Genomic DNA, 142,949 nt, shown 5'->3' with positions numbered 1-142,949 from the left:
CGCGTGATCCGAAATAGCTATAGCCGTGTACTCCCTCCCCGTCACCTTCGGGATCAGTGCCCTTCCCAAAACAAAAAAGTCTATTTGTGAATAAACTTTGTGGACAAAGGAGAAAAATGAAAACTCCTTACACCTCGGTCTACTAAATCTCCTGGGGTCTACTCCTCCCATCTGCTCCATGAAGTCCTTGAGCACCCTAGCTGCAGCCGGCCTCCTTCCGGTCCTGGACCTCGATCTGTCCAGCCCTGGGTCCAGCACCGTATTAAAATCTCCACCCATTACCAACCTCCCCACCTCTAGGCCCGGGATACGTCCTAACATACGCCTCATAAAGTTGGCATCATCCCAGTTCAGGGCATATACGTTCACTAAGACCACCGCCTCCCCTTGCAATTTGCCACTCACCATCATGTATCTGCCCCCACTATCCACCACTATGGTCTTTGCCTCAAACATTACCCGCTTCCCCACTAGTATAGCCACCCCCCTGTTTTTTGCGTCTAGCCCCGAATGAAACACCTGCCCCACCCATCCTTTGCGTAGTCTGACCTGGTCTATCAGTTTCAGATGCATCTCCTGGAGCATAACCACATCTGCCTTAAGTTTCTTTAGGTGTGCGTGTACCCGTGCCCTCTTAATCGGCCCGTTCAGCCCTCTCACATTCCACGTGATCAGCTGGGTTGGGGGGCTCTTTACGCCCCCCCCCCCCCACTTTGTCGACTAGCCATCTCCTTTTTCAATCCAGCTCCTCACCCGGTTCCCACGTAGCCGTATCTCCCCCCAACGGCGCCCTCCCGCCCCGACCACCCCACCCCATACCAGCTCCCCCTTCTCCCCAGCAGCAGCAACCCTGTTAACCCCCCCCCCCTGCTAGATCCCTCACTAGCGTAATTGCACCCCCCATGTTGCTCCCAGAAGTCAGCAAACTCTGGCCGACCTCGGCTTTCCCCGTGACCTCGGCTCACACTGTGTGAGGCCCCCTCCTTCCTGCTTCCCTGTTCCCGCCATGATTACCATAGCGCGGGAACAAAGCCAGCGCTTCCCATTTGGCCCCGCCCCCAATGGCCGGCGCCCCCAGCTCCTCATCCTCCCTCCCCTCCTCCCCCACGACATGGGGAAGAGAGAAAAGTTACAGGGTCGCAGGATTAACAACTTGGGAAATCATCTCTTCCCCCCCTTCACTCCACATATTCACCCCACCACTTTGTCCCAAACGTTCTTTTTCTAGCCCGCTTATTACAGTTTCTCCTCGACAATAAATGTCCACGCCTCTTCTGCCGTTTCAAAGTAGTGGTGTTTCCCTTGATGTGTGACCCACAGTCTTGCCGGCTGCAGCATTCCAAATTTAACCTTCCTTTTGTGCAGCACGGCCTTGGCCCGATTAAAGCTTGCCCTCCTTCTCGCCACCTCCGCACTCCAATCTTGATATACGCGGATCACCGCGTTCTCCCACCTACTGCTCCGAGTTTTCTTTGCCCATCTGAGGACCATCTCTCTGTCCTTATATCGGAGAAATCTCACCACTATGGCTCGAGGAATTTCTCCAGCCCTTGGTCTTCACGCCATAACTTGATAGGCTCCCTCCACCTCCAGCGGGCCCGTTGGGGCCTCCGATCCCATTAACGAGTGCAGCATCGTGCTCACATGTGCCCCGACGTCTGCCCCTTCTGCGCCTTCGGGAAGACCAAGAATCCTTAAATTCTTCCTCCTCGCATTATTCTCCAGCACCTCCAGCCTTTCCACACACCTTTTGTGTTGTGCCTCGTGCATCTCTATCTTCACCACCAGGCCCTGTATGTCGTCCTCATTCTCAGCAGCCTTTGCCTTCACGACCCGAAGCTCCTGCTCCTGGGTCTTTTGCTCCTCCATTAGCCCTTCAATCGCCTGTAATATCGGGGCCAACAGCTCCTTCTTCATCTCCTTTTTAAGTTCTTCCACGCAACGCCGCAGGAACTCTTGTTGGTCAGGGCCCCATATTAAACTGCCTCCTTCCAACGCCATCTTGCTTTGTGCCTGCCTTCCTGGCCGCTGCTCTAGAGGATCCAGCTCAATCCGGCCACTTTCCTCTCCTTTTTCCATCCGTGTCCAGGGAGGATTCCCTTCTGGTTTACCGCACAGTGTTTTTAGCCGTTAAAATTGCCGTTGGGGCTCCTATTAAGAGCCCAAAAGTCCTTTCCACCGGGAGCTGCCGAAACGTGCGACTTAGCTGGTCATCGCCGCACCCAGAAGTCGAAACAAGCCAATTCTAATAGACCCACATCACTCTTAGACTGTACTGTGATTTGTGAATGAATCTGGGTTTTATGAAAAAGGTCTGTATCAGTCTGGTGCTGTGCCTTTGATTCCCAATAACAGCTGTAGTGTCCTTATTAAACACCCACCATGGTATTTAGCCCAGAAACATCAGGACATCATAATAATCACAGCCTTTGAAATTGTTCCTGATAAAATTACAACAATTCTGAAAGCTCCATTAGTTGTAACACCCTCGCTGAAAACATACTTCTCTGGCAAAAAAATACACAGGGCTGGTTTAGCACATGGCTAAATAGCTGGCTTTGAAAGCAGACCAAGGCAGGCCAGCAGCATGGTTCAATTCCTGTACCAGCCTCCCTGAACAGGTGCCGGAATGTGGTGACTAGGGGCTTTTCACAGTAACTTCATTTGAAGCCTACTTGTGACAATAAGCCATTTTCATTTCACATACAGCCTCTGCACAGCAGGAAGGAAACTATTCACCCTCCACTCCAAACTCTGAATGATTTGGGATGATAATAATCTTTATTGCCACAAGTAGGCTTACATTAACATTGCAATGAATTTAATGTGAAAATCCCCTAGTCGCCACATTCCAGCGCCTGTTCAGGTACACAGAGGGAGAATTTAGAATCTCATATGATCACCACCCTCCCCTACCTCATCCACTCTTCTGAGCTCCAGCCAGGTGATATTAAACATGTAGGTGGGAAAGACAAAGAGCAGAATCAGGGCAAGGTGCTACTCAAGAGGTTCCTCTGTGATAGCTCTCTCCATGCTTGTAAAATCCAGGACAAATTGTTATTTGTAAGGTGAAGGTACATCAGCAGCAGGAGTTAAGTGAAGAGGGTGATGGTAATAACCAGGCAGGCTGACTCACCAGGAAAGCTGCTTTAGAGGAGACTCCATGCGATCCACCCAAAAGATAAAGCACAATCATTGGCACTGGTGTGTCAGACTCCAGTTAAACTCATTTAAAAACTTGTCAGGACCCTGACCCTGAAGTGAGTGTGTTCAAAGAGGTGGTGCACCATTGCAAAGACTTTCTCTCATCCTTCACAGCAAGTAAGGTCTCACCCATCCTACATGATGAGGTTTTCTATCACAAAATGGCTCTAATTTGTCTTGCATTACATCTTGCTGTCTTGCAAAAGAATTAATTTTGTTTTGGGATCATATTGGGGGAGTGTTTCTCTTTCTTGTCCCCATATGTTCATAATTGCTACTGGTGGCTGAGGAAACACCAGGATGCTCATCACCACTTGAACCTGTGTCCAAACTAATCCGGCCATGCGACAGGAAGACGAATTGGGAAGTTCCACATGATGATCTGGATAAACTGGGAGGAACAAGTCTTTTGTTGGCTATTCACAAATGAGGGAAGGAAGTACAGTATCTGTGTTACCATGGTGATAAGTGTGTGAGGGGCAAAATAAAAATAAGTCTGATAACTAGATTGAGAATAAATACCATGCTTGATGGTCACTGTGCTCGTGGACTGTGTCCAGGTTGAAATTCTGTTCTTCTCATATGACCATCACCCTCCCCTACACCACCCACTCTTCTGAGCTCCAGCCAGGTGATATTAAACGTATAGGTGGGAAAGACAAAGAGCAGAATCAGGGGAAGGTGCTGCTCAAGACGTTCCTCTGCGATAGTTCTCGCCATGCTGGAATCATGAATAAACTGTTATTACCTGTCCCTGGGTCTCCTGTTGTTAGTTGGAAGAAGTAATGCACCCAGAACTGTACACAATATTCCAAGCTGCGGTCTAACTAGCGTCTTGTACAAGTTTTAAAAAATAAATTTAGAGTACCCAATTCATTTTTGTCCAATTAAGGGGCAATTTAGCGTGTTCAATCCACCTACTTTGCACATCTTTGGGTTGTGGGGGCGAAACCCACGCAAACACTGGGAGAATGTGCAAACTCCACACGGACAGTGACCCAGAGCCGGGATCGACCGTGGGACCTCGGAGACTGCAGTGCTACCACTGGGCCACCATGCTGCCCTTTCTTGTACAGGTTTGGCATAACCAGTTTGTTCCTGTAGTCTATGCCCTTATTAATCAAGCTCATATTATATGCTTTAACTGCTCACTTCACCTATCCTGCCACCTTTAATGTCTTCTGCACCTATACACGCAGGTTCCTCTGCTCCTGCACTCCCTTAAGAAGTTTACCCATTATTTTATATTGTTTCTCCATGCTCTTCCTCCCAAAATGTATTACCTCACACTTTTCCACATTGAATTTAATCTGTCACCCATCTGCCCACGCCACCAACCTATGTCCAATTGCAAGCTCTACACTGTATTCTTCACAGTTTGTAATACTTCCAAGTTTTGTGTCATCTGCAAACTTTGAAATTGTCCCCCACAGACCACGATCTAGATCATTAGTATACACCAGGAAAAATAGGGGTCCAAATACCGACCCCTGGGGAACACCATTACAAACCATCCTCCAGCCTGAAAAATATCCATTGACTGTTAGTCTGTTGTGTTGCATTGTATTGAATGCCTACTGAAAGTCCATGTACATGGCATTAGCAGCATTACCCTCATCAATCCTTTCTGTTACAGAGATACAGGCTATTAGACTAGAAGGGCTGGAGGTTCATAAGGAGGAGGTGTTAGCAATTCTGGAAAGTGTGAAAATAGATAAGTCCCCTGGGCCGGATGGGATTTATCCTAGGATTCTCTGGGAAGCTAGGGAGGAGATTGCTGAGCCTTTGGCTTTGATCTTTAAGTCATCTTTGTCTACAGGAATAGTGCCAGAAGACTGGAGGATAGCAAATGTTGTCCCCTTGTTCAAAAAGGGGAGTAGAGACAACCCCGGTAACTATAGACCAGTGAGCCTTACTTCTGTTGTGGGCAAAATCTTGGAAAGGTTTATAAGAGATAGGATGTATAATCATCTGGAAAGGAATAATTTGATTAGAGAAAGTTAACACGGTTTTGTGAAGGGTAGGTCGTGCCTTACAAACTTTATTGAGTTCTTTGAGAAGGTGACCAAACAGGTGGAAGACGGTAAAGCAGCTGATGTGGTGTACATGGATTGCAGTAAAGCGTTTGATAAGGTTCCCCACGGTTGCTATTGCAGAAAATACGGAGGCATGGGATTCAGGGTGATTTAGCAGTTTGGATCAGAAATTGGCTAGCTGGAAGAAGACAAAGGGTGGTGGTTGATGAGAAATGTTCAGCCTGGAGTCCAGTTACTAGTGGTGTACCCCAAGGATCTGTTTTGGGGCCACTGCTGTTAGTCATTTTTATAAATGACCTGGAGGAGGGCGTAGAAGGATGGGTGAGTAAATTTGCAGATGACACTAAAGTCGGTGGTGTTGTGGACAGTGCGGAAGGATGTTCCAAGTTACAGAGGGACATAGATAAGCTGCAGCGCTGGGCTGAGAGGTGGCAAATGGAGTTTAATGCAGAAAAGTGTGAAGTGATTCATTTTGGAAGGAATAACAGGAAGACAGAGTACTGGGCTAATGGTAAGATTCTTGGTAGTGTGTATGAGCAGAGAGATCTCGGTGTCCATGTACATAGATCCCTGAAAGTTGCCACCCAGGTTGAGAGGGTTGTTAAGAAGGCGTACGGTGTGTTAGTTTTTATTGGTAGAGAGATTGAGTTTCGGAGCTATGAGGTCATGTTGCAGCTGTACAAAACTCTGGTGTGGCCGCATTTGGAGTATTGCGTGCAATTCTGGTTGTCGCATTATAGGAAGGATGTGGAAGCAATGGAAAGGGTGCAGAAGAGATTTACCAGAATGTTGCCTGGTATGGGGGGGAAGATCTTATGAGGGAAGGCTGAGGGACTTGAGGCTGTTTTCGTTAGAGAGAATGTTAAGAGGTGACTTAATTGAGGCATACAAGATGATCAGAGGATTAGATAGGGTGGACAGTGAGAGCCTTTTTCCTCGGATGGTAATGTCTAGCACGAGGGGACATACATTTAAATTGAGGGGAGATAGATATAGGGCAGATGTCAGAGGTAGGTTCTTTACTCAGAGAGTAGTAAGGGCGTGGCATGCCCTGCCTGCAACAGTAGTGGACTCGCCAACATTAAGGGCATTTAAATAGTCATTGGATAAACATATGGATGATAAGGGAATAATGTAGATGGGCTTTAGAGTGGTTACACAGGTCGGCACAACATCGAGGGCCGAAGGGCCTGTACTGCGCTGTAATGTTCTATGTTCCTAAAAAACTCCAGCAAATTAATGAATCATGATTTCCCCTTTGGTTCTTCCAAATAAGCCCTAATTTTTCCATGTGCCTTTCAGTTCTATCTGGAATAATTGGTTCTTGAAGCATGCCTAACAACTGGTGTTAAACTAGCTGGTCTGTAATTGCTGGGGTTATCCTTACAACCCACTTTGTATAAAAGCATAAGATTTGGAATTCTCCAGTCTGGCACCTCCAGGAAAGACTGAGAGCTCATTTCCACTGCCGCTATAATTTACATTTTCAGTTCAACCCTTCATTCTTAACAATTTTGAACATATGTAGGAACAAGGCTTACTAACCTGTCTACATGGCCTCAGTAGTATCTAACCTAAGGGGTTGAGTGAATATCAGGTGAGCTCTTTCTTTCTTTTTCTTGTTTTATCGACAAGGGATCTAGAGGGGATGGCAGGGAAGGCAGTGCAATGTTCCTCCTGCAGAACGTTTGAGGTGTGGGACATTGTCAGTGTCCCTGCTGATTTCACGTGTGGGAAGTGCACCCATCTCCAGCTCCTCATAAACCGCGTTAGGGAACTGGAGCTGGAGCTGGATGAACATCAGATCATTCGGGAGGCAGAGGTGGTCATAGATAGAAGCTTCAAGGATGTAGTTACTCGAAGAATGAAGATAGATGGGTGACGGTGTGAGGGGCTGGGAGGAAGCAGTCAGTACAGGGATCCCCTGGGGTCGTTCCCCTTAGAAACAAGTATACCGTTTTGGATACTGGTGGGGGGACGACTTACCAGGGGTAAGTAATGGGGTACAGGTCTCTGGCACAGAGTCTGTCCCTGTTGCTCAGAAGGAAAGGGGGGAGAGGAGTAGAGCTTTAGTCATTGGAGACTCCATAGTTAGGGGGACAGATAGGAGATTCTGTGGGAATGAGGGAGACTCGCGGTTGGTGTGTTGCCTCCCAGCTGCCAGGGTCCGTGATGTCTCAGATCGTGTTTTCAGGATCCTTAAGGGGGAGGGGGAGCAGCCCCAAGTCGTGGTCCACATAGGCACCAACGACATAGGTACGAAAATGAATGGGGGTGTAAGGCAGGTATTCAGGGAGCTAGGGTGGAATCTTAGAGCTAGAACAAACAGAGTTATTATCTCTGGGTTGTTACCTGTGCCATGTGCTTGCGAGATGAGGAATAGGGAGAGAGAACAGTTGAACACGTGGCTACAGGGATGGTGCAGGAAGGAGGGATTCAGATTCCTGGATAATTGGGGCTCATTCTGGGGTAGGTGGGACCTCTACAAACGGAATGGTCTACATTTGAACCAGAGGGGTACCAATATCCTGGGGGGGAAATTTGCTCATGCTTTTCATGAGGGTTTAAACTAATTTAACAGGGGGATGGGAACCTGAATTGTCGCTCCAGTGTGCAGGAGATTGAGAGTAGTGAGGTCATGAGTAAGGTTTCAAGGTCGCAGGACTGTACCGGCAGGCAGGAAGGTGGTTCGAAGTGTGTCTACTTCAACGCCAGGAGCATCCAGAATAAGGTAGGTGAACTTGCAGCATGGGTTGGTACCTGGGACTTTAATGCTGTGGCCATTTCGGAGATATGGAGAGAGAAGGGATAGGAATGGTTGTTGCAGGTTCCAGGCTTTAGATGCTTCAGTAAGCTCAGGGAAGGTGGTAAAAGAGGGGGAGGTGTAGCATTGTTAGTCAAGGACAGTATTACGGTGGCAGAAAGGTCGTCTGATGAGGATTCGTCGACTGAGGTAGTATGGGGGGCTGAGGTTAGAAACAGGAAAGGAGAGGTCACCCTGTTGGGAGTTTTCTATAGGCCTCCGAAAAGTTCCAGAGATGTAGAGGAAAGGATTGCAAAGATGATTCTGGATAGGAGCAAAAGTAACAGGTAGTTGAATCACTTGTCAAGAGGTAGAAGGAGGCTTATGTAAAGATGAAACATAAAGGTTCAGTTAGGGCACTTGAGAGTTACAAGTTAGCTAGGAAGGACCTAAAGAGAGAGCTAAGAAGAGCCAGGAGGGGACATGAGACGTCCTTGGCAGGTAGGATCAAGGAAAACCCTAAAGCTTTCTATAGGTATTTCAGGAATAAAAGAATGACTAGGGTAAGAGTAGGGCCATTCAAGGACAGTAGTGGGAAGTTGTGCGTGGAGTCCGAGGAGATAGGAGAGGTGCTAAATGAATATTTTTCATCAGTATTCACACAGGAAAAAGACAAAGTTGTCAAGGAGAATACTGAGATCCAGGCTACTAGACTAGACTGGTTTGAGGTTCATAAGGAGGAGGTGTGAGTAATTCTGGAAAGTGTGAAAATAGATAAGACCCCTGGGCCGGATGGGATTTATCCAAGGATTCTCTGGGAAGCTAGGGAGGACATTGCAGAGCCTTTGGCTTTGATCTTTATGTCGTCATTGTGTACACGAATAGTGCCAGAAGACTGGAGAATAGCAAATGTTGTCCCCTTGTTCAAGAAGGGGAGTAGAGACAACCCCGGTAACTATAGACAGATGGTAGAGATAGGTTTTTTACTCAGAGAGTAGTAGGGGAGTGGAATGCCCTGCCTGCAACAGTAGTGGACTCGCCAACATTAAGAGCATTTAAATGGTCATTGGATAGACATATGGACGATAAGGGAATAGTGTAGATGGGCTTTAGAGTGGTTTCAGACGTCGGCGCAACATCGAGGGCCAAAGGGCCTGTACTGCGCTGAAATGTTCTATTGTTCTACCTCCTTGGTAAAGACAACCAGTTAGTTTTATTTCATTTTGAACAGGGTGATAGTTACTGGGTGGGATTCTCCATCAACCGACGCCGGAAACGCGAAACGCGATTGGGTGGCGAATCAGTTCCAACTCCGAAATCGCGATGGGCACCAATTTCATGCCATATCACAATTCTCCATTGCCTTGACAGCAGCGTTCCGGAATGCACATACAGTAAACAGCATTTGAATATCATTGGCGGGCCCGACCCGGTATTCTCCGGGGCCTCTGCAATTCTCCGCCTTCGATGGGCCAAAATCCCGATGGCGAGGTTCGCTTGTGTTGTTAAAAATCTTGAAACAGGCATCATGGCTGATGAGTGAGAAGGGGTTCAGAAAGTGTCCAACATCGCCATAGTTTGCTGACAGTTGTGCCGCTGGCCGGGGGGAATCCTGCCAAGTTCGGGGGAGTAGTGGGGTATGGCCAGGAGGTGGGCTGTGGGGTCAGCATGGATGGGCACAGAGCACTATTGCTGCAGACTGCAAGGCAGCCATGCAGCTGCGCACGGAGGAGACTGCCCGCTGTGAAATTAGGGCCACAGATCATATGTGTGTCCCCTTGGGCATTCCGCTAGGTGACCTCTGGCCTCAGCTGACCCATCAGTGGGATGGGAATGCTCCAGCACAATCAGTGCCATCTTGTTGACTGGGATGAATGTGTGTGGGGAGTGTAATGTGCATATGCGGCTGCAGCTTGTCAGCCTCCTGAGAGTCAATCACAGACCCGGTGAATCCCACACCGTTTTTCATTGGAATGGATTGTGTTTCATGTGGTGGCGGTGCTCGCCCCTCCAAAGTCACTGAGTCAGTCCAGGTTCAGCGCCAGCTTTGCTGTCATGGGAGTCCACAAATTCTTCCCCGGAGTGAACACTTAGTCTCAGGAACAGACAATCCCGCCCACTGTGTCTCATTCTTTAAAAGCTCCTGAGCTCCTTCTACACCTTTAAACAAGATGTGGAGATGTAGGCGTTGGACTGGGGTGAGCACAGCAAGAAATCTTACAACACCAGGTTAAAGTCCGACAGGTTTGTTTCAAATCACTAGCTTTCGGAGCACTGCTCCTTCCTCAGGTGATTGGAAGGAAGGAGTGATTCAAACCATACCTTTAATCAAGTAACAGATAGTGAGAGCCATCTGATGCACAGTAACCCAAAAACAAGACACTGTTGTACTTCTTCTCTGCTCTGTTCCTTTTTGAAATGAAAGTGAAATGAAAATCGCTTATTGTCACAAGTAGGCTTCAAATGAAGTTACTGTGAAAAGCCCCTCGTCGCCACATTCTGGCACCTGTTCGGGGAGGCTGGTACGGGAATTGAACCGTGCAGCTGGCCTGCCATGGTCTGTTTTAAAAGCCAGCGATTTAGCCCAGTGTGCTAAACCAGCCCCTGAATTGTGTGAACATAGTTTCAGATTTCTACATTTCAGTAACAAATGTTGAAATGTTTGCCCCACACCCACATCTGATTAAAGCCACAAACACAAAGGTCCAGTTTTCTCCTGGAGTTTGAGACAAATCAGTTTTGAAAATGATGCAGAGTTTCAGCCAAGAGGGAGATCCGGGCTCAGCCCCGCCCCTCATGCACTCAGATTGGTTGGAGGACCAGCCGCTCCTGCTCGGTCACCCAGACCCGCCCCCTCTTCCTATTCATCCTGACCTTCCGTCAGTCAGCCTGGCGTGATGCAGAGCATGCGCAGTGCGGCAACTGTAGTTAGACACCACTGCGCAGGCGCACGGACGGAGTTTGGAGCATGCGCAAATCCAGTGTTGGACTGGGGAGAGGCTTTTGTCCTGGAGAAGCGGAGTCAGTGCCAGGCGGTGGGTGGGAGGATTTGGAAACACTTTGTGGATCCGCAAACCCTTCACCATCATTGTCAGCTCCCTGGTTTGCAGCTGCGGAGCTTCTCCCTCCCTCCCGGGAACAGGCCCAGGTTAACGGGCACCATCCTGCTTCAGACACTGGAGGATGGTTCATATCAGAGGATGGGGGAGGGGGACAAGAAATAAGAGCTTCCACTTTGCACTCAAATCAATGAGGACTCTGATCTCTGGCAAGGAAGGAAACCCTGGCAGGTGGGCGGGGAGGGTTCACAAACACCCGCTGGAGGCCCCAAAACCCCACCTGCAGGTCCAGGGTTTCCAGCTCTTGGGGGATGGTTGGCTTCAGGGGGGATTGTTGGCTTCAGGTGCGGCCATCTTGGTGAAGGGCCATAGAGTGGGCGAGACATCAGGGTCCCAGTGACCAGGTGGAAAAATGATTGATTAATTGATTTTATTCTCACTTTGCACAGAGGGGCTTGAGAACTGAACCCAGCCAGAGGGGAGGGAGGGGGTGAGCTGTAAGGAAAAGAATTGTGAAGGTGGTGTGCAGGGTTTGCCGGGCTGACCAACTCTCATGGTGAAAATTATGGCACAGCCTGCACTGAAAGGCTGGCGTTCTGCCAGAGCTGGGACCAGGCCGCCTGGGGTAAGTGTCTGCCAGAGCTGTTGGAACACAGAAACAGTAAGGAACATGATCCTGTGCATTGAGAAAGGTCCAATTTATGTGACAGACAACATCCAGGCAGCATGCAGCCTGGGACAGTGGACACAAATACATTCCTATAAAATACGGGACTGTTAGTCACTGTGGGATTTGCATCCAGCACAGGGAGGTAAGAGAGTGCATGGGATTAGGATTTACTGCTTTGCAGGTACAAATGAGGAAAATATTTTTAATGGAAAATAGAATTGGACATTCAGAATTTCTCTCCTCTCTTTAAAGTTTTGTAAACTCCTTTTCCAGGGCATTAGAATGGTGGATTTACGAACAGGAAGCTCAAACTGAACATCACAGCATTATCTGACAGAGTCACCACGGCCTGAATATCATCAGTAATTGAATTAGGAAGGAGAAATGTTTGCGTATTCTGCCTGTACGACACCATCTAAAACATCTGACTGGAAAACCATCAAGACACACACTGGAGTGAGAGTTTCCAGTACATGGACTGTACAAAGAGCTTTAACCAGTTAAACAGCCTGTAAAAAAACATTACACGATTCGCAGAGGGCAAAAAGTGTAATTGTGTTCTGTGTGTGTGGACAAAGCTTCAACTCATTGTCCAAACTGGAGAAATACAAGGAAACTGGCACCATGGAGAAACCATGGAAATGTGAGGAACGCAATAAAGGATACAATTCTTCATCCCGGCTGGAAATGGGCAGCACGGTAGCATTGTGGATAGTACAATTGCTTCACAGCTCCAGGGTCCCCAGGTTCGATTCCGGCTTGGGTCACTGTCTGTGCGGAGTCTGCACATCCTCCCCGTGTGTGCGTGGGTTTCCTCCGGGTGCTCCGGTTTCCTCCCACAGTCCAAAGATGTGCAGATTATGTGGATTGGCCATGATAAATTGCCCGTAGTGTCCAAAATTGCCCTTAGTGTTGGGTGTGGTTACTGGGTTAGGATGGAGGTGTGGACCTTGGGTGGGGTGCTCTTTCTAAGAGCTGGTGCAGACTCGATGGGCCAAATGGCCTCCTTCTGCACTGTACATTCTATGAAAATGAACCCAGTGCACTAACACTTCCTTGATCGGGGTCGGGGGCGTTGACAGCAATTATCAACCCATTGTAATCACATTTCTCCATCAGAGTAACGAAGAAGGGCAAATGTTTACACAATGTTTTTCGAATTCCCTACGAAGGAGTTAATCACTTAACTCGCATTCTGCACCAGAGGGAGGAGAAAGGACAATTATTACTGAAGGAGACAAACACTCCCTCGATACATAATCGGCTTCTAGCTCACTATGCGGCCGACGATCCCAACCTTTCCACTTGTGTTGGAGAGATGTTCATATTTAAACATTCCAGTAATTTTGAAAAATCTTATCACAGATAATCATATTCCAACCGGTTGAACTCCAATAGTCTATCCTCCAGGGCCTTTTCACAGTTCTGTGATTTATGTTTCCAAAGCTAGTCCTGTGATTATTTTGGGATATTTCAGCAGATGTCATAATGCATCTCTCAAATAATGCACTTTTGCACAGGGCTGTGAATACTATTCCCTACAATGCACGCCACCAGGACCAGGCATAGCTGTTGGTGAAACTTGTAGCAAAAATCAAAAACACGCACATGCAAACACACGCACAAACACGACCGCAGATAATATGCCATCACAAGCATGCACGCATGCAGGGACCCACAAAGGTAAACATTAACAAATGCACTTGCAAACCCGAACGAACACAATAATGTAGACATGAAGACAAATACTATCTTGGGAAATGAACACATATATGTGGACACAAATGCATGGACACGAAGAGGCACACACAGCGACATGCATTTAATCGATAAACTAACATTAACAAATTCACAGTGACACACATAGGCGCAAATGTTAACAGACATGCAGAAGCACACAAATATATATGGCAAAAACAGACGTTACCACATAAGTCCAAGGGGCGGCACAAATTGCCACAGTGGTTAGCATTGCTGCCTCACAGCGCCAGGGCTATGGCCTTGCATGACTGTCTGTGGGAGTTTGCACATTCTCTCCTTGTCTGTGTGAGTTTCCTCCGTGTTCTCCGGTTTCCTCCCACAGCCCATAGATGCGCTGATTGGGTGGATTGACCATGCTTACTTTGCCCATTAGTGTCCAAAGATGTGCAGGTTAGGTGGGGTTACAGGGATTGGACAGGTTAATCGGCTTAGGTCGGGTGGTCTTTCGGATGTTCGGTGCAGACTCGATGGACCGAATGGCCTCCTTCAGCCCTTTCGGGCTTCTATGAATAAACAATTTAACAGGATCATACGGTCAAAAATATTAACATACACACAAATGGAAACTCGTCTGCGTACAAAAAGTCATTATTGCAAATCCAGACACATAAACAGAGGTAAATGCAAAGATCAATTTGTAAACATATATCAGCACAGAAACACAGTAACGAGAAACACATAATTCAAATTATACATGTTCATTGATAGGCTACCACAATGCGCACACACAGATGCATGAATATATCCATCAATCCTCATTAGAATGTTTCCGACACTCATTAGAACTCATACAAACACAAGTGCAGAATAATGAAATGAAACGATACTGATGCATATTAGAGAGATAGAGAGCGAGAGAGAGAGAGAAAGAGAGAGAAAGACAAAGGGCAATATCAGAATTCTGACGGACATTTTTCACAGCAACATTCGACAACAATTGGCGTTAAATGACACTGATGCGCAAAACCCAGATAACAGATAACAACTGATTTTATTTAATGATATACCAACCATTTCCATCACACAAAAAAGCATGCGTGAAACTCTGTTCGAATAGCTCTATTCACTCACTGTCTTGTCTTAAGTAGTGATCTGAAACTATCATTACGGTGACCATTATCAATGTGTAAACCTTCTTCTGTATCTCACCATAATATTCCCTGATGATAGACCATTTAACAATTGGTTCACAATGAAGTTGCACCTGAAGGTGAAGAAAAAATACATGTTCGAACACAGATGTATCATTGTTTGCTGTTACTGCTTGTTTTGTGAGCCAGCGCCTGTAGATATTGGAAGATGCAAGGTTACAGGATGTTCCTATATGTGCTACATTTGATCCAGCAGCAACAAGAGCGGGACTCATTGCAGCGTTTTGATGGGTCACCCAGATCCGTTCAAGGGTCAGTGAAGATCCGTGCAAGGGAGGCAGAGGCGTCGCGGTATTGTCACTGGACTAGCAATCCAGAAACCCAGGGTAATGCTCTGGGGACGTGGGTTGGAATGCCACCAGAGCAGATGGTGGAAAATGAATTGAATAATAATCTGAAATTAAAATACTAATAACGACCATGAAACAATTGTTGATTGTTGCAAAAACCCCACCTGGTTCACTATTGTCCTTCAGGGAAGGAAATCTATCATCCTTACGTGGGTCTACATATGACTCCAGACCCACTGAAATGTGGTTGACTCTTAAACTCCCTCTGGGATGGGCAACAAATGCTGACCCAGCCAGCGACACCTACATCCCACGAACGAATCCAGAAAATCTGCAACAGGATAATAGGTTCCATGCACATAAACTGCTGCTGTAAATCACGAGAAGCTGAGTTGACAGGCTCAAAACTAGGAAGGCAGAACCACAGGCAAGTGGACTTAATATATGTTAGAGCACGCGCCGAACCTCCACATCTTTGGATTGTAAGTCGGAATATAAGTTGTGAGTAGGATATACAGAGGAACAGGTGGCTATAGATAGGTTAAGTGACTGTCGTTACGACCAGAGAATATAATGGTAATTGGGAAATTGTCAAATATTTGAGGAACAAATTAAAAATAAGCATATTATCGAAAGTGTGAGAGATTTCTCACAACAGAGATTTCTGTTTTTCTTCGAGTATGAAATGCAAACTGTTAGTATGCAGTTACAGCGAGTAATCGGAAAAAACCGAATATAATGTTATCATGTGGGTAATTGAATAGAAAAGTAGCGAGGCGAAGCATCAGTTTTACAGAGCATTTGCGAGATCAATTGCGCACAATCCTTTGTATAAGGACAGGAGTTATCCTTCCCTAGAATCGGTTCATGGTCATAACTAGACTTTTAATTTCATATTTTTATTCAATTCAAATTTCACCACCTGTCATGGTGGGATTCGAACCTGGGACCACAGATCACATTCCTGGTTTCCTAGCCCAGTGACAATACGACTACGCCACCCCCGCTCCTTGCTGAAGGAAGGATGTAAGTTCTATAGAAGCAATGTTTGCCAGAGACTACCATGAATACCACCGGTCATTTTATGATGAAAGTTTATATACGCTAATGTTATATGCACTGGAGATTAAAAGCATAAGAAACAAGTTAATTGAAACACATATAATCCTGAGGTGGCTTGACATGGTCGATGTGGAAAGGATATTTACTCTTCTGGGACAATCGGGAACGAAGGTCACTGTTCAGATATAAGAGGTCGCCAATTTCAGGTAGAGGTGAGGGGGATTGTTTTGTCTCTCAGAAAGTCGTGAGTCTTTGGTACTCACTGCCTCAAAAGCCGATAGAAACGTAGTCTTTGAATGTCTTTGATACAAAGATAGATAGATTCTTGAGAAGCAAGGAGTAATACGTTTATTGGATGAGGCAGGAATATGGGGGTGAGGATAGAGTCAGATCGACCATGATCTCATTTAATGGCCGAGCAGGTGGTCGATGTTGAGGGACCTCTGCCAGTTCCCAGGATGCATAGCTCGGGAGAAGACCTGGAGAGCTGAAAAGGCAGCAGATGTGTGGTGGCTTCCTGATGCGCGTCGAGAAGCCAACGGTTACCCTTTGGAAACATGGCGATCTTCTATATCTGGCTGAGAGTTGGTGCTGGAGTTTAGCCTCAGGAATCCAGGGGAACGTTGTCGCAAGAAGTGCGATTGAAAACCTGTCAGGTGAGAAGTCGTGGAAGCAGTCCAAGGGATTTACACAGTAACTTCATTGCAGTGTTAATGCGAGCCTACTTGTGCCAATAATAAAGATTACTATTATTAGAAGGAGCGATTTTTAAAGGCAATTCAGAGGTTCGATATTTGGAAGAGAATGCTCGATTTCCCTCTTGAGGGGAGATAGTGTGAACCAGTATTGTGAACCAGTATTGTGTAACACATAATTAATAAGGCCGCCTGGCTGTGTTGTGCAGGGTTCTGTGGAATCTATGTTCGTCGCACCGACCATGCATTGTGCAACTTTATGTGTTCGACTGCAGATTACCTGTTAATTCAAATGTGCCATGTGTTGATTCTGAATGTTTTTGATTAAGATAGGTATTGCAAATAACCACACTTCTTTGACTTTGTGGAGTGATGCTTAATTTGTTTGTGCAAAGACTGTGGGTTTTTATGGCTTGGGGTGTACATGGGATAAGAAACTTTGCAAACTTTAAACCGAATCATACCAAAACCCTGGTGGTCTGATCTAGGATCATAACAGAACATATTTATAGAATACAGTGGTGTTAAGTATTAGGTATGTATTGATAAGAGAGATTAACTTAGCATGTTGATACCGTTTGAAAGTTTAATTATAGAACAAATTGCATCTTAAGGAAACTAAAAGAGGAAGTAGAACAACATTTGGATTATAACCGACTGAAATACATTTCCACTTTCCCATCTCCGTAGACATTACAGGCCACATCTGGATTGAAGACGACGGGGATGATAATGGTAATATCGGGACAACCGCTTCCACATTCATCACCCTGTTTGTCTTCAGCATATGCTATAGCACAGCAGTCACTCTGGTGAAGGTGAGAAGGTTCAATCCATTCACTCTACCATCTGTCCACATTTCTACAAGTTTCATTTAAAAAGAAATTAGATAACTGCAACGGATCATTAAATATCTGCTTCATTCTATTATTTTTCATACAGATCGAGTGATCAGTTGACGTTCGGCCGCCGTTCATTTTCCTCAGTGTTTATAGGCACCTCTGGATTACAATAATAAACATATTCTCTTGATCACTCTTAAAGAAAGCGGTTTTTATTTTATGATGCCAGGTTTTTTTGTGAAGAGAGAAACATCCTGCTGAAGATTTCCATTTTGCACATCCAGAATATTCGGAATCATACCTGTGTTTTCAGCAATATTCAAGTCCGGTGTGACCAAGCGACTGTTTGGATTCGTAATCTGTAGTTGAAAAGAATCATGAATTGGACATCTTGCGTGATTTTGTTTTGTTGTTCATTTTTACGGCATGTCGGTTTTGCTGGCAAGGCCACCATTTGTTGCCCAACCATAATTGCCCTTGAGAAGGTGGTGGTGAACCATCTTCTTGATCCGTTAACAGTCCATGGGGTGCAGATTCACCCACTTTGGTATTGGGGAGGGAGTTATCGTTATACCGTTAACGTAACTTAGATTTTCACTTTAGTTTCAGTTAATGTGCTAATAAATAGCTGTTCTCACTCCTGTGCTCAGATGTTTCTTCCTTTTATGTCGCAGTTATATGTGCTCCCTGGTATGTTACAGGTGTAGATAGTGCTGGCCGCTCAGAGCCCATGTGTTCATTTCTCAATTACTTTCTAAGCTGTTGTATCCTCTTTGTGAAAGTTTGAAACAGACGTTCTCCCGAACATACTCTGTATGAATTTGGCAATAAAGTGTTACATTAATTAACTTCAAATTCTTTGTATTTCTTTTCCTACGGTTCCTCCCCAGCTCTCTAGTTTCCCTAGTAAAGCGCCCCCCCCGCCCCCCGCCTCCCTCCCTCGCGCACACACACACTGCTGGATCATGGCGGCCCATCACTTTCACATGATTTTATCAGAAAATGCAGAGGCAGAATGACCACACAGCCAGAAGAACCTCTCTGAACTCTCTCATATGATTATTCGTCAAATTCACATGGCAGGTTCTTGTAAAGAGCAACACACTGATCCATTGCAGCACTATACAGAACGGAAATTGGAAAATTGAAACTGCCTGTACACTGTCGCAGTCAAACGCTTACGGTGCAGGCACAGCATGGGTTTAAATACAGAGTTACGCGGCTGTAGACTGTGCCAGCATACATTCCCAAGGCACTTTCAAGTTACCCGGAGTTCCAATTTACCCATTTGGGTTGTTGGACACCCTCGGATCTAATATCAGCAGGGTTTTAAGAACATAAGAACTAGGAGCAGGAGTAGGCCATCTGGCCCCTCGAGCCTGCTCCACCATTCAATGAGATCATGGCTGATCTTTTGTGGACTCAGCTCCACTTTCCGGCCCGAACACCATAACCCTTAATCCCTTTATTCTTCAAAAAACTATCTATCTTTATCTTAAAAATATTTAATGAAGGAGCCTCTACTGCTTCACTGGGCAAGGAATGTTGTCATTTATCTCAAGAGGCTTGGAATATAAAGGCAGGGATGTACTTCTGAAGCTTTATAAAGCATTAGTTAGGCCCCATTTAGAATACTGTGAGCAATTTTGGGCCCCACACCTCAGGAAGGACATACTGGCACTGGAGCGGGTACAGCGGAGATTCACACAGATGATCCCAGGAATGGTAGGCCTAACATACGATGAACGTCTGAGGATCCTGGGATTATATTCATTGGAGTTTAAGAGGTTGAGGGGAGATCTAATAGAAACTTACAAGATAATGAATGGCTTAGATAGGGTGGACGTAGGGAAGTTGTTTCCATTAGCAGGGGAGACTAGGACCCGGGGGCACAGCCTTAGAATAAAAGGGAGTCACTTTAGAACAGAGATGAGGAGAAATTTCTTCAGCCAGAGAGTGGTGGGTCTGTGGAATTAATTTCCACAGAGGGCGGTGGAGGCCGGGACGTTGAGTGTCTTTAAGACAGAAGTTGATAAATTCTTGATTTCTCAAGGAATTAAGGGCTATGGAGAGAGAGCAGGTAAATGGAGATGAAATCAGCCATGATTGAATGGTGGAGTGGACTCGATGGGCCGAATGGCCTTACTTCCGCTCCTATGTCTTATGGTCTTCAGTCAATTTACTTGACTTTCAGCCAGAATATTAGCCCTTATAAATGGGCTGGAGTTTGTTATCAGCAGAAAGAGACCCAAATGAATATGGTTCAGTCCTGAATGTGAGGAACAGCAAAATCCAATCACTGTGGTTACTTGTGGCCTCGTTGGTGTCTCAGCAGGTTGGGTGAAGTAGTGAATCCCTTCCCACACTCTGAGCAGGTGAATGGTCTCTCCCCAGTGTGAACTCGCTGGTGTGTGGACAGAGCGGATGACTGAGTGAATCCCTTCCCACACTCGGCGCAGGTGAATGGCCTCTCCTCAGTGTGAATTCGCTGATGTACAGTGAGGTGATATGATCGTCTGAACCCAGTCCCGCAGTGAGAGCACCTGAACGGTCTCTCGTCAGTGTGAACACGTTGATGGCTCATCAGATCCCCAGAACTTTTATAGCACGTCCCGCAGTCTGGACATTTAAACGGTCTCTCATCAGTGTGAACTTTCTGGTGTCTCAGCAAGTGGGCTAAAATAGCAAATCCCTTCCCACACTCTGAGCAGGTGAACGGCCTCTTCCCAGTGTGAATTCGCTGGTGATTCTGCAGGTTGGATGAATCACTGAATCCCTTCTCACACTCTGGGCAGGTGAATGGTCTCTCCCCAGTGTGAATTTGCTGGTGTCTGGACAGAGCGGATGACTGAGTGAATCCCTTCCCACACTTGGGGCAGGTGAATGGTCTCTCCCCAGTGTGAATTTGCTGGTGTCTGGACAGAGCGGATGACCGAGTGAATCCCTTCCCACACTTGGAGCAGGTGAATGGTCTCTCCCCAGTGTGACTGCGTCGATGAGTTTCCAGCTGGGATGGGTAAGTGAATCCTTTCCCACAATCCGCACATTTCCACGGTTTCTCCTCTGTGTGACTGCATTTGTGGCTTGTGAGGTCTGATGATCGACTGAATCCCCGTCCACACACACAACACGTGTACCGTTTCCCCGCACTGTGAACGATGCTTTTTCCTTCCATGTTCAAAGTACGATGATATTCAGGATATGATAAATTGAGGATTCTGTCAGATCCTGATGTGATGCTTGGTTTGAGTTTCCGGACTTTGAAGCCTCCCCTTCGAACACCCTGTGAAACTGATTTAAAACAGAAAATAGGGAGTGAGAGAACCCACAAAAACACAAAGGCAGGTTGTGAAATTGAGCTGAATGAATCTGGTCATTTGTGGGGCCGGCACTGGGAAAAAGTGACCATGAAAACTGCTGGATTGTCATAAAAACCTAACTGGCCTCTTTGGGAGGAGAGAGAAAGAGGTGAAGAGGGATTTTGTATATCTACAAGTCATACTAAAGAGAATAGTTGACAACGCAAATTCGACCTTGAGCTTCATAAACAGTAATATTGACATCAAAACTATGCTTCTGGTGGCATGGTGATTAGCACTGCTGCCTCTCAGCGCCAGGGACCCGGGTTCAATTCCGGCCTTGGTGACTGTGTGGGGTCTGCACTTCCTCCCAGTGTCTGCGTGGGTTTCCACCCGGTGCTCAGGTTTCCTCTAACAGTCCAATGAAGGGAAAGTTAGGTGGATTGGCCTTGATAAATTGCTCCTTAGTGTCCAGGGATGTGCAGGTTAGGTGGGGCTATGGGGTTACAGGGACAGGGTAGGAGTGTGGGCCGAGGCAGGGTGCCCTTTCAGAGAATCAGTGCAGACTCGATGGGCTGAGTGGCCTCCTGCACTGTAGGAATTCTATGATTCCAATTCTATTCGATGAATCTTTATAAAGCTCTGGTCACCACTTTTCAGGAAGGATCTGAAGGTTCTTGGAGAAAGTGCAGAGGAGATTTACCAGAATGGTTCCAGCAAAGGAGGTTGAGGGGAGATTTGATTCAGGAACTCAAGATTATGCCAGATTTCTATCAGGTGTACAAAGAAACTTTGTTTCCATTCACTGATCGTCCAAGAACCAGGGACAAAGATGTAAAGTTTTGGGTAAAACCTGGATTGATCTATATAAGATCCTGAGGGGTTTTGACAGGGTGGATGTGGAGAGGATGTTTCCTCTTGTGGGAGAATCGAGAACATCACTGTTGCAAAATAAGGGGTCACCCATTTCAGATGGAGATGAGGATTTTTTATTCTCTTGAGGGTTGGAAGACTTTGGAAATCACGTCCTTAAAAGGCAGCGGAAGCAGAGTCCTTGAATATTTTTAAGGCAGAGCTGGATAGATTCTTGATGAGCAAGGGGGGTGAAAGGTCATCAGGGGTAGGCAGGAATGTGGAGTTAACGTTAGAATGAGATCAGCTGCAATCTTATTCAATGCTGAGCAGGCCCGAGGGGCCGAGTGGCCTGTTCCGAGTTTGTATGTCAAAGGTACAGGAGATATGAGGTGATATGAGATTTATGTTTTTACACAGCGAGTGGCAATGACCTGAAACTTGCTGCCTATGAGGGAGTTTGAAAATAGACACAATGAACGATTTGATTTCAAAAGGAAATTGGATAGACATCTGAGGGAAATAAACCTGCGAGGATACAGGGATAGAGCAGGAGAATGGCACTGACTGGATTGCTCCAGAGAGCTAGCATGGACTCAATGGGCCGAATGCCTTTCTCTGTGCCATCATGTCTCTGACTCCTTTGTGTAATCTAGTTTTGTAATTTAACCCCAGGGGGTTCAGATATCACTCAGGTAAATCTGTGCTACACTCCCTCCGAGGCCATTCTATCCTTCCTCAGGTTTGTTGCCCAGAACTGAACACAGTTCTCCAGGTTTGGTCGAACCAGGGTTTGTGAATCTCTGGGCTTTTCCAGTTACACTGAGACCTGAAATCTTCCCTCACAGACAGAACAGTCAAACCTTTTACCTTCCACACCCAGATGCTGCTGAAATTCAGTTTCTAATGAATCAAGTGACTCTGTCAGATCGCGATGTGACGTTTGGTTTGCATTTCCTGTCTGTTAAACCTCTACTTCCAGTATCCTGTAAATTTACAGAAACCTCACAGTCAGTTTAGGATAGAAATTCACAACATTCTCTCCTTCCAACTTTGATTAAACGTATTCCTGGAGGTTTGATCACATGATCTGCCCCCATCCTCCAGCCATTAATCGGTCAACACATCCATCCTTGTGACACACTGCCTTCCTCGGCCAATTGGGAAGCAAAATGACTCATTACCTAACAGGACAGTTACTGTCCTAACGATTTTCCAGACACCCAGGTATGAATCTCACGAACGCAGGGAGTGGAGTTGGTGCAAACTCAGGCTGGAGCAGCTTCGGAACAGTAAATATAAATAACTTACCTCAGGGATTCACGGCCTATTCGGCAGAGAGCGGATTTGGCCCGAATCCGGGGAGGAGGAGCTTTGAACAGTAAATATAAATAACTTACCTCAGAGTAAAGCTGATTGGCTTGTTGGGAATCTGTTCTAAATTTGAGAAACTGGAGTAATTAACTAAGTAGGGAGTAACTCGGAGATCAGTAACTAGGAGATTGCTGTTTATATCTATAATCAACGATTTGGATGAGAATGTACAAGACATTCATAGAATTTCCAGTGCAGAAGGAGGCCATTTGGCCCATCGAGTCTGCACCAGCTCTTGGAAAGAGCACCCTACCCAAGGTCAACACCTCCACCCTATCCCCATAACCCAGTAACCCCACCCAACACGAAGGGCAATTTTGGGCACTAAGGGCAATTTATCATGGCCAATCCACCTAACCTGCACAGCTTTGGACTGTGGGAGGAAACCCACGCACACACGGGGAGGATGTGCAGACTCCGCACAGACAGTGACCCAAGCCGGAATCGAACCTGGGACCCTGGAGCTGTGAAGCAATTGTGCTGTCCACAATGCTACCGTGCTGTTGGGGCTTGGGTCACTGTCTGTGCGGAGTCTGCACATCCTCCCCGTGTGTGTGTGGGTTTCCTCCGGGTGCTCCGGTTTCCTCCCACAGTCCAAAGATGTGCAGGTTAGGTGGATTGGCCATGATAAATTGCCCTTAGTGTCCAAAATTGCCCGTCGTGATGGGTGGGATTACTGGGTTATGGGGATAGGGTGGGGGTGTTGACCTTGGGCGGGGTGCTCTTTCCAAGAGCTGGTGCAGACTCGATGGGCCGAATGGCCTCCTTCTGCATGGTAAATTCTATGACATCTATGACATGATCAGTAAGTTTGCAGATGACACTAAAATAGGTGGTATTGTCAGCAGTGAGGAAGGTTATCAAAAATTGCAGCAGGCTCTTGATCAGCTGGGAAAGTGGGCCGAGAAATGGCAAATGGAATTCAATACAGATAAGTGTGAGGAATTGCATTTCAGAAATCAAGGTAGGACTTTCACAGTGAATGGTAGGGCCTGAGGGTGTATCATGGAACAGAAGGATCTTGGAGTTCAGGTGCACGGTTCTCTAAAGGTGGAGTCACAGGTAGATAGGGCAGCACGGTAGCACAGTGGTTATCACAGTTGCTTCACAGCTCCAGGGTCCCCAGTTCGATTCCCAGCTGGGTCACTGTCTGTGCAGAGTATGCACGTTCTCCCCGTGTCTGCGTGTGTTCTCTAGTTTCCTCCCACAGTCTAAAGATGTGCGGGTTCGGTGGACTGGCCTTGCTAAATTGCCCTTAGTGTCCAAAAAAAAGGTTAAGTGGGAGTTACTGGGTTACGGGGATAGGGTAGATAAGTGGGCTTGAGTAGGGTGCTTTTTGTAAGGGCCGGTGCAGACTCGATGGGCCGAATAGCCTCCTTCTGCACTATAAATTCTCTGAAGACGGCTTTTGGCGTGCTGACCTTCATCAGTCAGGGCACTGAGTATACAAGTTGGGAAGTTATGTTGCAGTTGTACAGGACGTGGGTGAGGTCGCACCTGGAGTATTGTGTTCAGTTTTGGTCGCCTTGCTGTGGGAAAGATGTTATTAAACTGGAGAGAGTGAAGAAGAGATTTACAAGGATATTGCCAGGACTCAAGAGACTGAGTGAAAGGGAGAGATTGGACAGGCCAGGACCTTTATCTTTGGAGCGTAGGAGACTGAGGGGTGATCTTATCGAGATGTATAAGATCATGAGAGGCGTGGACAGGGTGAATACACTCAGTCTTTTTCTCAGGGTTGGGGAATCGAGAACTAGAGGGCTTTGGTTTAAGTTCAGAGGGGAAAGAATTAATGGGAACCTAAGGAGCAATGGTTTTACACAGAGGATGGTACGGAATGAGCTGCTGGAGGAAGTAGTTGAGGCAGGGACATTGACAAGATTGTAAAGGCATTTGGACAGATACATGGTTAGGAAAGGTTCAGAGGGATATGGGCCAAATGCAGGCAAATGGGATTGACCTAGATGAGCTTTTTGGTTGGCATGGACCGGTTTGGGCTGAAGGGCCGGTCTCCGTGCCATAGATTCTATGAACCCCAAATCTCTTTGGACATCCACTGTACTTAACATCTTTCCATTTAGAAAGTACTCAGTTCTATCCTTTTTTGGTTCCAAACAGATAACCTCACACATGTTTACATTACCACAATCTTGCCCATTGACCTTGTCTGTCAATATCAAAGAACAAAGAACAAAGAACAAAGAAATGTACAGCACAGGAACAGGCCCTTCGGCCCTCCAAGCCCGTGCCGACCATACTGCCCGACTAAACTACAATCTTCTACACTTCCTGGGTCCGTATCCTTCTATTCCCATCCTATTCATATATTTGTCAAGATGCCCCTTAAATGTCCCTATCGTCCCTGCCTCCACTACCTCCTCCGGTAGTGAGTAACAGGCACCCACTACCCTCTGCGTAAAAAACTTGCCTCGTACATCTACTCTAAACTTTGCCCCTCTCACCTTAAACCTATGCCCCCTAGTAATTGACCCCTCTACCCTGGGGAAAAGCCTCTGACTATCCACTCTGTCAATGCCCCTCATAATTTTGTATACCTCTATCAGGTCGCCCCTCAACCTCCTTCGTTCCAGTGAGAACAAACCGAGTTTATTCAACCGCTCCTCATAGCTTATGCCCTCCATACCAGGCAACATTCTGGTAAATCTCTTCTGCACCCTCTCTAAAGCCTCCACATCCTTCTGGTAGTGTGGCGACCAGAATTGAACACTATACTCCAAGTGTGGCCTAACTAAGGTTCTATACAGCTGCAACATGACTTGCCAATTCTTATACTCAATGCCCCGGCCAATGAAGGCAAGCATGCCGTATGCCTTCTTGACTACCTTCTCCACCTGTGTAGCCCCTTTCAGTGATCTGTGGACCTGTACTCCTAGATCTCTTTGACTTTCAATACTCTTGAGGGTTCTACCATTCACTGTATATTCCCTACCTGCATTAGCCCTTCCAAAATGCATTACCTCACATTTGTCCAGGTTAAACTCCATCTGCCATCTCTCCGCCCAAGTCTCCAGACAATCTAAATCCTGCTGTATCCTCAGACAGTCCTCATCGCTATCCGCAATTCCACCAACCTTTGTGTCGTCTGCAAACTTACTAATCAGACCAGTTACATTTTCCTCCAAATCATTTATATATACTACAAAGAGCAAAGGTCCCAGCACTGATCCCTGTGGAACACCACTGGTCACAGCCCTCCAATTAGAAAAGCATCCCTCCATTGCTACCCTCTGCCTTCTATGGCCTAGCCAGTTCTGTATCCACCTTGCCAGTTCACCCCTGATCCCGTGTGACTTCACCTTTTGTACTAGTCTACCATGAGGGACCTTGTCAAAGGCCTTACTGAAGTCCATATAGACAACATCTACTGCCCTACCTGCATCAATCATCTTAGTGACCTCCTCGAAAAACTCTATCAAGTTAGTGAGACACGACCTCCCCTTCACAAAACCGTGCTGCCTCTCACTAATACGTCCATTTGCTTCCAAATGGGAGTAGATCCTGTCTCGAAGAATTCTCTCCAGTAATTTCCCTACCACTGAAGTAAGGCTCACCGGCCTGTAGTTCCCGGGATTATCCCTGCCACCCTTCTTAAACAGAGGAACAACATTGGCTATTCTCCAGTCCTCCGGGACATCCCCTGAAGACAGCGAGGATCCAAAGATTTCTGTCAAGGCCTCAGCAATTTCCTCTCCAGCCTCCTTCAGTATTCTGGGGTAGATCCCATCCGGCCCTGGGGACTTATCTACCTTAATATTTTTTAAGACACCCAACACCTCGTCTTTTTGGATCACAATGTGACCCAGGCTATCTACACCCCCTTCTCCAGACTCAACATCTACCAATTCCTTCTCTTTGGTGAATACTGATGCAAAGTATTCATTTAGTACCTCGCCCATTTCCTCTGGCTCCACACATAGATTCCCTTGCCTATCCTTCAGTGGGCCAACCCTTTCCCTGGCTACCCTCTTGCTTTTTATGTAAGTGTAAAAAGCCTTGGGATTTTCCTTAACCCTATTTGCCAATGCCTTTTCATGACCCCTTCTAGCCCTCCTGACTCCTTGCTTAAGTTCCTTCCTACTTTCCTTATATGCCACACAGGCTTCGTCTGTTCCCAGCCTTTTAGCCCTGACAAATGCCTCCTTTTTCTTTTTGACGAGGCCTACAATATCACTCGTCATCCAAGGTTCCCGAAAATTGCCGTATTTATCTTTCTTCCTCACAGGAACATGCCTGTCCTGTATTCCTTTCAACTGACACTTAAAAGCCTCCCACATGTCAGATGTTGATTTGCCCTCAAACATCCGCCCCCAATCTATGTTCTTCAGTTCCCGCCTAATATTGTTATAATTAGCCTTCCCCCAATTTAGCACATTCATCCTCGGACCACTCTTATCCTTGTCCACCAGTACTTTAAAACTTACTGAATTGTGGTCACTGTTACCGAAATGCTCCCCTACTGAAACATCTACCACCTGGCCGGGCTCATTCCCCAATACCAGGTCCAGTACCGCCCCTTCCCTAGTTGGACTGTTTACATATTGTTTTAAGAAGCCCTCCTGGATGCTCCTTACAAACTCTGCCCCGTCTAAGCCCCTGGCACTAAGTGAGTCCCAGTCAATATTGGGGAAGTTGAAGTCTCCCATCACCACAACCCTGTTGTTTTTACTCTTTTCCAAAATCTGTCTACCTATCTGCTCCTCTATCTCCCGCTGGCTGTTGGGAGGCCTGTAGTATACCCCCAACATTGTGACTGCACCCTTCTTATTCCTGATCTCTACCCATATAGCCTCACTGCCCTCTGAGGTGTCCTCTCGCTGTATAGCTGTGATACTCTCCTGAACAAGTAGCGCAACTCCGCCTCCCCTTTTACATCCCCCTCTATCCCGCCTGAAACATCTAAATCCTGGAACGTTTAGCTGCCAATCCTGCCCTTCCCTCAACCAGGTCTCTGTAATGGCAACAACATCATAGTTCCAAGTAGTAATCCAAGCTCTAAGTTCATCTGCCTTACCCGTAATGCTCCTTGCATTAAAACATATGCACTTCAGGCCACCAGACCCGCTGTGTTCAGCAACTTCTCCCCGTCTTCGCTGCCTCAGAGCCACACTGTCCCTATTCCCTAGTTCTCCCTCAATGCTCTCACCTTCTGACCTATTGCTCCCGTGCCCACCCCCCTGCCATACTAGTTTAAACCCTCCCGTGTGACACTAGCAAACCTCGCGGCCAGGATATTTATGCCTCTCCGGTTTAGATGCAACCCGTCCATCTTATACAGGTCACACCTGCCCCGGAAGAGCTCCCAGTGGTCCAGATAACAGAAACCCTCCCTCCTACACCAGCTGTTTAGCCACGTGTTTGTCTGCTCTATCTTCCTATTTCTAGCCTCACTGGCACGTGGCACAGGGAGTAATCCCGAGATTACAACCCTCGAGGTCCTGTCTTTTAACTTTCTGCCTAGCTCCCTGAACTCCTGCTGCAGGACCTCATGCCCCTTCCTGCCTATGTCGTTAGTACCAATATGTACAACGACCTCTGCCTGTTTGCCCTCCCCCTTCAGGATTCCCTCTACCCGTTCGGAGACATCCTGGACCCTGGCACCAGGGAGGCAACATACCATCCTGGAGTCTCTTTCACGTCCACAGAAGCGCCTATCTGTGCCCCTGACTATAGAGTCCCCTATAACTATTACTCTTCTGCGCTTTGACCCTCCCTTCTGAACATCAGAGCCAGCCGTGGTGCCACTGCTCTGGCTGCTGCTGTTTTCCCCTGATAGGCTATCCCCCCCGACAGTATCCAAAGGGGTATATCTGTTCGAGAGGGGGACAACCACAGGGGATTCCTGCACTGACTGCCTGCCCTTTCTGGTGGTCACCCATTTCTCTGCCTGCACCTTGGGTGTGACCACACTTACATAACTGCGATCTATGACGCTTTCCGCCACCTGCATGCTCCTAAGTGCATCCAATTGCTGCTCCAACCGAACCATGCGGTCTGTGAGGAGCTGCAGTTGGGTGCACTTTCTGCAGATGAAGCCATCCGGGACGCTGGAAGCCTCCCGGACCTGCCACATCTCACAGTCAGAGCACAGCACCCCTCTAACTGACATTGCGTCAATTAATTAAAATTAAAATTTGTCTTTTTTTTTTTAAATACTTTTTTTAAATTTCAAAGTTACTGTCAACTATCTGTTTCCTAGCAATAGATTTCTAATAGAAATGCGATAGCTAACTATAATATTCTCCGATCTCTGGCTTAGATATCCTCTAAATTATAATTAAGTTATTATGTTTAATTAGTTCCCAAATACTCAAAAAAATTTAGGTTAGAATCCCAACCAGCCACTCAGGTCACAGCTTTTCTGTGATGTCACTTCAGTTTCCCCCCGACACACACAATTTGAAAAACAGGTATAAAAGTAAAAATCACTTGCTTACCTTCTGAGATGTTCTCAGGTTCTCTCGCTGACAGAGACTGCTCCTCCACCTCCAATCCTTGACCTGCACAATGCTAATAATATAATAATATAATATGGCACTTACCTTACACCAATGGGTCTTATTATTAGGTTAGAGGAGGAGGGCGGGTGGGAGACACTACACGTGTAGTGTCTCGGGTTTCCTCTCCACCAGAATTTATTGGTTGGGGGGGGGGGACTTGCCAGAGGTCGAACTTCCGGTTCCCGCCGAAATCCAAAGGGCTGCTCCTGTAAAGGTAAGGCTTTTAAACTAACTACTCACCTCCCAGAAGGCCCCTGCGCACCGCTGCCGCCGAAATCCAAAGGGCTGCTCCTGTAAAGGTAAGTGCTTTTAAACTAACTACTCACCTCCCAGAAGGCCCCTGCGCACCGCTGCCGCCGAAATCCAAAGGGCTGCTCCTGTAAAGGTAAGTGCTTTTAAATTCACTACTCACCTCCAAGAAGGCCCCTGCGCACCGCTGCCGCCGAAATCCAAAGGGCTGCTCCTGTAAAGGTAAGGCTTTTAAACTAACTACTCACCTCCCAGACGTGCAATATAATGCAATCATCTATGCTGTCTGTGATGCCACTGAACTTTGTATCATCAGCAACACAGAGGGGCTGGTTTAGCACACTGGGCAGGCCAGCAGCACGGTTCAATTTCCGTACCAGCCTCCCCAAACAAGCGCCAGAATGTGGCGACTAGGGGCTTTTCACAGTAACTTCATTTGAAGCCTACTTGTGACAATAAGCAATTTTCATTTCATTTATTTCCCAGTGCAGGAGAGGCCCCTCGGTCCATCGAGTTTGCACTAACACATGATAAACTTGACCCACCTACCTAATCCCATTTGCCAGCACATGGCTCATAGCCTTTAATGTTATGACGTGCCAGTCTTCATCCAGGTACTTTTTTAGAGGATGTGAGACAACCGTCTCTCCCACCCTCCTCGGCAGTGCATTCCAGACCCTCGCCACCCTCTGGGTAAAAACATTTTTCTTCAGTACATGTGTCAATAAATCTCACCCCACTCTCTGTTGTCTGTTGGTTAGCCAATCCTCTATCCAAGCTAATATCTCTCAACCCCGTGGGATTTTACCTTTATTATTACCTTTTATGTGACACTTTATCAAATGTATTCTGGGAGTCAAAATACATCGACAGGACCCCATTATCCACTTGGCTTGTTACATCTTCCAAGAACTGCAAGAAATGAGTCAAACACGATATACCCTTCACAAAACCACGCTGACTCTGATGGATTGCAGTTTGACTTTCCAAATGTCCAGATACTGCTTCCTCAATAATAGATTCTAACAGTTTTCCAACAACAGACTTTAAACTAACTAGTTTCCTACTTTCTGCCTTTTTGACCTAATCCAGTGACATTGGAGATTTTCTCAGTGACCCTCAGTCACCATCACTGAAACGAACTTTAAATTCCAGATTTTATTAATGTAATGTCCCCAGAACATTTTCCTGTCTCTCTGGGTGACTAATGAAGTGACATTGTCACTGGGTCAGTGTCTCCCCCCTGGTCTCCAGGAGGTTGTTTGTGGAGAGAAGCCGGAAGTGGTGGACAGTGAGAGTGGAGAATGTTCATTGTTCAGCTCTGGGGCCGCACTCGGGATTTGTAAACCCCGCCCCCAACACTGACCTCTCACCTGACCCCTCATAATTCCCGGACAATGATTGACGGCATCGCGCGACCAATAGAAGAGTGGACGGGTCCTGGAGGGGGGGGGGGTTGGAAGTGACAGGTCCTCCAGCCAATCGGAGTGAATCAGGGGCGGGACTGGGCCGAGTGAAGCATGCGCAGTGTGATTAATGGCGACGCAGAAAAGTTTCTTTCTCGGATCCACAATCCGTGAAGGTGGGAATGGCGGGACGGAGGGAGCTGGATCATGCGGGTTGTTAGGCACGCTTCGTAAACATGTTATATGAACTGAACATCTGACAAAATAAACCACCGGTACCTGGGGATCTGGGCGGAGGCTGCAGCTTTGTTACATACGAGCCTGTGCACCCGCCATCTTTATTTGGCACTGGCAGCGGTGCGCATGCGCCCTCGTTATTTGGCTCACTGGCAGAAGTGCGCACGCGCACCCGCACCCACCATCTTTTTTGGGGCACGAGCAGCAGAGCGCAGGCTCAGTCGCCATCATTGTTGGGGGCAACATTTTTGTAATGTCTTCATGACAGACTTTCCCTCTGAGTTACAAATTCTTATTTATGGGACAGAATATATGCCGAGGGCAGTGACAATAACTCGAATTTATATTGTGACTTGAACAGAATATAACTTTTAAGACTTTCAGAGAAACGTTACAAAATAACAATTGACATTGAGCCGCATGAGGAGATATTAGATTTGAAGGAGAATCTTAATGGAAGAAATTGAGTCAGAGAGTCGGAGAGTTTTAAGGAGGAAATTCCTGAAATTGAGACCTTGGCAACTCAGTAATGGTGGAGAGATTAAAATGAGGAATTCTCAAGTGGCTGGAATTAAATGAGTGCAGCGATCTCAAAGGGGTGTGTGTGGGGGAGATTACAGTGATCAGGATGATCATTATCATGGAGGAAAAGAATGAGAAATTTAAACTTTGTGCCTTTTAAAAGGAAGCATTTGTAGATCAGTGGGCACAGGGGCTGGTGTGAGTAAGCACATGGGTAGCAGAGTTTGGGATGGGATGGAGGGGGTTGTTTAATGTTGCAGTCCGGCTGCGAGTGCGTTGGAATAATTTGGTTGAGGTAACAGAAGAATGGATGATGGTTTCTGCAGCAGATGAACAGAGACTAAGGTGGAGTCGAGCTGTGTTCCTGAGGTGGAAATCGGCAATCTTGGTGACAGTGTGGATCTGTGGTCAAGAGCTCATCGAGGGGTGAAATATTTCACCATGGTTGTGAACAGTCAGCTTCAGCCTCAGACATTGGACAGGGATGGAATTGGTGGCAAGGGACTGGAGTTTGTAGCGGGGTTGAAAGGGAATGGGTTCAGTCTTGTCAATATTTAAATGGAGGAAAGTTCTGCTCATCCGGCACTGGATGTCAGACAAGTTCAACAGTGTGTGTCTTGGAAAGGAACTTGCAGGTGGTGATGTCCACATACATCTGCTGTCCTGCTCCATCCAGGTGGTGGAGGTTAAGGGTTCAGGAGATTCTGTCAAATTGTGATTCAGTTGTTGGTCCATTGCTTGCTGTTACCCTCACTCCTTTCTCACTCTCTCCCTTTCCATCAATCTTTTTGATTTTCTCTCTCCCCCACTACTCGCTCTCTTTCTCTCACTCTGTTTCTCATATTAAATTCTCTAGCCCAGAGGGTTGTGGATGTTAATAATAATCATTATTGTCACAAGTAGGCTTACATTAACATTGCAATGAAGTTACTGTGACCATCAGTGAATATATATAAGGCTGAGATGGTGAGATTTTTGGTCTCTCAGGAAGTCAAAGGACATAGAGAGCTAACGGGAAAGTGGAATGGAAGACTGAGATCAGCCACAAATGTGTTCAATGGCAGAGCAGGTTTGAAGGGCCAAATGGTCTACTTCTGCTCCTATTTCTTGTGTTCTTGCAGAGGCCCAAATCTTGTGTGGGCTCAGACCGGGTGGCAGGTTCCCTTCCCTGAAGGACATTAACAAACTAGTTCACTTTTCACAAAAGGTTCAACAGTTTTCGTAGTCACTTTCCCAGTGCCGGCCCCACAAGTTACCAGATTGATTCAGCACAATTTCACAACCTGCCTTTGTGTTTTTGTGGGATCTCTCCCTTTTGTTTGTTTTAACTCAATTTCACAGGGTATCAGCAGGGAAGGATGTGCAATTGGGAAACTCCAACCAAGCAGCACATCAAAATCTGACAGTCGTGTAACTGATCGTAACCTAAATATCATCAGATTTTGAACCTGGAAGGAAAAAGCACAGTTCACAGTCGGGAGAAACCATGGAAATGTGGGGACTGTGGCAAAGCGTTCAATTACCCATCTGACCTGACACCCCATCGACACATTCACACTGGGGAGAAGCCTTTCACCTGCCCCGAGTGTGGGCGTGGATTCACTCAGTCATACAGCCTGTTGATGCACCAGTGAGTTCAAACTGGGGAAAGGCCTTTCACTTGTCCAGAGTGTGGGCATGGATTCACTCAGTCATCCCAACTGCTGACACACCAGCCGATTCACAATGATGAGAGACCTTTTAAATGCAGAAAATGCGGGAAGTGCTTTAAAAGTTCTCGGGAACTGGTGTCCCATCAGCATTTTCACACTGACGAGAAACTATTCAGGTGCTCTGACTGGGACTGGGTTCAGACGATTATCTCAACTCACTCTACACCAGCGGATTCACACTGGGGAGAGGCCATTCACCTGCTCCCAGTGTGGAAAGGGATTCATTCACTCAGGCAACCTGCTGAGACACCAGTGGGTTCACAAGTAACTGATGTGATTGGATTTTGCTGTTAATCACATCCAGGACTGAAGCATGTTCATTGGACTCGGGTTGGACTCATATTTATAAACGCTAATCCAGTTATAAGGGATAATATTCTGGATAAAAGTCAATTATTTAACACAAGTGTGTCGAATCTTTTAACATCCCATCACAAGTTAGTTCTGTTTGAAGGTCTCCCTCGCCCCTGTCTCCTCCATCCTCACCTCAAGTGTGTGGAGTTCATGAAGCTTCTTTCTCACTGAGATTGAGACAATCTGATGAGCTGCCTCTGCTGCTTTCCTCTCTACCAATGGGCCAAATTGTCTCGAAAATTCCACCTGGTCTGAGCTCTGAACTCCTCTTTCTCCAGTTTCTCTCCTACCCCCTATCTTCATCAGAGCTCATCTTCTCCATTAGACCTGCCTCCTGCGCCAGGGTCCTGGGTTCGATTCCCGGCTTGGGTCATTGTCGGTGCGGAGTCTGCACGTTCTCCCCGTGTCTGCTCCCAGGGTGTTCCTGTTTCCTCCCACAAGTCCCGAAAGACGTGTTTGTTAGGTGAATTGGACATTCTGAATTCTCCCTCTGTGTACCCGAACAGGCACCGGAGTGTGGTGACTAGGGACTTTTCACAGTAACTTCATTGCAGTGTTAATGTGAGCCTACTTGTGACACTAATAAAGGTGTTTGATTATTACTATTTCACCACATTCTCATAAAACTGCTGACCATTCACCTTCTCCATGTTGTGTGATATTGTTCATAGTTCTCTCTCTTCGTCCTGTCGCTCATCTTTAAATGCACCATCATCACCCATCCTAAAACAATATTTAACCCCACCATCATTGCAACTACCACATCAAAACCTCCCTTTCCTCTCCAACTCCTTGTACTCGGTGTCCCCCAAGGATCTATCCTCGGCCCCTCCATTTTCTCATCAACACGCTTCCAGTAGGTGACATCATCCAAAAGCACCGTGTTAGTTTTCACATGTACACTGACAACACCCAGCTCTACCTCACCCCCATTCCTCTCCATTCCTCCACTGTGACTAAATTATCAAACTGCTTGTCCCACATCCAGTACTGGATGAGCAGAAATTTCCTCCAATTAAAAATTGGGAAGATCAAAGCCATTGTCTTCAGTCACCATTACAAATTCCGTTTCCTAACTCCCGAGTCCATCCCTCTCCCTGGGAACTGTCTGAGGCTGAACCACACTCTGCACAATCTCCGTGTCAGATCTGACCCCAAGTTGAGATTCTGACCCCATATCCACACCATGACTAATACCAGATATTTCAATCTCCATAATGTCACCTGTGTCCATCCCCACCCTAACTGCTGCTGAAACCTCATCCATGCCCCTGTTACCTTTAGACTTGATAACAGACAAACTCTGTCCTCTCCCCGATCCAATTAGTTTCCAATGAGTCGATTCTGTGGAATGGAATGTCTCATCAGCGTTTCCACGGTGACCTTTCTGCAGTGAAGCGCCTGCTTGAGTTTATAATTCAGACTAAACTTCTCTCTCCTAGAACACACATTATATCAGACATTGGATGTCAATGTATTTCAGCCATGTTATGTTAATATCTCCCAAACCCTAAAAGGAGTTTCAGATACACAAACTTTTAAATGTGGGAGGACAAGTTGATAAAGTGTTTAAAAAACACATGGGATCCAAGGTTTTATAATTCTGGGTGTGGGGTTCAAAAGGACAGAGGTCATGTAAACCTGGACAAATCATTGGTTCGGCTGCAGTTGGAATATTAGATCAGGTTTTGGGGATCTTACACCAGGAAGGATGTCAAGGCCATGGAGAGGGTGTAGAAGAGATTCACTGAGATGATAGGTTTGCACTGAGTGCTGAATTTGGTGCTTTTTGAGTGCTATAGTAAGAGTTTGGTGACCGAGGGAGTTAGGTGAGGAGGGAGTAAGGTGCTCCTTTCATTTTGTTTCCGACATTTCCGCCAAGAGTGCGAAGAGAGCCAGGAGTTTACAGAAAGTGTAGCTGACTGGGAGCAGAGTCGGAGGGCGGAGATCTAGTTAGTCCACAGGGCAGCTATATTCTGTCAGGTAAGAAGGGATGGAGGCTAGGCCAGTTGCATGCTCCTCCTGTAGGATGTGGGTGGTGAGGGATACCACCGGTGTCCCCGCTGACTATACCTGCGGGAAGTGCACCCAACTTCAGCTCCTCAAAGACCGTGTTAGGGAACTGGAGCTGAAGCTGGATGAACTTTGGATCATCCAGGAGGCAGAGGGGGTGATTGAGAAGAGTTACAAGGAGGTAACCACACCCAAGGTACAGGACAAGAATAGCTGGGTTACAGTCAGGGGGAAAAAAACAAACAGGCAGACAGTGCAGGGATCCCTCGTGGCCGTTCCCCTTCAAAACAAGTATACCGTTTTGGATGCTGTTGGGGGGGATGACCTACCGGGGGAAGGCCCTAGCGGCCAGGTCTCTGGCACTGAGTCTGGCTCTGGGGCTCAGAAGGGAAGGGGGGGGGGGAGAATAGAAAAGCAATAGTTGTAGGAGATTCAATGGTTAGGGGAATAGATAGGAGATTCTGTGGTCGCGAGCGAGACTCCCGGAAGGTATGTTGCCTCCCGGGTGCCAGGGCCAGGGATGTCTCGGATCGTGTCTTCAGGATCCTTAAGGGGGAGGGTGAGCAGCCAGAAGTCGTGGTGCACATTGGTACCAACGACATAGGTAGGAAAAGGGGTGTGGAGGTAATAAACAAGTTTAGGGAGTTAGGCTGGAAGTTAAAAGCCAGGACAGACAGAGTTGTCATCTCTGGTTTGTTGCCGGTTCCACGTGATAGCGAGGTGAGGAATAGGGAGAGAGTGCAGTTGAACACGTGGCTGCAGGAATGGTGTAGGAGGGAGGGCTTCAGGTATTTGGATAATTGGAGCGCATTCTGGGGAAGGTGGGACCTGTACAAGCAGGACGGGTTGCATCTGAACCAGAGGGGCACCAATATCCTGGGAGGGAGGTTTTCTAGTACTCTTCGGGAGGGTTTAAACTAATTTGGCAGGGGAATGGGAACCGGATTTGTAGTCCAGCAACAATGGTAGCCGATATTCAGGACGCCAAAGCATGTAGTGAGGCAGTGGGGAAGGGAACACTGACAAAGGAGAGTACTTGCAGGCACGGAGATGGGTTGAAGTGTGTATAGTTCAACGCAAGCAACATCAGGAATAAGGTGGGTGAACCTAAGGCATGGATCGGTACTTGGGACTACGATGTGGTGGCCATCACGGAAACTTGCATAGAAGAGGGGCAGAAATGGTTGTTGGAGGTCCCTGGTTATAGATGTTTCAATAAGATTAGGGAGGGTGGTAAAAGAGGTGGGGGGGGGGTGGCATTATTAATTAGAGATAGTATAACAGCTGCAGAAAGGCAGTTCGAGGAGTATCACCCTATTGAGGTAGTATGGGTTGAAGTCAGAAATAGGAAAGGAGCAGTCACCTTGTTAGGAGTTTTCTATAGGCCCCCCAATAGTAGCAGAGATGTGGAGGAACAGATTGGGAAACAGATTTTGGAAAGGTGCAGAAGTCATAGGGTAGTAGTCATGGGCGACTTTAACTTCCCAAATATTGAGTGGAAACTCTTTAGATCAAATAGTTTGGATGGGGTGGTGTTTGTGCAGTGTGTCCAGGAAGCTTTTCTAACACAGTATGTAGATTGTCCGACCAGAGGAGGGGCAATATTGGATTTAGTACTGGGTAATGAACCAGGGCAAGTGATAGATTTGTTAGTGGGGGAGCATTTTGGAGATAGTGACCACAATTCTGTGACTTTCACTTTAGTAATGGAGAGGGATAGGTACGTGCAACAGGGCAAGGTTTACAATTGGGGGAAGGGTAAATACGATGTTGTCAGACAAAAATTGAAGTGCATAAGTTGGGAACATAGGCTGTCAGGGAAGGACACAAGTGAAATGTGGAACTTGTTCAAGGAACAGGTTCTACGTGTCCTTGATATGTATGTCCCTGTCAGGCAGGGAAGAGATGGTCGAGTGAGGGAACCATGGTTGACAAGAGAGGTTGAATGTCTTGTTAAGAGGAAAGAGGAGACTTATGTAAGGCTGGAAACAAGGTTCAGTCAGGGCATTGGAGGGATACAAGATAGCCAGGAGGGAACTGAAGAAAGGGATTAGGAGAGCTAAGAGATGGCATGAACAATCTTTGGCGGGTAGGATCAAGTAAAACCCCAAGGCCTTTTACACATATGTGAGAAATATGAGAATGATTAGAGCGAGGGTAGGTCCGATCAAGGACAGTAGCGGGAGATTGTGTATTGAGTCTGAAGAGATAGGAGAGGTCTTGAACGAGTACTTTTCTTCTGTATTTACAAATGAGAGGGGCGATATTGTTGGAGAGGACTGTGTGAAACAGATTGGTAAGCTCGAGGAAATACTTGTTCGGAAGGAAGATGTGTTGGGCATTTTGAAAAACTTGAGGATAGACAAGTCCCCCGGGCCTGACGGGATATATCCAAGGATTCTATGGGAAGCAAGAGATGAAATTGCAGAGCCGTTGGCAATGATCTTTTCGTCCTCACTGTCAACAGGGGTGGTACCAGGGGATTGGAGAGTGGCGAATGTCGTGCCCCTGTTCAAAAAAGGGACTAGGGATAACCCTGGGAATTACAGGCCAGTTAGTCTTACTTCGGTGGTAGGCAAAGTAATGGAAAGGGTACTGAAGGATAGGATTTCTGAGCATCTGGAAAGACACTGCTTGATTAGGGATAGTCAGCACGGATTTGTGAGGGGTAGGTCTTGCCTTACAAGTCTTATTGAATTCTTTGAGAAGGTGACCAAGCATGTGGATGAAGGTAAAGCAGTGGATGTAGTGTACATGGATTTTAGTAAGGCATTTGATAAGGTTCCCCATGGTAGGCTTATGCAGAAAGTAAGGAGGCATGGATAGTGGGAAGTTTGGCCAGTTGGATAACGAACTGGCTAACCGATAGAAGTCAGAGAGTGGTGGTGGATGGTAAATATTCAGCCTGGATCCCAGTTACCAGTGGCGTACCGCAGGGATCAGTTCTGGGTCCTCTGCTGTTTGTGATTTGCATTAATGACTTGGATGAGGGAGTTGAAGGGTGGGTCAGTAAATTTGCAGACGATACGAAGATTGGTGGAGTTGTGGATGGTGGGTGAGGAGGGCTGTTGTCGGCTGCAAAGAGACATAGATAGGATGCAGAGCTGGGCTGAGAAGTGGCAGATGGAGTTTAACCCTGAAAAGTGTGAGGTTGTCCATTTTGGAAGGACAAATATGAATGCGGAATACAGGGTTAACGGTAGAGTTCTTGGCAATGTGGAGGAGCAGAGAAATCTTGGGGTCTATGTTCATACATCTTTGAAAGTTGCCACTCAAGTGGATAGAGCTGTGAAGAAGGCCTATGGTGTGCTCGCGTTCATTAACAGAGGGATTGAATTTAAGAGCCGTGAGGTGATGATGCAGCTGTACAAAACTTTGGTAAGGCCACATTTGGAGTACTGTGTACAGTTCTGGTCGCCTCATTTTAGGAAGGATGTGGAAGCTTTGGAAAAGGTGCAAAGAAGATTTACCAGGATGTTGCCTGGAATGGAGAGTAGGTCTTACGAGGAAAGGTTGAGGGTGCTAGGCCTTTTCTCATTAGAACGGAGAAGGATGAGGGGCGACTTGATAGAGGTTTATAAGATGATCAGGGGAACAGATAGACAGTCAGAGACTTTTTCCCCGGGTGGAACAAACCATTACAAGGGGACATAAATTTAAGGTGAAAGGCGGAAGATATAGGAGGGATATCAGAGTAGGTTCTTTACCCAGAGAGTAGTGGGGGCATGGAATGCACTGCCTGTGGAAGTAGTTGAGTCGGAAACATTAGGGACCTTCAAGCAGCTATTGGATAGGTACATGGATTACAGTAAAATGATATAGTTTAGATTTATTTGTTCTCAAGGGCAGCACGGTAGCATTGTGGATAGCACAATGCTTCACAGCTCCAGGGTCCCAGGTTCGATTCCGGCTTGGGTCACTGTCTGTGCGGAGTCTGCACGTCCTCCCCGTGTCTGCGTGGGTTTCCTCCGGGTGCTCCGGTTTCCTTCCACAGTCCGAAGATGTGCATGTTAGGTGAATTGGCCAATGATAAATTGCCCTTAATGTCCAAAATTGCCCTTGGTGTTGGGTGGAGGTGTTGAGTTTGGGTAGGGTGCTCTTTCCAGGAGCTGGTGCAGACTCAAAGGGCCGAGTGGCCTCCTCCTGCACTGTAAATTCAATGATAATCTATGATTAATCTAGGACAAAGGTTCGGCACAACATCGTGGGCCGAAGGGCCTGTTCTGTGCTGTATTTTCTAAGACTCTAAGATCCCAGGGAAGAGAGGCTTTAGTTACCAGGAGAGATTAGAGAAACTGGGGCTTTTTTCATTCGAACAAAGGCTGACTGTAGATCAGAGGGTGGGGGGTTCGATTCCAGCCTTGGGTGACTGTGTAAAGTTTGCACTTCCTCCCTTGTCTGCGTGGGTTCCTTCCGGGTGCTCTGGTTTCCTCCCACAGTCCAACGATGCACAGGTTAGGTGGATTGGCCATTCTAAAAGATTTCCCCTGAGTGGCCAAAGGTTAGGTGAGGTTCTGGGGATAGGGTGGAGGAGTGGTCCCGAGTGGGGTGCCGCATTGGAGGGTTGGTGCAGACTTGATGGGCCAAATGGCCTCCTTCTGCACCATAGTGATTCTATGGAACTGAAAAAGTCTCATATGAAATATCAATCAGACTGTACAACAATGTTCAAGACCCTCACTGTCCCTCTGGGCCTGCGGGGTGTGTGTTTGTGGGAAGGGGGGGACGGGGGACGGGACGGACGGACAGACGGGGGGGGGGGGGGGGGGGGGCAGTGGACGCACCGGTGATGGTTTCTCTTAGCTCTGAATGAAATGTTATTTTTAAAGTGAAGGGTGTCTGTACTGGAAAAGCTGAGTACCAAGTGCCAGCTTGAACCATTCTCCAATCAGTTACAGCACAGCTCCCTCTACATTGCCCCATGAAACACTCCCAAGGCAGACACAAAATGGTGTTAGATACAGAGTAAATCTCCCTCGATGCTGTCCCCATCAAACACTCCCACAATAGGTATAACACAAGGTTAGATACAATGTATATCCTCCTCTGCACTGTCCCCACCAAACACTCCCAGGACAGGTACAACACGGGGTTAGACACGGAGTAAAGCTCCAGTTACACTCTATCATCAAACACTCCCAGGCCAGGTGCAGCACGAGGTTAGATTCAGAAAAAATCTCCTTATAGACTGACCCCATCAAACACTCCCAGCATAGGTACAACACAAGAGTTAGATACAGAGTAAAGCTGCCTCTCCACTGACCCCCATCAACCACTCCCAGGACAGGTACAACACGGGGTTAGACACGGACTAAAGCTCCAGTTCCCCTCTATCCTCAAACACTGCCAGGTGCAGATACACAGGCAGGTTAGCAAAACCAAGGGGCTGGTTTAGCACGCTGGGCTAAATCGCTGGCTTTTAAAGCAGACCAAGGCGGGCCAGCAGCAAGGCTCAATTACCGTACCAGCCTCCCCGAACAGGCGCCGGAATGTGGCGACTAGGGGCTTTTCACAGTAACTTCATTGAAGCCTACTCGTGACAATAAGCGATTTTCATTTTCATTTCATTTTCAAAACCATTCCTGGATGCCAAGTATAGGAGAGACAGTATGGAAGTTATGGCGAGCTGGGACTGTTAAAATTTGGTTTTGGGATCGCAGATTACCCACAAAGTGGAGTGGGGGAATGGGGTTAGATCAAGCTTAAAGCACATCCAGGTAGGTAAATCCCTGGAAACTGATGAAATGTATCCCAGGACGTTGTGGAAGGCTAGGGGCGGGGGGGGGGGGAAATTGCGGGTCCCCTAGCAGAGATATTTGAATCGTCGACAGCCACAGGTGAGGTGCCTGAAGATTGGAGGGTAGCAAATGTTGTGCCTTTGTTTAAGAAAGGCCAGAGGGAAAAGCCTGGGAACTACAGACTGGTGAGCCTCACGTCTGTGGTGGGTAAGTTGTTGGAAGGTATTCTGAGAGACAGGATCTACCGGCATTTAGAGAGGCAAGGACTGATTAGGGACAGCCAGCATGGCTTTGTGAGTGGAAAATCATGCCTCACAAATTTGGTTGAGTTTTTTAAAGGGGTATCCAACAAGGTAGATGAGAGCAGTGCTGTTGACCTTGTCTACATGGACCTTAGCAAGGCCTTTGACAAGGTACTGCATGGTAGGTTGTTGCACAAGGTTAAATCTCACGGGATCCAGGATGAGGTAGTCAATTGGATACAAAATTGGCTTGGCGACAGAAGCCAAAGGGTAGTTGTAGAAGGTTGTTTTTCCAACTGGAGGCCTGTGACCAGCGATGTGCCTCAGGGATCAGTGCTGGGTCCAATGTTATTTGTTATTGAAATTAATGATTTGGAGGAGAATGTAGGAGGCATGGGTAGTAAGTTTGCAAATGACACCAAGATTCAGTGAAGAATGTTATTTAGGATTGCATCAGAACTTGATCAATTGGGCCAGTGGGCCGATGAATGGCAGATGGGAATTAAATTTAGATAAATGTGAGGTGATACATTTTGGTTGATCGAATCGGGGCAGGACCTACTCAGTTAATGGGAGGGAGTTGGGGAGAGTGAAAGAACAAAGAGATCGAGGAGTACAGGTTCATAGCTCCTTGAAAGTGGAGTCAGACGTGGACAGGGTGATGAAGAAGGCATTCGGCATACTTGGTTTCATTGGTGAGAACATTGAATACAGGAGTTGGGACGTCTGGCTGAACTTGTACAAGACATTGGTATGGCCACATTTAGAGCACTGTGTACATTTCTAGTCCTATTATAGAAAGGATATTATTAAACTAGAAAGAGCGCGGAAAAGATTTACTCGGATGCGACCAGGACTTGATGGTTTGAGTTAGGAGAGGCTGGATAGACTAGGAGTTTTTTCCCTGGAGAATAGAAGGCTTAAGGGTGATCTTACAGAGGTCTGCAAAATAATGAGGGGCATAGATAAGGTAGATAGTCAACATCTTTTCCCAAAGGTAGAGGCGTCTAGAACTAGAGGGCATAGATTTAAGGTGAGAGGGGAGAGATATAAAAGGGTACAGAGGGGAATTTTTTTCACACAGAGGCTTGCGAGTATCAGACAGTTCTATGGGAAAGCTGGGTATAGAGGGTTATGGGCCAAATGCGGGCAATTTGGACGAGCTCAGTGGTAAAAACTGGGCGGCATGGACAAGTTGGGCCGAAGGGCCAGTTTTCATGCTGTAAACCTCTCTGACTCTATACAACTGCAGCAAAACATCCCTACATTTATATTAGATTTTCTTTGCAATAAACAATATTCCACTGACCTTCCTAATGACTTGCTGTACCTGCAGACTAACTTGGGATCGGGCACCGGGATCCCTCTGTACCTCAGAGTTCTGCAATCTCCCTCCATTTAAATAATAGTTTTATTTAACACTTCCTGACAAGGTGGACAATTCACATTTTCCAAAGTTATGCTCCATTTGTCATTTGCCCACTCACTTAACATATTTGTAGTCCTTTGCAGACTCCTTCAATCCACTTCACAAATTACTTTCCTACCCGTCTTTAAGCATCAGAAAATGTAGCCGCCATTCAATCCCGTCATCCAACACATTCATACAGATTGTAAATGGGTGAGAGCCCAGCACTGATCCTGGTGACATTCCGCTTGTCACATCTTACCCACCCAGAAATGACCCATTTATACCGACTGGCTGCTTCCTGTTCGCTAACCAATCCTCTATCCATGCTGATATGTTGCCCCCACACCATGAGCTCATATTTTGTGTAATAATCTTTGATGTGGCTCCTTGGGAAATACCTTCTGCAAATCCAGACAAAGCACATCTACAGGTTCCACTTTATTGACATCCCTTGTTACTTCCTCAGAGAACCTTGATAAATTAGTCAGTCACGATTGATTCCCTGAACCCATTTTCAAACAGTGTCAAAAGAAAATTCAAATCCCCTCTACCCCTCTCGCTCCTTTGCCAATTACCTTAGAGGGACTCATTTTCTGTTAACCTCTCACCCACTTTCCTGAAAGTGAGCAGATTTAATCAGGAAATGTCCAACAAATTCAAATATTTTCCTGTTAAAAGATTATTGACGAAACATAACATGGTTAAAAAAAACTAACAGAAAATTACTTGAGGATCAAAGATAACCAGAGTAACAGAATGTTCACAATATTCTGGTCCCAAATGGTTTCCCTTCGGCTCCTCTGTACCCCGTTCCCATGACTCCCCGCTTTGGACAAGGGGGCACTGAACCCTGGGGGTAACATCACCATCAGCACCGGTCACCCTCGCCCCTGAACCCCGATTGGTTGGTGGTGCAGTTCCCACCCGGTCCTCCAGCACCTTCCTGTCTCTATTAGCGACACCCATGGCAGTTTCCCAATGTGGCACAGGTCCCATTATTCTCAGCTAAATTCAGCCCTCAGCTCCATCAACTGGCTGTCAGTGACATGAGCAATAGAGACAGAAAGGTGCCAGAGGGTCAAATAGGAAGACAAAACTTGTGGATCTGGACCCCCATAAAGTTCAGCAACTTCTTATAAAAAATTCAAATCCCCAGTCAACAAATTAAAGGATCACACGACGGGACTTCACGTTTTATGACTTTTAATACAACAAACAAACAAACTAGAAGCTACTTTAACTTGGAAACCTACACATAAACTATAAAATAGAACTTTCCCCTTTTACATAACCGACAATCACACTCCACGATTATAGTTAATCTGCCCTGGAAGTTGAAACTTAATTGTCTCAGAACCTGTCCAAAGTGATGATTCATTCCCGAGGATTTACTTCAGTTCTTCAACCAAGACACTGAGAAACAAAGGGAGAATAGAATAGAATGTGAATTGGCAAAATACATAAAGATTGACTGTTAAAGCTTCTGTGGCTACATAAAAAGGAAACGTTTGGCTCAAACAAAGGTTTGTCTGTTCCAGATAGAGTCAGGAGAATTTAGAATGAGGAATAGAGATCTCTACAGCCACCTCGTTCAACACTCTGGGGTGTGGATCATCAGCTTTTGGAGTTTTATTCACTTTCAACCCCATTCATTTCTCCAGTACGACTTCTTCACCAATACTAATCTCCACCAGTCCCTTGGTTCTCTGGTGTTTTGGGGACAATTTCTGTATCTTCCTCTGTGAAGACAGACACGCGTTGTTTAGTTTCTCTGCATTTCCTCATTCCCCATTCTAAACTCTCCTGTCTCTGCCTGGAATGGACCCACATTGGTCTTTGCTAATCTTTTCCTTTTCACATTCCTGCAGAAGCTTTTCCAGTCGGTTTTTATGTTTCTCGCCAGTTTGCTCTCATCAGTTTCTTGGTCCTCCTTTGCTGAATTCTAATGGATCTCATGGAATCTTTAACTTTTCTTGTTAGTCACGGTTGCATCACTTTTCCTGTTGGATTTTTGTTCCTGAAAGGAATCTATATTTGTTGTGTATATGTGAAATAAAAGTTGCAAAAGTCCCAGAGGACCATCGGCTGCTCTCCCTTTGACAGAGAGAGAGCTGACTGGAGGTGATTTAACCCGAGGGTCAGCACACCTCAGGTGAGGGGCCTGGTTGAGAAGGCGGGGCCTTCATGAATAAACTCAGCCAGTACGGGAGTTGAATCCTCACTGTTGGCCTTGCTCTGCATCACGAACCAGCCGACCAGCCAACTGAGCTAACCGACCCCTGATAAATACGTAATAATTCCTTAAATATTAGGTATTCCCTGTACCAATCAGTTTCCTAGTCCACCTCAGGCAACTTGACGCTGATAACCTGATAGTTTCCTTCTGTCAGGGACACCCAGATAACTTAAACAAAGTAACCATGTAACCACCAGGGCCCATCTCCATGGCAACGTGGCATGCTTTGGGGGGTTTGAAACAGAAATGGAAACTAAATATCTTCAAACTTCCAAACATCCTTTTACTCTGTGATCCTTGTGCAATTTTGAAGCCAGGTTTTAGCAACCAGGCTCAAAGAGAATCAGCCCACTGGAGGCAAGGTGGTGAGACCGGCCAGTCCAGCATAAAGAAACCCTCCGACCATCCCACTGACCACCTGTCAGAATTAACAAAATGCAGTCCTGGGTGTAGAGCAGAAACAATAACAACAAAATCCAAGCCCTGTAATCGATCATGAAATTGTTGGTGTCACAGCAAGTCCAATGAAACATGCAATCACGTCTCACATTGAGAAGTGGATGGCCTCTCCCCAGTGTGAACTCGCTGGTGTCTCCGCAGGTTGGATAATAGAGTAAATCCTTTCCCACACTGAGAGCAGGTGAATGGCCTCTCCCCAGTGTGAACTCGCTGGTGTGTCTGCAGGTGAGATAACTGAGCGAATCCCTTCCCACACTGAGAGCAGGTGAATGGCCTCTCCCCAGTGTGAACTCGCTGGTGTGTCTGCAGGTGAGATAACCGAGTGAATCCCTTCCCACACTGAGAGCAGGTGAATGGCTTCTCCCCAGTGTGAACTCGCTGGTGTGTCTGCAGGGTGGATAAATGTGCAAATCCTTTCCCACACTGAGAGCAGGTGAATGGCCTCTCCCCAGTGTGAACTCGCTGGTGTGTCTGCAGGTGAGATAACTGAGTGAATCCCTTCCCACACTGAGAGCAGGTGAATGACCTCTCCCCAGTGTGAACTCGCTGGTGTGTCTGCAGGTGAGATAACTGAGTGAATCCCTTCCCACACTGAGAGCAGGTGAATGGCCTCTCCCCAGTGTGAATTTGCTGATGTCTCTGCAGGGTGGATGAATCATTGAATCCCTTCCCACACTGAGAGCAGGTGAATGGCTTCTCCCCAGTGTGACGTTGCTGGTGTGTCTGCAGGGTGGATAATTGAATGAATCCCTTCCCACACTTGGAGCAGGTGAATGGCCTCTCCCCAGTGTGACTGCGCCGATGAAGCTCCAGCAGAGATGGGGCTCTGAATCCCTTCCCACAGTCCCCACATTTCCACGGTTTCTCCATGTTTTGGGTCTCCTGATGTCTCTCCAGGCAGGACAATCAGTTGAAGCCTCGTCCACAACACGGGTCCGGTCCCTCCCCGCTCTGAATATTGTGATGTTGTGATGTTTTTCAGATTGTGTCACTGGTTAAAGCTCTTTCCTCAGTCAGTTCACTGGAACACCCCCACTCGGGTGTGTGTTGTGTGGGTCTCGGTGCTTTTCCAGTCACACTGATGTTTCCACAGTCAGTTCACTGGAACACTCTCACCCGGGTGTGTGTTGTGTGGGTCTCGGTGCTTTTCCAGTCACACTGATGTTTCCACAGTCAGTTCACTGGAACACTCTCACTCGGGTGTGTGTTGTGTGGGTCTCGGTGCTTTTCCTGTCACACTGATGGTTGAAATATTTAGCTGACTGTTCGGGGAAACATTTCTCCTTCTAGATTCAAAGCCCGATGATATCCAGGTTCTAAGGAAAGAAGTGACTGTCAGATCGAGACGTAACGTTTGAGATTTCTGTCTGTAATTCCTCCTCGTCTAATATCCTGTAAAAACAATTTCCAAAATTCATCACTGTCAGTACAGGATAGAAACTCAGAACAGACAATTCTAGTTTCTATGTCACTTTTTTTCCTCTCTCTTATTCCCCGAAAGCTGTAAATGTCCATACCACACATTCCCTCCAATCTCACTCTGCTGTATCTCATATTGACCCTCCTAATTCTCCTGAAGGTGCTGATTCAGGTTGATTAACAAATCCAAGCTCACAGCTTCCTGTCCAGGAGATCATAACAAATATGAGCTGCAGTCGACCATTCGGCCCATCGAGCCTGATCCATTCAATGGGACCATTGGCTAATCTACCTCAGCACCGTTTTCCCACACTATCCCTCATATCCCTCGACATCTTCAATATCTAGAAACCGATCAGTCTGTGTCTTGAAAATATTTGATGACTGAAGCTCCAGAATCCTCGGGGATAGAGAATACCAAATCTTCACCACATCGTCGAGTAAAGAAATCCCTTCTCATCTCAGCTTTCTCTCCATTTACCTGCAAGTTCCGCATAACACTCAACATCCTCATCAATCAGATTTCTGACTGGGAGTGGGGTGGTGTCAGGCATGCGGTACAGGTGCGGGAGTAGCTGCTTTTCCACAGGTTCTGGTGCCACTAACTTATAATCTGACACTTATCCTGATTGCCTGGCACTCATCTACCTAATCCTTGAATTCATATTTGTTATCGTGTCCCTGGAAGATTTCAGGGTTCGGATTGGTAGGATTATGCTGGAAAAAGTGAAGAAATGCATTGATAAAACAGCACAGGTGGATTCAGTGGGAATGGAGCCGCCTTTTCAACATGGCGGCCTGACCCTAAGGAGGTCTCTCGACCGCTAGGAGGTCTCTCGACCCCACGCTCTCTGGGGCTCTCTGGGAGGCGGCAAAAATGATGACTGTCAACATTATCCGTGTTACTGACCAGAGGCGGAGTGTGCTGACTCAATATCTGTGAGCTCATGAGGCCCAGCTCCAAAACGCCATGGAGAGGCTCGATGGTCCGGAGGAGAGAATCCTGAACATTCAGCAAGATGCTTCCGTCGAATTCAATCCTTTGAAAACCAGTCAAGTGGCTGGCGGAGGTCCTGGAGAACTGAGGTTCGGAGAAAGAACATCTGAGTCATTGGCCTGTCAGATGGTCATCATAGAATTTACAGTGAAGGAGGCCACTCGGCCCATCGAGTCTGCGCCTTGGAAACAGCACCCCACCCAAGCCCATACCTCCACCCCATCCCTGTAACCCCACCTAACCTTTTATTTGGGCACGAAGGGCAATTTATCGTGGCCAATCCACCGAACCTGCACATCTTTGGACTGTGCATGGAAACTTGAGCACCCGGCGGAAACCCATGCAGACACGGGGAGAATGTGCAGACTCCGCACAGATAGTGACCCAAGCTGGGAATCGAACCTGGGACCCTGGATCTACCACTGTGCTACTGTGCTGCCCATAAATTATGATATTTTCTGTCCATTTAGTGTGGAGAGTAAGACTCCCGTTAGGTTCTTAGAGGATCGACTGCCACGTTTTCTCGAGCTGGATGTGAAGCCTGGGCGTTCCAAATTAGAAAGGGAGCATCGGTCTTTGAGGCCGAGGGATAGTTTTCATTCCAGGCCTGTAATCATTCGCTTCCGCAACTTGAGAGAATGTCCTGGAGAGGGAACGATGAGGTGGAACCTGGCTGCAGGAAGGAGTGAGGATTTACTTCTTCCAGGAATTTTGGCAGCAACACAAACGAAGCGTCGAGGCCTCGATGAGGTTCAAAGGCAACGCAAGGCTGTGCGGCGTGAATTACGTTGTGCGTTATCCTGAGACCCGAAAAATGGTATCCAACAACTCCGTCAAGTCTTTCAATAATCCAACTATTACCTTGGCCTTCATGAAATCCATGAAGGGCAAGGATCTGAAGGGATGGTTTGCAGCTCGAACTACCTCAGGTGCTAATCAGGACTCTTCGCCCTATCATGGTATCGTTGTCTGAATTTCAGAATCACAGAAATACACACAGGGACAGGAGTAGGCCATTCATCCCCTCGCATCTGTCCTGCCATTTAGTGAGATCATGGCTGATCTGTGACCTAACTCCATATCCCTGAATATCTTTGCTTAACAAAACTCTACCTCCGATTTAAACTTAACAACTGATCCAGCTTCACCTGCTGTGTGTGGGAGAGTTTTCCAAACCTCTCCCACCCTGTGTGTGAAGATGTTCTTCCGAACATCTCTCCTGAACGGTCTAGCCCTAATTTTTAGACAATGATCCCTAATTTTAGAATCTCCAACCAGTGGAAATAGTTGATCTTTATCTACCCTGTCTTTCCCTGTTAATATCTTAAATACATCAATTAGATCACACCTTAAATGTCTAAATTCCAGCAAAAACAGGCCTAATTTGTGGTTAAAAATTTGGGTCCGAGTCTCTGCAATCTCTCACTCGCCTCCCACAGCATCCTGGGACACAATTCATCCAGAGCTAGTATTCTAATAAACTTACTGGGCGGCACGGTAGCATAGTGGTTAGCACTGCTGCTTCACAGCACCAGGGATCCAGGTTCGATTCCGAGCTTGGTTCTCTGTCTGTGTGGAGTCTGCACATTCTCCCCGTGTCTGCATGGGTTTCCTCCAGGTGCTCCGGTTTCCTCCCACAAGTCCCGAACGATGAGCTTAGTAGGTGAATTGGACATTCTGAATTCTCCCTCTGTGTGCCCGAACAGGCGCCGGAGTGTGGCGACTGGGGGATTTTCACAGTAACTTCATTGCAGTGTTAATGTAAGCCTACTTGTGACAATAATAAAGATTATTATGAATGGGCCAAAGGGCCTCTATCCGTGCTGTAAAGAGAGGGACTTCATAGAGAAACTGCCAAAGCCTCAACACTCACCAGCTCTGAGGACACACCTTAGCTCCCTTTCCAATCTGAAAGCAGCCTGAGCTGGATTTACATTACCCTTCATTGATCATTGCTGGGTGATAATCCTGTACTTCCTCACCTCACACCACTGTAACAGCACCTTCACTACACAGACTGCAGCAACTGACCAAACATCACCTTCCCAGTTATTCCTGAAGGCACCGCCTTCCCAACCTGGCCCCTTGCCCGAGGTGCGGTGATCCTCAGGTCACATCACCGCCGGTCAGCTCTCTCCCGGGACCAGGCCCTGGTTCACAGCCGCCATCTTGGGGAAACAGAGCGCATGCGCTAGCGTCTTGGCGATGCACCAGTTAGTAGGCGGGGCCTGAAGGTTTCTGTTCTCCAGCCGGGTCCTAGCGCCCGCAGAGTTCGTCTTAGGTAAACAGGTTCCAAAAAATTTCACCCACTCCCAAACTGAAGTTGATGTTTGTGGCCTGGAGGTGTCTGTGGATCACGTAGACATTCAGTGTGAGAGGCTGCAGCCTCTGTATAGTTACCTGAAGGCGGTTATACAGCGTTTGATTACATTTCATGATCCTTTCCAGTTCATTATCGGGATGTTTGTGTGATATTTTCTTACCCTCAGAGTGATCTTTCTTTATTTAAAATACATTTCAGCAGCAGGCTGACTGGTGATTTTTAAACCGAAGATGGTTATTTATTGTCACACAATTTCCCTGGATGTTTGAACATCTCAGTCTGTCTTATTCACACTCACTGACACATAAACAGAAATTAGATATAGATCAAGTTGAAGCTGGAATGATGAAAATGGAATGTAGACTGCAATCTTTATATCGCTGCAGGTCTGTTGTCTTCTTGTTGAGCTGATCCTTTAGTTGGAGTGAAGCGTTTTTAGAAACAAATAATTCTCATGAGTCTCTGAAGCTTCTTGTAGATGAATAGCTCGGAGGTTGGTTCTCAGGTGGACTTGGAAGCTGGAATAAGTACAGTACTGTGGCTGCACTGGAAAACATTCAGCTCTGCTGGTTCAGCTGGTTCCTGGTGCTTCAGGTGCTTCTCACACACACATTTTCTTTGTTCAGGGTTTATTATACTGCATCCCTGACAATTAACTGCAGGGTTAAAACTCAGACCCAGAACACCCGATACAATAGCAGTTTACGGTGCTCACTCACGCTTATCTCTGTCCAAATTCGAGCTCATTCTCCGGTGTTCAATATGGCTCTTGGAGACCGACAGTCCAGAGATTTCATGCTCCTCAAATGCTGGTTCATCCTGACACAACGAGACATTTAAACTTCGCAGGTGGCTGCAAAGTTTCCTTATTCGGGACCGTGTTTAATTAAATATTGGTCACAGAATCGAATATTACCCACAGTTTAATGTCCATAATAACCTGTTAAGTTGCAGCCATCATGACAAAGTTTGTGGATCTTACAGTCTATAATATCTAGTATCCTTGTGCTGAGCGTGACATCCTGAATCTACTCTTGGGTCTTATTAAAACAGTGCATTGTAGCTGGGTGGTGTGGGCGGCACGGTAGCACAGTGGTAATGAAATTAAAATGAAAATCACTTATTGTCACAAGTAGGCTTCAAATGAAGTTACTGTGAAAAGCCCCTAGTCGCCACATTCCAGTACCTGTTCGGGGAGGCTGGGACTGGAATTGAACCGCGCTGCTGGCCTGCCTTGGTCTGCTTTCAAAGCCAGTGATTTAGCCCTGTGCTAAACAGCCCCTGCACTGTTAGCACTGTTGCTTCACAACTCCAAGGTCCCAGGTTCGATGCCAAGCTTGGATCACTGTCTGTGTGGAGTCTGCAAGTTCTCCCTGTGGGTTTCCTCCGGGTGCTCCGGTTTCCTTCCACAAGTCCCGAAAGACATGCTGTTGGGTGAATTGGACATTCTGAATTCCCCCTCTATGTACCCAAATATGCGCCGGAGTGTGGTGACTAGGGACTTTTCACAGTAACGTCATTGCAGTGTTAATGTCAGGCTACTTGTGACAATAAAGATTATTATTAATATTATTATGGAGGCGGATGGGTGGTTACTCTGGCTGCCGACCGCTGTTCTGTGGTCTTGTCTATTCCCATTGGCCCTGCAGAGGGAGCATGCGCTATCCACCAGAATGTTTGACACCTTCCACAACCAGTGGACACCTCAGCGGACAGAGTGTTTCAGAGACACTGGGAACAATATTCTGGTTCAGTTAGGAAGGTTCCCTACACTTTTGTTGCGATTTCTAGCTGATTTTGGTCTTTTATTTTGACTGGGCCCCATGCTTGGGGAAAGCAAGAGAGGAAAGAAGGTTCTATAGAAACTAGAATGATCTGTTGTGAATTTCTATCCTATTCTTAAAATGATAATTTTTGTAAACTTCTTTTTCAGGCATTAGAACGGGAGGATTGGCATCTGGGCAACTCGAACCAAATATAACATCGAGATCTGACAGTCACTCAATTCATTAGGATCTAAATATCACAAACTGTCAATGTGCTTGTCTGTTCTGACTGTGGGAAGAGATTTCAAACATCAGTGTGACTGGAAAAGCCCCGAGACACACACACACCTGAGTGAGAGTGTTCCAGTGAACTGACTGTGGAAAGAGCTTTAACCAGTTACACAGCCTGAAAAATCATCTTGTTTCCTCTTGTGGGAGAGTCTAAGACCAAAGGGCATAATCTCAGAGTAAGGGATCTCAAATTTAGCACAGAGATGAGGAGACATTTCTTCCATCAGAGGGCAGTGAATCTGTGGAATTCTTCAGCTGGCATTCTGCCTCTGGAGTACACCAAAATAAGGCAAAGGTGAAGTTGGCTTTACCCGGATGGGCCGATGGTGGCGCAGTGGCGCTTTCACTGAGGGGCCATGAGTTCAGTAACATCCCAGACGGGACTGGTGAGAAATATTTGTCTGGGAAAGGGGAAAAAACTATATAATCGGGGAAATGGAGCGCTCCCGAAGGACCTTCGAGAAAGGAGTTCGGCAAAGTCTTATTTTCTTCATTTTTCATTCAATATTTATTACAATTTCAGAGAAAATATTACAGAAAAGCTTATTTTGAATTAACAAAAGGGAACATAACGATTGAGGGTCACACTGAGAACAGAACACATGCCCTCTGAGCTGCCAAATGTATGTACAACTGTAACAGACACAAGAAAGAGAGAACAGGAGCTCAACATAAAGGGAAGGCAACTGTTGTAAATAAGGTACGAGATAAGTTACTTATTTAGACATGACATTGAGAGAAATTATTAGCTACAATTACATTACAGCCAAAATTATCTCGTACATTTCAAACTGAAAAACAGAAATACTGTCCATGATTGTCTCAGTTACAGATGCAGAATAATAAACTGAGAGAATTTTACTGTGAGAGTCACCAAGAGGAGATATTGTATTTCTGTCACACGCACATCACAATAAACAGTTGAGGAAAATCTACAGCGTCCGAAAGTCAACCGATCACTTGATCTGTAAAAGAGAGATAAAATGACGAAGCAGATGTTTATGATCTGGGACATTGATGTTCGAGTTTTTAATCAATCAAACATTTAGCGATTTTTGAAACGGTTTCTGTCAGTTTGAAGTGTGAGTGGATTGAATCTTCTCACCTTCACCAGAGTGACTGCAGCGCTGTAGGAAATGCTCAGGAAGAACAGGGTGATGAATGTGGAAGCGGTTGTCCAGATGTTCCCGTTATCATCCTCATAGTCTTCAGTCCAGGTGTGGTCTGTGGTATCTACGAGGATAGAGCAAATAAATATAATCAGATTGTTTATTAATCCAGGATATATTTTTAATATTCTCGCTTCATTTTCTCACGCTGCTAATTCATTCTTTAATATATTTGTCATTGCATATCTACTGTTGAGTTTGTGACACTCAGAAATCGATCTCTGTGACTTGTTTCTTCCAAGTAAGGGGCAAGTTAGCGTGACCAATCCACCTCCCCTGCACATCTTTGGGTTGTGGGGTGAGACCCACGGGTCACGGAGAAACTCCACTGGGACAGAGACCCAGGAGCGGGATCAACCCCAGGTCCATGGTGGCGTGAGGCAGCAGTGCTAACCACTATGCCACCGTGCCGCCATTGCCTGCCGTTTGTGTTTGTTCTTTATCTTTTGTGTCTGTGTAGATGCGAAATTCGTGTTTTGCTTTACTCTTCTTTTGTGTGTCCCGATGTCTTTGTAAGTGTCATTGTGTGTGTTCATGTGTCAATGAGTATTGATCTGTGTATTTGTGTGTCAGCGCCTGTCTGTGAACTTTGTTTATCTTCTGTTAATCTGTATGTATGAGTGTTTTATTGTGTGTGTTTGTGTGTTGAAGTCTATGTTTATATATTAATCCCTACTGTATATAAGTTTATACTTCACTGCCCAGTAATGAAAGTGTTAATGTGTCTTTATACGTTCAACATGCATGTCAGTGTCTTAATGTTTGTGTCTGGATAAATGCGTTTGTGTGTTTGTTGATGCGTGTGTTTCATCATAGAATCATTATCGTAAAATCCCTACTGTTCCGAACGAGGCCATTCGGCCCATTCAGTCTGCACCGACCCTCCGAAAGAGCACTCTACCTGGACGCATGCCCCTGCCCTATCTCCAGAACCTCGTAACTCCACCTAACGTTGTGGGCACTAAGGGGTAATATAGCATGGCCAATCCACCTAACCTGCACATCCTTGGACTGTGGGAGGAAACCGGAGCACGCGGAGGAAACACGGACACGGGACAATGTGGAAACTCCACACCGACAATCCCCCAAGGCTGGAATTGAACCCGGGTTTCTGGCGCTGTGAGGCAGCAGTGCTATTTATGCGCTGATGGTTGTTTATAACTATCTATTGATGTGTATTGATGACTCTCTGTGTATTCATGTGTGTTCGTGTTAATGAGTGTAAGTGTATGCTAATATGTGTCCACCTGATTAGTGTGCTAACGTGGATTATTGTCTCTGAATGGAAATATTTCTGTCATCGTGAAATTCTGCTAATGTACATGTTATTGGTTATATTTGTGTTCCATATTCTTCTGTCAATCTGCTTGTCTCGTTTCATATGTTTGTGTATCTGTGTGGACATGTGGTTGTATGTGTCTGTGTACATTTGTGTACCCGCTTGTGTGTGTGGATTTGTGTGTGTATGTGCACGTGTGTCGGTGTGTATAAACATGTGCTTTCTTGTGTTTAGGTGCACGTTTGTGAATTTTTGCGTGTGTTTTTGTGTCAAAATATGTGTGGTTCGTTATGCCTGGGTGTATGTTTATGCATGTGTTTCTATGTGTGTCTATGTGTGTGTTTGTGTCTACGTGTGAGCGTGTGTGGGTCTGTGTGCATGTATGTGTAGTGTTTGTGTCTTAATCTGTCTGTGTATTTGTATCAGCTGCCTGTAGCGTTGCCATTTGTGGGTATTATTGGTACTGATGTAGAATATGTTGAACTTTCTGCTTATAAATGTGTTTTCTGTGAGTTGCACGCTGCCATCATGTGACCGAATGCAAAAATACAAGGAAGTGCCTCAGGAGAGAACAGTGAAAACCCAGGGAAAATTCAATCACCAGTCTGGATTTGGATTTTGGGGAATCGGTTTTAGCATACTGATAAGACGAACAAGAGTGCTAAAACAATTATGTTGCACAAATAGATACTTTCAGACATCTTTATCATTATGGCCTTTTAAACCCTTCAGCCAGTAAGCTACATGCCGTCTTGTAATGTCAGTAACTGAGTTCTTAGTCTAGAGAACCGTTTACTTCCAAACTCCCTGCTTGGGGACTGGGAAGATATTGAGTTAATAATGTCCCTCTCTCTGGTCAGCTCAGCAAATTGCCTTTGGGTTCTCCCTGCTGGAGGTGGAGATACAGAAAGTTCACTCATCACCTTCCTCCTCTTTTGGTCGGGAAAGTGGAGGTAAAATGGGTCAGTATTGCCCCTTTGCTCTCTTTGTTGGGGAAGTGTGGGTACAGTGGATTAAATAATGCCCACCCACCTCTCTTTGTTGGGGAAGTGGGGAGACAGTGGATTAACAATTTCCCTTTCCCCTCTCTTTGACTAGGGATTATTGGTCTGTGTTTCTGTGTGACCCTCAATTCAGTTCCCAGTGGGTGTGATGCAGCAACTTAAATCTGACATCAATTTTAAAGGGATGGACAATGGGAGAAGCAGGAACACCGAGATCTAAATATGATGTGTTTGTTTGTCTGAAATGGGAAAGTATCCGATTTCTCCTCAGCGGGAGGAAAGTCAATATTTTGCTGAATCCTGGAATGAATGAGTTTTGCTCTGTCTCTAACCCAGGGTGTATCTGAGCTGGGAGCACTGGTTGTATGAGACTTGGGCACCAGACCTGTAGAAATCCGGGTCACATTGAACAGATCTAATATCAGCAAAGTGGAAGCTCCATTAATTAAGCGGCTGTACATTTAAATCACAATTGGAGGAAAAAAATCTTTATTATTTTTATTTTAGTTGCAAATATAACCAATAGATACTCATTGACATGAATTAACGGTGTCCTTCAGAGCGAGGGAAATGTTCACAAAACTGGGTTTACCGCTGGATTTATCAACCGTTCTGTTGATGATCTTCAAGGGGATGGCTTCATGTCCCACCACACAGGAGTAAGAAGCGCCGCTGGCCCACTCCTCCGCTGCAATGGATAACAGGCTGTACATGAAGAAGGAGCTATTGCCGTTCTCCGCCATCACCTCGGTGTTCTTGTAGTTCCCGGGATTCACCGGCTTGTCATTGACGGTCCACTTGACGAAGATCTCTCGGGGGGAGAAACCTCTCACTAAGCAGCTGAGGGAGACGAATCTCTGAGCGGAGACATCTTCAGCCGAGGGCAGGAGGACAGAGACGGACGGTTCCCGCGGGTTGGGATCTGCAGAAAATGTACAATAAATGTCAATAAAATGGGGAATTCCGGAGACAATGGAACCGCGGGTTAGATGTGGGAGAAATGTGTTTTTTGTTGGATTTTAAAGGTTTCCATTTCCCAGTTTGGGATCTTTCCGGTTTCCCAGCTCGGAGCTGAGGTGGACACAAGCCTTTACCCTGAGAATTTACGGTTATTGGATTCGAAAGTTTCAGAAAGTGTACAGCAGGGAAACAGGCCATTCGGCCCGCCTGTTCTGTGCTGGTGTATAAACTCCACTCCAGGCTCCTCCCACCTTACCCCAAGAGGATTGGGAAACTGCCAATGTAACACCCTTATTGAAAAGGGAGGGAATCAAAAACAGGTAACTATAGGCCAGGGACATTAATAGCTGAGCATTTAAGCATACAGAGTGTAATCAAGCTGGGTCTGCCCGGCTTCGTGAAGGGTAAATCATGCCTGACAAATTTATTGCAATTCTTTGAGGTGATAACGAGAAGGCGAGAGCGAGGGGGACCAGTAGATGTGATATACATGAATTTCAAAACTGTGTTTAATAAGTGAATGTACTATTGCCATGGCTGCAGATACAAAAATAGAAAGGCAAGTGGTGAGGATTACAGAATATCCACAGAGGGACAGAGACAGCGTAACTTACTGAGTAAAAACTTGGCAGATGGAACATAATGTAGGAAAATGTGAGGTTAGACACTTTGGTAGGAGGAAGAACATAACGGAATATTATTTAGATGGAGAAAGACTGTAGAAAGCTAAAGGAACGGGGGAATTGGGGGTCCTCGTGCAGAAACCACACAAAGCAAGTTCTGCAGGTAATATGGAGAGAAATTGAATGTTGACATTTATTTCAAAAGGAATAGAATATAAACATGGGGAAGTCGAGCTAAAACTATACAAGGCATTAGTTAGACTGCACCTGGTATACTTTGAATAGTTTTGGTGCCCTTATCTAAGGAAGACAATTGGTTTTGAAGGCAGTCCAGAGAAGGATCACGAGGTTGATCCCGAGTATGGAGGGATTTTCTTATGGGGAGAGGTTAAGTATGCTGGGTTTTACTTATTGGAGTTTAGAGGAATGAAGGCAGCCGAATCGAGACATGAAAGATTCTCAGAGAGCTTCTTAGGAGGTTGTTTTCCCTTGTGGGATTTCTGTTTATTTTTCAATGCCTGCCGATTTTCCTGCCAAAAGCTTTTTTCAAAGAGATTGAGGGAAGGATTACTTTGTTCATATGGGGAGGGAAGGTGGCCAGAGTTAGAAAGGTGCTGCTACAGAGGGGAAGGCAGGCAGGGGGTTTGGGTCTTCCGAACCTGATGTATTACTACTGGGCGGTGAATGTGGAGAAGGTGCGGAGCTGGGTCAGTGGGGTTGATTCCCAGTGGATCAGAACAGACAAATGGAGGACAGTTTGTGCAGCGTGTCGGGATTGAAAGCACTAGCATCAGCGCCGCTCCCGATGGCCCCGGGGAAATACTCAGGGAGTCCCGTAATAATAGCTTCATTGAGAATTTGGAGGCAGTTTCGCCAACACTTCGGGTTGGGGGCAGGGTCAAGGGAAATGCCGATTCAGGGAAAACACAGATTTGAGCCAGGGAAGTGGGATGGAAATTTTCGGAAATGGGAGGAGAAGGGGATTAAGATGCTAAAAGATTTGTTTCTGAAGGGTCGGTTTGCAAGTTTGAAGGAGCTGGAAGCGAAGTATGGGCTGGAGCAAGGGGAAATGTTTAGATACATGCATGTTCGGGATTTTGCCAGAAAGCAGATACAGAGCTTCCCGGTGGAGCAGGTCTCCACATTGCTGGAGGAGGTGCCGATGACAGGGGGACTGGAGAAGGGGGTAGTGTCGGCGGTTTACAGAGCTATTTTGGAAGAGGAGAAGGCACCACTGGAAGGGATCAAAGCAAAGTGGGAGGAAGAGTTGGGCGAGCATATGGAGGAGGGGTTCTGATGTGAGGTGCTCCGGAGAGAGAATGCCTCCACCTCATGCGCAAGTTTGGGGCTGGTGCAGCTGAAGGTGGTATACAGAGCACACCTCACGAGGGCGAGAATGAGCCAATTCTTTGAAGGAGTAGAAGATGTGTGTGAACGTTGCGGGCGGGCGGGGGGGGGGGGGGGCGGAGGGGGGGGAGGGGGGGGGGGCTGCTAATCATGTTCATATGTTTTGGTCCTGTCCAAAGCTAGAGGAGTATTGGAAGGAGGATTTTAGGATAATTTCTAAAGTGATGCACGTGAAACTGGCCCCTATTCGGGGTGTCGGACCACCTAGGGTTGGAAACACGTGCGGAGGCAGATGTTGTAGCCTTCGCCTTGTTGATCGCCCGAAGGCGGATCCTGATAGGTTGGAGAGCAACCGCTCCACCCTGTGCCCTGGCGTGATGGGGGGACCTATTGGAATTCTTGACTCTTGAGAAGGTTAAGTTTGAAGTGAGGGGAAGGATGGAGTGGTTCTACAATTCATGGGCATTATTCATTATGCACTTTCAAGAAGCAGATAACATAGAACATTAGTTGGGGCGGGTGGGTGGGAGGGTTGGGGGAGGGGGGCTGTGTGTGTTAATGGCGACTATGGGTGATTCCCGATTCCTTTTTGTCATTTGTTTGTGTGAACATGCGGGCTAATGTTTGGGGTTTGGTGGGAGGATGGGATCGTTATTATTGGTATGGGGATTGACATATTTGTTACTGATTATTGTTTATTGTTGGTGGGTGTAAGTTTGGGAGAAAATGTGAAAAAGGAGGAGAATAAAAAAAAAATTTAAAATTTTTTAATAAACAGTGCCAGTTACTGTGAAAAACCCCTAGACGCTACATTCCGGTGCCTGTTTGGGTACGCAGAGGGAGAATTCAGAATGTCCATATTACCTAACAGCACGTTTCGGGACTTGTGGGAGGAAACCGGAGCACCCAGAGGAAAACCCACGCAGACACGGTGAGAACGTGCAGACTCCACACAGACAGTGACCCAAGCTGGGAATCGAACCTGGGACCCTGGAGCTGTGAAGCAACAGTGCTATACACTGTGCTACCATGCCTCCGATCCCACCCAGCGACAATGCACTGTTTTAATCAGACCCAAGAGTAGATTCAAGATGTCACGCTCGGCACAAGGATACTAGATATTATAGACTGTAAGATCCACAAACTCTGCCAAGGTGGCTGCAACTTAACAGGTTATTATGGACATTAAACTGTGGGCAACATTCGATTCTGTGACCAATATTTAGTTAACATGGATCTGAGTAAGGAAACTTTGCAGCCACCTGTGAAGCTTAAATGTCTCGTTGTGTCAGGATGAACCAGCATTTGAGGAATATGAAATCTCGGGACTGTTGGTCTCCAAGTGTCATATTGAACACAGGAGAATGAGCTCGAATTGTGGCAGAGGTAAGCGTGAGTGAGCATCGTAAACTGCTATTGTATCGCGGTGTTCTGGGTCTGAGTTTTAACCCTGCAGTTAATAGTCAGGGATGCAGTATAATAAACCCTGAACAAAGAAAATGTGTGTGTGAGAAGCATCAGGAACCAGCTGAACCAGCAGAGCTGAATGTCTCCCACTGCAGCCACAGTACTGTACTTATTCCAGCTTCCAAGGCCACCTGAGAACCAACCTCCTGGCTATTCACCTACAAGAAGCTTCAGAGACTCATGAGAATTATTTGTTTCTAAAAACGCTTCACTCCAACTAAAGGACCTGCTCAACAAGAAGACGACTGGCCTGCAGAGATATAAAGATTGCAGTCTCCATTCCATTTTCATCATTACAGCTTCAACTTGATCTGTACCTAATTTCTGTGTATGTGTCAGTGAGTGTGAAAGAGACGAGAGACTGAGATGTTCAAACATCCAGGGAAATTGTGTGACAATAAATAACCATCTTCAGTTTAAAAGTCACCAGTAAGCCTGCTGCTGAAATGTATTTTAAATAAAGATCATCCAGAGGGTAAGAAAATATCACACAAACATCCTGATAATGGAGTGGAAAGGAGCACGAATTATAATCAAACGCTGTATAACCCCTTCAGGTAGCGATATAGAGGCTGCAGTCTCTCACACTGAATGTCTACATGCTCCACGGGACCCCCAGGCCACAAACATCAGCTTCAGCCCAGGCGTGGGTGAAACTTTTTATAAACAAGTTTACCGGCACTAGGACCCAGTTGGGATCAGAAACCTTGTTCCCCCCCCCCCCCCCCCCCCCCCCCGCGCCAATAAGCTGTTGCGTCACCAAGAAGCCAGCGCATGCGCTCTGCTTCCCCAAGATGGAGGCTGTGAATCAGGGCCTGGTCCCGGGAGAGAGCTGACCGGCGGTGATGTGACCTGAGGATCACCACACCTCAGGCAAGGGGCCAGGTTTGGAAGGCGGTGCCTTCAGGAATAACTGGGAAGGTGATGTTTGGTCAGTTGCTGCAGTCTGCGTGGTGAAGGTGCTGTCACAGTGGTGTGAGGTGAGGAAGTACAGGATTATCACCCAGCAATGATCAATTAAGGGGATTGTAAATCCAGCTCAGGCTGCTTTCAGATTGGAAAGGGAGCTAAGGTGTGTCCTCAGAGCTGGTGGTGAAAGCTGCAGCTGGTGAAAGAGTGGCTAAGGTAAATATTGGTCCTTTAGAGGATGAGAAGGGAGATTTAATAATGGGAGATGAGGAAATGGCTGAGGAACTGAACAGGTTTTTTGGGTCGGTCTTCACAGTGGAAGACACAAATAACATGCCAGTGACTGATGGAAATGAGGTTATGACAGGTGTGGACCTTGAGAGGATTGTTTTCACCAAGGAGGTTGTGATGGGCAAGCTAATGGGGCTAAAGGTAGCCAAGTCTCCTGGACCTGATGGAATGCATCCCAGAGTGCTAAAAGAGATGGCTAGGGAAATTGCAAATGCACTAGTTATAATTTACCAAATTCACTAGACTCTGGGGTGGTCCCGGCAGATTCGAAATTAGCAAACGTGACACCACTGCTTAAAAAGGAGGTAGGCAGAAAGCAGGTAATTATAGGCCAGTGAGCTTAATTTCGGTAGTAGGGAAGATGCTGGAATCTATTATCAAGGAAGAAATGGCGAGGCACCTGGATGGAAATTGTCCCATTGGGCAGACGCAGCATGGGTTCATAAAGGGCAGGTCGTGCCTAACTAATTTAGTGGAATTGTTTGAGGACATTAACAGTGCGGTAGATAACGGGGAGCCAATGGATGTGGTATATCTGGATTTCCAGAAAGCCTTTGACAAGGTGCCACACAAAAGGTTGTTGCACAAGATAAAGATGCATGGCATTAAGGGGAAAGTAGTAGCATGGATAGAGGATTGGTTAATTAATAGAAAGCAAAGAGAGGGGATTAATGGGTGTTTCTCTGGTTGGCAATCAGTAGCTAGTGGTGTCCCTCAGGGATCAGTGTTGGGCCCACAACTGTTCACAATTTACATAGATGATTTGGAGTTGGGGACCAACGGCAATGTGTCCAAGTTTGCAGACGACACTAGGATAAGTGGTAAAGCAAAAAGTGCAGAGGATACTGGAAGTCTGCAGAGGGATTTGGATAGGCTAAGTGAATGGGCTAGGGTCTGGCAGATGGATTACAATGTTGACAAATGTGAGGTTATCCATTTTGGTAGGAATAACAGCAAAAGGGATTATTATTTAAATGATAAAATATTAAAACATGCTGCTGTGCAGAGAGACCTGGGTGTGCTAGTGCATGAGTCGCAAAAAGTTGGTTTTCAGGTGCAACAGGTGATTAAGAAGGCAAATGGAATTTTGTCCTTCATTGCTAGAGGGATGGAGTTTAAGACTAGGGAGGTGCTGCTGCAATTGTATAAGGTGTTAGTGTGGCCACACCTGGAGTATTGTGTTTAGTTTTGGTCTCCTTCGTTGAGAAAGGACGTACTGGCACTGGAGGGTGTGCAAAGGAGATTCACTAGGTTAATCCCAGAGCTTTAGGGGTTGGATTATGAGGAGAGGTTGAGTAGACTGGGACTGTACTCGTTGGAATTTAGAAGGATGACGGGGGATCTTATAGAAACATATAAGATTATGAGATAGGATAGATGCGGGCAGGTTGTTTCCACTGGTGGGTGAAAGCAGAACTAGGGGGTATAGCCTCAAAATAAGGGGAAGTAGATTTAGGACTGAGTTTAGGAGGACCTTCTTCACCCAAAGGGTTGTGAATCTATGGAATTCCTTGCCCAGTGAAGCAGTAGAGGCTCCTTCATTCAATGTTTTTAAGATAAAGATAGATAGTTTTTTTGAAGAATAAAGTGATTAAGGGTTCTGGTGTTCGGGCCGGAAAGTGGAGCTGAGTCCACAAAAGATCAGCCATGATCTCATTGAATGGTGGAGCAGGCTCGAGGGGCCAGATGGCCTACTCCTGCTCCTAGTTCTTATGTTCTTATGAATGTTGTGGGTTTGGCAGTTTCTCTATAATGTCATTCCCTCCCTCCCTCTACCACCTCTATCTTTAGAGTCAGAGAGTTTTACAGCACGGAAAGAGGCCCTTCAGCCCATTCATAATAATCTTTATTATTGTCACAAGTAGGCTGACATTAACACTGCAATTAAGTTATTGTGAAAATCCCCTAGTCACCACACTCCAGTGCCTGTTCGGGCACACTGAATGTCCAATTCCTCCCACAAACACGTCTTTTGGGACTTGTGGAAGTCCTCCAACCACTGGGAGGAGACCGGAGCACCCGGAGGAAACCCACATAGTCACAGGGAGAATGTGCAGACTCTGCACGGACAGACTGGGAATTGAACCTGGGTCCCTTACGCTGTGAAGCAACAGTGTTAGCCACTGTGCTACCGTGGCACCCAACATGGCAGCCAGTCCTCGAATAACCTAACGGGAGCCTTAGCCTCCACACCTTCTGACAGGCCGACGACTCGTATGTTCTTTCTCCGACCCTCGGTCCTCCAAGTCCTCCAGGACCTCCGAAAGCCACTTGGTTGGTCTTCAAAGGATTGCATTTTGACAGAGGCATCTTGCTGAACGTTCAGGATTCTCTCCTCCGCTTCATCAAGTCTCTTTTTTTTTCTTTAAAAAAAAAAATTTTGAATATCCAATTCATTTTTTCCAATTACGGGGCAATTTAGCGTGGCCAATCCACCCACCCTGCACATCTTTGGATAGTGGGTGCGAAACCCACGCAAACACGGGGAGAATGTGCAAACTCCACACGGACAGTGACCCAGAGCTGGGATAGAACCTGGGACCTCGGCGCCGTGAGGCAGCAGTGCTATCCACTGCGCCGCCCAGATCATCGAGCCTCTTCATGGTGTTTTGCCGCTGGTCCTCATGAGCTCACAGATATTGAGTCAGCACACTCCGCCTCTGGTCAGTAACATGGATAATGCCGGCAGTCATTATTTTCGCCACCTCCATGAGAGCCCCAGAGAGCGCGGGATCGAGAGACCTACTGAGGGTCAGGCCGCTATGTTGAAAAGGTGGCTCCACTCCCGCTGAATCCACCTGCGCTGTTTTGTCAACAGATTTCTTCACTTTATTTGGCATAATCCTACTAAACTGAACCCTGACGTCTTCCAGGGACATGATAACAATATTAATTTAAAGATCAGATTATAGGTGAGTGGCACCAAAACCTGCGGAAAAGCAGCTACTCCCGCACCACATGCCCGGCGCCCTGGCAGAGACAGATTTCTGATCGATGAGGATGCCGAGGGTTATGGGGAACTGGTAGGTAAATGGAGAGAAAGCTGAGATGAGGAGGGATTTATTTTCTCGAGGATGTGGTGAAGCTTTGAAATTCTGTACCCCAGAGGATTTACAGTGCAGAAGGAGTCCATTCGGCCCGTCGAGTCTGCACCGCCCTTGGAAAGAGCACCCTACTTAAGCCCAAGCTTCCACCCGATCCCCGTAACCCAGTAACACCACCTAACCTTTTTGGACACTAAGGGCAATTTAGCATGGCCAATCGACCTAACCTGCACATCTTTGGACTGTGGGAGGAAACCGGAGCACCTGGAGGAAACCCACGCACACACGGGGAGAACGTGCAGACTCCGCACAGACAGTGAACCAAGCTGGGAATCGAACCTGGGACCCTGGAGCTGTGAAGCAATTGTGCCAACCACTGTGCTACCCAACTGTGCTAACCATTGTGAAATGAGGGATAATGTGGGAAAACGGTGCTGAGGTAGATCAGCCAATGATCCCATTGAATGGTTCAGGCTCAATGGGCCGAATGGCCGACTGCAGCTCATATTTGTTGTGATCTCCTGGACAGGAAGCTGTGACCTGTCAATCAGCCTGAATCAGCACCTTCAGGAGAATAGGGAGGGTGAATATTAGATACAGCAGAGTGAGAATAGAGGGAGAGTGTGTGGGATGGAGATTTACAGCTTTTGGGGAATAAGAGAGAGGAAAAGATGTGACATAGAAACTAGAATTGTCTGTTCTGAGTTTCTATCCTGTACTGACAGTGATGAATTTTGTAAATTGTTTTTACAGGATATTAGACGAGGAGGAATTACAGACCGATATCTCAGGCGTTACGTCTCACTCTGACAGAGTCACTCGATTCCCTGGATCCTGAATATCATCAGCCTTTGAATCGAGAAGGAGAAATGTTTGCCCGAACTGTCAGCTAAAGATATCAAACATCAGTGTGACTGGAAAAGCCCCGAGACCCACACAACACACACCCGAGTGAGAGTGTTCCAGTGAACTGACTGTGGAAAGAGCTTCAACCAGTTACACAGCCTGAAAAACATAACAATATTCAGAGTGGGGAGAGACCGTACACGTGTTGTGTCTCTGGACAAGGCTTCAACTGATTGTCCCGCCTAGAGAGACACGAAGAGACCCAAAACATGGAGAAACCGTGGAAATGTGGGGACTGTGGGAAGGGATTCAAAGCCCCGTCAAAGGTGGAAACTCATCGACGTAGTCACACTGGGGAGAGGCCATTCACCTGCTCTCAGTGTGGGAAGGGATTCAGTGATTCATCCACCCTGCGGAGACACCAGCGAGTTCACACTGGGGAGAGGCCGTTCACCTGCTCTCAGTGTGGGAAAGGATTCACTCAGTTATCCACCCTGCGGAGACACCAGCGAGTTCACACTGGGGTGAGGCCGTTCTGCTCTCAGTATGGGAAGGGATTCAGTGATTCATCCAACCTGCGGACACACCAGCGAGTTCACACTGGGGAGATGCCATTCACCTGCTCTCAGTGTGGCAAAGGATTTACTCGAGTATCCAAACTACAGACACATCAGCGAGTTCACACTGGGGAGAGGCCATTCACCTGCTCTCAGTGTGGGAAGGGATTCAGTGATTCATCCAACCTGCAGTCACACCACCGGGTTCACACTGGGGAGAGGCCATTCACCTGCTCTCAGTGTGGGAAGGGATTTACTCAATTACCCAACCTGCAGACACAAGCGAGTTCACACTGGGGAGAGGCCATTCACCTGCTCTCTGCGTGGGAAGGGATTTACTCAATTATCCACCATGCAGAGACACCAGCGAGTTCACATTGGGGAGAGGCCATTCACCTACTCCCAATGTGGGAAGGGATTTATTGATTCCTCCAACCTGCGGAAACATCAGCGAGTTCACACTGGGGAGAGGCCATCCACGTGCTCTTAGTGTGGGAAAGGATTTACTCAATTACCTCAACTGCGGAGACACCAGGGAGTTCACACTCAGAGCAGCCGTCTCGAAGGTCAACCCACGGAAAGCCACTGGCCCGGATGGGGTACCTGGATGAGCACTTCAACCTCTCTTTACAATAATCTGAGGTCCCTATCTGCTTCAAGAAGACGACCATCATCCCTGTACCTCAACAAAGCAAAGCAGCGTGCCGAAATGACTATTGTCCAGTGGCTCTGACATCCATCATGATGAAGTGCTTCGAAAGGTTAGTCATGGCACGAATCAACTCCAGCCTCCCGGATTGCCTTGATCCACGACAGTTCGCCTACCGCTACAACAGGTCCACAGCAGACGCCATCTCCATGGCCCTGCACTCTACCCTGGAACACCTAGATAACAAAGGAACCTATGTCAGACTCCTATTTATCGACTACAGCTCAGCCTTCAACACCATCATTCCTACAAAACTCATCTTCAAACTTCATGGCCTTGGCCTCGGCTCCTCCCTCTGCAACTGGATCCTGAACTTTCTAACCCACAGGCCACAATCAGTAAGGATAGGCAACAACACCTCCTCCACGATCATCCTCAATACTGGTGCCCCACAAGGCTGTGTCCTCAGCCCCCTACTATACTCCTTATACACCGATGACTGTGTGGATAAATTCCCCACCAACTCGATTTTCAAATTTGCTGATGACACCACCGTAGTAGGTCGGATGACGAGACAGAGTACAGGAATGAGATGGAGAATCTGGTGAACTGGTGCGATGACAATAATCTCTAGCTCAATGTCAACAAAACAAATTAGATTGTCATCGACTTCAGGAAGCGTAGTGGAGAACTTGCCCCTCTCTACATCAATGGGAATGAAATAGAAAGCGTCGAGAACTTCAAGTATTTAGGTGTACAGATCACCAGCAACCTGTCCTGGTCCCCCATGCTGACACTCGAGTTAAGAAAGCCCACCAACTTTCTCAGAAGACTAAGGAAATTTGGCATGTCAGCTATGACTCTCACCAACTTCTACAGATGCACCATAGAAAGCATTCTTTCTGGTTGTATCACAGCCTGATATGGAGTCTGCTCTGCCCAACACCGCAGTAAACTGCAAAAGGAAGTGAATGAAGCTCAGTCCATCACTCAAACCAGCCTCCCATCCATTGACTCTATCTATAATTCCCGCTGCCTTGGAAAGGCAGCCAGCATAATTAAGGACCCCACGCACCCCGGATATAGTCTCTTCCACCTTCTTCCGTCAGGAAAAAGAGACCAAAGTTTGAGGTCACGTACCAACCGACTCAAGAGCAGCTTCTTCCCTACTGCCATCAGACTTTTGAATGGACCTACGTTGCATTAAGTTGATCATTTCTCTACACCTTGCTATAACTGTAACATTATATTCTGTAGTCTCTCCTTCCTTCGCTATGTACGGTATGCATTGTTTGTACAGTATGCAAGAAGCAATACGTTTCACTGTATACTAATACATGTGACAATAATAAATCAAATCAAAAACTGAGGAGAGGCCATTCACCTGCTCTCAGTGTGGGAAAGGATTCACTCGAGTATTCAACCTGCAGTCACACCAGCGAGTTCACACTGGGGAGACGCCGTCCACCTGCTCTCGGTGTCGGAAGAGTTTCACTCGGTTATCTCACCTGCGGACACACCAGGGAGTTCACACTAAGGAGACGCCGTCCACCTCTCACTGTGAGACGGGATTGCATGTTTCATCGCACCTGCTGTGACACCAACAATTTCACAATCGATTACAGGGGTTGGATTCTGCTGTTATTGTTTCTGCTCTACATCCAGGACTGCATTTTGTTCATTCTGACAGGTGGTCAGTGGGGATGGTCGGAGGGTTTCTTTCTGCTGGACTGGCCGGTCTCACCACTTTGCCTCCAGTGGGCTGATGCTCTTTGAGCCTTGTTGCTAATAACTGGCTTCAAATTGTACAAGGGTCACAGAGTGAAAGGGTGTTTGGAAGCTTGAAGATCGTTAGTTTCCATTTCTGTTTCAAACCCCCCCCAACGCATGCCACGTTGCCATGGAAATGGGCCCTGGTGGTTACGTCGTTCTTTTGTTTAATTTATCTGGGTGTTCCTCACAGAAAAAATCTATCAGGGTATGAGGGGCAAGTTGTCTTGAGATGGAGTGGGAAACTGATTGGTACAGGGAATACCTAATATTTAAGGAATTATTACATATTTACCAGGAAGTCGGTTAGATCAGTTGGGCTGGGCGGCTGGTTTGTGATGCAGAGCAAGGCCAACAGTGAGGATTCAACTCCCGTACTGGCTGAGTTTATTCATGAAGGCCCCGCCTTCTCAACCAGGCCCCTCGCCTGAGGTGTGCTGACCCTCCGGTTAAATCACCACCAGTCAGCTCTCTCTCTGTCAAAGGTGAGAGCAGCCTATGGTCCTCTGGGACTTTTGCGACTTTTATTTCACATGTATAGAACAAATATAGATTCCTTTAAGAAACAAAAATCCAACAGGAAAAGTGATGTAACCGTGGCTAACAAGAAAAGTTAAAAATTCCATGAGATCCATTAGAATTCAGCAAAGGAGGACCAAGAAACTGATGGGAGCAAACTGGCGAGAAACATAAAAAACAACTGGAAAAGCTTCAACAGGAATGTGAAAAGGAAAAGATTAGCGAAGACCAATGTGGGTCCATTCCAGGCAGAGACAGGAGAGTTTATAATGGGGAGTAAGGAAATGGCAGAGAAACTAAACAATGTGTGTCTGTCTTCACAGAGGAAGATACAGAAATTGTCCCCAAAACACCAGAGAACCAAGGGACTGGCAGAGATTATTGGTGAAAAAGTAGCACTGGAGAAATTAATGGGGTTGAAAGTGAATAAATCCCCAAAAGCTGATGATCCACATCCCAGAGTGGTGAACGAGGTGGCTGTAGCGATCTCTATTCCTCATTCTAAATTCTCCTGACTCTATCTGGAACGGACAAACCTTTTGTCTGAGCAAAATGTTTCCTTTTTACGTAGCCACAGAAGCTTTTACAGTCCATTTTTATGTATTTTGCGAGTTCACATTCTATTCTATTCTCCCTTTTTTCCCTCAGTGTCTTGGTTGAAGAACTGAAGTAAATCCTCGGGAATGAATGATCACTTTGGACAGGTCCTGAGACAATTCAGTTTCAACTTCCAGGACAGAGTAACTATAATCTTGGAGTGTGATTGTAGGTTATGTCAAAGGACAAAGTTCTAATTTAAAGTTTAATGTGTAGGTTTCCGAGTTTAAGTAGCTTCTAGTTTGTTTGTTTGTTGTATTAAAAGTCACGTCATGTGATCCTTTAATTTGTTGACTGGGAATTTGATTTTTTCCAAGAAGTTGCTGACCTTTACGAAGATCCTAATCCACAGGTTTTGTCTTCCTATTTGAGCCTCGGGCACCTTTCAGTCTCTATTGCTCGTGTCACTGACAGCCAGGTGATGGAGCTGAGGGCAGAATTTAGCTGAGAATAACGGGGCCTGTTCCCCAGGTGGGAAACTGCCATGGGCGTCGCTAATAGGGGCTGATTTAGCACCGGGCTAAAGAGCTGGCTTTTAAAGCAGACCAGGGCAGGCCAGCAGCACGGTTCAGTTCCCGTACCAGCCTCCCCGAACAGGCGTCGGAATGTGGCGACTAGGGGCTTTTCACAGTAACTTCATTTGAAGCTACTGTTATTATGTGACAAGCGATTTTCATTTCATTTTTCATAATAGAGACAGGAAGGTGCTGGAAGACTGACTGAGAACTGCACCTCCAACCAATCAGGGTTCAGGGGAGGGTGACCGAGGGTGTCGGTGATTCAACCCCCAAGGTCCAGTGCCCCCGTGTCCAAAGCAGGGAGTCACGTGAACAGGGTACAGAGAAGCCGAAGGGGAACCATTTGGGACCCGGAACATTGTGAACATCCTGTTACTCTGGTTGTCTTTGATCCTCAAGTAATTTTCTGTTTTTTTTTTAACCATGTTTCTGTTTCATCAATAAACCTATAACAGGAAAATATTTGAATTTGTTGGACTTTTCCTGAATAAATTTATTCACTTTTGGGAAAGTGGGTGAGAGGGGTTGACGAGCTCTTTAACAGAAAGTGAGTCCCTCTAAGGTAATTGGCAAAGGAGCCAGAGGGGTAGAGGAGATTTGATTTTTCTGTTGACAGTGTTTGAAAATGGGGTTCAGGGAATCAATCGTGATTGACAAATTTGTCAAGGTTCTCTGAGGAAGTAACAAGGGATGTCAATAAAGGAGAACCTGTAGATGTGCTTTATCTGGATTTCCAGAAGGTATTTCCCAAGGTGCCACATCAAAGGTTATTACACAAAATAAGAGCAGCAAATGAGCTGGGGTGGGGATGGACACAGGTGACGTTATGGAGATTCAAATATCTGGTATTAGTGATGGTGTGGATATGGGGTCAGAAACTCAACTTGGGGTCAAATCTTGGGGTCATGATGGCACAGTGGGTTAGCACTGCGGCCTCACGGTGACGGGGTCCCAGGTTCGATCCCGGTTCTGGGTCACTGTCCATGTGGAGTTTGCATATTCTCCCCGTGTTTGTGTGGGTTTAGGGGCTGGTTTAGCTCAGGGCTAAATCGCTGGCTTTGAAAGCAGACCAAGGCAGGCCAGCAGCATGGTTCAATTCCCGTACCAGCCTCCCCGAACAGACGCCGGAATGTGGCGGCTAGGGGCTTTTCACAGTAACTTCATTCGAAGCTTACTTGTGACAATAAGCGATTTCATTTTTCATTTCAATCTGACACGGAGATTGTGCAGAGTGTGGTTCAGCCTCAGACAATTCCCAGGGAGAGGGATGGACTCGTGAGTTAGGGAATGGAATTTCTAATGGTGACTGAAGACAATGGCTTGGTCTTCCCAATTTTTAATTGGAGGAAAACCTTTCATCCAGTATTGGATGTGGGATAAGCAGTTTGATAATTTAGTAACAGTGGAGGAATGGAGAGGAATGGTGGTGAGGTAGAGCTGGGTGTTGTCAGTATCCATGTGAAAACTAACACGGTGCTTTGGGATGATATCACCTCGTGGCTGCTTGTAAATGGGAAGTAGGAGGGGCCGAGGATACAGCCTTGGGGGACGCCGAGTACAAGGACTTTGGAGAGGAAAGGGAGGTTGGAGATGTCTTGGAAATTTGTAAAGATGGTGGGGTCAAGTGTTCTGTTTCGGATGGGTGATGATGTTGCATTAAAGTGAGAAGGACAGAACCAAATGAGGGAGAACTGGAAACATATCAACTAACATAGAGAGGTTGGATGGTCAACTGTTTTGTGAGAATGGAGTCGAGGGAACAGAAGTTGGGTCTGATGGACAATATAAGCTCAGAGGGAGATAGAAGATTGGAGAGAAACTGGAGAAAGATCCGAGTTCAGGGCTCAGACGAGGAGGAACTTTAGATGTAGTTTGGTCTGGTGGGTTAGTGGAAGGGAGGGAAGCAGCAGAGGCAGCTGATCAGATTGCCTCAATCTCAGTGACAAAGGAACCCCAGGAACTCCACACACTTGTTGTCGGAGGTGAGGATGGATGAAACAGGGGGAGGGGGGACAACATTTCAAAAGGAAGAACTTTTGTTAGAAATATTTAAAAATACTTGATGCACATTGTTTCACGCAATGCTGATTTATTTGACTTTTACCTGGAATATTAATCCCCATAACTGAGCTGGAGTTTATTTACTGTTAAGGGCACGGCCAGAAAGGAACTTTGAGACATTTGTCCTCAGTTTGTCTTTGCAATTTGTATAGCACAAGGAGAGGTTTTGAACTCCAGAAATGATGGCCCCGACTACTCGTGATGGTTTCTTAGAAAAGCAAATGTTTATGATGGAATAGGAAAATAAATAAAATGACTTCACACATCCCAATACTTTAAACAGTTCCAAACAATCTTAATTTAACTACCTCAGAGCTAACCTTTCCCAATCTGTCCAGCAACGCCTTATAGATTTTAAGATCTATAAAATGCAGAAACCTTGTCCCAAACTGTGCCTTTACTCCAATTTGCTCGAGGTTAACCAGTTAACTGGCTTTTCAAATCTGGCTTCCTTCACACAGCTTTCTGGGCTGAGATTCAAACAGTATCTTAACAGGTTTCAGGGGCTTTTCACAGTAACTTCATTTGAAGCCTACGTGTGACAATAAGCAATCTTTATTTCAGTATCCCCTTAACTACATTCTTTCCCTTTGATCTCGCCATCGTTTTACCCAATTTCTTTCGAACCAATCTCTCCCAGAATTGATTAACATAATCTCTTTACTTTAACATTCATAATTTAAAAAAGTGAATTTACTTTATCCATACTTCATTCCTGACACCTTTCTTTCACACCTTGCATCTTTTGAATCACAACCACCCATTCACATCTGTTTCTGTTCTCTACCCAACTTGACTACATTTTTTCGGTAAACATCTGGTTTGAAGTCTAGCTGGGCTCATTAACACATCAAACTCACAGTTTAAATTCACACGGCTACTCTTTCTCCCACTGTAAGGACCACTCTCACACTTCACCAGTTACAAAAAATGATAATATTACAATAGAAAATAGTTCAATTTCTTAGATTCTTCTGACAAATTTTATTGATAAAACATCAGTAGAAATCGACATTTATGAACAAGGTTCATTCCTGGATGTGATTAACATAGAATTTACAGTTCAGAAGGAGGCCATTCGGCCCATCGAGTCTGCACCGGCTCTTGGAAAGAGCACCTTACCCAAGGTCAACACCTCCACCCTATCCCCATAACCCAGTAACCCCACCCAACAGTAAGGGTAATTGTGGACACTAAGGGCAATTTATCATGGCCAATCCACCTAACCTGCACATCTTTGGACTGTGGGAGGGAACCGGAGCACCCGGAGGAAACCCACGCACACACGGGGAGGATGTGCAAACTCCGCACAGACTGAGACCCAAGCTGGAATCGAACCTGGGACCCTGGAGCTGTGAAGCAATTGTGCTATCCACAATGCTACCGTGCTGCAATCACTAATTATTTGCAAACACACTGGTGACTTGTGAGAATGGACAACCGAGTGAATCTCTTCCCACACACGAAGCAGGGGAACGGTCTCTCCCCAGTGTGAACTCGCTGGTGTCTTTGCAGAGTGGATGACTGAGTGAATCCTTTCCCACACTCGAAGCAGGTGAATGGCCTCTCCCTGGTGTGAATTCGCTGGTGTACAGTCAGTTGAGGTGATTGCCTGAACCCTGTCCCACAGTGAGAGCACCTGAATGGTGTCTCATCAGTGAGACCAAGCTGATGGTGCATCAGGTCCACAGGACTTTTATAGCACTTCCCACAGTCAGTGCATTGAAATGGTCTTGCTTCAGTGTGAACCTGCAGGTGTTTCAGCAGGGTGGATGAATCGCTGAATCCCTTTCCACACTTGGAGCAGGTGAATGGCCTCTCCCCAGTGTGAATCCGCTGGTGTACAATGAGTTCCGATGACTGCCTGAACCCAGTTCCATAGTCCGAGCACCTGAACGGTCTCTCATCAGTGTGAGCTCGCTCATGACACATTAGGTTGAAGGAACTTTTATAGCACCTCTCACAGTCTACACATTTAAAAGGTCTCTCATCCGTGTGAACCTGCTGGTATTTCAACAGAGTGGAAGAATCAGTAAATCCCTTTCCACACTTGGAGCAGGTGAATGGCCTCTCCCTAGTGTGAACCCGCTGGTTTTGTTGCAGCCCTGATGATCGAGTGAATTCCTTCCCACACTCTGGGCAGGTGAATGGAGTCTCCCCACTATGAACTCGCTGGTGTCTCAGCAGATTGGATGACCAGGTGAATCCCTTCCCACACTCTGGGCAGGTGAACAGTCTCTCCCCAGTGTGACTGGGCTGATGGGTTTCCAGCTCCGACAGGGATCTGAATCCCTGCTCACAGTCCCCACATTTCTCCGCACTGCTAGCATTGCTATTTTCTTGCATGTGCAAAATCCGATGATATTCAGATCCTGATGTGATGTTTGTTTTCAGTTTCCCAACTGGAAATCCTCCCCTTCGAACACCCTGTGAAACTGATTTAAAACAGAAAATAGGGAGTGAGAGAGAACCCACAAAAACACAAAGGCAGGTTGTGAAATTGAGCTGAATTCATCTGGTCATTTGTGGGGCTGGCACTGGGAAAAAGTGACCATGAAAACTGCTGGGTTGTCACGAAAACCCAACTGTTTCAGTGATGGCCTCAGGGAAGGCAACCTACCACCCGGTCTGGGCTATACACAGGATATGAACATGTGAAATAGGAGCAGGAGTAAACCATAAGCCTCATTGAGCCGCTCCAACATTCACTATGATCGTGGCTGATCTTGGTTTAATCTCCAACTTCCTGCCCTCCTCCCCAAATCTTTTGATTCCCTGAAAATCTCTGGGCACAAAATTTCCATTTTAATCTTAATCGTGCTTCTTTAACTGAATTTGTTAAAGGCGCACTGGCAGCCCTGACCTCAATTAAAAAGCGATCACAAATGTGTTCCAAATGAATACCTGAGCCGTGAGTAAATTAGCAAAGAGTGAATGAGATGTTCACTTTAAGTGATTGCCTGGATAAATGGGGTTTGATTCATAGGGTACTCATGGTAGCACAGTGGTTAGCACTGTAGCTTCACAGCGCCAGGATAACCGTCTGTGCAGAGTCTGCACGTTCTCCCTGTGTTTGTGTGGGTTTTCTCCGGGTGCTCCAGTTTCCTCCCAAGTCCCGAAAGACGTACTGTTAGGTAATTTGGACATTCTGAATTCTCCGTGTACCTGAACAGGCGCCGGAGTGTGGTGACTAGGGGATTTTCACAGTAACTTCATTGCAGTGTTAATGTAAGCCTACTTGTGACAATAAAGATTATTATTATACTGACACCAGTAGTGACAAAAGAGAGTGTTTATACCATTGGGGTGACCTTCACTTGAACCACGCTGGAACTAGTGCCCGGATGAATCACACAACCAGGGCTGCAGAGAGAGCTTTAAACCTATTCGTGGGTGAGGAGACAGGGTTGTGGTGAGGAGAAATTTGGAAAGTTGATGAGAAGGGACAAGGCAGTTGTGCAGGGTAGCAAGACAGACAATGATAACCAGAATGTGACAGGAAGGGACAGAATGTAGAAATAGAAGATTTTATAAAATTCATTTATGGCTATTTAGCGTTGCCAATCTACCTACTCTGCACACATTTGTATGTAGGGGTGAGACCCACGCTGACACGGGAAGAATGTGCAAACTCCACAGGCTGAGATCAAACCCGGGTCCTCGGCCCCACGAGGCAGCAGTGTCCTCCTGAGGTCAAATCTGACACCAAATTTGTGCAGAGAGCGTTTCAGCCTCAGACAGTTCCCAGGGAGAGGGATGGACTCGGGAGTTAGGGAATGGAATTTCTAATGGTGACTGAAGACAATGGCTTTGGTCTTCCCAATTTTTAATTGGAGGAAAACCTTTCATCCAGTATTGGATGTGGGATAAGCAGTTTGATAATTTACTAACAGTGGAGGAATGGAGAGGGATGGGGCTGAGGTAGAGCTGGGTGTTGGCAGTGTACATGTGAAAATGAACATGGTGTTTTTGGATGATGTCACCCAGTGGCAGTGTGTAGATGGGAAAATAGGAGGGACTGAGGGTAGATCCTTGGGGGAAACCGAGTACAAGGACTGTGGATAGGAAAGGGAGTTTGGAGATGGAGACGTAGTTTGTAAAGATGGGAGGAACGTGTTTTTTTAGGATGGGTGTGACAGTGGATTCAATGCTGAGAGAGACAGTACCAGCAGAGAGAGAGAGCTGTTCACAATATCAGCTCACTTGGAGAAGTTGGGATGTCAGCCGTTTATGGGAATTATCAATCGAGGAGAACGGGGGTCTCATGGACAAGGTGAGCTCTGACGGGAGAGAAAATGGAGAAAGATGCAAGTTCAGAACTTGGACAAAAATGGGCTTTAGAGATAGTTTCGTCCGGAAGGTTAGTGGAGGAAAGCAGCAGAGGCAGCTGATCGGATTGTCTTAACCTTAGTGACAAAGAAGCTGTGAGAGCCCCTCACACTTGTTATTGGAGGTGAGGATGGAGGAGATGGGGAGAAGGAGACCTTCAAAAGGAACTAACTTGTGTTAGCGATATTAAAAAGACACCACACGCTTTGTTTAACACAAACTGATTTGACTTGATTTTTATTCAGAATTTAATTCCTTGTGACTGGATTAGAGTTTATGAACATCAGCAGCAACTGACCCCAATGAACATGTTCCAGTCCAGGATGTGATTAACAGCGAGCTCCAATCACTGAAGTTACTTCTGAACTTGCTCGTGCATCAGCAGGTTGGATAACTGAGTGAATCCCCTCCCACACTCAGAGCAGGTGAGCGGCTTCTCTCCAGTGTGAACTCGCTGGTGTACAGTGAGGTCAGATGATCGCCTGAATCCACTTCCAGAGTGAGAGCACCTGAACGGCCTCTCATCAGTGTGAACACGGTGATGAGATATCAGTTCCCCAGAACTTTTATAACACTTCTCACAGTCTGGACATTTAAATGGTCTCTCCCCAGTGTGAACTCGCTGATGTACAGAGAGGTCAGATGATCGGCTGAACCCAGTCCCACAGTGAAAGCACCTGAACAGCCTCTCCTCGGTGTGAACACGTTGATGGGACATCAGTTCCCCAGGACTCTTATAACACTTCTCGCAGTCTGGACATTTAAATGGTCTCTCCCCAGTGTGAATTCGCTGGTGTCTCAGCAGATTGGAGGAATGAGCAAATCCTTTCCCACACTGCGAACAGGTGAATGGCCTCTCCCCAGCATGAATGTGTTGGTGTGTCTGCAAGTGGTATGAGTGTATGAATCCCTTCCCGCACTCGATGCAGGTGAACGGTCTCCCCAGTGTGAATGCGCTGATGGATTTTCAACTTGGATGGATAATCGAATCCGTTCCCACAATCCCCACATTCCCATGGTTTTTCCACGGTGTGACTGCATTTATGTTTCGAAAGGCCAGATGATCGACTGAAGCCTTGTCCACACACAGAACACAAGTACGGTTTCTCCCCACTGTGAACGGTGCATCTTCCTTCCATCTTCAAACACCCATGATATTTATGTTACAAATGTTTTGGTTAGTGTAGATCTTGATGTAATGTTTAGTTTGAATTTCCTGACTGAAGTTCCTTCACTTCTAATACTCTGCGAAATTGATTCAAAACAGAAAATAGGGAGTGAGAGAGAACCCACAAAAACACAAAAGACAGGTTGTGAAATTGAGCTGAATGAATCTGGACATTTGTGGGGCAGGCACTGGGAAAAGGTGACCACGAAAACTGCTGGGTTGTCATAAAAAACGACTGGTTCACCTCTTTGGGAGGAGAGAGGGAGAGTGTGTGAGAGAGAGGGTGTGTGTGTGAGAGAGGGGGAGTTGTGCGAGAAGGGGAGTATGTGAGGGTGTGAGTGAGAGAGAGCGCGAGTGAGAGAGAGGGTGCGAGTGAGAGAGAGGGTGCGGTGGAGAGAGAGGGTGCGGGAGAGAGTGAGAGATGGTGTGTGTGGGACAGAGAGCATTTGGGAGAGAGAGACAGAGAGAGGGAGTGTATGTGAGAGTGTGTAAACACAGCGAATGGCAATGACCTGAAATGCAAACACTTGCGTTCAAAGGACGATAATGTTCACTTCCTGATGAATCGAGTGAAGCTGTCACATTGTGATGTAAGAGTTTGCTCAAGGTTCCGGTCTGTAAATCCTCTTCTAATACCCTGAAAATGAAATTTACAAAAGGTATCAATGTCAATTCAAAAATGGAATTCAGAAAATAAATTTGTGGTTTGGGTTTGTCGTGCATAAATTCTCCCTTTCTAACTTCCTGTAAAAGAAGTTTCCCAAATCCATTATTGTGTGGGGTGGCACAGCGATTAACACTGCTGCCTTACAGCACCAGGGACCTGGATTCAATTCTGGCCTTTTGTGTCACTGTCTGTGTGGGTCACTGTCTGCCCGTGTTTGCGTAGATTTCTTCGGGCTGCTCCAATTTCCTCCCACAGTCCAACGGTTGATTGGCCGTGTTAAATTGCCCCTTATGTCCAAAGATATGTTTGCTAGGTGGGGTTACGAGAACAGGGCGGGGGCTTAGGTAGGGTGTTCTTTCAGAGAATCTGTGCAGACTTGATGGGCTGAATGGCCTCCTTATGCACTGACGGGATTCTATGATTGTCAGTCTAGGATAGAAAATTCACAACACTCCCTTCTCCTGCTCTCTCGTCCAGTTCATGCTCCCCGCTAAACTTTAAAAAAAATAAAAATTTAGAGTACCCAATTATTTATTTTGTATTAATTTATTTCCAATTAAGGGGCAATTACTGATACTGCGCAGCTTTAATCACAGCCCGGCCCCGCCCTTCATTCACTCCAATTGGTTGGAGGACCAGCTGCGCTTGGTCGGTCCTCCAGTCCAGCCACTCCTCTTCTTATTGGTCCGGAGCCGCTGTCAATCACCCGGGCATTGTGATAGTTCCAGGTGGTGAGAGCCGCCACAGGCTCAGGCTGATTGTCCAATAATTTTTTTAAACTAACGAGAGTACCCAATTCACTTTTCCAATTAAGGGACAATTTAGCATGGTCAATCCACCAACCTTGCACATGAGAGTGAAACCCACGCAGACACAGGGATAATTTGCAAACTCCACACGGACAGTGACCCAGGGCCAAGATTCAAACCCGGGACCTCAGTGCCGTAGTCCCAGTGCTAACCACTGTACTGCCCTCTCCACGCTATAACTTTGCCCCTCGTTGTCATCAGCAGTCCCTCATTTGAGGATGATGTCTACTCAGAGTCTTGAGTTTTTGCCATGGGTGGACAGAACCACAGATGTTGAGACCATCAGGTATTGGGATCAGAAGAGGAGGATGTATTTCCCTTTCTTTCCATCAATCCACCGCCCCATCATTCAGACATTGGGACTCAAAGGGTGATAACAGTTTTTTTTTTTTTTTATAAATGTTTTATTGAAAATTTTTTCCCAAACAACAATTTTTCCCCTCTTACAAAGCAAACGCAACAATAACAATACAGAAATTTTAAACAATACACAAGTAACAAAACCCCTTTATCTTTGACCTAATCTAAACCCCCCCTCCCCCCCCCCCCCCCTCCCCCTGGGTTGCTGCTGCTGGTCATCTGTCTTCCCTCTAACGTTCCCCTAGGTAGTCGAGAAATGGCTGCCACCGCCTGGTGAACCCTTGAGCCGATCCTCTCAGGGCAAACTTTATCTGCTCCAGTTTAATGAACCCCGCCATATCATTTACCCAGGCCTCCAGTCCGGGGGGTTTCGCCTCCTTCCACATGAGTAGGATCCTGCGCCGGGCTACTAGGGACGCAAAGGCCACAACGTCGGCCTCTTTCGCCTCCTGCACTCCCGGCTCTTCCGCAACTCCAAATAGAGCTAACCCCCAGCCTGGTTTGACCCGGGCCTTCACCACCCGCGAAATCACTCCCGTCACTCCCTTCCAATACCCTTCCAGTGCCGGGCATGCCCAAAACATATGTGCGTGGTTTGCCGGGCTCCCGCCACACCTCCCACATTTGTCCTCCACTCCAAAGAACCTGCTCAATCTTGCTCCCGTTATGTGTGCTCTATGTAGCACCTTAAATTGAATCAGGCTAAGCCTGGCGCATGAGGAAGAGGAATTTACCCTGCTTAGGGCATCAGCCCACATACCCTCCTCTATCTCCTCCCCTAGTTCTTCTTCCCACTTTCCTTTTAGTTCGCCCACCGACTCCTCCCCCTCTTCCCTCATCTCTCGGTAAATCTCTGACACCTTGCCCTCTCCGACCCACACCCCTGAAAGCACCCTGTCCTGTATCCCCTGTGTCGGGAGCAATGGAAATTCCCTCACCTGTTGTCTAGTAAATGCCCTCACCTGCATATATCTCAAGAAATTTCCCCGGGGCAACTTATACTTTTCCTCCAATGCTCCCAAGCTCGCAAAAGTCCCATCTATAAATAAATCTCCCACCCTCCTAATTCCCAACTGGAACCAGCTCTGAAATCCTCCATCCATTCTTCCTGGGGCGAACCTATGGTTGTTCCTGATTGGGGACCCCACCAGGGCTCCCCGCACCCCCCTCTGTCGCCTCCACTGTCCCCAGATATTCAATGTTGCCGCCACCACCGGGTTCGTGGTAAACTTTTTAGGTGAGATCGGAAGCGGCGCCGTCACCAGCGCCTCTAAACTCGTCCCTTTACAGGACTTTCTCTCCAGTCTTTCCCACGCCGCTCCCTCACCCTCCATCATCCATTTACGTATCATTGCCACATTGGCGGCCCAATAGTAATCGCCCAAGTTCGGTAGTGCCAATCCTCCTCTGTCCCTACTACGCTGAAGGAACCCCCTCCTTACTCTCGGAACTTTCCCTGCCAGGGGGTGATAACAGTTTGATGGACAAGTTGGCTGCATTCTGAACAATGGGTAACAAGCTCCTCCCACTCATCGAAACGTTGCCCCCGACAAAGATGGTGATCACGCATGCGCCATGGTGCACACTTATTCCAATAAAGATTATGTGGAGATGCCGGCGTTGGACTGGGGTGAGCACAGTACGAAGTCTTACAACACCAGGTTAAAGTCCAACAGGTTTGTTTTGATGTCACTAGCTTTCGGAGCGCTGCTCCTTCCTCAGGTGAATGAAGAGGTCTGTTCCAGAAACACATATATAGACAAATTCAAAGATGCCAAACAATGCTAGGAATGCAAGCATTAGCAGGTGATTAAATCTTTACAGATCCAGAGATGGGGTAACCCCAGGTTAAAGAGGTGTGAATTGTCTCAAGCCAGGACAGTTGGTAGGATTTTGCAGGCCAGATGGTGGGGGATGAATGTAATGTGACATGAATCCCAGGTCCCGGTTGAGGCCGCACTCATGTGTGCGGAACTTGGCTATAAGTTTCTGCTCGGCGATTCTGCGTTGTCGCGGGTCCTGAAGGCCGCCTTGGAGAACGCTTACCCGGAGATCAGAGGCTGAATGCCCTTGACTGCTGAAGTGTTCCCCGGGACTTTAACCTGGACTTTAATGGACTTTAACCTGGTGTTGTAAGACTTCGTACTGTCCAATAAAGATGGCGGCCGTTAATCCAGGCCGGAAATGAGGGGCTGCAGCCCCGTTTAGTACAATCTGGATCCGGTAAACTCTTTTCAGAGTTTAATGACTCACACAATGTGCTTGCGCAGCGTTTCCGACCTTCCCCGCGATCTCACGCACCCTACATATTGTTAACCGCCTCTTACAAATTATGGATGCAAAGAAGAAGCCGCTCTCCATCGCCATTACTGATACTGCGCATGCTTCAATATCAGCTGGTCCCGCCCCTCATTCACTCCGATTGGTTGGAGGACCAGCCCCTCTCGGTCGGGCCATCAGTCTTGCCCCTCTTCTTCCCATTGATCCGGAGCCGCTGTCAATCACCCGGGCATTGTGACAGTTCCAGATGGTGACAGCCGCCACAGGCTCAGGCTGACTCGCTGATTGTCCAATAATGTTTTTAAAAATAACTTTAGACTACGTGGCCAATCCCACTACCCTGCACATCTTTGGATTGTGGGGCAAAACCCACGCAAACACAGGGAGAATGTGCAAACTCCGCATGGACAGTGATCCAGAGCCAGGATGGGACCTGGGACCTCAGCACCGTGAGGCAGCAGTGCTAACCACTGTGCCACCGTGCTCCTTGATTCTCCAATAATAACAGTGAGAGTCTCAGTAACAATAATAATGGAGATGGGGCCCAGAGGAGAACAGCAAAGGATTCACTCACTTTGAGAGCAACAAACACTGTCTGTTCCCATAATAAGTCAGGCTGCAGTATGTGAGTGAAAACATCATTGGATCAAATGTAATGATGATACAGTAAGCATCTAGAGAACCAAAACTAAATTTGGTTTTCAAATAATAGTGAAGTAGTCATGGTTTGTTGACCACATAATATAATCCGCTTCTGGTGTGTGTTACTCTGCCCCATTAGACAATAACCTTTTTTTAAAAAAAAATTTAGTATACCCAATTCATTTTTTTCCAAGGGAAATTTAGTGTGGCCAATCCACCTACTCTGCACATCTTCGGGTTGTGGGGGTGAGACACACACAGACTCGGGGAGAATTTACAAACTCCACACGGACAGTGACCCAGGCCAGGATCGAACCCGGGACTTTGGCACTGTGAGGCAGCAGTGCCACCGTAGCACAGTGGTTAGCACAGTTGCTTCACAGCTCCAGGGTCCCAGGTTCGATTCCTGTGTTGGGTCAATGTCTGTGCGGAGTCTGCACGTTCTCCACGTGTCCACATGGGTTTCCTCCGACAGCTCCAGTTTCCTCCCACATTCCTAAGACGTGCCGGTTTGGTGGATTGGCCATGCAAAATTGCCCTTAGAGTCCAAAAAGTTTAGATGGTGTTGCTGGGTAACTGGGATAGGGTGGAGGTGTGGGGTTAGATAACGTGATCTTTCCATGGGCCTGTGCAGACTCGATGGGCCGAATGGCCTCCTTCTGCACTGTACATTCTATGATTTATGATTGAGCCCTAAGCACTAGGCGGCCACCAGGCCGCACCCTTTATTAGACAATAACCTGCCTTTTATTCCAATTCTGGTGTATGTTACCACTGCAGGTCCTGGGCTGATTGGAGTCTGGTACAATAAACAGAGTCTGGTTCCAGTGCCTCTGAGGTCATTTGACCTGCATGTAAGCTGACATTAATGGAGACAAAAGGCCCAGTAAATATCCAATTGTAATAGGAGGACAAGGTGAAAAGAAACAATGATATTTTGAGGTTTCTGTGTTCTGGTGAGTGTCACTGGGAGGTGTGTGATAAAATAGGAATGGAAACATGACAGAGACACGTGTGACTGACTCCACCTGACTGAGAGCTGTTATACGCAAGGGGACAGCAATGAGGACATGGGGAACTCCAGAGATTTCTGATATTCGAGGTACATCTGTTAGAGGTACTGAAAATATTCAGTTCCTTCTTGTGGTTCTCAAGTTACACAGTCACACAGGAAACGTATCCGACAGCTCATCAAAACCAAAGTTTTAATCTTCTCTTTGAGACACACTGTGATTGAAAAGGTCAAATGTTAAAACATCAGTTTGAGCAAAATTCAGAATGTCACAAAGATGAGTGAACTGTCCAATTAATCCCATTCACCATAACTCTGCCAATTTACTGTCCACAAGAATTTATCCAATTCCCTTTGAAATTTACTGTTAAATCTGCTTCCTGCAGCCTGTCAGTGTGAATTCCACATCACATAACATCACTGTGTAAAAACAATTCTCCTCAACACCTCCTTGGATTCTGTTGTAAAATATCTTAAATCTCTGTGTCCTCTGGTTACAAACCCTCCTGCTCTTGGGAAACAGTTTCTCCCCATCGACACTATCACAAATCCTTCCTCATTTTAAACACCTCTATTAAATCTCCCCTTCACTTTCCCTGATCTCAGAGGGACAATACCGGTTTCTCCTGCTCTGAGTCACAGGGACTCGAAACGTTAACTCTGTTTCTCTCTGTACCGATGCTGCCAGAACTGCTGAGTTTTCCAACATTTTCTGTTTTTCTCCCTCTTTTTCCTTCTTCAATCTATCACAAACACTTCATGATTTTGAACACCTCAATTAAATAGGAATAGGAGTGAAATATAGATGGAAGGAGAAAGAAAGACTGACAGAAGAACTGAGAGATTTAAAAAAACAGAAAGGTGAGGTGGCAAGAGATAAAAGCTGAGAAATAGAGGAAACAAGTAACACAGAAAGAATGATATAAAATATCAGGGAGCAGGTTATCAGTTCCCAGCTACAGAGAGCAGAGGGAACTCAGTGACTGATCCACAGACACAGCCGGTTCTGTCCGGGAATGGAGACTCTGAACAGAAATAACCGGCTCATTTGTAAATGTCACCGCAGTGTGATCTGTGTGACTCTGCCCTGACTCTGTGGACAGATATAGGCTGCACTGACAGATGTTCTCACCAGATTGTGGTCAATGGGTTTATTTTCTGCTCAGATGTCAGATGTGTGGTTTGGAACCGGCAGCAGCCGCAGCAGCTGACTTTTAATAATGTCGGCTGCAAGCGGCCTTAAAAATGGCCACAAACATATAGAAACCATGTGGCCGCACTGCGCATGCGTGCTCGCTCACCGGTGCGCATGCTCAGCGTCTTGCACATGAGTTTTACGCACCGATGAGCGGGGCACGCAGGCGCAGTGCGGCCGCATTTTTTAAAGTCGAGTCGCAGCCTTTTTGAAGGCCGTTCGCAGCCGGCATTGTTAAAAGCCGGCTGCAAAAAGTTTGGGGAGAATGATGTGATTGGTTGCTTTCTGAACTTTGATGCTGATGAAGTGGAAGTCTCTCACTCAAGAATGGCGAGTGATCCAACGATGGTTTCACCGCAGCTGTAACTTCAACCAAGAATGTCAGCATTTTTAATCTTGATTTTTAAACATTCCAAAACAAAGTGCCTGCAGGTCGTATTTGGAACCTTTATCAATTAATTGATTGATTTTTAAGTATCTTTTATTTTTTAACATTTTTAATTGTCATGTTTAGGTGAAATAAGAACATAAGAACTAGGAGCAGGAGTAGGCCATCTGGCTCCTCCAGCCTGCTCCACATTCAATGAGATCATGGCTGATCTTTTGTGGACTCAGCTCCACTTTCCGGCCCGAACACCATAACCCTTAATCCCTTTATTCTTCAAAAAACAATGTGGTGAAACTCCAATTTCTAGAGGATGAAAACATTTTCAGTTTCTGCATTTTTTTCCTGTTAAACTTTATCAAATAAACCCCTCCCCCCAAAAAAAACCAAAACAAAGATCCAGCTGTTGCCAGCGAATTTGCACAATCAGAGACGCAGAAGATTGAAAAAAAAATTTGATGTATTCTAGAAGGGAGGCAGAGAGCAGGTCATGCCCCCGGAACATTGACATCACGGGCTTTGGACACGATTGCGAATCCTTCATTTTGTCAGCAGCAAACAAGGTAAGAGAAAATGGTGGGTCACGAAGGTCGGCCGGCGTGGGTCACGACGGTCGGCCGGCGTGGGTCACGACGGTCGGCCGGCGTGGGTCACGAAGGTCGGCCGGCGTGGGTCACGAAGGTCGGCCGGCGTGGGTCACGAAGGTCGGCCGGCGAGGGTCACGAAGGTCGGCCGGTGTGGGTCACGAAGGTCGGCCGGCGTGGGTCACGAAGGTCGGCCGGCGTGGGTCACGAAGGTCGGCCGGTGTGGGTCACGAAGGCCGGCCAACGTGGGTCGCGATGGTCGGCCGGGTTGGGTCCCGAAGATTGGCCGGTTGACAAAAATGGGTCCCCGGAAAAAAAGTTTGAAAAAGATTGTCTTAACCGGTTGACGCATTTATTTGACTGACTAAAAGCATAGCACTGCTGCCTCACAGCGCCTTACTGGCTTCGATCCCGGCCCTGGGTCACTGTCCGTGTGGAGTTTGCACATTCTCCCTGTGTCTGCATGGGTCTCAGCTCCACAACCCAAAGATGTGCAGGGTAGGTGGATTGGCCTCGCTAAATTGCACCTTAATTGCAAAAAAAAATAAATAATTGGTTACTCTAAATCTATTTCAAAAAAGATTGTCTCTTTCCTAATGTTCACAATTAAAGGGGTGGGTTCCCCAGGAGATGGCTGACTTTTCAGGGCAATTAAATTAATAATGGACAGAGATATCGCGAGTGTTGTTGCATGGTCCAGATTAGATATATTATTTAGTTTGTAATAAAGTAAATGTATTATTATTTCTTGTCTTGTAATATAAGACTGTAGCTACGTTATAGATTTCCAGTCATCTCTTCCCTCAGAGGGTTGTTAGTCTTTGGATTTCTCTTCCACAGGGACCAGTTGTATCTGGGAGTCATTGAATATATTGAAGCACAAGTTTGACAGATGTTTTATTAACAATGGAGTTAAGGGTTATGGGGAACAGGCGAAAATAGAGAGAAAGCTGAGATGAGGAGGGATTTCTTCACTCGTGGATGTGGTGAAGCTTTGGAATTCTCTACCCCAGAGGAATGTGGAGCCTCAGTCATCAGGTATGTTCAAGACAAATATTAACAGGTTTCTAGATATTGAAGATATCGAGGGATATGGGGACCGTGTGGGGAAAATGGTGCTGAGGTTGATCGGCCAAGGATCTCATTGAATGGTCTACTCTTGCTCCTGTTATAATCTCTGTGTCTTGGACAGGAAGCAATGAGCTGATCTATCAATCAACATGAATCAGCACCTTCAGGAGAATTGGGAGGCTGAATATTAGACACAGCAGAGTGAGAATGGAGGGAGATTGTGTGGGATGGAGATTCATAGCTTTTCGAGAACAATAGAGTAAATAATGTCCATTGAAATAGAATTGTCCGATCTGAATTTCTATCCTGTACTAACTGATGACTTTTGTAAATTGTTTTTAAAGGATATTGGAAGAGGAGGAATTATAGACAGAAATCTCAAACATCACGTCTCGATGTGACAAACTCACTCGATTCCTTCTGATTTGAATATCATCGGGCTCTGAATATCATCGGCAAGAAGGAGAAATGTTTGTCCGATCTGTCGGCTTCAAAAGATTTTAAATGTGCATGTGATTGGAAAAGCACCGAGACCCAAACAACACACACCCGAGTGAGAGTGTTCCAGTGAACTAACTGAGGAAACATCAGTGTGACTGGAAAAGCACCGAGACCCACACAACACACACCCGAGTGAGAGCGTTCCAGTGAAATTACTGAAAAGAGCATCAACTATTACACAGCCTGAAAAAACATCACACCATTCAGTGAGGAGAGACTGCACGTGTTCTGTGTATGGACAAGGCTTCCAGTGACTGTCCAATCTGGATAGACACGAGGAGACCCAAAACATGGAGAAACCGTGGAAATGTGGGGACTGTGGGAAGGGATACAGATCCCCATATGAGCTGAAGATTCATCAACGCAGTCACACTGGGGAGAGGCCATTCACCTGCCCTCAGTGTGGGAAAGGATTCATTGATTCATCTGCCCTGCAGAAACATCAGCGAATTCACACTGGGGAGAGGCCATTCATCTGCTCTCAGTGTGGGAAGGGATTCATTTCTTCATCCGCCCTGCGGAAACACCAGCGAATTCACACTGGGGAGAAGCCATTCACCTGCTCTCCGTGTGGGAAGGGATTCCATGATTTATCCAACCTGCGGAAGCATCAGCGAGTTCACACTGGTGAGCGCCCTTTCACCTGCTCTCACTGTGGGCAGGGATTCACTCAGTCATCCAGTCTGCAGACACACCAGCGAGTTCACACAGGGGAGAAGCCATTCACCTGCTCTCAGTGTGGGCACAGATTCAGAGCTTCATCCGCTCTGCTGAAACATCAGCGAGTTCACACTGGGGAGAGGCCATTCATCTGCTCTCAGTGCAGAAAGGGATTCATTGATTCTTCCGTCCTGCGGAAACATCAGCGAGTTCACACTGGGGAGAGGCCATTCACCTGCTCTCAGTGTGGGAATGGATTCATTGATTCATCCGTCCTGCGGAATCATCAGCGAGTTCACACTGGGGAGAGGCCATTCATATGCTCTCAGTGCGGAAAGGGATTCATTGATTCACCCGTCCTGCGGAAACATCAGCGAGTTCACACTGGGGAGAAGCCATTCACCTCCTCTTAGTGTGGGAAGGGATTACAAAAAAACATAGAAAATAGGAGCTGGAAGAGGCCATTTGGCCCTTCCCGCCCACTCTGCCATTCATTATGATCATGGCTTATCATTCAACTCAATAGCTTAATCCCGCTTCCCCCTCCATATCCTTTGATCCCCTTCGCCCAAAGTGCTATATCTAACTGCTTCTTGAAAACATGCAATGTATTGGCCTCAACTATTTCCTGTGGTAACAAATTCCACTGACTCACCACTCTCTGGTTGAAGAAATCTCTGTCCTAAATGGTCTAGCCCGTATCCTCAGACTGCGACCTCTGGTTCTGTACACTCCCACCATTGCGAAAATCTTTCCTGCATCTACCCTGTCAAGTCCTGTTAGAATATTCTAGGTTTCTCTGAGATCCCCCATTCTTCTGAACTCCAGCGAATACAATCCTAACTGATTCAATCTCTCATACGTCAGTCCCACCATCCCAGGAATCAGTCTGGCAAACCTGCTCTGCACTTCCTTGAGAGCAAGAACATCCTTCCTCAGATAAGGAGACCAAAACTTCACACAATATTCCTGGTTCGGCCTTGCCAAGGCCCTGTATAGAACAAAGAACAATACAGCACAGGAACAGCACAGGAACAGGTCCTTCGGCCCTCCAAGCCTGTACCAGTCACGTGTCCTATCTAGACCAACCACCTGTATCCTTCTATACCCTGTCTGTCTATGTGCCTATCCAGATAAGTCTTAAAGGTCGCTAACATATCTGCCTCAACCACCTCACTTGGCAGAGCATTCCACTCCACCAGCACCCACTGTGTAAAAAAACTTCCCCCGCACATCTCCACTGAACCTTTCCACCCTCAACTTGAACGTGTGCCCTCTTGTAATTGTAATTTCCGCCCTGGGAAAAAGCCTCCAACTGTTCACCCTATCTGTAACCCTTAATAATTTTATAAACTTCTATCAGGTCGTCCCTCAGCCTCTGTCTCTCTCGGGAGAACAATCCCGTTTATTCAATCTCCCCTCATAGCTAATACCCTCCATACCAGGCAACATCCTGGTAAACCTTTTCTATACTCTCTCCAAAGCCTCCACGTCCTTCTGGTAGTGCAGTGACCAGAATTGGGACACAGTATTCCAAATGTGGCCTAACCAACATTCTATGTAATTGTAACATAATGTTTGAGCTTTTATACTCGATACCCTGTCCTATGAAGGCAAGCATGCCATATGCTTTCTTCACCACCATTTCCACCTGTGCTGCCACTTTTAAGTATCTGTGGACCTGCGCGCACAGATCTCTCTCTGTCTCTCTGCTCCTGATGGTCGGCATCTCCACATCATGAGTGTTAAATGCTCTCAGTTCTGTCTATTATGAATCTTTGTTGCACCTTATCCCGTGCCCCTATTTCCTTTTTCTAAATGGAGATCACCAATGTTGTCAGTGCTCCCAGTGTAGTCTAACCCTGGTTCTAGACAAGTTGGACATTTCCTCCGTGCTTTTCAATTCTATCTCTCTGGAATGGAACCCTAGATAGGGTCCCACACTTTAACATGTGAAGTTCTTAGAGAGGGTGCAGAGGACATTTACAATAATAATAATCTTTATTATTGTCACAAGTGGGCTTACATTAACACTGCAATGAAGTTACTGTGAAAATCCCCTAGTCGCCACACTCCGGCGCCTGTTCGGTTACACCGAGGGAGAATTCAGAATCTCCAATTCACCTAACAAGCGCATCTTAGGGACTTGTAGTAGGAAACTGGAGCACCCGGAGGAAACCCACGCAGACACAGGGAAAACGTGAAGTCTCCGCACAGACAGTGACCCAAACCAGGAATCGAATCTGCGGATCTGTGCTGTGAAGCAACAGTGCTAACCATTGTGCTAGAATGGCACCAGGGAGAAGAGACTCCAGTTAGTTGGAGTGACTGGAGCAGCTGAATTTCTCTCCTGAGATCACATCATCTGGAGGGTGGGGAATGGGGCCATTCAGCCCTTTGGGACCGTGTCGACTCACTGTGGAGGAAGCCAGTCTGTCCATTGCCCCGTTCTGTCCCCGAATCCCTGTGGGTTTATTTCTCTCAGTACCTGTCCAATTTCCGATTGAAATTCTTCCGTCGTCTCTGCATCTCCTACCCTCATAGGCAGTAGGTTTGAGGTTGTTACCGCTCATTTTACATGGGACATAAGGCTCTGAGAGCACAGAGGAGTCTATTTGGCCCATTTTCCCATCCCAGCTCTTTGTACAGCGACCCATTTAATCCCATAGTTCAACTATTTTGTTTTCTTTTTTGGAATATATCAAATGACAGTCTAAAGAGGCTCGACCACCATTTACAGACTGTATTCCAAATCACAACAACTCGCTGTGTTTTACAACAAATAATTGTGCTTATGGTGTGTCTGGATGTTCACAGAGTATTCAAACTGTGTCAACGCCATGGTTATTACACAAAATTAAGACTCAGTCTTCATCAATGATTCTGGTGAGGACACCGAGTGTAATCTATCTTAGTTTGCAGACAATTAGAATAAATGTACATTTCTATAAAACCTCTCACTACCACTGGACCTCCTAAAATGTTTTAAAGCCAATGGAGTACTTTTGAAACATATTCACTGTTGTAATGTAGGAAGCTGTAAGTGCGCATGTGTGATCACATTTAGTTATAAAATTGTTATTTTCACAGTGTATTTACAAGGTCAAGCAAGCCCTTTTATACCTCTAGCATGTGGCTTCCTGCAGCCATTTCACCTTCTGTACCTTTTCTATATTAACTATGTATTGATTTCATAGCAAAAATTAAATTTATGATTATTCAGTAGTGAACATTGATTATCATTAGTGAATTGGTGTATTGGGTATTTATATTGCAAAGACTAGATCTTCATTTAAAAAAATAACCCGATCAACCAAAATGTTTCCAGAAACTGCAGAGCTATCAGAATTTGTTTGAAATAATAAATTACTCAATAATTTTGAGAAGTTACGAGATGTGGTGAGAAGCGTGTATATATTACATGTACTCAGCAGTGTGACCTCCCACCAGTAGGTGGCGTCAGGCATCAGCCAGGTGACATCCAGCTACCAGCAGAAGGTTGTAAAGTGTGCACAAGGCCAGTTGCACATAAGGGTAGTTCCAAGAGTGTTGAATCTAACTCTGTGATAACCTGGTCTGTATAGCATTCTGATCATTACTTCACCACGTGTACATTAACACATCATTCATTCTGGCTAAGTCACCAGCAATTCTGTAGAGTCATTGCAAGAATAGATCATAGAACACAACACTAAAAATCATATTCTGCCAAGACTATGTGGGCTAGACATTGGAGTAATGGTATTGTTACTGTGTGAGTAATCCAGAGACCCAGGTTAATGCTCTGGGGATCTGGGATCGAATCTGCCTATGACAGATGCTGAAATTGAATAACAGTATCAAATTAAAAGTCTGATGATAACATTCTTGATTGTTGTAAAAACTCATCTGGTTCACTAATGTCCTTCATGAAATCTGCTCTGCTTATGTGGCCTGGCCTACACGTGACTGCAGATCCACAGCAATGTTGTGGTTGATTTGTAAGTGCCCTCTGAAATAGCCTCACAAGACATGCAGTTCAAGGGCAATTGGAATGAACAGTAAATGCTGGCCGAGCCAGTGACGCCCACCTCCCATCAATGAATAATTTTTTATTTAAAAAAAATAATAATTTTTATTAAAGGTTTTCATAAAATATCAATAACAAAATGAGAAAGAAAAAAGAACACAACAGGGTTAAGTACAAAACACAATCTAAAAAAGCAACCCCCCAAACCCCTCCCCCCCTGTACATAAATAATAAATTAACATTAACACCCCGACTTAAGACAACAGGTGTATACACCCCCTCAGACCCTTCCAGTGTAAATAACATAAACAAAAATAAAGTAACCCCCCCCCCCCCCCCCCCCCCACACACACCCCGAGCTGCTGCTGTCATTGACCAATGTCTATCGTTCTGCCAGGAAGTCTAAGAACGGTTGCCACCGCCTAAAGAACCCTTGTACCGACCCTCTCAAGGCGAATTTCACCCTCTCCAATTTAATGAACCCTGCCATATCGCTGATCCAGGATTCCACGCTTGGGGGCCTCGTATCTTTCCACTGAAGGAGAATCCTTCGCCGGGCTACCAGGGACGCAAAGGCCAGAATTCCAGCCTCTTTCGCCTCCTGCACTCCCGGCTCCTCTGCCACCCCAAATATTGCGAGCCCCCAGCCCGGTTTGATCCTGGATCCTACCACCCTCGACACCGTCCTCGCTACACCCTTCCAAAATTCCTCCAGCGCTGGGCATGCCCAGAACATATGGGTGTGATTTGCTGGGCTCCCTGAGCACCTAACACACCTGTCCTCACCCCCAAAGAACCTGCTCATCCTTGTCCTGGTCACGTGTGCCCTGTGCAGCACCTTAAACTGTATGAGGCTGAGCCTCGCGCACGAAGAGGAAGAGTTCACCCTCCCTAGGGCATCTGCCTACATCCCCTCTTCGATCTCCTCTCCCAACTCCTCCTCCCACTTACTTTTCAACTCCACCACCGAGGCCTCCTCCTCATCCTGCATCACCTGGTAAGTTTCCGAGATCTTCCCCACTCCCCCGAGAGCACCCTGTCCTGTACTGTGTGTGGCAGTAGCCGTGGGAATTCCACCACCTGCCGTCTGGCAAACGCCCTTACCTGTAAGTACCTGAAGGTGTTCCCCGGGGGAGCCCGTACTTCTCCTCCAGCTCACCCAAGCTCGCGAACTTCCCGTCCACAAACAGGTCCCCCAACTTTCGTATCCCTGCCCTGTGTCACCCCGAAAACCCTCCACCTGTTCTTCCTGGGGCGAACCGGTGGTTCCCCCGTAATGGGGTCCACGCCGAGGCCCTAACTTCCCCCCTGTGCTGCCTCCACTGCCCCCAAACTTTGAGGGCCGCCACCACCACCGGGCTCGTGGTATACCTCCTTGGAGGGAGTGGCAGCAGCGCCATTGCCAGCGCCCCCAGACTCGTACCCACACAGGACACCATCTCCAGCCTCTTCCATGAAGCCCCCTCCCCTCCATCACCCACTTGTGCAATATTGTCGCATTGGCGGCCCAGTAGTACCCACAGAGGTTGGGCAGCGCCATCCCCCCCCCTATCTCAACTCCGCTTCAGGAACACCCTTCTCACCCTCGGAGTCCCTCGTGCCCACACAAACCCCATTATACTCCTGTTAACCCGCCTGAAAAAAGCCTTCGGGATAAACACGGGGAGGCACTGGAACAGGAACAAAAACCTTGGGAGCACCGTCATTTTGATTGACTGCACCCTACCCGCCAGGGACAGCGGCAACGCGCCCCACCGCTTGAACTCCTCCTCCATTTGCTCCACCAGCCTTGTAAAGTTAAGCCTATGCAGGGCCCCCCATCTCCTGGCCAACTGGCCCCCCAAATATCTGAAGCTCCTCTCCGCCCTTTTTAGTGGGAGTTCGCCAATCCCCCTCTCCTGGTCCCCTAGCTGAACTACGAACAGCTCGCTCTTCCCCATATTGACCCCGAAAAGTCCCCGAATTCCCTAAGGATCCTCATTACCTCTGGCATTCCTCCCACCGGGTCCGCCACACACAGCAGCAGGTCGTCCGCATAAAGCGACACCCTATGCTTCTCCCCACCCCGCACCAGCCCCCTCCAGTTCCTCGACTCTCTCAGTGCCATAGCCAGGGGTTCAATCGCCAGTGCGAAGAGCAGGGAGGACAGGGGACACCCCTGTCTCGTCCCTCGGTGCAACTGAAAGTACTCGGACCTCCTCCTATTTGTGGCCACACTCGCCATCGGGACCTCATACAACAGCCTAACCCACCTGACAAACCCCTCCCCAAACCTGAACCTCTTCAGCACCTCCCACAGGTACCACCACTCTACCCTATCGAAGGCTTTCTCAGCGTCCATCGCCACCATTATCTCCGCCTCCCCCTCCCTTGCCGGCACCATGATAACGTTCAAAAGCTTCCGCACTTTTGCGTTCAACTGTCTCCCCTTCACAAACCCCGTCTGGTCTTCATGGATGATCTGCGGCACACAATCCTCAATCCTCGTGGCTAAGACCTTCGCCAGCACCTTGGCATCCACATTTAGCAAGGAAATCGGTCTGTAAGACCCACATTGCAGGGGATCCTTGTCCCGCTTCAGGATCAAGGAGATCAGTGCCCGGAACATCGTCGGGGATAAAGCCCCCCCCTCCCTTGCCTCATTGAAGGTCCTAACTAACAGCGGGCCCAACAGGTCCATATATTTTTTTAGAACTCGAGCGGGAAACCGTCTGGCCCCGGTGCCTTCCCCGCCTGCATGCTTCCTATCCCTTTGATCAGCTCCTCCAGCCCAATCGGGGCCCCCAGTCCCGCCACCAGTCCCTCTTCCACCTTTGGAAACCTCAATTGGTCCAGGAAACGGCCCATTCCCTCCCTCCTCCCATGGGGGCTCAGATCGGTACAATCCCTCGTAGAAGCCCCTGAAGACCCCATTGATGCCAACCCCACTCCGCATCTCGCTCCCTCCCCTGTCCTTAACTCCCCTGATCTCCCTAGCTGCATCCCGCTTCTGAAGCTGATGCGCCAGCATCTGGCTTGCCTTTTCCCCATACTCGTAGACCGACCCCTGGGCCTTCCTCCACTGCACCTCCGCCTACCTGGTGGTCACCAGGTCGAATTCGGCCTGGAGGCTGCGCCTCTTCCTCAACAATCCTTCCTCAGGTTCTTCCGCATACCTCCTGTCTACCCTCACCATCACCCCACCAGCCTCTCCCTCTCCCCCCGCTCCCTCCGCTCCTTGTGGGCCCTGATGGAGATCAGCTCTCCCCTCACCACCGCCTTCAGTGCCTCCCATACCATCCCCACTCGGACCTCCCCGTTGTCGTTGGTCTCCAAGTACCTCTCAATACTTCCTCGGACCCGCTCGCTCACCTCGTCCGCCAACAGCCCCACCTCCAAGTGCCACAGCGGGCGCTGGTCCCTCTCCTCCCCCATCTCCAAGTCCACCCAATGGGGGGCGTGGTCCGAAATGGCTATTGCTGAATACTTGGTATCCTCCACTCTCGCTATCAGCGCCCTACTCAAAATGAAAAAGTCGATTCGAGAATAAGCCTTATGGACATGTGAGAAGAATGAAAATTCCCTAGCCCCCGGCCTTGCAAATCTCCAAGGGTCCACCCCTCCCATTTGGTCCACAAATCCCCTCAACACTCTAGCCGCCGCCGGCTTCCTACCCGTCCTAGACCTGGAGCGGTCCAGTGCAGGATCCAACACCGTGTTAAAGTCTCCCCCCATTATCAGGCCCCCCACTTCCAAGTCTGGGATCCGACCCAACATACGCCGCATAAAACCCGCATCGTCCCAGTTCGGAGCATACACATTGACCAGTACCACCCTCTCTCCCTGCAACTTACCACTTACCATTATGTACCTACCGCCATTATCTGCCACAATGCTCGACGCCTCAAATAACACCTTCTTTCCCACCAAGGTCGCCACCCCTCGATTTTTGGCATCTAGCCCCGAGTGAAACACCTGACCTACCCACCCTTTCCTCAGTCTTACCTGGTCTGCCACCTTCAGGTGTGTCTCCTGGAGCATAACCACATCCGCCTTGAGCCCCTTCAGGTGCGCGAACACGCGGGCCCGCTTAACCGGCCCATTCAGTCCCCTTACATTCCAGGTTATCAGCCGGATTAGGGGGCTACCCGCCCCCCTCCCCCGCCGACTAGCCATGACCCCCTCCTCAGCCAGCCACGCGCCCGCACCCCACACCCAGCCCGTTCCCCACAGCAGCATACCCCCGTCACGACCCCCCCCACTCGCTCCAGCTCCTCCTTGATCTTAGCAGCAGCAACTCGATTCCCCCCCAACCCCCTGGCTAGGACCCATCCTAGCTGGTTTACTCCCCTCATTGCACTTCCGCAAGCCAGCTGACTTCCGCTGACCCCGGCCACTCCCGCCTCCCCTTCGACTCCTCCCATTGTGTGGCACACCCTCCTCTCCCGCTCCCCATTCACAGGCTCTCCCCCTCCGTTCTAAGCGCGGGAAACAATCCTCGCTTACCCGCCCCGGTCCCGTCCCCCCCAGTCTTCGGCGCGGGAAAAAAATCTCGCGCTCTCCACCAACCAGGCCCCGCCACCAACCAAACCAGTGCCCAACCCACCCCATCTACCCTCCCCAACCCGAAAGAGAAAAACACAGAGAAAAAGAAACCCAAAACAATGCAAAAGCCCCCCCCGAACCAAAAATAGGCATAACATATCCACCGCAGTCCCCAAACGCCCATCCCGACCCTCAGTCTGTGTCCAGCTTCTCGGCCTGAACAAAGGCCCACGCCTCCTCCGGAGACTCAAAATAATGGTGCCAGTCCTTGTAGGTAACCCACAGTCGCGCCGGCTGCAACATGCCAAACTTCACCCCCTTCCTGTGCAGCACCGCCTTCGCTCGATTGTACCCGGCCCTCCTCTTCGCCACCTCCGCACTCCAGTCCTGATATATCCGAACAACCGCGTTCTCCCACCTGCTGCTCCTCTCCTTCTTGGCCCACCTGAGCACACACTCCCGATCGACGAACCGATGGAACCGCACCAGCACCGCCCGCTGAGGCTCGTTAGCCTTGGGCCTCCTCGCCAACACTCTATGGGCCCCTTCCAGCTCCAAGGGCCCCTGGAAGGACCCCGCTCCGATCAGCGAGTTTAACATGGTGACCACATAGGCCCCCACGTCCGGCCCCTCCAGCCCCTCCGGGAGGCCCAGAATCCGCAGATTTTTCCGCCTCGACCGATTCTCCATCTCCTCGAACCACTCATGCCATTTCTTGTGGAGCGCCTCGTGCGCCTCCACCTTTACCGCCAGGACTAAGATCTTGTCCTCATTGACAGAGATCTTTTGTTGAGCCTCTCGGATCGCCACCCCCTGGGCCGTCTGTGTCTCCAGCAGCTTATCAATAGAAGCCTTCATCGGCTCTCGCAGGTCCTTTTTAATCTCTCTGAGGCAGCACTGGATACCCTCCTGTTGCTCCTCCGCCCACTGCCTCCACGCTGCCTGGTCTCCGCCCGCCGCCATTTTGCCCTTCTTCCCTCCCTTCTTCTGGTCCACCACCACCTTTTTTGTCACCCCGCTCCTAGTTAAAGCCATATACTGACGGGGAACTATTGTTAACTCTTTCCCACACCGGGAAACGTCGAAAAAGTGCCCTTGGGGGCCCTGAAAAGAGCCCAAAAGTCTCGAGAGGGAATCCTTTTGGCAGTGTTCGCTTCACCAATCTGCCCCAAAATGTCCGTGGAAACTCCTGAAAAAGGTCTAAGTGTCCGTTCCAGACGGGAGCTGCCGAATGCGTGACCTACTCCTCCATGGCCGCCACCGGAAGCCTCGTCCCCGCTTCTGCAGTGGCCCTGATGAGATCTTTTCACAGTTGTTCCCTCTGCTGTTAGAATTCACTTTTGATAAAGGTCCTCAGGACTGTTTGCAGCTTTAAGCTTGCCCTTCCCCCGCTTGCATGCTGCAAACTGCTGCAAATGCTGTTTATCCTGTTGCAGCCAAATCTTCCACTGCTTCTGCCGGGCCTGGCAGCCAAAAGACACAACACTCCTGGGGGACACCGTCAGGGGAGTGTTGCAGTCCTCTTCCCACACCGGGAAATGTCAAACAAATGCCGTGGGGGCCCTGCAAAAGAGCCCAAAAGTCCATTCCAAGCGGGAGCTACCGAATATGCGACCTAGCTCTGCATAGCCGCACCCGGAAGTCATTTCTGTCCTGTACTGACAGTGATAAAATTTGTTAAATGTTTTCACAGGATACTAGATGAGGAGGAATTACAGACAGAAATCTCAAACGTCACGTCTCGCTCTGACAGTCACTGGTTTCCTTGGAACCTGAATATCATCGGCCTTTGAATCTAGAAGGAGAAATATTTGCCTGAACTCTCAGCTTCTAAAGATTTCAAACATCAGTGTGACTGGAGAAGCACGGAGATACACACAACACGCACACCCTAATGAGAGCGTTCCAGTGAACTGACTGTGGAAACATCAGTGTGACTGGAGAAGCACCGAGATACACACAACACACCCGAGTGAGAGTGTTCTAGAGTGACTGGAAAGTTCTTTAACCAGTTACACAGCCTGAATAAACATAACATTCACAGCAGGGAGAGACCATACCTGTGTTGTGTCTGTGGACGAGGCTTCAACTGATTGTCCAGCCTGCAGAAACACTGGGAGACCCAAAACATGGAGAAACCATGGAAATGTGGGGACTGTGGGAAGGGATTCCGAGCCCCATCAGAGCTGGAAACCCATCGACGCAGTCACACTGGGGAGAGGCCGTTCTCCTGCTCCCAGTGTGGGAAAGGATTTACTGAAGTATACAGCCTGCAGTCACACCAGCGAGTTCACACTGGGGAGAGGCCATTCACCTGCTCTCAGTGTGGGAAAGGATTTTGTGATTCATCCAACCTGCGGAGACACCAGCGAGTTCACACCGGGGAGAGACCGTTCTCCTGCTCCCAGCATGGGAAAGGATTTACTGAAGTATACAGCTTGCAGTCACACCAGCGAGTTCACACTGGGGAGAGGCTGCTCTCAGTGTGGGAAGGGATTCACTCGGTTATCCACCCTGCAGAGACACCAGCGAGTTCACACTGGGGAGATGCCGTCCACCTCTCAATGTGAAACAGGTTTGCATACTTCATCGCACCTGCTGAGACACCAACAATTTCACAATCGATTACAGGGCTTGGATTCTGCTGTATTGGATTATTGTTTCTGCTCTACACCCAGGACTGCATTTTGTTCATTCTGACAGGTGGTCAGGTTGGAGGGTTCCTTTCTGCTGGACTGGCCGGTCTCACCACTTTGTCTCTAGTGGGTTGATGCTCTTTGAGCCTTGTTGCTAATACCTGGCTTCAAATTGCACAAGGATCACAGAGTGAAAGGGTGTTTGGAAGTTTGAAGATATTTAGTTTCCATTTCTGTATCAAACCCCTCAAAGCATGCCACGTTGCCATGGAGAAACGCCCTGGTGGTTACAAGGTTCTTTTGTTTAATTTATCTTGGTGTTCCTCACAGAAGAAACCTATCAGGATACGAGGGGCAATTTTGTCTGAGGTGGACTGGGAAACTGATTGGTCCAGGGAATACCTAATATTTAAGGAATTATTACATATTTACCAGAGGGTCGGTTAGCTCAGTTGGCTGGACGACTGGTTTGTGATGGAGAGCAAGGCCAACAGTGAGGATTCAACTCCCGTACTGGCTGGGGTTATTCCTGAAAGCCCCACCTTCTCAAACAGGCCCCTCGCCTGAGGTGTGCTGACCCTCGGGTTAAATCGCCTCCAGTCAGCTCTCTCTCTGTCAAAGGGGAGTGTAGCCTATGGTCCTCTGGGATTTTTGCGACTTTTATTTCACATTATTATGGGCCAGGGTTTAGAGAACACCAAAGTTTGTTTTTCCTCTGGAAGGCAACTCAACAATTTATCACAATTTTTAAGAGCATCCTCGTTTTACAATTTAATTTGAGGGATGTCAAATTCAAAGTCATCTGAATTTGGTTTGTCACTTTGAGTTAGAATCATTGGAACCGCCTCCTGTTTCTGTCTTTCCCTTTCAAAGTACCTGTTAAGCAAATTCACATGACACACTCGGTGAGTTTTCCTTCTATCTGGCATTTTTACCACATAATTCATCTCACTTAATTTCCTTGCAATCTCATATGGTCAAAAAAATCTTGCTTTTAAAGGTTCACCTACAATTGGTAACAATACTAAAACTTTCTCTCCACTGGCAAAACTACAAACTTTTGCTTTCTTGTCTGCTACCCGTTTCATCACATTTTGTGCAACTTTTAAATGTTGTCTCGCCAATTCCCCTGCTCTATTTAATCGTTCCCTAAAATTTGACACGTAATCCAATAATATAAGTTCCGACTGCTCAGTCACCAATTTTTCCTCAATCAATTTAAGTGATTGACCTTATGACCAAAAATTAGTTCAAAAGGAATTCCTTGATCCCAATTCTCTGGATAATCGTGACAATAATCATAGATTATCATAGAATTTACAGTGCAGAAGGAGGCCATTCGGCCCATCGAGTCTGCACCGGCTCTTGGAAAGAGCACCCTACCCAAGGTCAACACCTCCACCCTATCCCCATAACCCAGTAACCCCACCCAACACTAAGGGCAATTCTGGACACAAAGGGCAATTTATTATGGCCAATCCACCTAACCTGCACATCTTTGGACTGTGGGAGGAAACCGGAGCACCCGGAGGAAACCCACGCACACACGGGGAGGATGTGCAGACTCCGCACAGACAGTGACCCAAGCCGGAATCGAACCTGGGACCCTGGAGCTGTGAAGCAATTGTGCTATCCACAAGGCTACCGTGCTGCCCACAATATTGTGACCTCAACATTGTCTTTAATGTCTGATGCCACGTTTCTAACGCTCCCGTGACTCTGGATGGTATGCACTTGATTTAAATTATTTTATTCCTAAGCTATCCATAACTTCTTTGAACAACCTTTTGGTAAAATGTGATCCTTGATTCGATTGTATTTCTGTGGGTAGTCCATATCTAGTAAAGAATTTAAGTAACTCCTCCACAATCTTTCTAGCTGTAATATTACGTACTGGAATGGCCTCTGGAAATCTGGTAGACACATCCATTATTGTCAAAAGTTATTGATTCCCACTTTTCGTTTTCGGAAGCGGTCCTACGCAATCAATTAAGACCTTTGTAAAAGGTTACTCAAATGCTGGAATGGTATTAAGGGTGCTGGTTTTATCACTGCTTGAGGTTTCCCTATCACTTGGCATGTGTGACATGATCAACAAAATTTAACGACATCTTTCTGCAGTCTAGGCCAATAAAAATGTTTTTGGATTTTAGCTTGAGTTTTCCTTACTTCCATATTACCTCCCACTGGTACCTCATGTGCTACTCGCAACGCCTCCTTTCTATACCCTACCGGCAATACCACTTGATGAACTTCTGCCCACTTTTCATCCACCTGCTTATGTAAAGGTCTCCATTTTCTCATCAAGACATCATTTTTACGGTAATAACACTCTGGTATACACTCCGATTCCTCTTCTGTGTATGCTTTCTGAAATGTCCATTTGATTTCTATATCTTTCTGTTGTAACTCCGCCAATTTTCCTGAATAAAAATATCCGCCTCATCCTCCACCTGTTCTTGTTCTTTTCCAACCATCTGATCAAAAATTGTTTCTGATAATTGAACTTTGGCTTTATCTTCACTCTTTGATTTCTCCTCTTGGCTTAACCTGTGACTTTGCAACCTCGTTACTACACAATCCTGAAAAATCCCAGGGTATTCGTCCTTCCATATTTGTTGTCTGATTTTCCACTGGCTTATCAACCACAGTAGGCATCAATCCCACCTCCAATCTAGCTGTATCATTACCCAAGATAAACTGTATTCCTGGACATGATAGTTTCTCTGTTGCTCTTACTACCACTTCACCACGCTTTACTGGACTTTCCAACCTTACCTTATATAATGGAACACTGCTCTTCTCACCCTGAATTCCACATACTACCACCTTTTCTGGCAGTATTCTTCCCAAACTACATAACTCCTTATCTCTTACCATTAAAGATTGACTAGCTCCCGTATCTCTCAAAATTGTGACTTCTTTACCTGCTCCTCCTGATGCACATGAGTAAACTTTACCCATACAAGTATATTCTTTAAAGAGATCTGGCACCTTCTTATCAATCACCTCTTGATCAGCCTGTACAATCTTTTGCACCTCCTTCGCTTCACTTGGGCTTTCCTTTACCACTTTAACAAACCCCACTGTCTTATCCTGTTTTACCACATCAGCCTTTCTTCAACCACCAACACTGTGACTTTACATGGCCTAGTTTATTACAGTGAAAACATTTGAAACTTCTCATTTCTCTTCCACCCTCCTGGATTTCTTTTTTATTCTGAGGTACACTCTCCTTATTATCTCCAATCAGATCTCCTTTCCCTCTACCACTTGAGTATTTATTTTTTCCCCAGTTTCTGTCCCTCACAGGCTAAAACTGATGTTGGAAACCAAGCTTTGATTTATGAACTAATTCATAATCATCTGCCATTTCTGCTGCTAACCTCACAGTTTTAACCCTCTGCTCTTCCACATGAGTTCTCACTACATCAGGAATTGGATTTTTAAACTCCTCCAAAAGTATAATTTCTCTGACAGCTTCATACGTTCGGTCTATTTACATCCACCTATCAAAATTACTCTGTTTGATCCTTTCAAACTCCACGTACGTTTTACCAGGTTCTTTCCTTAAATTTCTAAACCTATGTCTGTAGGCTTCAGGCACTAGTTCATAGGCACCTAAGATGGATGTTTTCACCTCCTCATACGTCCCAGATACCTCCTCTGATAGTGATGCAAACACTTCACTAGCCCTACCTACCAGCTTTGTTTGAGTCAGTAATAACCACATGTCCTGAGGCCATTTCATTTGTTTAGCCACCTTTTCAAATGAAATGAAAAAGGCTTCTACCTCCTCATCAAACCTTGGCAATGCTTGGACATATCTAAATAGCTCCCCACCAAGCCTTTGGCTGTGACGCTCTTTCTCTTTATCCTCATCACTATCCTCCAACTGTATGTTTCCCTTTACATCCGTCAATTTTAACTGACTCTCATGTTTCATGGCCATTTTCTGAAATTCAAAGTCCCTCTCTTTTTCCCTTTCCTCTCTTTCTCTTTTTGTTCTGTTGGGGCTATTCTTTCTTTGTTTCTTTCTTCTCTCTCCTTTTCTTTTTCCTTGATCCGTGTCTCCCTTTCTCTCTGTTTTTCTCTCATTTTGTATTCAAGCTGCTTTAATTCTTTTTCATGTTCAAGTTGCTTGATTTGTAACTGCATTTTTGCCATTTCTACTGAGTCAGACTGTATCTCAGGCAATTTTAAATGCTCAGCTCGCACCGTAAGTACCTCTTCTTTTCATGTGCTGACACGTAATGCTAACTGCAATGTTTTTGCCAAATCTAAAAGTATTTTTTAAGTCTCTGTTCGAATGGTACTTACTGCGTGTGAGATTCTCCACCCCCAACAAGGTTTGTGCCCCGGAAAGAGTTATTGTCCACAACGCACTCCCTACTTAAACTGGAGTTCCACACCTGAAAAGCAAGCACAAATATGCTCACTCCTCACTGGCTTTGAGTTCACTAAGCCAACCCAATCACGAGAGATAGACTTTTATCCCGGACTAGCCCCCAATTTATTATGGCCAGGGTTTAGAGAACACCAAAGTATACAATGGAGTTCACCTGACCCACAACTTTAAATAGATTTTGGTTATGGGGAGCACAAGGGTCCCCTTTCCAGGTGTGATGCAACAGAGAACTAAAGTATGTTTGAAACAAAACAATGTTTATTCTATGAATCCAATTACCATTTTATAAACAAACAGTAAACAGTTTATCAACTACCAATCCTGATCCCCCCCCCAAAAAAGAAACAGTACTCTATAGATAACCCTTGATAACTTTCCAAACAACATCCACAAGTTAAACCCTTTTAAAATAAAGACAGCAGGTTTAAATTCTCTACAGAAACAGGTATTACTTTGAAATCATCACGTGATCTTTAAATTGCGGAGAAAGATCATAACATCTTCTTGCTGTGAATGCAGCTCTTTACCTCTGAAAACGAAACCAAAAACACGCTGCAGCTGCCAGCTCAAAAACAAAAGTGAAAGTCAGACAGCCCAGCTCCACCCACGCACTGACATCACTGCAGCTATTTGATGAACACCCATTTGTTAAAGGTACATCCACCTGACAACATGTATACAACAAATATAGATTCCTTCAAGGAACAAAAATCCAACAGGAAAAGTGATGTAACCGTGGAGAACAAGAAAAGTTAAAGATTCATGAGATCCATTAGAATTCAGCAAAGGAGGACCAAGAAACTGATGAGAGCAAACTGGCGAGAAACATAAAAACTGACTGGAAAAGCTTCTACAGGAATGTGAAAAGGAAAAGATTAGCAAAGACCAATGTGGGTCCATTCCAGGCAGAGACAGGAGAGTTTATAATGGGGAGTCAGGAAATGGCAGAGAAACTAAACAATGTGTGTCTGTCTTCGCAGAGGAAGATACAGAACTTTTCCAAAAAATACCAGAGAACCAAGGGACTGGCAGAGATTAGTATTGGGGAAAAAGTAGTTCTGGAGAAATTAATGGGGTTGAAAGTTAATAAAACCCCAAAAGCTGATGATCTGCATCCCAGAGTGTTGAACGAGGTGGCTGTAGAGATCTCGATTCCTCATTTTAAATTCTCCTGACTTTATCTGTAACAGACAAACCTTTGTCTTAGCCAAACATTTCCTTTTTATGTAGCCATAGAAACGTTTATAATCCATTTTTATGTATTGTGTAAGTTCACATTCTATTCTGTGGCCACCTAAAATGGTGTCCAGCAAGGCATGCTGGGAAATGTGGTCAGGTTTTATGGACAGGCAGGCTGCAGAACAGATCAAACAAAGTTGCAGCAAAAGGGTTTGCAGGCTTCAAAAGATTTTACAGGTTGATGCAAATAACATAAGCAAATGGCCATCTCCAGGCCATCCCAGGAACAAAGAATTGTCCTGTAATTCACGCTTCTTTACCAGACACAGCGGCACCTAAATTCCTTTGGAAAGCCTACATGCCCCGAACACTTCCAGGCATGGTCACTGAGTGCCCACCCCAAAATTGACGTAGCAGCCCCTGATTGGACTTGATCGATCAGGCTGATGGATCCATGATCAATTGATTGACAAATGACCAAGAGACCGCCCTCCAAAGGGGAGGAAATTCAAGCAGGTTTAAAAGGTTCTGCACAACTTTAGAATACATCTGCAGCAGTATCCAACAACGGTGACTTCCACTGGTCGACGATGTAGACCATCACCCGACCAACTGAAGGAAAACCTGAGCCAGGGACAGACCAGACCAAGGACTGAACATTGAGGACTACAAGATTCGGGATACAGATAAAGGCCAATCTCTGTCTGGGACATGCTAGTCACTTTGAATTTAAGTTAAGGTCTTGTGCATAATAGCTTTGTAGTCTGACTTAAGTGTGTGTGTGTGTGATCAATTAACAGTAACAATTGTGTGATATTGAATCATTGTATGAAAGTTTCATAGTCATTTGTCCGCTGCATATGGGTTAAGACACAGTGGTTTAGGCAGGCACAACATTGGCATCACCGGATGGGACGCGATTAGAAGTAACAATTGTTGCTCCGAAAAATCCCACAAACCTAATTAAAAATCAGAAACCACAGGTATATATTCCGTATTGGACAAGTCGCTAATTTCGGGTTGTATGCTTTATTAACAAGGAGAACAGGGTAAAATCTGTTAGTTTGTGCTCAAACTCAGAGAGATTAGGACCGGAAAATAGCCCATAAACCGTACCTGTAGTCCAATCGACTCCCAACACCTTCCCTGTAGCCAGAGGTGAGCGACCGGAGTTCGCAGGTAGCAAAGTGTCCCAAATAGGAGGAGAAAATTAGAGAATATATAAAGAGGAAGGGATGGCCCCTATGGGCAGAATTTTGTGAGACTACGAAGACAGCAAAGACAGGTCCCGGAGCAATAGGACAACCCTGTTGGGAGGACCTGAATAAAGCGCAGGGAAAGCGTGCGCTAAAGTATGAGAAAGCAATAGCAGTAGTGTGTTCCTTGACGCAACTAGTAGGAATCGAGGAGGTCCTAAAGACCGTCCGCGGAGAGGCAGGAGGAGATGAAGTCATTAAAAAAAGGAAAGTCAGGAGGAGATGAAACATTAAAAGAGAAGAGTCAGGAGGAGTTAAAAAATATTTAAAAGCTATTGGCAGGAGGAAGTAAAGCAATTGATCGTCCAACCTCACTGCTCACCAGCGCGTTCACACTGGGGAGAAACCTGCTCAGTGTGTGGGAAGGGATTCACAAAGTCATTCATCTTGCTGACACACCAACGCACTCACACTAAGAAACCATTCAACTGCTGTGTGTGTGGGAAGGGATTCACTCGGTCACGATGCCTCCAGAGACATCAGCAAGTTCATAAATGACTCCAGGGGTTGGATTCTGCTGTTGTTGCTGTTGTTTAGTATTGACAGTCTGACACTATTTTGTTCCTGCTGATGTTAACCCCTATAACTGCTGGAACTCAATATGCTGAAAATGGCATTTATTGTGGGGGCTACAGTGTCTATTTTTAAAAGCACCATCTGTGATCTTTCCCTTAATCCAGGAACTCTCAGCAGAAACCTGTTTAGAATAAAATTCTGAACTTTTGCTTCAATTCTAAATCAATCTTTGGTGCATAATCTACAATTGAGCGTCTGAAAGATCCAACTGCAGGGCTTAATATATATGTTTTTCAATGGCTGTTCTTGAGATTTTCTCGAGAGATGTTCTTTGATTTTCAGGAGTTAATTTTTGGTTTCCAGGGTCTCCTTTTCCATTCTCACTAACTCCTTTATTAAGTGATGTAGTCACGTAATCACATTACCGTCTGTATTTGTGTTGAGTATTTTTTGAGTTTACTTCTTTTCGTAGAGAAGATAGCACAAATACCAAAGACTGTGTACATATTAAATGTTTTAAATTGAAATCAATAAATAAGATGTTTTGGTTAATTTATTTAAAAAGGAAACCCCCTTACTCCATTTCCAAAATGAGAATTCAAACTATCTGACACAAGGAAACTGAACAGATGCCGAGTGTTTATTGGATCAGACGGTGAAGCAGGAAAAAACTCACCCAATTCTGATCTTTATTGTTTGGATTTACATTCAAAACCCATCGATAACCTCACTGCACCCATTGAGATCAGCTTAGACCGGGGGTTTTGTATGTTGTCTGTAAGCGTTCAATTGCAAATAACAGCAGTGAAGAATGAAACCTGGATCTCAACTCCTAATTTGACAGATGTGATTAGTGAGTAAGTTCACAGTGGAGATTACTCCAATTCCTGAACTGTGCACCCCACCTCCTGGGCTGTGTAAAAATAATGAAATATTGCTCAGCAGAAGGGAAAGCTCTAAGTGTCTGCGCCTCCTTCCGAAGCTCCCACTGCTGTGAAACCCTCTAGTTCTGTCAAGGGAGACACGGTTCCTCCACACAGCACTGACTCAGGCAGCACGTCAGCCAGCTTCTTTCCTCAAAATGGACGACAAAGCTGTTCCTCCAATCACAGATTCTGTCGCTGCAGAAGCAACAACATTGGGAGAGACAGAATCTGTGATTGGAGGAGCTGTTCCTCAGATTCTATTGCTCCCATATACAGGGGCAGGTATTCTTCCAGTGGATTCTCCGATGATAGAACTTTCGAGGTCCTTTTGAGGATGAATTCAGTCTTCACACCTGGTTCTGAAATACTATCACTCTAGGTGTAAGGCTTCGTGGGATAAAACATGGATCTACATCTTGTCACCTAACACAAATTCATATCGTCACCTAAGTCCCAGATTTAAATGTGATTGTCCAATACAGAAAATATATATAAATTCACCCCGCTAAATCTGATTCACAAGGTACAGGAGATACTTTATGTTGTTCACAATGACGGCAGAATCAACCTTCTCCCTAACCTGGCCTAACCCTTCTGCTGACCAGGAAGACTCCTTATTCTATTGGGGACATTTCTCGTCTGCCCAGTTATTCCTTTAGCCCTTGAATTGTTTATGAATCGTGTCACATGTAGACCTGACTGGGTAAGGATGGCTGATTTCCTTCCCAAAAGGGTATTAAGAGAACCAGATGCGTTTTTACGACAATTGATCCATGCTCACAATATTTTTATTGAATTCAAATTCAGCAGTGGTAGGATTCAAACTCAGGTACCATTAGAATAAAAACAGCTGATTTGTGGCATTAACTCATCGGTAGTATCTGTGGAGAGAGAAAAATAATGAATATTTTGAGTCCTTCAGTAATTTCTGATTTTATTACATTTCCAGCATCTGCAGTATCGTGCTTTTATTATCACAAAATCATTACCCTGGCTGTCTGGATTGCTTGTCCACTGCCTCCCTGGTAAGGCTGCTCCTTAAGAGTCTGCTGCCCTTGTCCTTCCAGGCGATGGTGACCAGTGTTTGGAAGCTCCTATCTGGTGAGTTCCCATATTTCAGTAACAACTGTTGAAATGTTTGCTCCACACCCACAGGGTTTCATCTGTTTAAAGCCACAAACAGAAAGGCCCAATTTTCTCCTGGATTTTGAAACAAATCAGCTTTCAAAATGATGCAGAGTATCAGCCAATGAAGGAGATCCGGGCTCAGCCCCGCCCCTCATTCACTCTGATTGGTTGGTGGACCAGTCGCTCCTGCTCAGTCTGCCACCCCGCCCCTCTTCCTATTGGTTCAGAGGTAACGTCAATCACTCCCCGGTCATTGTGGTCTGGCGCATGGGCAATGCAATTGCTGGATTTTGGTGCGCAGGTGCAGTCTGGAGCAAGGGTGACCTCGGCCCTTGTTTGTCCCGGAGAAGCGGAGTCAGCGTCAGGCGGTGGGTGGGATGATTTGTAAACACTTTGTGGATTGACGGCAGCTACGGACCAATAAGAGTAGAGGCTGGTCTGGAGGACCGATCGAGAACGGCTGATCCTCCAACCAATCGGAGTGAATGAGGGGCGGGATCGGGCTGTGATTGAAGCATGCGCAGTGTGGGTAATGGCGATGGATTGCAGCTCTTTGTTCAGATCTGAAATCGGTAAGAGGCGATTGACGGTGCGGAGGGAGCAAAGAAGCGCGCGGTGGGCGGAAACGCTCCGTAAACATGTTGTGTGAGTCGTAAATCTGGGAAAGGAGCTTACCGGACTTAATTTGTACCGAGCGGGACTGCAGCTCCTCATGTTCGGCCCGGGTGAACGGTCGCCGTCTTTACCGGGGTAGCGCACCAGGGCGCATGCGTAGCCGCCATCTTTGTAGGGGGCAATGATTTAAAAAAATCTTTCTTGTCACAAGTAGGTTTACATTAACCCTGCAATGAAGCATTGTGAAAATCCCCTTGGCGCCACACTCCGGCGCCTGTTTGGGTACACAGAGGGAGAATTCAAAATGTCCAATTCACCTAACAAGCACATCTTTTGGGATGTTTTGAAGGGGGAGAATGTTTTGGGAGGAACCAAAAAGAAAATGCTGGAAAATCTCAGCAGGTCTGGCAGCATCTGTCGGGAGAGAAAAGAGTTTCGAGTGGTCATCTGGACTCAAAACGTTAGCTCTTTTCTCTCCCTACAGATGCTGCCAGGCCTGAGATTTTCCTGCATTTTCTTTTTGGTTTGAGATTCCAGCATTCACAGTAATTTGCTGTTATTCAATGTTTTGGGAGGAGTTTGTTACCCATTGTTCAGAATGAAGACAACCATCAAACTACATTAGCCTTTGAGTCCCAATGTCTTATTGTTGAGGCAGAGAAGAAAAGGAAGAGAAAGACATTCTGCTTTTCAGTTCTCACTACCTCTTGGAACATCCTCTTCCATGTGTCTAAAGATCTACGACTGTGTCCAGTCATATCAAGAACCATGTCAGAAACTCACAACCTTGAGTAAAGGTCATCCTGAAATTGAGCAATGGCTGATGACAACGAGGGTAAAGTGTAGCAGGGAGTATGAGCTGTCATCCTGGTCCAGGGAGCAGGAGGGAAGAATGTAGTAAATTTCTATCCTGGGCTGACAGTGATGAATTGTGGAAACTCCTTTAACAGGGCATTAGAAAGGGAGGATTTACACAAAGTAAACTCAAACCAAGAATAGGTTTATTTTTTTCCTGAATTTTGATTTTGGAAAGATGGCTTTTGTTACTTTTATTTTCAGGGTAATAGAAAAGGAATTGCAGGCAGGAAACATAAACAAAACCTGACATCAAACTCTGACAGCATCACTCGATTCATCAGCACGGTAGTATTGTGGAAAGCACAATTGCTTCACAGCTCCAGGGTCCCAGGTTCGATTCCAGCTTGGGTCACTGTCTGTGCGGAGTCTGCACATCCTCCCCGTGTGTGTGTGGGTTTCCTCTGGGTGCTCCAGTTTCCCCCCCCACAGTCCAAAGATGTGCAGGTTAGGTGGATTGGCCATGATAAATTGCCTTTAGTGTCCAAAATTGCCCTTAGTGTTGGGTGGGGTTGCTGGGTTATGGGGCGAGGGTGGAGGTGTTGACCTTGGATGGGGTGCTCTTTCCAAGAGCTGGTGCAGACTCGATGGGCCGAATGGCTTTCTGCAGTGTAAATTCTATGACATCAGGACCTGGATATTATCGCACTTTCAGCGTAAGCATTGAGTTCCAAGTCATTACCACTCACTGTAGTTCTTGCTCCAAATCTTAAATCTGTGTCCTGAAATCCTTTTACAATCAGCTGGTAGGAGCAACGTTTCTTTAGCTACTTTACTGAGACCAATCAGAAACTTGAACACCTCTATCATTCTCCTTTGCTCCAAGGAGAACAACTGCAGTTTCTCCCACCTAACTTGCAACTAAAATCCCTCATTCCTGGAACTATTCTGGTAAGTCTCCTCTACTCTCTCAAGGACCATCACATCTTCCATAATATGTGGTGATCACTGGTTCGCACAGATCCAGATGTTCAGTCTTCCTGTCTGTGATGTCATCACGCACCTCCAATTGCGTGGTGACATCATCCCCGTTCTCCTCAACTGGCGGATTTTCCTCCAACTCCAGAGCTTCTGATATCTTTCCAGCTGCAGGCTACAGTGGGAGATTTTAACATGAAAAACTGTGAAACTGCTTCACAGCTAAGTATGTCTGAGCATTTATCAACACCTTTGAGCTTTTAGTGCTCTCTTCTCTTACCTGTGAGGGGTTCCATGTCTCTGGGGCTGGTGTGACCCTTGGAAAACAATGCAAAACGTCAGTGGGGAGAGGGACAACTGTCTGTCAACTTATAAAATCCCTTCTCTCTCTTCCCCTCCCCCACCTCCCTCTGGAAAACTAAGATTCACATTAAAATCTGGCAGTCACTCAGTTCATCAGGACCTGAATGTAAGTATTTGTGTTTGAAATTAAATGAAAATGAAAATCGCTTATTGTCACAAGTAGGCTTCAATGAAGTTACTGTGAAAAACCCCTAGTCGCCACATTCCGACGCCTGTTCGGGGAGGCTGGTACGGGAATTGAACCGTGCTGCTGGCCTGCTTGGTAAGCCAGCGATTTAGCCCAGTGTGCTAAACCAGCCCCAGTGGTTCTGTGCTTCAAGAATTAAACATCTGTGTTGCTGGAAATAGCAAAGAGAAAGATTTGCAAACAAGGATGTGAATGTTCCATTGAGATGTTGCTTAGCCGAGTCCCAGTGTAGGTCAGTGAGCACAGGTGATGAGTCAGTGAGTGAGTGGGACTCCAGTTTGGCAGCTTCCCTTCCCTGAAGGACGTCAATTAATCAGTTGGGTTTTTACAACAATCCAGCAGTTTTCATGGTGACTTTTTCCCAGTGCCGGCCCCACAAATGACCAGATTCATTCAGCTCAATTTCACAACCTGCCTTTGTGTTTTTGTGGTTCTCTCTCACTCCCTATTTTCTGTTTTCAATCAATTTCACAGGAGATTCAAAGGATTTGCATTTGGGAAACACAAACCAACATCACATCAAGATCACACGGAGCCTCACAATTTACCATCATCCGTATATCATCGGAACATCATCGAAGTTTAAAAATGAAAGGAAAAAGTATTGTTCACAGTGGGGAAAAAACGTACACGTGTTCTGTGTGTGGACGAGGATTCAGCCGATCATCTGATCTGTCGAAACACAAGTGTACTCAGAGTGGGGAGAAACCGTGGAAATGTGGGGACTGTGGGAAGGGATTCAGTTACCCATCTCGCCTGAAACTTCATCGGCGCCATCATACAGGAGAGAGGCCGTTCACCTGCACTGTCTGTACAAAGGGATTTGCTGATTCATCCAACTTACGGCAACACCAGCGGGTTCACAATGGGGAGAGACCGTTCACCTGCTCCAAGTGTGGGAAGGGATTCACCACTTCATCCCACCTGCTGACACACCAACGGGTTCACACTGGGGAGAGACCATTCACCTGCTCCGTGTGTGGGAAGGGATTCACGCAGTCATCCACCCTGCAGACACACCAGCGACTTCACACTGGAAAGAGACCATTCACGTGCTCTGTGTGCGGGAATGGATTTACTAATTCATCAAACCTACAACAACACCAGCGAGTTCACACTGGGGCGAGACCATTCACCTGCTCTCAGTGTGGGAAGGGATTCACTCAATCATGCACCCTCCTGACACACAAGCGAGTTCACACTGGGGAGAGACCATACACCTGCACTGTGTGTAAAAAGGGATTTGCGTATTCATCAAATCTACAGAAACACCAGCGAATTCACACGGGGAAGAAACCGTTCACCTGCTTTGTGTGTAAAAAGGGATTTGCTGATCCATCCACCTTGCGGAGACACCAGCGGGTTCACAGGGGGAAGAGACCGTTCACCTGCACTGGGTCTAAATAGGGATTTGCTGATTCATTCACACTCCGGAAACAGCAGCGGAGTCACACCAGGGCGTGACCGTTTACCTGTTCCAAGTGTGGGAAGGGATTCACTCAGTCATTAAACCTACAGAAACACCAGCAGGTTCACACTGGGGAGAGAGCATTCACCTGCTCTGTGTGTAAAATGGGATTTGCTAATTCATAAACTCCAGAAACACCAGCGTGTTCACACAGGGCAAAAAATATCGGGACTGTGGGCAAGGATTCAGTTGGAAATTCATCAGCGCATTCAGCCTGGGGGAGGCCATTTTTATGTTCTGTGTGTGGGAAGGGATTCACTAGTTATCCACTCTGCTGACAAACTGGCGAGTTCAGTCTGGGGAGAGCCCATTCACCTACTCCGAATGTGGCCAGGGATTCACTCAATAATCGAACCTGCGGAAACACCAATGAGTTCACATAAGAATGATTGGATTTTATTGGGAATGACATTCATATCTAAACCATGTTCATTGGAGTGTGTTTTGCTGATGTCAATAAACTTCAGCTCAGTTATATATTCTGGATAAAAATCAACAGTTTTTGTGTTAAATGCAGTCTGTTTGTATATTTTTGACACGTGAATTTCTTTGAAGGTCTCCCTCAAGCTCTCTGCCCTCTCCACCTCTCAGCACTGATTAAAGATACTTGTTAAAATCTCCCTCTCCAATCAAGATTTTTTCCATTTAAGGGCAGCACGGTGGCGCAGTGGTTCGCACTCTGCCTCAGGGTGCCAAGGTCCCAGGTTCGATCCTGGCTCTGGGTCACTGTCCATGCGGAGTTTGCACATTCTCTCTGTGTTTGCGTGGGTTTCGCCCCCACAACCCAAAGATGTGCAGGGTAGGTGGATTGGCCACACTAAATTGCCCCTTATTTGGAAAAAATGAATTGGGTACTCTAAATTTATATATTAAAGAAAAGATTTTGTCCATTTACCCTAATATCAGCCGATGTGACTCAATGTCATTTTCGTCTTTCTGAAACTCCTGAAGCAATGAGGGATGTTTTATTACATTAAGACCATAAAATATAGGAGCAGAATTAGGCCATTCAGCCCATCGAGTCTGCTCTGCCATTCAACCATGGCTGATATTTTTCTCATCCCCATTCTCCTGCCTTCTCCCCATAACCCCTGATCCCCTTATTAATCATGAACCTATCTATCTCTGTCTTAACGACACTCAGTGACTTGGCCTCCACAGCCTTCTGCGGCAAAGAGTTCCACAGATTCACCACTCTCTGGCTGAAGAAATTTCTCATCTCTTTTAAAGGATCGTCCCTTCAGTCTGAGGCAGTCATCTCTGGATCTAGTTTCTCCTACTAGTGGAAACATCCTCTCCACGTCCACTCTTTCTCGGCTGCTCAGTATTCTGTAAGACTCATCCTTCTAAACTCCATCGAGTACAGACCCCGAGTCCTCAACCGCTCCTTATATGACAAGTTCTTCATTCCAGGGATCATTCCTGTGAACCTCCTCTGGACCCTTTCGAAGGCGAGCACTTCCTTCCTTAGATATGGGGCCCCGAACTGCTCACAATATTCTAAATGGGGTCTGACCAGAGCCATATACAGCCTCAACATTACATCCCTGCTCTTGTATTCGAGCTCTCTCGACATGCGTGCTAACATTGCATTTGCCTTCCTAACTGCCAAGTGAACCTGCATGTTAACCTAGAGAATCCTGAACTGGACCTTCAAACTCCCTTTGTGCTTCTGATTTCGAAGCCTTTGCAGAAAATAGTCTATGGCCCTATTCTTCCTTCCAAAGTGCATAAACTCACACTTTTACACTACTGCAGCCTCCCTGCTTCCTCAACATTATCTAGCCTTCTAATTGGGTTATGAGGAGAATGGGAATGAGAAACATATCAGCCATGATTCAGTGGTGGAGCAGACCCGATGGGTTAAATGGGCCAATTCTGCTCCGATATCTTATGGTCTGGATGGTGTATCGCGACCAATGTTATCTTCAGAAACTGCATCTTTGCTTATTTTCAGCTTCTGGATCCAGGGGTTGGTTTAGCACAGGGCTAAAGAGCTGGCTTTTAAAGCAGGCCAGCAGCACGGTTCAATTCCCGTACCAGCCTCCCCGAACAGGCACCGAAATGTGGCAACTAGGGGCTTTTCACAGTAACTTCATTTGAAGCCTCCTTGTGACAATAAGCGATTCATTTGAGACTCCTCAACCTGCCTGTACTGCATCACTGAACCCACAATCTGCGACTGAGCTCTGAGGGTTCTCTTTGTCCTTTTCAACGATTCTACTCAGTTTCAGTCTTAGATTCCTTGGCAGCTGAGAGTCAGTTTATTTTCTCAGTTTCCCTTTTCAATGAGCGTCTGTCTCTAAAAATACAAGCTTGAACCACAGATTCCATAAGACACCTCTTGGCTTGAACCATCACATCAACACTTGGACTAAATGACTGGGCCGTGACCGGTCTTGGATAAAAACACAAGGACCACTTGTCATCACAGAATCCTAAAAGTTTCCAGCACAGAGGAGGCCATTGACCCTACCATGTTTGTACTGGCTGAGACTGAGCTAGTCCCTATTCCCTGTAATGTGGTGACCAGAACTGTACTGAGTACTCTAGCTGTGATCTAACTGGTGTTTTTTAGTTCCAGAATAACCACCCTCCCGCCTCTCACTGACTTCAATGTGATGGAAATCGACAATTGGAACCTGCCAACATTTGACAGATATTTACAATTGATTTGCGGGGTTCTTACAAACGGGATTTTTCTCTGTTCAATTCCCTCAATGTGTTGGATAACAGACTGACTTTCTCCTGTGAATATCCAGCTGGAGAATTGGGCCCTGATGAACACATCCTTGTTCACCTTGTTGACTCTAAATATTGAACCCTGTGGTTTCAGACACCAGATAATATCGAGCTTGGGGCTAAAGGGATCAAAGGATATGAGGGAAAAGCAGGAGTAGGTTACTGACTTGGGAGATCAGCCATGATCATGATGAATGGGGCAGCAGGCTCGAAGGGCCAAATGGCCACTCCTTCAATTTTCTATATTTCTATAATCAAGCTCCCAACAACAGATTGTCTTTTACTGACTTCATTAACAGCTCTGCAATAATCAGACAGAGTACAGTGATCCCATCCGGAGAACAGGGATAATGTTGGGGTCAACTCCTCATTGTTCGAGTATGTCCAAGCTGTCATTAATTACATTGTTTTCTGTGGGTCCTCTCATGACTGAGGGTCTGATGTGGGATCGACATGGACGTCCACGGAACTGGCAGTTTATATTGTTGTTGGTGTTTAGGGGGAACTTCTGTAGCTGCTCCACCTCTGATCTTTCTCTGGCAGTGTTGGATGTTATGAGTTTGCTGTTGATGGTCCTTGAAACAAACTGAACCAATTTCAGTGCTGCTTCCACATGGACCGGTCGATTGTAGTCTTTTCCCAGAGAGGTGGTCTGCAGTGCAGACGTTTGTAAGGATCCTATTTTGGATGTCCTTGTATCATTTGTAATGACCACCTTGATGTTGTTTGCCCTGAGACAATCCCCATTGAAGGTCTGCTTGGGGATTTTATAGTCATCCATGTGAGAGATATGGCCTGGCCGCTCAGTTGAATGTTCTGGAGGATGGTCTCCATGCTGTTGAGCCCAGCACGATGGGGAACCAGGTTGTTTTGAGATTTTTGTCCTGCTATTGAATTTTCATGATGGTCCTCAGAAGTCTTTGCTGGAAGAGTTCCAGAGCTGTAGCTCCTACAGCATCCCCAGGATTCTGCTCCACACAGCAGGGTGGGAAGGACAATGGCCTGGGAGATTTTGATTTTAGTCCTCTGTTTAACGTCATGCTGCTTCCTGACACAAACAGAAATAACACAGTGAATTCAGAGCTCGATTACACAGGATATACAGCACAGCAACAGACCATTCAGCCCAACCAGTCCCTGCTGGAGTTTCTGCTCCACGCAAGCTCCTCCCATCTTTCCACATCTAAATCTTTCATTGTAATCCTCTGTTCCATTCTCCCTCTTGTGTTTGTCTAGTTTCCCCTTCAACACATCTGTCTTATTCACTTCACCCACTCCGTGTGGTAGTGAGCTGATTCTCACCATTAGTAGAATGAATCCTGAGAGATAGGATTAACTGTCACATAGAAAGGCATCGACTAGTCAGGGATAGTCAGCATGGATTTGTTAAAGGAATTTCTTGCCTCACAAATTTGGTCGAATTCTTTGAGGAAGTGACAAGAAGTGTTGATAAAGGTAGTGCAGTAGATGTTGTGCACATAGATTTTAGCAAGGCGTTTGACAAAGTCCCACGTGACAAAGGTGAAAGCCCGTGGGATACAGTGCAATGTGGCAAACTGGATAAAACATTGGCTCAGTAACAGGAAACAAAGGGTCATTGGCTGCCCTTGCAATTGGAAAAGTTGTTTCAAGTGCTGTGTCACAGGGCTCGGTGTTGGGACCATAACCGTGTGGGCTATATAATAATTTGGACGTGAACGTAGGGAGCATGATTATGAAATTTGCAGACGACACAAAGATTGGCCAAATTCTGGACATTGTAGAGGATAGCTATCATTTCCAAAACAATGTAGATGGATTGGTGGAGTGGGCAATAAAGTGGCAATAGGGAATTTAACACAGAAACGTGGGAGGTTATGCATTGAGAGATGTCAACCAGTTCTGGGGGGTGGGGTGCACAATAAATTAGATCCGGATCAAAACTGGGCATCCATGAGGCACTGTGAGCCATTAGCAGCACAATACTTAAACACAATCTGTAAGCTCATAGGCCAGCATATCCCTCACTCTACCATTACCATCAAGCCAAGGGACCAACCCTGGTTCAACATTGAGTGGAGGAGAACATGTCAGGAGCAGCACCAGGTTTCCCTGAAACAGATTCCAATCTGGTGACCCTATAACAGGAGACTATAAACGTGTTAAACAGCAGAAGCAGCATGCTCTAGGCAGGGCTAAGCGATCTCACACACAGCGGTTCAGATCAAAGCTGCAGTCCCACTACATCTCCATGGTGGTGAATAATTAAACAAATCACAGGAGGAGGCGGCTCCACAAACATCACTGTCCTCAGTGATTGGGGAGACAAGCACATCAGTACAAATTGAAACAAACTGAACTAATTTCAGTGCTGCCTCCACACGGCTGGTCGATTGCAGTCTTTTCCCAGAGATTTGATATGATTTAGGTGGTCCGCAGTGCAGAAGTTTGTAAGGATCCTTTCTTTGGATGTCCTTGTATCATTTGTACTGACCACCTTCATGTGACTCATCCCAGTGTGAGTGCGTTCATGTTCAATGAGATTCTGTGATCGTTTAAACAGCTTCCCACAGTGAGAACAACTTAACTGCCCCTCAGTGCGAACAACCTGGTGCTTGACCAGATCCCCAGTACAAATGACTGGGTTTTGTGTTTAGTGAGCCTGGGTTTGTTACCAATACCTCTCCTGGATGCCAAAGCTAAGACAGACACATTGGAAGTGATGGGGAGCTGGGACGCGGTTGTGAGAGTAACTGAAGGTGCAAGAACTGAAATAATCCCGAGTTAGAAAGGAGGAAAGGTCACAAAAATGCAGCAGCCAGTAACAGGACACCAATTAATCTCTTCTTATCCTGGTGAAATGAAGGTTTCAATAGTGTGTCTGAAACAATATTAGTTCACTTGACATATATTCAGAAGATTAAACTCCAGTCCAGTTATAGGGATTATTAACATCAGCAAAAACAAACTCCCAACAGTCAGAATTAACATGGTTCAGTGCTGGATGTGATTAACAGCAGCAATAACAGCAGAATCCAAACTCTGCAGACATTTATCAACCTGTTGCTGTGTCAGATGAGCTGTCCGAGTAAATCCGTTCTCATACTCAGAGAAGGTGAACGGTCTCTCCCCGGTGTGCGTGTGCTGATGTGTCAGCAGGTGGGATGAGCGCGTGAATCCCTTCCCACAGTCAGAGCAGGTGAACGGCCTCTCCCCAGTGTGAACTCACTGATGTCTCAGCAGAACACTTGTGGTTTTAAAGCTCTTCTCACATTCAGAACATTTGAAAGGTTTCTTATCCGAGTGAACAAGTTGGTGTGATCGGAGGCCGGTTAAATAAATGAATCCCTTTCCACATAAGGAGCAGGTGAATGACCTCTCCCCAGTGTGAACTCGCTGGTGTTTCTGGAGGCCAGATAACTGAGTAAATCCCTTCCCACACACTGTACATCTGAACGGCCTCTCCTCGTTGTGAACCCGCTGGTGTATCAGCAGATCACTTGTGGTTTTATAACTCTTCTCGCATTCAGTACATTTGAAAGGTCTGTTATCACTGTGAACCAGTCTGTGAGTAGCGAGGTGGGATGATCGTGTGAATCCTTTCCCACACACAGAGCAGGTGAATGGTCTCTCCCCAGTGTGAGTACGTTCGTGTTCAATGAGATTCTGTGATCGTTTGAATAGCTTCCCACAGTGAGAGCAGCTGAACTGTCTCTCAGTGCGAACAACCTGGTGCTTGACCAGGTCCTCGGAGCTTTTAGAGTTATCACAGTCTGACTGGTTAAACAGCCTCTCATCAATGTGAACTTGCTGATGTGTCAGCAGGTGGGATGACTGAATGAATCCCTTACCACACACAGAGCAGGTGAATGGCCTCTCTCCAGTGTGACTGCGTCGATGCATTTCCAGCAGGGATGGGTAATTGAATCCCTTCCCACAATCCCCACATTTCCACGGTTTCTCCATTGTGTACGAGTCCTGGTGTCTTTCCAGACTGGATGATCAATTGAAGCCTCGTCCACACACAGAACACGTGTACAGTTTCTCCCCGTTATGAATGATGTGCTGTTTTTTCAGGCTGTGTAACTGGTTAAAGTCTTTCCACATTCAGTTCACTGGAACACTCTCACTCGGGTGTGTGTTGTGTGGGTCTCGATGCTTTTCCAGTCACACTGATGTTTGAAATTTTTTCCCACTGACAGAACCAACAAAAATTTCTCCTTCCACATTCAAGGACCGATGATATTCAGGTCCTGATGAATTAAGTGACTCTGTCAGATCTTGATGTGATGTTTGGTCTGAGTTCCCCATCTGCAAATCAACGTCCTCTTGTACCTTGTAAAATACATTGACAGTGTCAGTATTACCATTAGTACAGGATAGAAATTCAGAACAGACAATTCCAGTTTCTATGGGGTTTTTCTCTTGTTTCCCCAAACTTGTGGTCCAATCAAACCTCCTTCTCAACTACACCAGAATGTCGTTCCCAGTATCTATTGGACATTCTGCACCCTGAGGTGGCCACCAGTGTGGAAGGTCTCAAGTGTTCCGGTGGACACCGCACCCTCCCTCTCCAGGACTACCGGGGATTGACAAGACCACAGAAGAGGGGCCGACAGCCGGAGTTACCCCCTGCCGATCTACAGGCTGCTGCTTTAACCAGGCCCAAGAGCAGATCCTCTGACTTACCCAGCCCCCTCCACACTGGGCAGTGATTGGGAGTGTGGGGTTGTAGTGCAAACCAAATGGTGAAGCAGTTCCATCAGGTAACGAGACGGAGACTGCGATCTCTCACTGAATATAAATATATGGTCCAAAGACTCCTCTGGGCGGCGAATAACAGGAGCAGCCCGAGAGCGGGGCATTGATTTTAAAACGTGTTGTCCCGGTCTGGGGGAAATAAAGACCCGGAGCTGGAAACGCGGGACTTGCAGAGTCTGATTCTGGATTTGCGGCCCTCACCAGGTGTTTAGAAACCCTCCCTCTCCAGATCCGGCTCCATCGTTCCGTCAGAGTTTCCGCATCCTTCCCGCTGCAGAGACGACAAATGAGCGACTCGCCTCGTCGCCATTACTCGCACTGCGCATGCTCCCATACTGGTCACTACTGCGCCTGCGCAGCATATTCCTCTGATGTGAATGGGGGACATTCACTACCGCGGGAATGCTGGGTAAATACAGCCCCATCGAAAATCCTAATTAGTGACTCGTGATCTTTTTTGCTGTGATGTGGATATTGGGGGGGAATGTGCACAGACCCTTCATTATCCATCAGAAAGATGGAGTAGGAATTGGTGGAGAATTTCAAATGCCCTAAAGTTTTCCAACACGACAGCAGAATCCAATAGCTCCAGTCAAATGTAAACTCAAAATGTGGGGTGGCTGAGTGAAGTACTTCGGTGGCACAGCACCAGAGGCTCAAGTTCAATTCCGGCCTTGGGAGACTGTTTACACTTTCTCCCCATGTCTGCGTGCGTTTCCTCTATGTGCTCTGGTTTGCTCCCACAATCCAAAGATGTGCAGGTTAAGTGGATCGGCTATACTAAATTGCCACTTAGTGTCCACAGATGTGGGGTTGCACAGTGGGCTAGAGACACGAGTTCAACTCCACCTTATCATCATATCATAGAAGTTACAGTGCAGGAGGCCATTCGGCCCATTGAGTCTGCACCGGCCCTTGGAAAGAACACCCTACTTAAGCTCATGCCTCCACCCTATTCCTGTAACCCCACCGAACTGTTTTTGATTCTGCAGTTATTGCTGCTGTTGATCACATCCATGCCAGACCCATGTTTATTCCAATATTTATTTCTGATGTAAATCAACCCTAGTTGGATGCAGTTTGTGCCCTATAGCATCTAATTTATGTATGAATAGACCATCATGTCTGAAAAGCTTGTTTTAAATTTAAATCACTCCTAAACTGTATTAACTGAAGATGAGCAATAAACAGATCACAGTCCAATCCTGCAGCTCTATATTGACAGGAGAAAGTCTGTTCTGTAACTCGAGGATGAGGCTGCATCCAGGATTTTGACCCAGCGACAGTATAGGAAACTTTAATTTATGGGGATCTTAACCTGTCGAACTACGCCAAGTTTGGGGGCAGCTTAGTTGATGAATCAAGTCCTGGCGCAATACGACAAGTTGTAAGATTTGTAATATTTGTAGACTGTGTTAAGTTGTTCGATTCCTTGTATTATTCGACTGTGTATAGTTGAAGGAATTTATATCATCTCTGCTATTCGGTTATCAGTAGCACTTTGCGAATACTGGAACTCAGCAGAAATTTGCAGTATAAACTCCTCAGGTGCCAAAAAGAATTGTTTTATTTGTAGTCGCTTGATTACAATTTGAAAGTCATTTAAAAGGCAATTCGTAGACAATTCGAAGCTTTCAGAGAATTACAGACATTATCTTTCTTTGCTTAGGCAGACAGCTCGAAAGTAACTTTTAAAAGGTCAAAGTCTGGCCATGAAACATAAAGAGAGAGAGAAAGCTAATCTTCAGCTAAACTCAAACTCAAAGTCAAAAGTGGACTAACATCACTGACACAGACTGTTAGGCTGACAGAACCCCCAAAGACAATTACCTAAAAACTAAACACTAAAACCAAAACCTAAAATGGCGGGGAGAAACTTTTCAGTTATACACTTTCATATCTGTCTTAAGTCGTCTGATTACACCCCAATATAATCCTAATTGGTTTGGGTTAGACTCAAACACATTTGATTTGATGGCAAGCCGTCCATCTTCAATGTACAACATCAGCTTTTCTGACCTAGCTGTTATCTGCATTGTGAACAATGGTGCCTTCATGTTGCTGTGTATTCGATCCCTTGGCCTTGACAATTAGCACAAGCAGTGTCAAATTATCTTGCAACTGTGCTGTTTTAATGTCACACTGTCTTTGAAAATATGCATTTGCCAGAACAACGGACCTCAGTAAAAGTGAATTATGCTGTATAAATGGGTATTTAAAACTGGGGCTCAACATTTATGCTTAAACAGCTATAGAACATAGAACATAGAACAATACAGCGCAGTACAGGCCCTTCGGCCCACGATGTTGCACCGAAACAAAAGCCATCTAACCTACACTATGCCATTATCATCCATATGTTTATCCAATAAACTTTTAAATGCCCTCAATGTTGGCGAGTTCACTACTGTAGCAGGTAGGGCATTCCACGGCCTCACTACTCTTTGCGTAAAGAACCTACCTCTGACCTCTGTCCTATATCTATTACCCCTCAGTTTAAAGTTATGTCCCCTCGTGCCAGCCATATCCATCCGCGGGAGAAGACTCTCACTGTCCACCCTATCCAACCCCCTGATCATTTTGTATGCCTCTATTAAGTCTCCTCTTAACCTTCTTCTCTCCAACGAAAACAACCTCAAGTCCGTCAGCCTTTCCTCATAAGATTTTCCCTCCATACCAGGCAACATCCTGGTAAATCTCCTCTGCACCCGCTCCAAAGCCTCCACGTCCTTCCTATAATGCGGTGACCAGAACTGTACGCAATACTCCAAATGCGGCCGGACCAGAGTTCTGTACAGCTGCAACATGACCTCCCGACTCCGGAACTCAATCCCTCTACCAATAAAGGCCAACACTCCATAGGCCTTCTTCACAACCCTATCAACCTGGGTGGCAACTTTCAGGGATCTATGTACATGGACACCTAGATCCCTCTGCTCAGCCACACTTTCAAGAACTTTACCATTAGCCAAATATTCCGCATTCCTGTTATTCCTTCCAAAGTGAATCACCTCACACTTCTCTACATTAAACTCCATTTGCCACCTCTCAGCCCAGCTCTGCAGCTTATCTATATCCCTCTGTAACCTGCTACATCCTTCCACACTATCGACAACACCACCGACTTTAGTATCGTCTGCAAATTTACTCACCCACCCTTCTGCGCCTTCCTCTAGGTCATTGATAAAAATGACAAAAGCTATCTTTTACCTATACTAGTTGTATTCGAAATACCTGGCTTCTACAGACAGTGAAGGAACATTAATATATTTCCAAGTCAGGAGTAACTTGGAGGGGAACCTCCAGGTGGTGGTGTGTCGATGTATCTGCTACTCTTGTCCTTCTGGATGGCAGAGGTTACGAGTTTGGAAGGTGCTGCCTAAATGAACCTGGGTGAGTTATCGTGCATCTTGTAGCTGGTACACACTGCTGCTACTGTTCGCCGGTGTAGTGAGATTGAATGTTTGTGGATGGGGTGCCAATCAAATGGGCTTGTTTTTTCTGGATGTTGTCAAGCTTCTTGAATGTTGTTGGAGCTGCACTCATACAGGCAATTGGGGAATATTCCATCATGCTCCTGACCTGTGCCTTGCAAATGGTGGACTGGCTTTGGTGAGTTACGTGCCGCTAGATTCCTGGCCTCCGACCTGCTCTGATAGCCACAATATTTATATGGCTAGTCCAGTTCATTTTCTGGTCAGTGCTAACCCCCAGGATGTTGATTGTGGGAGGTTCAGCGATGGTAATGCCATTGAATGTTAAGGGTCAATCATTAGATCCTCTCTCGTTAGAGACGGTCATTGCCTGGCACTTGTGTGGCGTGAAGGTAACTTGCCACGTTCAGCTCAAGCCTGGATATTGCCCAGGTCTTGCTGCATTTGGACATGGATTGTGTTTTAACCCCAATGGAGGTCCCGGGACATGACCATACAATTTCCCATGACCTCTCCAGAATAGGAACTGCCCCTTTAAGGGAGGGGGGCTTCCCCTTAGCAGGGAGAGCCCCATCTCACATAAAATCCTCGTCTGGGGACAATCAAGGAAGGAGATTCTTTGGGGAGTGAAGGAGTTTGGATTTGTATCGTAATAAACCTGATTCATTACTTTCTACCTATCATCTCTGTGTCCTGCTGTCTGCAAATTCGACAGATTGCGTCAGTGTCTGAGGAGCCGTGAATGGTGCTGAACATTATTTAGTCACATGCAAACATCCCCAATTCTTTAAGAACATTTTTTTTTAAGAGTACCCAATTAATTTTTTCCAATTAATGGGCCATTTTGTGTGGCCAATCCACCTAGCCTGCACATCTTTTGGGTTGTGGGGGCGAAACCCACGGAAAATTTGGGGAGAATGTGTAAACTCCACACGAACAGTGACCCAGGGCCAGGATCGAGCCTGGGACCTTGGCACCGTGAGAAGCAGTGTTAACATCCCCAATTCTGAAGTTATGAGGGAAGGCAGGTCATTGATAAAGATTTTGGGCCTAGGACTCTGCCATCAGAAACTCCTGCAGTGATGTCCTGGAACTGAGATAATTGACATTCAACAAACACAACCATCTTCCTTTGTGCAAGTTATGACCAGCGGAGTTTCCCCCGATTCCCATTGACACCAGTTTTGCTCCGATTCCCTGATGCAATACTTGGTTAAATGCTGGCTTGGTTTAAATAACAGTCACTCTCAGATTACCTTTGGAGTTCAGCTCTTTTGACCATGTTTGAACCAAGGCTGTGTTGAGATCAGGAGCTAAGTGACCCTGCCGGAACCCAAACTGGCATCAATGATAATAATCTAATAATAATCTTTATTAGTGTCACAATTAGGCTTACAGTAACACTGCAGTGAAGTTATTTTGAAAAGCCCCTAGTCTCCACACTCCGGCACCTGTTCGGGTACACTGCGGGAGAATTCAGAATGTCCAATTCACCTACCAAGCACGTCTTTCGGGACTTCTGGGAGGAAACCGGAGACTCAATGTGCAGACTCCGCACAGACATGACCCAAGAGCAGGTTATTGCTGAGCAAGTGCCACTTGCTAGCACTGTTGATGGCCCATCCATCACCTTACTGATGATTGAGAGAAGACTGATGAGGCAGTATTGGGCTGTGTTTGATTTGTCCTGCTCTTTGTGTACAGGACATACCTGGGTAATTTTCCACACTGCTGGGTAATCAGTAATTTACAAAGATTCCCGATAGCTTCCTTGCATTTGCACTCCATGTCTACATTAATAAACTGAGGACCCCATTAGCTTTTTTTAAAAAACATCTTGATCAACAGTTTAATCACCCAATTGTCGACATTTACCACCCTTCACCCCCACCACCGCTGGGATATTTGATTCTACACTGTTTAAAATTGCACCGTTGACGGAGAGGTTTAGAGAGGGAATTTCACAGTTTCCGGCCTTGGCCCTACACTGATGGTGGAATAATTAAAATGGGGAATACTAAATAGGCCAGAGTGAGCAGAGTGCAGATATCTCAGAGGGTTGTAAAACTGGAGATTACAGAGATAGGGAGGGATGAGGCCATGAAGGGATTTGCAAACAAGGATGAGGATGTGAATTTTAAAATCAAGGCTGTCCTACATAAGGAGCCAGTGTAGGTCAGTGAGCACAGGGGTGATGGGTGAACAGGACTACTTGGTGTGAGAAAGCCCACAGTCAGCAGAGTTTGGGATGATCTCACCTTTCCGTGGGGGTGAATGTGAGAGGCTGGTCAGTACTGTATTGGAATCATCAAGTCTAAAGGTAACAGGGGCATGGATGAGGGTTTCAGCATCAGATGAGCTGGGGTGGGGATGGACACAGGTGACATTATGGAGATTGAATTATCTGGTATTAGTGATTGTGTGGAGATGGGGTCAGAAACTCATCTTGGGGTCAAATCTGACACAGAGATTGTGCAGAGTGTGGTTCAGCCTCAGACAGTTCCCAGGGAGAGGGATGGACTCGGTGGTTAGGGAATGGAATTTCTAATGGTGACTGAAGACAATGGCTTTGATATTCCCAAATTTTTAATTGGAGGAAATTTCTGCCCATCCTGCACTGGATGTGGGATAAGCAGTTTGATAATTTAGTAACAGTGGAGGAATGGAGAGGGATGGTGGTGAGGTAGAGCTGGGTGATGTCAGTGTACATGTGATATCTAACATGGTGCTTTGGGATGATGTCACCGAGTGGCAGCGTGTAGATGAGAAATAGGAGGGGCTGAGGATAGATCCTTGGGGGACACCGAGTACAGGGACTTGGAGAGAAAAGGGAGAATGGAGGTGGAACGGTAGGTTGCCAGGATGATGGGGTCAAAGGTTTTTTTTCCCGGTTGAATGAGAGTGAATTTAATGGTGGGAGGGACAGAACCAGAAGAGACAGAACCATTAACAATATCAGATAATGTGGGGAGTTGAGTGATCAGTAATTTAGTGGGAAAATGGTAAAGGGAGAATCCGGAAGGTCTCATGGACAGGATGATCAATGAGAAGGTTTGACAGGAGAGAAACTGGAGAAAGATGTGAGTTCAGATCATGGACAAGGGGGACTTCAGAGACAGTTTGGTCCAGTGGGCTAATGGGAGGGAGGGAAGCAGCAGATTGGATTGTCTCAATCTTAATGACAAATAAGCTCCATGAGTTCCTCACTTGTTGTCGGAGGTGAAAATGGAGACGACAGGGGAGGGGAGAACCCTTCAAAAGGAGAACCCTTCAGATATAAAAAATACACGATACAGCATGTTCAACACAAAGATGGCATATTTGATTTTTGTCCAGGATATTTGTCTCTATGACTGGTCTGAAATGTATTAACATCAGCAGAAACAGATTACAATGAAAGGGCTCAGTTCTCAATGTAACAACAAAATCCAATCACTGTAGTTACCAGTGAACTCGCTGGTGTCTCAGCAGGGCGGATGACGAGAAAATCACTTCCAACACGAGGAACAGGTAAACTGTCTCTCCCCGGTGTGAACTTGTTGGTGTGTCAGCAGGTTGGGTGACTGAATGAATCTCTTCCCACAATCAGAGCAGATGAACAGCCTCTCCCCAGTGTGAACTCGCTGGTGTCTTAGCAGAGCGGATGACTGAGTGAATCTCTTTCCACACTTGTAGCAGATGAATGGCCTCTCCCCAGTGTGAGTGCGCTGGTGTACAGTGAGATGAGACGATCGTCTGAACCCAGTCCCGCAGTGAGAGCACCTGAACGGTTTCTCATCAGTGTGAACCTGTTGATGGGAGACCAGTTCCTGCGAGGTTTTAAAACATTTCCCGCAGTCCAGACATTTAAAAGGTCTCTCGTCAGTATGAACTCTTTGGTGTACCATCAGGTGTGATGAATTAATGAATCCCTTCCCACACTCGAAGCAGATGAACGGTCTCTGTCTAGTGTGAACCTGCTGGTGTGTCAGCAGGGTGGATTGGTGAGAGAATCTCTTCCCACACTCAGAGCATGTAAATGGCTTCTCCCTGGTGTGTATTCGCTGGTGTGTCAGCAGGGTGGATGACTGAGTGAATCCCATCCCACACACAGAACAGGTGAATGGTTTCTCCCCAGTGTGTATTCGCTGATGTTTCTGCAGGGTGGATGACTGAGTGAATCTCTTCCCACAGTCAGAGCAGGTGAATGGCTTCTCCCCACTGTGTGTGCGCTGGTGTGTCAGCAGGATGGATGACTTAGTAAATCCCCTCCCACAGTCCGAGCAGGTGAATGGCCTCTCCCCGGTGTGACCACGCTGATGAATTTCCAGCTCTGATGGGTAATTGAATCCTTTCCCACAGTCCTCACATTTCCACGGCTTCTCCCCATCATGCCTACATTTATGTTTTGAAAGGCCAGATGATCGATTGAACCCTCGTCCACACACAGAACACGTGTACGGGTTCTCCTCACTGTGAATGGTGCTTTTTTCTTCCATCTTCAAAATCCGATGATATTCAGGTTGCAATAGATTGGGCGCGTCCATGAGATCCTGATATGATCTTTAGTTTCAGTTTCCTGACTGCAAATCCTCCCCTTTCTAATATCCTGTGATACAGATTTCAAAAAGAAAAAAGGAAGTGAGAGAGAGCCCACAGAAACACAAAGGCAAGTTGTAAAATTCTGCTGAATGAATCTGGTAATTTGTGAGGTCGGCACGAGGAAAGTGACTGTGAAAATTGCTGGATTGTCATAAAAATCAGGCTAATGAGAGCACCTGAACGGTTTCTCATCAGTGTGAACCTGTTGATGGGAGACCAGTTCCTGCGAGGTTTTAAAACATTTCCCGCAGTCCAGACATTTAAAAGGTCTCTCGTCAGTAATATCCTGTGATACAGATTTCAAAAAGAAAAAAGGAAGTGAGAGAGAGCTCACAACTAATGTTGTTAACGGAATGGATCCCACCACTCAATCTGGGATTACGCATAATCTAGCATCGACAGAAGGGGGTGAGAGGAAGAGACAGGGAGTGAGAGGGGTGCAAGAAACAGAGGGTGAAAGAGAGGGATTTTCTACATCTACAGCTTCACCGAAACTCTGACAGAATCTTCTAATCCATCAACCTCCACTGCCTGGATGCACCCGGGTAGGAGGTGCAAGTGAAGATCATCACCTCCTAGTTCATCTCCAACTCACACACACTGTGCTGGCTTGTCTGACATCAAGTGCTGCAGGAGCAGAAATTTCCAGCCTTTAAACATTGGAAAAGCTGAAGCCATTCTCTCCAGTCACCATCACAAATTTCCCTCTCTAACCACTAACTCCATCCCTCTACTTGTTAACTGTCTGAGGCTGAAGGACATATTTTGACCACATATCCACATCATCACCAAGACCACCTATTTCCACCCCAGTTACATTGCCCGGCTCCATTTTACTGTCAGTTTATCTGCTGGAGAAACCATCATCTTTTCCTTTTGGTTTTATAGACAGATTTATTCTGTTAAAGACACAATATGAATACAAATGATTGTCATTGACCTGATATCATTGTTCGGCGTTATCGATAACAAATTGGAGGCGAAAGAGTGAAGAAGTTTAATGAACAATTTGTTCGCGCTGTTACTGGATAAATTTCAAAAATATTGCCCCTAACAAAGATGGCGGGTGCGCTTGCGCCCTCGCTGTATCTTCAATAAAGATGGGGATCGCGCCGCCCTGCTACCAGTGCCCCCGACAAAGATGGCGGACATTAATCCGGGTTTGGAACTGAGGAAAGCTGCGGCCTTGCTCTGTGCAAAGGGCGGGGGGCCATCCCGGATATCGGTAGGTTATTTTTCATGAGTTTCTCCACCCCCCGCGCGCTTGATCCATAGCTCCCCCCGGTTCCGCCATACCCACCTCTGCGGATTATCGTACCGAGAAAGAACCGTCTCGACGCCGCCATTAATCACACTGCGCATGCCTCACACGACCGAGCCCAGCCCGGCCCTCGCTCACTCGGATTGGTTGGAGGACCAGTCACTCCCGCTCGGTCCTCCAGTCCCGCCTCCTCTTTCCCTATTGGCCCGGATATGCCGTCAATCATTCCCTGGACATTGTGAGGTTCCAGGTTAGTGACTATCCGCCGCTTCCGCTTCTCTCCACAAACAACCTCATAGAGACCAGGGGGGAGATACTGACCCAGTGACAATGTCACTGCATTAGTCATCCAGAGAGACAGGAAAATGTTCTGGGGACATGGGCTCCAATCCATTCAATTAATAACATCTGGAATTTAAAGTTAGTGTCAGTGATGGTGACTGAGGGTCCACTGAGAAAATCTTAACACAGTCAGTTCTGGACACAAGGTTAACGTCTGTTATTGTGTCTGCTCAATCAGGGTGATTCATAGATTTCATAGAATTTACAGTGTAGAAGGAGGCCATTCGGCCCATCGAGTCTGCACCGGTTCTTGGAAAGAGCACCCTACCCAACCTCCACCCTTTCCCCATAACCCAGTAACCCCACCCAACACTAAGGGCAATTTTGGCCACTAAGGGCAATTTATCATGGCCAATCCACCTAACCTGCACATCTTTGCACATTCAGATTCATATTTTGTCACAAATCATGAGTGAATTTATCTCCAGATCGTTAAAAGGATCCGGAAATAATTTGCCAAAACATTTTTGGATTTCAGCCCAATGAAGAGGGAGTGTGTGTGGGACGGGGATTTACAGTTCTGGGGGAACGAGAGGGAAGAAATGTTCCACAGAAACTGGAATTAATGTTCAAAATTTCTATCCTGGACTGACACTGGGTACTCTTGTAAACTCCTTTAGCAGGATATTTATGAGGAAGGATTTGCAGATGGGAAACTCAAACCAAACATCACATCAAGATCTGACACAGGCACTCGATTAATCAGGATCTGAATATCATGGACCTTTGAATCTAGAAAAATACATTTATTGCCTTGCTGTCTGTGGGAAAAGCTTTAATGTGAGGCTGGCTAATTGAGTAAACCCCTTCCCACACACTGAGCAAGTGAACGGCTTCTCCCCAGTGTGAATGCGTCAATAGTTTCTCAGTGCACCAGTGACAGTGTGGAGAAATATTAAATGTGTTTGGTATATGGTCATTGCTTTAACTGTCTCCGGCTCTATGGAGAAACTGTGGAAATCTGAGGACTGTGGTAAAGGATTCAATTATCCATCCCATCTGGAAATCCATTGATGCAGCCACACTGAGCCCAGCACCATAGAGAAACCTTGGAAATGTGAAGATTGTGGGAAAGGATTCAAAACCTATCCCTGCTGAGGAACCATCGACGCATTCACACTGGGGAGAAGCCGTTCACATGCTCAGTGTTTGGGAAGGGGTGTACTCAATTAGCAGGCCTTGCAATACACCAGCAAGATCACACCAGGAAGAGGCCATTCATCTGCTTAGAGTTTGGGAAGAGATTCACCTGCTAACACACGGCTTATTCACACTGAGGAGAAGCTATTCAACTGTACTCCCTGTGGAAAGAAGTTCAGGTCTTCAGCCAACCTCACCGCACACCAGCGAGTTCACACTGGGGAGAAGCCGTACACCTGCTCCCTGTGTGGGGAGGAATTTTCTCGGATATCCAGCCTCTAGTACCACCAGGGAGTTCACATCCCAGAGAGGCCGTTCAGCTGCACATCCTCTGGAAAGAATTTCAGGTCTTCATCCAACCTCATTGAACACCAGCGAGGTCACACCAGAGAGAGGCCGTTTATCTGCTCCGTGTGTGGGAAGGGATTCACAAAGTCCAACTTGGTGATGCACCAGCGAATTCACACTGGGGAGAGGCCGTTCACCTGCTCTGTGTGGGGAAAAGGAAGAGATTCACTGAGGCACCTAAAGAACGGTGACATCAGCGAGTTCACAAGTGACATCAGGCATTGGATTCTGTTACTTTTGCTGCTGTTAGTCACGCCCAGAATTGATTGTCTGACAATATCCGGTTTGATTCTGCTGATATTAACAATCCCTGGAGTTTAATATTCTGGAGATGTCGCTGATTTTCGGGGCTGCTGTGTCCCCTTTTAAAAGAACCACCTGTGATCTTTCTCCCTAATTCAAGAACTCTCAACAGGAATTTTTTACAATAAAATTATTAACTTTGACTTAAATCCTGAACTGAATTTAGGTGCAAATCTACAATTGAGTGTTTGAAAGGTTCCACTGATTAATATCTCCAATCAGAAAGTGTTGATTAATCCTTGTTGACAATTCTCACTGACTTGTACATTCTTGACAGTGACATCTCCATTATGAACTTACATTGTGAAGGAACGTGAAATGAAACATAACTATTTTGCAGGAACATCAGGAAAAGCTTCAAGCAAAATCTACCCCATGCACAAGATAAACCCAACAGCTGGAACACTGCATCACACCAAGAGAGCTGTGTAAAATACAGGGAGATGGTTTGTAAATAAACACTGGAGCAGCCTACATCGGGAAATCCAAACTGCCTGTGACAATGAATATGTGCCTGCTGTGTATGTGGGATCAAGAGGCTGCTTGATTCTCCCATCAACAAAGATATTGACAAATGGTGAGCTTCTCACCAACAGAAGTAACCAGATGTCCCCCTGGGTTGAACACGTCTGTGAGCTGTACTCCTGTGAGATGGACATCTCCCAGTCTCTGACTCTCCTACAGCTTCCTGTCATGGTTGAGTTAGACAAGGAATCTTCACCACGCGTTTGAAAAAGCCATTGATCGCTGAGCAAGCAGAGGCGCCCGGCAAGGATGGAATTTCAGCTGAACTGTGCAAACATGGAAAGTCCCATCGAATGTCACACCTTCATGATGTCTTGCTGTTTAGGGATGTAAGACTGGTTCACAGAACAGGTGTGATGCAATAACCATAACAATCTGCAAACACAAAGGTGACAGAGAAAATGACAACTACAGGAACATCTCACTCCTTAAAGTCACTGGGAAGCCCTACACTCGGGTCATGTTTAAAAATCTTCACTGTCCTGCAGACTGAGTGTATCCAGAAGCACAGTGCGGTTTCTGTGCTGACAGATCTACAGAGAACATGATCTTCTCCACACACCAGCGACACACGACAAGAGAAGTGAACAATTGGAATTTAATCTAAAATGCTACCAGTTCCTGTGCTGGGAAAAGTGAAATGTTTCAATTACTGAGTGAAAGTAAACCTTTCAGTGTGAATCACAATTTACTGGTACAATTGGAAAAGGCACCAAAATGTTTGATTCCCTGAAAATAAACGTCAGCCTTGAAGTTAAAATGTCAGCCTTGAAGTTATGTTTCACAGCTCAAAATCTGTGGGAAGCTCCACTCTCTTTTGCATTTTTTGGTCTAAGAAGGTTGAAGTTTCCCTTGAAAGCTAATTTTCATTTCCCTTCAGTTTATTTGGAAAGGTGCCTGAAGCAGAATGAAAAGAAAAACAATTGGGCAAAACTGAAAAAACAAAAACCCAAAAGAACTGGCGATAAAAGTTGAAAATGGTTCACCTTTGATCTGAAAAGTCATTCAAAGTTGACAATGTTTGCTTGTCCCGTTTGGAAACAGAAGTTAACCCTTTCCACTGACGGCATGGGGATAATTTGAACTAAGACTTTTGTCTTCTAAAGATTTGACTTCATCCTATTTGTTATCTTTCAAGACAAAGTGTTTGAGAACGGGCGATATGGGAGTTATCTCCAAACTGATCGCAAATACTTCTGTTTCTGATGTAAAAACAACAGATTATGTGAATATTGATGGATGATCTGCAGGTGGGGAGGATGAATCTGAGTCGATGGTTATCACATTTTACTGGAAATTTTTTACTTTTATTTGTGATGACAGCTCAAGGGTTTGTGTCACTGATTGTGATCATTCTGCTGGCTTTAGTTTGTTATCTACAGTTTATCATCAAGAAATTAGGAAAACAAGCTCACAGCTTTGAAATAGCTGGGTTGTCAGAAATCAGTTGCATGAAGTCAATAAGGATATTCCCTTTCTCCAGGTTGGGAGATCTGTAAGACGTCCTTGTCCAAGAACCTTATAAAATCTTAAATGTATTGCCTCTGTTTGGAATAGCTCCCTCTCTTGTGAAGAAAGCTTCCTGGGTTGACAAACACAGGACAGTGTTGGCCTGTTTTCTCTGACAAGGACTTGTCTCGAGCACAGAACCTGAAACAAGATAAATGTGAGAGGGTGGGGAGGATCTGAGGACCCATATGTAAACCTGCAGCTGAGTAAAGGTTGAACACAGCTCCTAGCAAGCAATGGGCCACAAAATGACCATAAGATATAGGAGCAGAATTAGTCCATTCAAGTCTGCTCTGCCATTCAGTCATGGCTTATATTTTTCTCATCCCCATTCTCCTGCCTTCTCTCCATAATCCCTGATCCCCTTATTAACAGGAACCTATCTACCTCTGTCTTAAAGACTCTCCGTGATTTGGCCTCCACAGCCTTCTGCGGCAGAGTACCACATAACCATAATCTTCATTAGTGTCACAAGTAGGCTTACATTAACACTGCAGTAAAGTTACTGTGAAAATCCCCGAGTCGCCACATTCCGGCGCCTGTTCGGGTACACTGAGGGAGAATTCAGAATGTCCAATTCACCTAACAAGCACGTCTTTCGGGACTTGGGGAAGGAAATTGGAGCACCCGGAGGAAACCCACGCAGACACGGGGAGAACATGCAGACTCCACACAGACAGTGACCCAAGCTGGGAATCGATCCCGGGTCCCTGGCGCTGTGAAACAACAGTGCTAACTATTGAGCTACTGTGAGAGAGTGAGAGTGAGAATATTCACCACCCTCTGGCTGAAGAAATTCCTCCTCGTCTCAGTTTGAAAGGTTCGTCTCTTCAGTCGGAGGCTGTGCCCTCGGGTTCTAGTTTCTCCTACTGGTGGAAACATCCTCTCCACATCCACTCTATCTGGGCCTCTCAGTATTCTGTAAGTTTCAGTGAGAATGGCAGAGTGGTTAGCACTGCTGCCTCAAAGCGCCACAGGTTCAATTCTGGTTTTGGGTGGCTGACTGTGACGTTTGCACTTTGTCCCAGTGTCTGTGTGGGTTTCCTCCGGGTGCTCCAATGTCCTCCCATAGTCCAAAGATGTGCAGGTTAGGTGGATTGGCAATGCTAAACTGCCCTTTATTTAGGTTAGGTGGGCTTTCAGGGATAGGGTGGGGGCATGGGCCTAGATAGGGTGCTCGTTGAGGGTCCATGAAGACTCAATGGGCTAAATGGCCTCCTTCTGACTATTAAGATTCTATCCCCCTCTCATCCTTCTAAACTCCATCGAGCACAGATCCAGAGTCCTCACCTGCTCCTCATACAAGGTCTTCATTCCATAACTTCATGGTTTATGATGGAAATAGGAAGCATTACCTTGAATATCTGTTCATTTCTAATAAATCGTTAAATAAATCCCGGTTCTGGGGCACTGTTCATGTGAAGTTTGCACATTCTCCCAGTCTCTGCGTGGGTTTCACCTCCACAACTTAAAAGATGTGCAGGTTAGGTGGATTGGTCAGGCTAAATAGCCCCTTTATTTGAAATAAAAATAATTGGTTACTCTAAATTTATATTAAAAAAAAAATAAAAAAATTAAGAGTTAAATAAATGATAAGAACCTCCAACCATGGAGATCTGCAGCCTCCTGATCCGGGATCAGTAAATTATTCTGAGGAGATATCACCTCCAGCACCGGAGATCACCATCCTCCTGATCTAGGATCAGTAATCCATTCCGAAGACACTGTCACGTCCAGCCCCGGATATCACCATCCTCCTGATCTGGGATCAGTAATCCATTCCGAGGAGACTGTCACCTCCAGCCATAGACATCAGCATTCAAACCAGCAGGAACTAGTGTTCTCTCCAGTAAGTTCGGAATTCTGCTGTCAACTTAAAGGCACCTGTCCATCAATCCTGCTTGATTTAAATATACATGTCCATCAATCCTGCTTGGTTTAAATATACATGTCTTTAATCCTGCTTGATTTAAATATACATGTCTTTAATCCTGCTTGATTTAAATATACATGTCCATTAATCCTGCTTGACATAAAGATACATGTCCATCAATCCTGCTTGATTTAAATATACATGTCCATTAATCCTGCTTGATTTAAATATACATGTCCATCAATCCTGCTTGGTTTAAATATACATGTCTTTAATCCTGCTTGATTTAAATATACATGTCCATTAATCCTGCTTGACATAAAGATACATGTCCATCAATCCTGCTTGATTTAAATATACATGTTCATTAATCCTGCTTGATTTAAAGATACCTGTCCATTAATCCTGCTTGATTTAAATATACATGTCCATCAATCCTGCTTGATGTAAAGATACATGTCCATCAATCCTGCTTGATGTAAAGATACATGTCCATTAATCCTGCTTGACGTAAAGATACCTGTCCATTAATCCTGCTTGATTTAAAGATACCTGTCCATTAATCCTGCTTGATTTAAAGATACATGTCCATTAATCCTGCTTGATTTAAAGATACATGTCCATTAATCCTGCTTGATTTAAAGATACCTGTCCATTAATCCTGCTTGATTTAAAGATACATGTCCATTAATCCTGCTTGATTTAAAGATACCTGTCCATTAATCCTGCTTGATTTAAAGATACCTGTCCATTAATCCTGCTTGATTTAAAGATACCTGTCCATTAATCCTGCTTGATTTTAAGATACCTGTCCATTAATCCTGCTTGATTGAAAGATACCTGTCCATTACTCCTGCTTGACGTAAAGATACCTGTCCATTAATCCTGCTTGATTTAAAGATACATGTCCATTAATCCTGCTTGATGTAAAGATACATGTCCATTAATCCTGCTTGATTTAAATATACATGTCCATTAATCCTGCTTGATGTAAAGATACCTGTCCATTAATCCTGCTTGACGTAAAGATACCTGTCCATTAATCCTGCTTGATTTAAAGATACCTGTCCATTAATCCTGCTTGATTTAAAGATACCTGTCCATTAATCCTGCTTGATTTAAAGATACCTGTCCATTAATCCTGCTTGATGTAAAGATACATGTCCATTAATCCTGCTTGATTTAAAGATACCTGTCCATTAATCCTGCTTGATTTAAATATACATGTCCATTACTCCTGCTTGACGTAAAGATACCTGTCCATTAATCCTGCTTGATGTAAAGATACATGTCCATTAATCCTGCTTGACGTAAAGATACATGTCCATTAATCCTGCTTGACGTAAAGATACCTGTCCATTAATCCTGCTTGATTTAAAGATACCTGTCCATTAATCCTGCTTGATTTAAATATACATGTCCATTACTCCTGCTTGACGTAAAGATACCTGTCCATTAATCCTGCTTGATTTAAAGATACCAATCCATTAATCCTGCTTGATTTAAATATACATGTCCATTACTCCTGCTTGACGTAAAGATACCTGTCCATTAATCCTGCTTGATGTAAAGATACATGTCCATTAATCCTGCTTGACGTAAAGATACATGTCCATTAATCCGGCTTGACGTAAAGATACATGTCCATTAATCCTGCTTGACGTAAAGATACCTGTCCATTAATCCTGCTTGATTGAAAGATACCTGTCCATTACTCCTGCTTGACGTAAAGATACCTGTCCATTAATCCTGCTTGATTTAAATATACATGTCCATTAATCCTGCTTGATTTAAAGATACCTGTCCATTACTCCTGCTTGACGTAAAGATACCTGTCCATTAATCCTGCTTGACGTAAAGATTCTTGTCCATTACTCCTGCTTGACGTAAAGATACCTGTCCATTACTCCTGCTTGACGTAAAGATACCTGTCCATTAATCCTGCTTGATTTAAATATACATGTCCATTAATCCTGCTTGATTTAAAGATACCTGTCCATTACTCCTGCTTGATGTAAAGATACCTATCCATTAATCCTGCTTGACGTAAAGATACATGTCCATTAATCCTGCTTGACGTAAAGATACCTGTCCATTAATCCTGCTTGACGTAAAGATACCTGGCCATTAATCCTGCTTGATTTAAAGATACCTGTCCATTAATCCTGCTTGATTTAAAGATACATGTCCATTAATCCTGCTTGATTTCAAGATACCTGTCCATTAATCCTGCTTGATTTAAAGATACCTGTCCATTAATCCTGCTTGATGTAAAGATACATGTCCATTAATCCTGCTTGACGTAAAGATACATGTCCATTAATCCTGCTTGACGTAAAGATACCTGTCCATTAATCCTGCTTGACGTAAAGATACCTGGCCATTAATCCTGCTTGATTTAAAGATACCTGTCCATTAATCCTGCTTGATTTAAAGATACATGTCCATTAATCCTGCTTGACGTAAAGATACATGTCCATTAATCCTGCTTGACGTAAAGATACATGTCCATTAATCCTGCTTGATTTAAATATACATGTCCATTAATCCTGCTTGACGTAAAGATACCTGTCCATTAATCCTGCTTGACGTAAAGATACATGGCCATTAATCCTGCTTGATTTAAAGATACCTGTCCATTAATCATGCTTGATTTAAAGATACCTGTCCATTAATCCTGCTTGATTTAAAGATACCTGTCCATTAATCCTGCTTGATTTAAAGATACATGTCCATTAATCCTGCTTGACGTAAAGATACCTGTCCATTAATCCTGCTTGATGTAAAGATACCTGTCCATTAATCCTGCTTGACATAAAGATACCTGTCCATTAATCCTGCTTGATTTAAAGATACCTGTCCATTAATCCTGCTTGACATAAAGATACATGTCCATTAATCCTGCTTGATTTAAAGATACATGTCCATTAATCCTGCTTGATGTAAAGATACCTGTCCATTAATCCTGCTTGATGTAAAGATACCTGTCCATTAATCCTGCTTGACATAAAGATACCTGTCCATTAATCCTGCTTGATTTAAAGATACACGTCCATTAATCCTGCTTGATGTAAAGATACCTGTCCATTAATCCTGCTTGACGTGAAGATACATGTCCATTAATCCTGCTTGATGTAAAGATACCTGTCCATTAATCCTGCTTGACATAAAGATACCTGTCCATTAATCCTGCTTGATTTAAAGATACCTGTCCATTAATCCTGCTTGACATAAAGATACATGCCAATTAATCCTGCTTGATTTAAAGATACATGTCCATTAATCCTGCTTGATGTAAAGATACCTGTCCATTAATCCTGCTTGATGTAAAGATACCTGTCCATTAATCCTGCTTGACATAAAGATACCTGTCCATTAATCCTGCTTGATTTAAAGATACACGTCCATTAATCCTGCTTGATGTAAAGATACCTGTCCATTAATCCTGCTTGACGTGAAGATACATGTCCATTAATCCTGCTTGATGTAAAGATACCTGTCCATTAATCCTGCTTGATGTAAAGATACCTGTCCATTAATCCTGCTTGACATAAAGATACCTGTCCATTAATCCTGCTTGATTTAAAGATACCTGTCCATTAATCCTGCTTGATTTAAAGATACCTGTCCATTAATCCTGCTTGATTTAAAGATACATGTCCATTAATCCTGCTTGACGTAAAGATACCTGTCCATTAATCCTGCTTGACGTAAAGATACCTGTCCATTAATCCTGCTTGATGTAAAGATACCTGTCCATTAATCCTGCTTGATGTAAAGATACATGTCCATCAATCCTGCTTGATTTAAAGATACCTGTCCATTAATCCTGCTTGATTTAAAGATACCTGTCCATTAATCCTGCTTGATTTAAAGATACCTGTCCATTACTCCTGCTTGACGTAAAGATACCTGTCCATTAATCCTGCTTGATTTAAAGATACCTGTCCATTAATCCTGCTTGACATAAAGATACCTGTCCATTAATCCTGCTTGATTTAAAGATACCTGTCCATTACTCCTGCTTGATTTAAAGATACCTGTCCATTAATCCTGCTTGACGTAAAGATACCTGTCCATTAATCCTGCTTGACGTAAAGATACCTGTCCATTAATCCTGCTTGATTTAAAGATACCTGTCCATTAATCCTGCTTGATTTAAAGATACATGTCCATTAATCCTGCTTGATTTCAAGATACCTGTCCATTAATCCTGCTTGATTTAAAGATACCTGTCCATTAATCCTGCTTGATGTAAAGATACATGTCCATTAATCCTGCTTGACGTAAAGATACATGTCCATTAATCCTGCTTGACGTAAAGATACCTGTCCATTAATCCTGCTTGACGTAAAGATACCTGGCCATTAATCCTGCTTGATTTAAAGATACCTGTCCATTAATCCTGCTTGATTTAAAGATACATGTCCATTAATCCTGCTTGACGTAAAGATACATGTCCATTAATCCTGCTTGACGTAAAGATACATGTCCATTAATCCTGCTTGATTTAAATATACATGTCCATTAATCCTGCTTGACGTAAAGATACCTGTCCATTAATCCTGCTTGACGTAAAGATACATGGCCATTAATCCTGCTTGATTTAAAGATACCTGTCCATTAATCATGCTTGATTTAAAGATACCTGTCCATTAATCCTGCTTGATTTAAAGATACCTGTCCATTAATCCTGCTTGATTTAAAGATACATGTCCATTAATCCTGCTTGACGTAAAGATACCTGTCCATTAATCCTGCTTGATGTAAAGATACCTGTCCATTAATCCTGCTTGACATAAAGATACCTGTCCATTAATCCTGCTTGATTTAAAGATACCTGTCCATTAATCCTGCTTGACATAAAGATACATGTCCATTAATCCTGCTTGATTTAAAGATACATGTCCATTAATCCTGCTTGATGTAAAGATACCTGTCCATTAATCCTGCTTGATGTAAAGATACCTGTCCATTAATCCTGCTTGACATAAAGATACCTGTCCATTAATCCTGCTTGATTTAAAGATACACGTCCATTAATCCTGCTTGATGTAAAGATACCTGTCCATTAATCCTGCTTGACGTGAAGATACATGTCCATTAATCCTGCTTGATGTAAAGATACCTGTCCATTAATCCTGCTTGACATAAAGATACCTGTCCATTAATCCTGCTTGATTTAAAGATACCTGTCCATTAATCCTGCTTGACATAAAGATACATGCCAATTAATCCTGCTTGATTTAAAGATACATGTCCATTAATCCTGCTTGATGTAAAGATACCTGTCCATTAATCCTGCTTGATGTAAAGATACCTGTCCATTAATCCTGCTTGACATAAAGATACCTGTCCATTAATCCTGCTTGATTTAAAGATACACGTCCATTAATCCTGCTTGATGTAAAGATACCTGTCCATTAATCCTGCTTGACGTGAAGATACATGTCCATTAATCCTGCTTGATGTAAAGATACCTGTCCATTAATCCTGCTTGATGTAAAGATACCTGTCCATTAATCCTGCTTGACATAAAGATACCTGTCCATTAATCCTGCTTGATTTAAAGATACCTGTCCATTAATCCTGCTTGATTTAAAGATACCTGTCCATTAATCCTGCTTGATTTAAAGATACATGTCCATTAATCCTGCTTGACGTAAAGATACCTGTCCATTAATCCTGCTTGACGTAAAGATACCTGTCCATTAATCCTGCTTGATGTAAAGATACCTGTCCATTAATCCTGCTTGATGTAAAGATACATGTCCATCAATCCTGCTTGATTTAAAGATACCTGTCCATTAATCCTGCTTGATTTAAAGATACCTGTCCATTAATCCTGCTTGATTTAAAGATACCTGTCCATTACTCCTGCTTGACGTAAAGATACCTGTCCATTAATCCTGCTTGATTTAAAGATACCTGTCCATTAATCCTGCTTGACATAAAGATACCTGTCCATTAATCCTGCTTGATTTAAAGATACCTGTCCATTACTCCTGCTTGATTTAAAGATACCTGTCCATTAATCCTGCTTGACGTAAAGATACCTGTCCATTAATCCTGCTTGACGTAAAGATACCTGTCCATTAATCCTGCTTGATTTAAAGATACCTGTCCATTAATCCTGCTTGATTTAAAGATAGGAAAATTATCCAGGAAATTATCCCGGGCACATTCTATAAACTCCTCCTCAAGGCTGCCTTTACCAACCTGGTTAAACCAATCGATATGCAGATTGAAATCTCCCATGATAACCGCTGTACCATTTCTACATGCATCCGTTATTTCTGTGCTTATTGCCTGCCCTACCATCCTGTTACTATTTGGTGGCCTATAGACTACTCCTATCAGTGACCTTTTCGCCTTACTATTCCTGATTTCCACCCAAATTGATTCAACCTTGTCCTCCATAGCACCAATATCATCCCTTACTATTGCCCGGATGCCATCCTTAAACAACAAAGCAACACCACCGCCCTTACCATCCATTCTATCCTTTCGTATAGTCTGATACCCTTGGATATTTAACTCCCAGTCGTGACCATCTTTTAACCATGTTTCAGTAATGGCCACTAAATCATAGTCATTCACGATGATTTGCGCCATCAACTCATTTACCTGATTTCGTATACTACGAGCATTCAGGTAAAGTACACTTATGCTGTTTTTTATGTCTTTGTTATGAATCCTAACACCTTGATCAGTAACTTTTCACAATTTATTTTTCCTCTTTCCCTTTCTCTTAATTTTCCTTGTCTTTGAACCCATATCTCGACATAATAACCTGTCACGTAACCTGCTGCCTTGCTCTCCATTAACCATTATACTGTCCATAGCTTTACACTTCCCTTCCCCCCAACTTGCTAGTTTAAAGTCCTTGTGACCAACCTATTTATCCTATTCGCTAGAACACTGGTCCCAGAATGGTTCAGGTGAAGACCGTCCCAACG

At 46.0% G+C, this 142,949-nt stretch overlaps 6 protein-coding genes and 3 long non-coding RNA genes across 21 annotated transcripts; 3 read left to right on the top strand and 6 right to left on the bottom strand.

Annotated features, from left to right (window-relative positions):
• Nucleotides 1–17,243: 17,243 nt before the first annotated feature.
• LOC140418896 (uncharacterized) lies at nucleotides 17,244–31,537 on the bottom strand. Its single transcript, XM_072502555.1, has 3 exons — nucleotides 31,491–31,537; nucleotides 19,823–20,804; nucleotides 17,244–17,872 (listed from the first exon to the last, which is right to left on the bottom strand). The coding sequence occupies exons 2-3, from the start codon at nucleotides 20,686–20,688 to the stop codon at nucleotides 17,833–17,835; spliced, it is 906 nt and encodes a 301-aa protein (XP_072358656.1). The 5' UTR covers nucleotides 20,689–20,804; nucleotides 31,491–31,537; the 3' UTR covers nucleotides 17,244–17,832.
• Nucleotides 31,538–44,626: 13,089 nt separating this feature from the next.
• Nucleotides 44,627–50,720, bottom strand: LOC140418899 (uncharacterized). 6 transcript variants are annotated; one of them, XM_072502561.1, is made up of 3 exons: nucleotides 50,038–50,720; nucleotides 48,465–48,635; nucleotides 44,627–47,527 (listed from the first exon to the last, which is right to left on the bottom strand). In XM_072502561.1, exon 3 carries the CDS (start codon nucleotides 47,003–47,005, stop codon nucleotides 46,214–46,216), a length of 792 nt encoding a protein of 263 aa, XP_072358662.1. In that variant the 5' UTR covers nucleotides 47,006–47,527; nucleotides 48,465–48,635; nucleotides 50,038–50,720; the 3' UTR covers nucleotides 44,627–46,213. The 6 variants fall into 6 exon arrangements, with proteins under 6 accessions (XP_072358662.1, XP_072358666.1, XP_072358665.1 ...); XM_072502565.1 differs by having other exon boundaries at nucleotides 44,627–47,451; XM_072502564.1 differs by having other exon boundaries at nucleotides 50,593–50,720.
• Nucleotides 50,721–53,424: 2,704 nt separating this feature from the next.
• LOC140418905 (uncharacterized) lies at nucleotides 53,425–54,163 on the bottom strand. The gene is made up of 2 exons (XR_011945408.1): nucleotides 54,037–54,163; nucleotides 53,425–53,896 (listed from the first exon to the last, which is right to left on the bottom strand). It is a non-coding gene; the product is annotated as an uncharacterized lncRNA (long non-coding RNA).
• A 7,413-nt stretch (nucleotides 54,164–61,576) lies between these two features.
• Nucleotides 61,577–107,213, top strand: LOC140417786 (uncharacterized). Its single transcript, XM_072501247.1, has 5 exons — nucleotides 61,577–61,760; nucleotides 65,778–66,850; nucleotides 87,802–88,596; nucleotides 98,837–99,166; nucleotides 107,205–107,213. Exons 2-5 carry the CDS (start codon nucleotides 66,140–66,142, stop codon nucleotides 107,211–107,213), a joined length of 1,845 nt encoding a protein of 614 aa, XP_072357348.1. The 5' UTR covers nucleotides 61,577–61,760; nucleotides 65,778–66,139.
• Nucleotides 66,854–70,942, top strand: LOC140418903 (uncharacterized). The gene is made up of 2 exons (XR_011945405.1): nucleotides 66,854–70,130; nucleotides 70,657–70,942. It is a non-coding gene; the product is annotated as an uncharacterized lncRNA (long non-coding RNA).
• LOC140418892 (uncharacterized) lies at nucleotides 73,502–82,270 on the bottom strand. 5 transcript variants are annotated; one of them, XM_072502544.1, is made up of 3 exons: nucleotides 82,202–82,260; nucleotides 78,551–78,675; nucleotides 73,502–74,976 (listed from the first exon to the last, which is right to left on the bottom strand). In XM_072502544.1, the coding sequence occupies exons 1-3, from the start codon at nucleotides 82,255–82,257 to the stop codon at nucleotides 73,943–73,945; spliced, it is 1,215 nt and encodes a 404-aa protein (XP_072358645.1). In that variant the 5' UTR covers nucleotides 82,258–82,260; the 3' UTR covers nucleotides 73,502–73,942. The 5 variants fall into 5 exon arrangements, 1 of the variants encoding a protein (XP_072358645.1); XR_011945398.1 differs by lacking the exon at nucleotides 73,502–74,976 and adding an exon at nucleotides 77,076–78,115 and having other exon boundaries at nucleotides 82,128–82,270; XR_011945399.1 differs by lacking the exon at nucleotides 73,502–74,976 and adding an exon at nucleotides 77,076–78,115 and having other exon boundaries at nucleotides 82,202–82,266.
• Nucleotides 107,214–108,428: 1,215 nt separating the features above from the next.
• Nucleotides 108,429–109,539, bottom strand: LOC140418904 (uncharacterized). Of its 2 annotated transcripts, XR_011945407.1 has the most exons (3): nucleotides 109,462–109,539; nucleotides 108,648–108,858; nucleotides 108,429–108,539 (listed from the first exon to the last, which is right to left on the bottom strand). It is a non-coding gene; the product is annotated as an uncharacterized lncRNA (long non-coding RNA). The 2 variants fall into 2 exon arrangements; XR_011945406.1 differs by lacking the exon at nucleotides 109,462–109,539 and having other exon boundaries at nucleotides 108,648–109,255.
• On the top strand, nucleotides 109,311–113,808 carry LOC140418898 (uncharacterized). Its single transcript, XM_072502558.1, has 2 exons — nucleotides 109,311–109,358; nucleotides 112,199–113,808. The coding sequence occupies exon 2, from the start codon at nucleotides 112,313–112,315 to the stop codon at nucleotides 113,129–113,131; it is 819 nt and encodes a 272-aa protein (XP_072358659.1). The 5' UTR covers nucleotides 109,311–109,358; nucleotides 112,199–112,312; the 3' UTR covers nucleotides 113,132–113,808.
• Nucleotides 113,809–116,207: 2,399 nt separating this feature from the next.
• Nucleotides 116,208–130,232, bottom strand: LOC140418895 (uncharacterized). Of its 3 annotated transcripts, XR_011945402.1 has the most exons (4): nucleotides 129,990–130,232; nucleotides 127,554–128,696; nucleotides 118,974–120,248; nucleotides 116,208–116,982 (listed from the first exon to the last, which is right to left on the bottom strand). XR_011945402.1 is itself a non-coding variant. In XM_072502553.1 (3 exons), the coding sequence occupies exon 2, from the start codon at nucleotides 128,632–128,634 to the stop codon at nucleotides 127,597–127,599; it is 1,038 nt and encodes a 345-aa protein (XP_072358654.1). In that variant the 5' UTR covers nucleotides 128,635–128,696; nucleotides 129,990–130,232; the 3' UTR covers nucleotides 116,208–120,248; nucleotides 127,554–127,596. The 3 variants fall into 3 exon arrangements, 1 of the variants encoding a protein (XP_072358654.1); XM_072502553.1 differs by having other exon boundaries at nucleotides 116,208–120,248; XR_011945403.1 differs by lacking the exons at nucleotides 127,554–128,696; nucleotides 129,990–130,232 and adding an exon at nucleotides 120,876–120,992 and having other exon boundaries at nucleotides 116,208–120,248.
• Between the last annotated feature and the right edge of the window lie 12,717 nt (nucleotides 130,233–142,949).

This window comes from Scyliorhinus torazame, chromosome 5, assembly GCF_047496885.1.
Source record: "Scyliorhinus torazame isolate Kashiwa2021f chromosome 5, sScyTor2.1, whole genome shotgun sequence".
In the NCBI taxonomy this organism is placed as follows: Eukaryota; Metazoa; Chordata; class Chondrichthyes; order Carcharhiniformes; family Scyliorhinidae; genus Scyliorhinus; species Scyliorhinus torazame.
Note: the sequence above shows the minus strand (reverse complement) of the source record. Positions and strands in the feature narration are given on the sequence as shown.

Excerpts from the sequence above, each read along its gene's own strand:
- LOC140417786 (XM_072501247.1), top strand. The coding sequence starts at position 66,140 with ATGGAGAAACCGTGGAAATGTGGGGACTGTGGGAAGGGATTCAAAGCC. Across the intron at positions 66,851-87,801 it reads CAATGTGGGAAGGGATTTAT|TCCAATCTGGATAGACACGA; the intron begins TGATTCCTCCAA and ends TTCCAGTGACTG. Across the intron at positions 88,597-98,836 it reads AGCGAGTTCACACTGGGGAG|AGCCTGCAGAAACACTGGGA; the intron begins AAGCCATTCACC and ends AACTGATTGTCC.
- LOC140418898 (XM_072502558.1), top strand. The coding sequence starts at position 112,313 with ATGAAAGGAAAAAGTATTGTTCACAGTGGGGAAAAAACGTACACGTGT.
- LOC140418892 (XM_072502544.1), bottom strand. The coding sequence starts at position 82,257 with ATGCGCAGTATCAGTAATGGCGATGGAGAGCGGCTTCTTCTTTGCATC. Across the intron at positions 78,676-82,201 it reads CTTCTTTGCATCCATAATTT|GGTATTAGAAGAGGATTTAC; the intron begins GTAAGAGGCGGT and ends TTTCATTTTCAG. Across the intron at positions 74,977-78,550 it reads CGCAAGTGTTTGCATTTCAG|TTTCACAGGGTGTTCGAAGG; the intron begins GTCATTGCCATT and ends GTTTTAAATCAG.
- LOC140418895 (XM_072502553.1), bottom strand. The coding sequence starts at position 128,634 with ATGGACGCGCCCAATCTATTGCAACCTGAATATCATCGGATTTTGAAG.
- LOC140418899 (XM_072502561.1), bottom strand. The coding sequence starts at position 47,005 with ATGGAGAAACCGTGGAAATGTGGGGACTGTGGGAAGGGATTCAGAGCC.
- LOC140418896 (XM_072502555.1), bottom strand. The coding sequence starts at position 20,688 with ATGGAAGGAAAAAGCATCGTTCACAGTGCGGGGAAACGGTACACGTGT. Across the intron at positions 17,873-19,822 it reads AGACACCAACGAGGCCACAA|ATTACGAATCCAAACAGTCG; the intron begins GTAACCACAGTG and ends TTTCAACTACAG.